The sequence below is a fragment of the Argopecten irradians genome, chromosome 5, assembly GCF_041381155.1.
Source record: "Argopecten irradians isolate NY chromosome 5, Ai_NY, whole genome shotgun sequence".
NCBI lineage: Eukaryota > Metazoa > Mollusca > Bivalvia > Pectinida > Pectinidae > Argopecten > Argopecten irradians.
The window spans coordinates 35,406,684-35,550,862 of record NC_091138.1 but is presented as its reverse complement, the minus strand read 5'-3'; the positions used below and the strand labels follow the sequence as shown (position 1 = coordinate 35,550,862).

General features: G+C 34.6%; 5 protein-coding genes across 9 annotated transcripts; 2 read left to right on the top strand and 3 right to left on the bottom strand.

Annotated features, from left to right (window-relative positions):
- Nucleotides 1–5,227: 5,227 nt before the first annotated feature.
- On the top strand, nucleotides 5,228–7,858 carry LOC138324392 (uncharacterized). Its single transcript, XM_069269460.1, has 4 exons — nucleotides 5,228–5,273; nucleotides 5,763–5,999; nucleotides 6,271–6,522; nucleotides 7,607–7,858. The coding sequence occupies exons 1-4, from the start codon at nucleotides 5,228–5,230 to the stop codon at nucleotides 7,816–7,818; spliced, it is 747 nt and encodes a 248-aa protein (XP_069125561.1). The 3' UTR covers nucleotides 7,819–7,858.
- A 1,454-nt stretch (nucleotides 7,859–9,312) lies between these two features.
- LOC138324555 (FAD-dependent oxidoreductase domain-containing protein 2-like) lies at nucleotides 9,313–20,493 on the bottom strand. Its single transcript, XM_069269606.1, has 10 exons — nucleotides 19,503–20,493; nucleotides 18,157–18,340; nucleotides 15,997–16,143; nucleotides 15,222–15,352; nucleotides 14,019–14,139; nucleotides 12,729–12,959; nucleotides 11,540–11,706; nucleotides 11,150–11,315; nucleotides 10,565–10,809; nucleotides 9,313–9,728 (listed from the first exon to the last, which is right to left on the bottom strand). Exons 1-10 carry the CDS (start codon nucleotides 19,687–19,689, stop codon nucleotides 9,472–9,474), a joined length of 1,836 nt encoding a protein of 611 aa, XP_069125707.1. The 5' UTR covers nucleotides 19,690–20,493; the 3' UTR covers nucleotides 9,313–9,471.
- A 19,192-nt stretch (nucleotides 20,494–39,685) lies between these two features.
- Nucleotides 39,686–47,154, bottom strand: LOC138323661 (bifunctional methylenetetrahydrofolate dehydrogenase/cyclohydrolase, mitochondrial-like). The gene is made up of 7 exons (XM_069268430.1): nucleotides 46,994–47,154; nucleotides 45,071–45,258; nucleotides 43,863–44,138; nucleotides 43,560–43,667; nucleotides 42,878–43,096; nucleotides 42,218–42,370; nucleotides 39,686–41,648 (listed from the first exon to the last, which is right to left on the bottom strand). Exons 1-6 carry the CDS (start codon nucleotides 47,080–47,082, stop codon nucleotides 42,252–42,254), a joined length of 999 nt encoding a protein of 332 aa, XP_069124531.1. The 5' UTR covers nucleotides 47,083–47,154; the 3' UTR covers nucleotides 39,686–41,648; nucleotides 42,218–42,251.
- Nucleotides 47,155–47,200: 46 nt separating this feature from the next.
- Nucleotides 47,201–99,009, top strand: LOC138323660 (RUN and FYVE domain-containing protein 2-like). Of its 5 annotated transcripts, XM_069268425.1 has the most exons (18): nucleotides 47,201–47,402; nucleotides 58,040–58,210; nucleotides 58,773–58,890; nucleotides 59,300–59,404; nucleotides 59,663–59,786; nucleotides 60,499–60,569; nucleotides 60,844–60,918; nucleotides 62,974–63,145; nucleotides 63,721–63,741; nucleotides 65,536–65,652; nucleotides 66,329–66,496; nucleotides 72,873–72,890; nucleotides 83,700–83,797; nucleotides 85,882–85,968; nucleotides 93,750–93,879; nucleotides 94,468–94,562; nucleotides 95,237–95,363; nucleotides 96,320–99,009. In XM_069268425.1, the coding sequence occupies exons 1-18, from the start codon at nucleotides 47,201–47,203 to the stop codon at nucleotides 96,467–96,469; spliced, it is 2,049 nt and encodes a 682-aa protein (XP_069124526.1). In that variant the 3' UTR covers nucleotides 96,470–99,009. The 5 variants fall into 5 exon arrangements, with proteins under 5 accessions (XP_069124526.1, XP_069124528.1, XP_069124527.1 ...); XM_069268427.1 differs by lacking the exon at nucleotides 63,721–63,741 and having other exon boundaries at nucleotides 47,202–47,402; XM_069268426.1 differs by lacking the exon at nucleotides 72,873–72,890 and having other exon boundaries at nucleotides 47,202–47,402.
- On the bottom strand, nucleotides 70,169–74,629 carry LOC138323662 (prepro-gonadotropin-releasing hormone-like protein). The gene is made up of 4 exons (XM_069268431.1): nucleotides 74,481–74,629; nucleotides 71,680–71,879; nucleotides 71,135–71,200; nucleotides 70,169–70,601 (listed from the first exon to the last, which is right to left on the bottom strand). The coding sequence occupies exons 2-4, from the start codon at nucleotides 71,872–71,874 to the stop codon at nucleotides 70,557–70,559; spliced, it is 306 nt and encodes a 101-aa protein (XP_069124532.1). The 5' UTR covers nucleotides 71,875–71,879; nucleotides 74,481–74,629; the 3' UTR covers nucleotides 70,169–70,556.
- Nucleotides 99,010–144,179: the final 45,170 nt, after the last annotated feature.

Below are 144,179 nucleotides of genomic sequence, written 5' to 3'. Positions count from 1 at the left end.
CAAGGAGAATATTGTATTCCAACAGCATTATTGGAACAGTACATGGTCAGATTCATTTTTTTCTGTTGAGCTTTACTAAAGAGCATAATAGTTATGATAATATGCAATTCATTTTGTATCAATCAATTGTTAATTATATACAGAGAAGGCGGTGAGAACAATACGGTGCTCGGAGTGTGGCCATGGAAACAGGAAATGACTGCATGTTGTATTTGTCTTGTTTTATATATTTTGTATATCAAACGCTGTTTTATGTTGTGTCTATACTCGCTATTTGTTCTCTTAAACAATTACAACGGCATTGATTAGTGTGCTTCTATTTTAAAGTTGTTTTGTGATGTAACGTTTCGCCATAGCTATACTAATGCAAGGACGTGTCAGGTTTTGTAACCAACACAATCATACCGTTTAGAGAAAAACCTCAGCTACCGCCAACCTTTCTTTAGCATGCAATTAAATCTTTCATATTTCGGACTGATTTGGCAACCACAAAAAATGTTTACAGCAACATCAGACTCACACAGCACTAAATTACGACATTATGTCATCATAAAAAGCAGTAAGTTATTGTAAAACGCCACACACCACATACGTGTATCAGTCCTTAAAGATGCTCCACCGCCGACAGAGCATAAATGATATTCATCATTTGAACAATAATTGGTGTTTAATCTTGTGTATATATGTCTAATTAACACAGAAAATAATATAAAATAATTTATTTTGCCTTTGGTGCATGCGCAATCAGTACTTCATTCCATATAGGATATAGTACCACGGATTTTTTCGGGATGCAAATAATTATTTTTCATATGTTTAACTTGAAGTAAAATTAGAAGCTCGACCTTTTCAATGGTGATAATGGTGTAAAGTAAGTATTTTTTGTAACCGAAGAAAATTACTAAATTGTCTGCTCCTGTTTTAGATAGTGAAAAAACACTATTTGTCAGCGGTGGAGCATCTTTAAATACTGATATATACATGTATTCAACGCTAAAGCAAATGTTGTACACGTAGAAGTCGTTCTAAATTAACCTAATAACCCGAAAGGCTGTCAATCAAAAAACAAAAACCAAATGTTTCTTTCATGTTCACACATACATGCAATTCCTTTCTATCTAAATATTGGTTGAATATGTTTAATTCGTTGCCCTCACCAGCTAATGTTAAAGTCTGTTTTAAATCATATGTAACAAAATAGTAAGAATTATTGTAATTCACATGCTGTGGTTAATCTATTGAAATCATATCTGAACTTGTATAACGATTCTTACGGAAAATGACAACATAAGTCTTATATTGGTATGTGTGAATGGTAAGTACGGTTATTAAGGTATAATTTCAGTGATTTTATCAGTATTTATTTGTTTGCTTCTTTGTTTGATTAATTTAACGTCCTATTAACAATGTCATGTAAGGAAGGCCTCCCACGTATGCGGTGTGTAGCGTGTATGCAGTGCGGGTGTGTGTTTTGGGAGACTGCGGTATATTCGTGTTGTGTCTTCTTGTATAGCGGAACTCTTGACCTATTTATAGTGCTATACCACTGAAGCATGCCGCCGAAGACACCAACCAACACACCCCACCCTGTCACATTATACAATGTTTCCCCCACATGTTAGTATTTTGGTCCAGATTTGCACAATAACACAGATGAACTGAGGGTTGTCTGGTATATTTGATCAGTTGACGAATATCTTTGTGACAACTACCCGCGGTATTACAAGGATATCATGTTAGAAGCCTTAAAGGGTCAATTAGCACGATAATTTTCTATCTTAAGATCGTATCAGTAACTTACGCATCAATAGAGAAATGCTTATCGGTATTAGGTGTCATAAAAAATTCATAATGGTAAATGAGGCATTAACCGGAGATACGCTTCCTACGCGAATGTGATAAAGTAACATGGGGACGCACTACATGGCTGAAGTAGTTTATAAGAAAGCACTATTGTCTTACAGAATGTGTAGGGTTTACCTCAAAAGAGCTACGCCTGTCTTTGAAATTTGGATTCTTCTTTGGTGTATGACTTTTGGAACAGGTAAGCTAGGATTGCATTGTTACTTTCCAACCTCCTAGATTAACGCTAGTTTACATATTACAAAACAAGTTATAGAAAGATCAAATGAGAACTAACCGCGAAATAACTGACGACTTTTTTAAAGATGCTCAACCGTTGAAAAATAGTATTTTATCGCAATAAAGAACAAGAGCAGACGAATTAGTATTTTACTTCAGTTACAAAAGTTACTTACTTTACACTATAAACAACATTGAAAATTTTGATATTCTAATTTTACTTCAAGATAGAAATATATTAAAAATAATGCCCTATGTTAAATGAAGTACTGACTGCGCATGCACCAAAGCAAAATAAAAAAATTTTAAGTCATAGGTTTTTTTCGTAGTTTTCGTAGGCATATATATACATGATTTAACACCAATTATTGTTTAAATGATGAGCATCGTTTATGCTCTGTCGGTGGTGGAGAATCTAAGTGTTTCTTTCATGTTTATTCGCAATATTAAGAAAAAGAAATAAACACATGTGAACATGGAAAATGTTGAACCACAACAATAATGATCTAATCAGTTTAGAGTTATATGTGCCGTATTTGTCATAATCACGAATCAAGATTAGCTTTAAATATGTTATTCATCACCAACATTTTTTTTTGATTACAATACTTTCAATGCATGGAATGTATAGATGCAGAACTGCCAAGAATCACTATATTTAAATATATAGTGAAGTGAAATGAGTACATTCGTTTAGACCTTGTAACCAATTTGTGGTCTACAATTTCATTACACATTTTTACAGTGTTATTAGTAATTGGTTAGTGATTTATGCATATGTTTCCATCTTAGCATACATGTACTAAAGGCATGAAAACAACAATTTTACAGTACCTAAAATCTATGTTGTAACTAACGTTTATAAGGCATCTGAAACCATTTGAATAGTTTTCACAGCTTAATTCATCAAACTTTATGGTTTTCAATAAATTAACGAAGATCACATGTCAAAATTTTCGCACAGTTACGGACGGCACTTTTTCATCATCTTGGATATTTAGATATTCAAGTGTTCTCATAATTGAATACAAAACAAAAAAGTGATATTTGTAATTGCTAATGAAACTTTAATATTTTGCTTATCATGCGTACTATTATTCACCCAATTTTAAAGACTCATCGACAGTGTAATTTAGGGCCAAATGTAAAATTAAAAGACAAGGCCCAATAAACGTAACTTTTGATTTTGTTTTGTAATCACAAATATATACAATTATCGAACATTGGAAGACGAACGTGTATCATGACATTATTCCATGCAGGTAAACCTATGATATCGAACGGAAACCGTCTTGCAAACATACCACCAATTCTGAAACAGTCGTCGTTGCAAGACAAGCATAGGTCTACATATTTTCTAAGGCCGATAATATGTTTGTTTCTATTTTTCCTATGCGAAGTCGATCGGGTCACGTGATACTTTCCGGAAATCAACACTTTCCATGAACTTCTTCGTTTCGGTTTATATATATCATGGGCCACATTAATTATTTTTAATACTTTTTATTTTTAATACTTTTTAAAAATTACGTATATTGGGTCTTTAATTTAAAAAGCAGGCAATTGCGTTCTTAAAAAGAGATATCTCCATATGCTTTTATTATTCATCCAAACATTGCAACAAGTCAACCAAATCTTTCAATGCATACCTTACTTAAAGTTATCGTGCCGCTAACTTACGGTAAAAGTTTGGTCAAAATTTCAAGTTAAACGATTAAAATATAAAGATTTAAACATTTGAAATGTGCAAGAAGCAATTAATGACCTGTTAATTTATAGAGGACATGATTTATGCCATCATACAACCTTATATACGTATGCATTTAAAAATTGCGAGATGTCACGAGAGCAGTTTTATCGAATAGGATCTAGGATCAGTCGTCTGTGACTATTCACAATTATAGCCTTTCCAAAGGAATACTGATACCACGCATAATCATTTAGGTGCGTATATGTGTGCATTACATTCATGTTTCTATAACCCGGAATAAAATGTATGTGACGGTGTCATTTAACGTTTATCGAACGAGTAATCATAAGCTTAACGGTTCGACTCTACCAACAAATGTACATAATTATATTAAAGATCAAAGGATCGGTAGGTAATGTTACATTTAGAATGTGAATGTATCTCCAAAACCTCACACCAAAGCACCAAACATAAATGAAACAGTAGTATATTGACTGTATTTCAAATTCAGTTAAATACGATTTTATCCCTAATGCACTGATTAGAAAAAATGATCATTTTCGAAATCATAAGCGACATTTGTAATAAATGTAATGTGTAAGTGTTGCATTAATGATTAGTTAAGCTATCTTCTAAATAGACTCGTGTATACACCATGCGAATCATTTTGATTAGCAACCACACCAGAAACGTTATCAAAAGCCACGAGGTACAAATCGTATGCAGACTGCTTTTCTAGCTTGAAAGTTTGCATGATATATCTACATAGGCAATAAAACAATACGTTTGAGGTAAAAGATGAAATAAAAAACTACAGGTATACATATACAATATGCAAAAGCGATGTATTAAAACATGAAAATTAGTTATATTGAAGATTTTTCAATATATTCTGTATATTAGCCGAAGATTCATGTTTGAAAACAACATAATTTATAAATATTGTCTGAGTGAATATTGCTATTTTGATTTTAGCTAAATTGAAAAGTCCCTGAGAACAAATTTCTTGTTTAAATCGATGGCTAGCATATTATCTCTTAAAGGGACAATTCAGTGAGACTAATTATGTTACATAACCATGAGACAAAATATGCCAGTAATATATTGTTCTACATACCTTATGAAACAGATAACAAAACATATTGACATTGTTAAGTATTTTGATTGATACCGTTAAAATTCCAAATCGTATTGCAATACGATTAAAGGGACAATTCATTCAATGAGGCTAATTCTGTTACATAACCACGAAGCAAAATATGACATGAATGTATTGTTCTACATTCAACACAACCATAAGAGCGATTTGAGTAGTTCTAGACAAAAAATTCCTACAACACAGGCAAGGGTCAGGTTTCGGCATACAAGGCTTTGTTTAATGGCGATTGAACATTTCACTTACATTTGACTACAGTGGGCTTTTCTGACATATCACAGTAAAACCAACATAGGCAGATGCAATATGTACGCTGTACCCATACCCGAGACACACTACTTCAAGGTTTAAGACCCTATTTAAATTAGTGTTTTTGTGTGACTATATGTTACTTTTTAGGTGTACTTGAACTTAACTTTGTTGATATAAAATGTCCATGCATCCGTCCTAAACTTAGATATTATTGTTGACTCGTAGATTGGTGTGTTGTTTGTGAAATTTTGCAAAATATGCAAAAATTGTACATTTGTGTTTGTTGCAAGTCCATAGAATTCAGAACATATTTCTGTCGCCAAATAATCATGACATTATGTTTACTAACGTTTATAACATGTAGTAAGAGCGATGGTTTCATCGGATTCGACTCTTCACACATGGGAGGCCATCCTTAAATGACACTAGCTGTAAATAGGACGCTAATTTAATGAACCAAACAATTTGTCGCTATTTTCATTTTTATTGACATATTTTATATGTTATAACGAGCATAATTATTAATTATATAATCAACGAAATAAAAAACTTAAAGAAACTATTTATGACGTATATTCTCAGATATCAGAAACAGGCACTATCGTATCGAGGAGAGGTACTTTGACAAACTGCCTACTAGTAATATCTTATGGCAGAAGACCGATATCGAGAGTAGATGGTGTCTGTATGCCTGTCAGAGAGATGACAACTGCACTAGTATCTTCATTAGGAACGGAAACTGCTATGGTTATCCTACAAAACTGCATGAGTCTATTTACCTACAAACAGAGATTGGAATGAAATACTACGAACTTTCAGGTAAACATATAAATATTACTTATCACGTTTCAAATCCAATAATTACTCCGCTCCAAGACGATCAAGCTATTGCATTTGACTTTGTAAATTAACGAATACAATTTATAAAGTAACTTTGATTACAAAACAAACTTATTCACCCAAAATATCAAAATTAAATTTAAGCATTCATATCATTCACGAATTCCAAACGGACGATGTATCGTTTGATTCAGCATTGTGTGTTAATGTTTTTCATTTGGATAACCCGGAGATTGCTATTTTACTACAGGTCCCATTGGTAATGTTGCTGCAGGAAAACCGGCTAACCAGTCATCATATCTTTTTGGTACCACCGAATTTGGTCCGGGACGTGCCGTGGACTCCCTCCGATATCCCCACCAAGATGACAGAAATCTTATTTCATGTTCACATACCGCTGACGTAGATGATGTCGAGGATTCTAATCCGTTCTGGGAAGTTAACCTTGAATCTCGACATCTGGTTTTCTCCTTGTCCTTCTTAAGTAGGAGTGAATGCTGCGGTAAGTTGGTTGTTTGCTTTGTGTCTTAATGCATTAATCTTTTTGATGTGGAGAGCATGTAACTGTTTCGAATCAACAAATACATCGTACTTCCTTTAAAAATTTAATAACCTATGGTTGCATGATTAATTGGGTTTTTTCTTTATAAAAAATATCTACCTATGAGTCGAGGTCGGTAAAAATGGTGACAATGGTTACCAACGTTGGTTGCTATAAATCATGCTTATCTGTCGATGTGTTATGAATATTTGATATAAGCACGACATATATATTGATTAAGCCTTTGTAAGAGAGATGTGTTACAAAATCGTAAAAACATTTATAAATAATTCCAGTTGAAACTGTTGTGTCTTTACCATGGAAAAGCACGTTCGACTTCCTCTTTTATACATAATATATATATATATATAGCAATTGGATTGAACTTTGCCGTTTTATTAACAACGGATACATGTTTCTATGTATAAAACAATCTGTTACATTTTACGTGTTAAGTTTCGCGATAAAAAAGTAAGTCTACTTGTGTTTGTGTGCAAAACTATTAAACAAAAGAAAGATGGGTGTACAAATACGTAAGTACGTTGAAAGTATTTTGTAAACAAAATCGTACTCCGAAAACCTTTGAAAAATATAAAAAAAAAATTAAAAAAAAAAAAACATAAGGAAACATTAAGAAAACGTGTAAATTTTGCAACAGCAAATTTCCTAAACAGCTATAGTAGGGGAGATGGTGAAAAATAGATATTACACAAAATAGGCAATTCCTGGTACAGCTTACAGAAATAAACATGTCTATTGTAGAAGACTCGATTTTAAAATATTGGATATTACAATAATATTCATATCATATCGTATTTTAAATAAGTCTTTAAATATGGTATTTCTGCAATCCTTGGAGACACATGTACACTATTTCATCTTTACAATTTTTTCTACACCCAAGTCTACTGCAACACATTTCGATACCAAAATGTGAACATAACATAATAAATGCTACAAGAAAATAATAATCTATCTTTTCAACTCAAATTATCATTAACAAATGTTACGTTTCAAACTATATGAAATTTTATATAAATTTCAGGTGAACGGAACCAGCGCCTGAACATCACTGTAGCAGAAACAGCTTCTGGACCCCGAGCTCTGTGTTTGTATTACCCAGGGCCGCCGTTTGTCGAGGAGATGAAAACGTTTTTCTGTGACAAACCAGTAGCTGGTCAGTTCGTCAGGATTTCACGAGATCAACCCATCCTTAATCCATGCGAAATTGAAATTTATGGATACCCACTCAACTAAGCAGTTATTATTTTGTCTTCGTTTTAAGAGGTGTATTTCTACAGTTCACTCAGGCAAATTCTTTTACATAACCAAGAAGCAAAATATAGCATAAATGTATTGTTCTACATTTCTTATGAAACATATAACGTAAAACATTGACAAATTCCACGACATTGTTAAGTATTTTAATTAATATCGTTGAAATATCAAATCGTTGATCAATACGATTAAGCAGGTACAATATTAACTCTGTACCCATACCCGAGCCAAAGTCACGCACGTTAAACAAATGAACTACATAACCACTGAGAAGGTGATAAAATGATTTTTAGGCAAGACAATTCACCTAATAAGGTAAACACACTACTGTCAGAGCGATTTGAGCAGTTCTAGCCAAAAGTTGCATTACTTTACGAGCAAGGGACAGGGTTCGGCATACAAGAAGTTCGACCACAGTGTGTAATGGCGGACAGCGAGCAAGTTTGAATATTTCACACACGTGTCACCACCATAGGCGTTTCAGGTATATCACAGTAAAACTGACTGATCTAATTTCCATTAGAACTTGTTTTATCTGATATATATACAAATTTTAGTGTTATCTTAGACTGAATTGTCCCTTTAAAAGAAGTGTATTTCTACAGTTACACCAGCTGACATTAGTGTAAAAGTGAGAAAACGCACTGTTTTTACTTCCTGTAAAAATTCAGCGTAACGGTTAGTTGTCGGTTTATTTAGCTTGGTGTCCTATTGATAGTTGTCACTTAAGAACGGTCTCCCCGTTGGTATTGTGTTGTGTGTATTAATGTTTATGTTTTGGAAGTCTGTGTTATTCCGTTTTTGTCCCCTTGTAGCAATAGTGAAACTTATGTTACGTATTGAGTGGGCTCAAAAGAGCGATAGTTCTGCATGTTGTCAGCATATTATCATGTTAGCCAGGGCATTAGACAATATGTTCCGGTGAAGCAGCACCATAAAATGGTCACGATGTCCACTATCATAAGGAGACACATAAAGACTATACCACTGTCTACCAAACTACATACGTACTAATCGCACATCGCCTACAGTGAGGATGTCTGCAACCCATTCACCCCTATAGACACATTTAGACTCTCCTTTTTCAGATGGTGGAACAGTTCATCTTGACATTTCAGGGGTGAATGTCTTTACTTGTCAATAGAAAAGCAACAGTTTGCAGGAAGCGCACCCATTGATATTTATTAATTTTCCAGAAATGGAATATATTTTTGAAACATCTACAGAAATGTATCTTATCAAGTCATTTATGTATCATTAGCTTCCAGTTCTTTGTGGAAATTATGACATGGATTTTTATGGTTTTTTTATTTTTTTTTTTTTTAATTAAAAAATTATTTGAAACAACATCAAAAGAAACATATTTTTACGTCATTTGTTGGAATGAAAACATTGCTTCTTTATTCAATTTCCGATATAACAAAACATATTGCATACTAATTAAAAATATTTTCTCTAGTAACGTATCATTTGATGCTTGTTTATCTATTTCCGATGTAACATGATATACATGTAACATATATATTTTCTATAGTAACGTATCATTTGATGGCAGTAATACAACTTCGGCTTCCAGTTCTTTTGACACCATTAAACACATTCAGGTATGTTACCATGTAGTCAGGGAGGTTGTCAGACCACAGAATGACCGTCTAGAAAGGGCTTACATTTGGCTGGAGATCTTAACGTTGTTAAGGATACCAAAATACACTCGTGGAGAGAAGCCTTAGTTTGTAATGGGATTTTAAGGAAATCTTCCAGGAATATGTTTAATGGTTGTACATGAGATTGTTGTCTATTCCACTGTGTTGTAAAATCTTCTAAAACATGATGAATCTCGTTTGGAACTGGCAGGAATTCAGGGTGCCTCACCTTTGCCATATCATCCTCTAAAAATATATCAAACATAGTTTTATTTCCCCTTTACTACATTTGTTGAATATCATATCACATTATATTTGTATGATTACTCATTTAGTATGCAAAAAAAAAACCTTTTCATTCAAGATGTTTAAAATGTATCAAATATATCTATATAATAAAAACAAATGTTGTCATAATATTTGAATATTGAACCTTCCATTTGTAAATGAATATTGGATTTATAGAAAATATTGATCCCGACTGTCGATTTGGAACTTAAATATACACGTGAAAACATCGTTAAAGGGCTTAGTGGTAAAAATCGTGTATAGGACCTAATAAATTGAAAGGATATTTTTTGCAATGTGTCGTCTCTGTCTGATATGCGTGCTGTGACGAAAGATTTCTGTATTAGACTTCATCAATTATATACATATGTATACATTTTTTCTTCAGGGCCTATAGGATGTAGATGCAATAAGAACAACGTGTTTTAGCAGAATATTGTTAGATATTCTATCAAATGAATTACAATAAGATTCTGCATGACCAACAGACTAAAGGACTATAAAACGTGAACAATTATGGGGCATAAAACACCGCATGCATAATATTTGTGGTAGAAAACAATCTGTTAAAAAGAGCAGATTTTGATAGTTTCGTCAATTCGTAATGAGTCGCAGGATTAATTTATTTACCCCTGAAAACACATTTATACTATCCTACATCAAGGACTAGAACAGTCCATTACGAAATTTTAGAGGTGAATGTGTTACTAAAATAACGTAAACAAATGACGTAACAGTCGATACCTGTTTATATGAGCATATAAATCTCCTTACAAAAAGGTAGGAGCTCTTACGTGTTGGAAGTACGTTGTAGTAATACAGGACTGGATGAAGGAAGTTAGACAACTCGGCATATATAGGGTCGGTACTAGCCCTGTCAATTCGGAACACATCTTCCTGTGGTCCATGGTAGGTTGGTCCATACTGTAAAACCACAACCAATATGGACGCCTTCCCAACGCTTATTCCTGTCAGGTAATCCAAATGGTGCAGCATTCTTAGAGGGAACTCCTCTATATACTCAAATTGTTCTTCTTCTCTTGAAAGTAAAGAAAAAGAAAAAAAACATGTTACACAACGGAATAATCAAGGTACAATAAAAATGTAGAACGTTCTATCTGTTTATGAATATGGTAAAGTAAAATTCGTGATTTTGCCACAAATAGTTTCAATTTGTTGTCACAATTTGAGATATGGTATAGTTTTACTACATACAAAAGTTGGTACCCGTAAATTATTCACGAGAATTAAAGCAACCACAAAATATGCATTCTTGAATTTTAATGCTCGAAAGTCTCAATAAGTCAAGCATTATAACTCGATACCACTGTTCAACGGTTTATTAATAGATATTTCATTTTAATGTACAGAATACCTACCGATTGATTAGAATGACATCACCAAGGACACTGTACATCTGATACAATCCTGATGCTTCATTGACACGCTTTATTATTGTTGTAGAGATATCCGTAAGTGGTAAGCGCACGCTAGGCCATGGTTTGTGCTTGTATTTTTGTCTAATAATGTTGAAGAGGGCACGAGCTTATGAAAAAAATATACAATAGAAAACATTAAACAATAGCAACAACTTTTTTTTTTGTTCGTGTAGACAATCAGAGAACGTTTAAGATTGTTGTGTAAATAAAGATTAAATATTCATATTTTTTAAATATTCCTCAAAAGTTCGCTCCCTTTACCAACTATGCAATTTGTTACAAGAATCGATCGAAATGATTGAAATTTCATATGACATCATCGGAACTTACTTGTATATCTAAATCCATGGATAAAACCTCCAGCAGACCTTCTGTAGTCCAGTGAGTGGGTAAGGGTTCCGGCGTAGAACAGTCCAGGACGGACGGAGGACTGGTAATCTGGCCGTATATTGGGATATTTAGCCATACGTCCGCGTGCCGATGGAATCATGGATTCACTTGCAATAACAAACCATAGTACATATGGTATACATGACATATGGAATTTCAATAGGTTGAAAATATACTACTCTACAGGATAAAGTATCTAATGTTAGGAGCTAATGAAATGAAACTAGCGATAGAAAGGATTACCCGTAGAGGTGTCGCTATGTTTTATTAATCAGATCAGAAAAACAGGGGTGGTATTTTTACATATTTTTTTTCAGCATATATAGCATTATTGTCAATACACATAATATATTTTTAATGTTAATTTTAATGTTAGCTGGTTTTCATCCACCATTATAATCTTTCCCTTCATTAAGCTGGTTTATTTAGATTTTAAATCAACATTGTTGTAAATACATAGGTATTAAAGGGACAATTCACTCAGGCTAATTCTTTTACATAACCAAGAAGCAAAATATGGCATAAATGTATTGTTCTACATTTCTTATGAAACATATAACATAAAATATTGACAAATTCCACGTCATTGTTTAGTATTTTAATCAATATCGTTGAAATATCAAATCGTTGATCAACACGATTAACAGGTACAATATGGACGCTGTACCCATATCCGAGCCAAAGTCACGCACGTTAAACAAATAAGCTACTTAATCCCTGAGAAGGTGATAAAATGATTTTTAGGCAAGACAATTCGCCTAATAAGGTAAACTCACTACTGTCAGAGCGATTTTAGCGGTTCTAGACAAAAGTTGCATTACTCTACGAGCAAGGGACAGGGTTCGGCATACAAGAAGTTCGACCACAATGTGTAATGGCGGACAGCGAGCGAGTTTGAACATCTACACACATGTCACAACCCACGGGCTTTCCAGGCAAAATCGAATTTTTGAATGGTTTATACCGTAGTCATTATCATTCCCTTGAATGTTCCCAACATGGTTGTAATGTGTTTATAACTAACTATACGAAGTGATATCTTAATATAAAACCGAAGGAGAAGTAACTCTGACCTTGAAATTAAATCTGTTTCATGTCTTACTCATATCAGTTATACGATGCAACTTACTTATTAAAAATCGATTTGTCAAACATGAAGCCGAGACAGCGGATGATCTTATCGTATGGCGTGTGAAGGGGGTCGTTATCGTAGGGGTGCATCGCAGACGAGTCTTCCCGATCTCTAAGGAACAGCTTGCCTCCCTCCGATACCACCCGAAAATCTGTTATATTATTAAACTCCATCAGACCGTCCAGTGACTTAAGCTGGTAAGTGTCGAGTAATCCGTTATTCACCGCTCTAATTGCCACACAAGAAAATAATATCAGTCATTTTACATGATAAATATCTAAACTAAATAATGTTAAACTACACAATGCATAATATTAACGTGTTGATGCTCAAAAGCTCAGGGAGATAAAAAAAAGACTTAAGTCGTGATCTGAAAATGCTTTTTGAAGAAAACAATTTAGACAAATCAACTTGAACTCTTTGCCAATGGCTGACTAATATCCCCATTCCTCTTATTAGAGGTGTCTGACTTGTTTTTGAAAAAAAATATCATGGTCACAGGAAAATTTAGTTGTCCGGACAAATTTTAATCTGTGTTTATTGACCTGGTTATCATAGCAATTTAAATTTAGACTAACGAAAACCTGCATGCCTATCCTCACATAATCTCAAACAATGCTGTCAAGTTTCATTGAAATTGATCTAGTAGTATAGGTGGAGTGTCCAGACAATTTTTGTAACCTGTGTATTTGTGTGATATCATTGAAATCCTTTCAGTAGTTTAGGAGTTGGTCGGACAATTTTTTTCTACATTAACCTGTGTATAGTGACCTGCTTACCATGGCAACCAAACTTTTGACAAACAAAAGCCTACATGCACATCAATACATGGTCCCCAACAATACTGCCACGTTTCATTGAAATAGGTCAAGTAGTTTAAGACGTGTTATCCGGACATTTTTTCTTTGGACAGACAGACAGAAAAGCTGATTCCAGTATACCCCCTAACTTCATTACGGGGGTATAAATTGTGATCAGCGCAAAAAAATATGTTTAAAGTTTGATATGTGTTACAGTAAGAGAGATAAATACGAAAAATATGTATTTCAAATTTGCATACGAAAAATGTGTTAGAAGTAAGCAATGCTGTTTTAGTAAAATTACTAAATTATCACGTACATGTAAAGCAAACACGAGAATCATTCTGTTTCAAGTAAATAGTTTTTTAAAACAAATTAATTCCATCCGTTTTTCCTACTCGTGAAAATTATAGATATGGTTGTTTTGACTTAATTTAATATTTGAATTATGTAGAAACGAATATGACAAGACAAACCATAGGTTTACCTTATGTCCCCCACATAATGAGTTTCCCAAGCCAGTCGGATCCGACTCCGTCCAACCATATGGATAAAATTTGTGTTGGAATAAATGGCATCCGCTGTCTCAAAAGCAGAGTTTCCTCGTCCTGTGGGAATTTTTTAAAAGCTTAAAAGCATGTCGAGCATTCTTAACTAAAATTTTAACATAAGATGAGGCAAAAGTAAAATACGTTTTTATACTAGGGATAAATAACGAATTGCGAAAACGTGTATTTTTATATTTATTACTCGTACGTATTTCTTGTAATTTAAGGATGTACAGCTTTGAGAAGTCGAAATGGTTTTCTCGTATAGATTTTTGGAAATAGGAGTTTATACCATACCGTTTTGAATATATACACGAGAGATTAAATTTCATAATGAAGTGAGTGATGCATGGATGTTTGCAGAATTAATTTTCCAGTGTTCTTTAAAAATATAATAGTTTTATTAATAAGACTCCTATTTTTTCACAGATTAACAACATATGCTACCCCTATCCCTTAATTTTGAGCTTCAAAATGACCATTTTCAGCCATTTTTGCCGTATTTAACCCTTTATAGAAAAAAAAGTTTTGGTATTAAACTTTTGGAAATATGTTGCCTATCAATAGGGAACAGGTTGCTCTATCTAAATCAGTCAGAAAATTAGGGAGTCCGTGTGCTTACTTTTTTGACCTATTTAAATATCTATTTTTCAATATCTTGGAGTGAAAAATAAAAGTGCTGAAATTGTCACTAAAAGTAAACATAAAGTGACAAAATTATATCATTTCACACATTATTGCTTATTATTTGATTTACCTTAATTACCACGAGTCTCGTCAAGATTTAAAGCAAATATTAGCCCGATGATTCTAAAATTACAGACGCAGTGATGATTTAAGTAAAAGCAATTCAAGCAAAAAATGGTAAAACTTTGGCTCTACGCGAAAAAAAGACATATTTTCAAAATGGTCGCCAAATTGGTCATTTCTTAAAATCCTTGTATAAAAACTAGAATAAAAAAGTCATTTTTGACAAAATTTACGCCAGACAATTTGCTTCAGATATTGATAGATTTGATCTTCTTTGATCTATGTCGATACGAGACTTCAGCGAGACTGAAACCTCAGAAGAATGCATCCGTAAGATACACTAAGTCACAAAAGTATTACATCAACTTAATATACAGTGAAATTAAGTTTACCTAAAATCATAACCGATTTCGCTTCATAGTCCTCTGGATCTATGGACAGATCGTCGTAGCTCTCCGTCAACTCTACTCCGGGTAAATCCGGAACATACGGTTTCCATATCCCTGTAGCTATTATAACCACCCTGTAAAGGAGAAAATCCATAAAAGACAGTATTGTTGAGACTGTTCTATACATAGGGATCTTATAGGAGTGTTCATTTCATAGGAGATTTTATGAAACGAGTTGTACGAAGTTGGTTTTAAGATACTTTTTATCACATAACTACAATAACCTATATAAAAAAAGAATTGCACGTCAAAATGTATTGTATTACATTAATGACATAGGCGAAAATACTACACGGGCGAAATCACTGGATATATGGCGGATTGTGTGATAACTTTTATTAATAGAAATATAAGCAAAACTTAAAATTTCGTCTCTACTGAAACAATCATGCGACATCATACAGATATTATGACGTCAAATTTATATGTGACGTCATAATAGTGTTATTACACGTGTCTTACGATATTTATGACATGGATGGACGGGCCAGTTATGTGATAAAACATGTTATTAAACAAAGGAATCTACATATAGTTTAAAAATTAATAATATAGTTCAGATATAGCACGTATTATTACTAAGTTTATGAAACGGACACCCAGGTATTTCATGTAATGCAACACCACCGTGGGCGGGCTCATAGAGCAATTACAATTGACGTCTAGTTCTCAGTGTGATATAAAGTATTAAAAAAGCTGCACTTTTGTCTGAACATACCTGCATGTTACTGTAGTGTTGTGTTGGTTGTCCATTTGGAACATGTGGTTCTGTCTGTCGTCAACAAAGGGGGACAATCGGATGTTACTGATCTCTGTATTGTACTTAATGTTGAGATGGAAATGTTCCGAAAAGTCGTTAAGGTATCTATAACAGAAATATTATCACAAAAGTTAGGAATATGGATAGTTCAATAAAATGTATACATTAAGAATTGGAAATAAGTAGGATTTAAGACCTGTAATATTTTGTATTTATTTGCAATTTATTTCCCATCTCGGTTTGAGCATCAAGATGTTTTAGTATTTATGTCCCCTCCTTTGCAGGAATTCCTAGTATATTGGTGCATTGAAATATTTCAAGCAATTTCAAAACATGATTGATTTTTGTTTTTTGTTCATAAGGTTTAACGACCTATTTTACAGTCATTCAAGGTCATTTAATTCGGTCTCCCATGTGTACAATGTGTTGCGATGTGCGAATATGTGTATATTTAGAGAGGCTGTGGTATATTCCTGTTGGGCCTCCTTTTAATAGTGGAACTCCTGTCCTTTATAGAATTATCCCACTTAAGCCTACCACCGAAGACACCAAACAAACACACCCCACCCGGTCACATTATACTGACAACGAGAAAATCAGTAGTCCCACTCCCTTTATGCTGAACGTTATGCAGGAGCAAAAACGACCACTTTTGCACACTATGGTATATCTCGGTCAGGGGACAGAACACAGGACCTTCCTTACATAGGCCCCCTTTTGGCAGATAAGTTCGATCTAGGATGGCAACAGTTTTCCCTTTATGATAGTCAGAAAGTGTAGGCATTGTTTACTATTTAACTTCTACATATATGACACTGATTTGATATATTATACAATGGTTTGTTAGCATCGTAACATACACCGTAGTAAAATAAATTATTCCATTACAATAGATAACGATTGAAATATGCTGGATATTTTTTCTTAGGATATTTGTTCGATGACAATGACATTTGCTGTTTCCCATCTGTATGCAAAACGTACAATCAAATAATAGAACAATTTGTCTTCGTTCCATAAACCGATACAGAACAAGGCACGTACCATAATTATCGATATTTCAGTTGGGATTTAATTTCGCGAGTTAGATGTGTAGAGTATAGTAGAGAGAATCTAGGTTAGACGGAATACTCGCGTGTTTGTCTGCCACGAAAACATGACTCACTAAATAGAAGACAATATTATCAATCATAAATGAAACAAAGGATTTTTGAAAATATTCTTTGTAAGCTTGTATAGGTCTTTCACAATTTTAAAGTACTTTTATAACATAATATTTTGCGTCGCAAACATTACACCACGGAAAATGTTACCCTTTGATTTTTTTTTGTGTGATTCCCCTCCTTCTTGGCATCTCTAGCGGTTGGCTATGATGCATTTGAGGAATTTGCGTAATTTCCATGGTAACTCCTACAGCTGTTATGAAAACGAATACGCGGTATGTACTTTTTATTCATGACAGGAGAAAAACACTTAAATCCATGCATTTTCCGAACGTTGCAGACCATATGTATTAGCTATAAAAAAATTAAAATGTTCGCTCCTGTCATTCTGTTTCTTCGTTTCTTTGTATTCTCATTTACCATACTAGTCAATGCAAATGTCAAGACAAAGAAGACAATGTGCTTTGGTCTCTACTATAACCGAAACCATAAATCCACCATAACAATTATTCCAGTTTTCCCAAAAGACATATCCTCGTTAAACAGGTTTAAACTGACATAAAAATGTCTTGCTCTGTTCATCATCCAATTTTGAGACAGTTTTATACCTGACTCTGTTTAGGTGCCTTTAAAACCTTTAATCGTTTGAAGAAGTATCTCCCAGAACAAGATGAATGAAGTGTGTCTAGAAGATAGTGTGTAAATCTGTGCCTTTAAAACTATTTTGCCCTAAAAGAGCCACAAATATCAAATGGTGTAATGGAATGATTTGGTAATTCCATACAGGTCTTTGTGATGATCACATGGTACTCTATAAAGTTGCAAAAATGTTCATGGAAAAAAATTGAAAATGAAATCATAATGGTTATACACAATAATATAGAAGGCATTAATCGACTTAACACTTATAAGTGCTTCAAAACAATGGTGGAGATAATGAATGAAAACAGGTTACTTGATCATGGTATCCTTGTGTGGGAAAAGGTCAGTAGAGTAATGGCGAAATAGCATTCTTTCGTCATCACTCAGTAAAGAGTTCCAATCATGGCGGAGGTTAAACTCTTTATTACTACTTCCGGTGTTGCGCTTATTGATGCTGATAAGTTTGCCATGGCGTGGGTACTTTTCAAAGAAGCTTCCTGAAATAAACAAAAGAAATACTAACAAATACCAACGCATTAAGACACTAGAGAGAAGAAATAATGATTACAAATATCAGAAGAAAAATAGTGTCTCAATTTATGTAAGTGTTATGGAAACTTATTATAATTACGATATGTTAAAATGGACCTCCTTGTACAACATCAGTTTGGATGTGAGTACCTCCACCATTCAATCTGGTGATAATACCATATGCATTAATATTCACAAATATAAATCGCTGTGTGACAAAGTGTTCGGCATTAAAATGCGAAAGCAAGCGTCCCCGACAGAGTGAGTTGGTTTACACTATGATTTATATGAAAGAAAGATAATGATAAACAATAATTGGCCGCTATCGCAGTAATAGTAACATGTTCATGATAAGCTTCAAAGAAAACCTTTACCAAATAACCAAGATTATAAGACTCTTTCATATTTGAATATGAAGGATAGGGATATTCTACCCGAGGCTCACAAAATGTTTTAAACCCGAGGCTTGCCGTGGGTTTTGCAACATTTTGTGATCCGGAGGGTAGAATATCCCTATTCTTCATATCAACTTATGAAAGAGTAGTTTTCTTTCATACCTCGACGTTTTATTGCAATTTTACAACTATAATTTTTAAATAAAATCAAAGAAATCCACGAATCCATGAAAGTCAATTTTTCATTCATGAAAAATTACGTGATACTTTCAACAAAAAATCTGATGTTTGCATCTTTTATAGTAAAACCAGTCAAGTTTGTGAAAAAAATGTTAAAATTTTACAGAGAAAATAGAAATTTTGTTGACGCCGTGACGTCACGAGGCTTTATTGCATGGGTAGCCATGCAATACAGCCTCAGGCGGCATGAGTGTATTGCCCTAGACCAGCCAGTATTACACCCGTAGGTATGAAAGAAAACTACAACCGAATCCTTACAAAAGGTAAACACTTATCAAATGTAATCAATGTACTTCTGTTAAAGCACAGTGAGAGCATCAACGAGGTTGTGACACCTGAACTATAAGCCATAACACGCAGCAAATATAAAACACGACCAGGAAGAAATTGTTTCTATTATAACATCAAAAACATACATTACTGCTAATAGCTTACAAATATAGTATTTGTTATTACTAAAAGATAAAGTAGAAATTTTGATAAACATACCTACCTGATATGTTAGATCGTTCATATACGACATAGTCCATTTTAGATTTCTCGAAAAAATAGGCTAGTTGTAAACCTGCAGGGCCAGCTCCCACGATACAAAATTCTGTATCATAACCATTCGGTTGACGGTCGATAGCTTCCGCTAGGGTTTGAACGAGTACAACCATGGTGATGTATATTAGATTCATGTCGGAAATATTCCTGAAATATAAAGGACGACACGTTCGTAAGGTTATTGAATATGTATCAGCATATTTTTAGACAAATAAGTTAAAACAAGCTTTGGGTGTGTATTTTTAAAACAAATATATAGTTATGTTGGTGATCTTTATCACACAAACAAGTTAAGAATCTGCCGTAGGATATAGAAAAGCTGAATACATAAGTAACAAACAGATCCGATATAAGTACTTGTCCGAGTACACTGTTCACCAGATAACAAAGACACGAAAACACTCATCTGCAGGAAAGGTATTAGAATTGGGCCTGCTATGTTTATTTCGTGATGACGACTAAATTATAATGTTATTTTCTCTTCTTTCTAAAGAACTCTCAATCTCCTTTAACACCGCATCAATCTCCTTTAACACCGCATCCAATTTTTGGCCTTCATTTGAGTGCTCGCTACTGTGAGAAATGCTCAAGTTTGTGCTCCTTTATGTTTTACTGATATATGTAATTGACTGTGTTGTTCTTATCATTTATGCAAATGTTACAGTACTATGTATAGCTTATGCTAATGAGTAGTTTAGGGGTTGCGACTGACCAATCAGGATTATCCCCCAGAAGGGGTCGCCAGTATTGACCATAGCCTGAGGCAGTGTTTGACGTAGGAGGTTGTTGTCATTTTTCTAAGCACTCAACCACCATCCCCTGCGTCACCGTTTTACAACTTTTTGATTACATCTTTCTGTCTTATGTATATTATCATATGCATTACTTTCTGTATTTTCGTATTGTATGGGCTATTCACTCTTGAGGTTTTTTATGGTCTAGTCCCGGCGTCAAATTGGCTTTTAATTCAAAGGGAATTTTATCACCTTTAAATCAGTGACTCATACGACTTTTAATTCCAGTTGAATTTTACTCCCAATAAATCAGTAATTTATAGATTGCATTTCTTCAAGAATATTTTAAGTCAAGAAGTTTCTCTGTCTCCTAGTACAGAGTCAAACTTTTTCTCTTGTCTATTCTCTTTATGCTAACAGCAGAGTCAAGTTGCTTCTCCACTCTTCTGGGGAACCAAGCTTCTCTATGCTTAGCCATCTCTTCAATGCGTATAGTCAAGTTTCTTCTCTGAAGTTTGAGAGGGTCAAGCTTTATGTACTTCTATTCTTAGGGCCAAGTCGCTTTGGTGGAGTTTCGACAGGGTCAAGCCTCTTCTCTGTTTTTACTTTGTTTCGTAATTGTTTACAATTTATGTAACTATGTATTGAGTGAGAAGCCCCTGATTGCCAAATTTTATGATGGCTGTATTAATAAACAGGTAAACTGTCGATTGCGTTTTTGTTGAATATAAATGTTTAGCTTAAAGGGAGATAGACCGGTTTGTCTGTTTGTATAATAGATGAGTTTTGAGGTGTGTTCGGTAATATATGGCTGTATGCTTCAATGAGATAGCTCAATAAATTGGTCATGCAGCAGATTCTATTATAACACAAGCATACCCCAGTCTTCCCAAACACAGAAGCAAGCACACAACACATTACATTCTCAAATGACCCTAGCTCTCCAAGCATAATAAACCAACCAACCAAATATTCCAAAGCAATACATAATTATGTATTTTGAACAGTAACTGTATAAACATAAACACGAAAGAAAACTAAAGACACGGTCAAATAGTTTAACATAAATGTGTAGCATCATATACCGTACATTCTATAGCAGATATATCTTACAAAGATAAGATTTGACTGTACACAGTAATAAGTAACCTCAGGATTTTAGGATAAAACCAGATATCAATATGTCATCATTTAAATTACACAAAAATATAGATATATTAACAAACCCGTAATAAATTCAAAATTGAAATAACCAAACAGCAAAAGGAAATAAGATCAAGGGCCGAAAGTGTCTTGGTTGACGATATTTTTGCCTTATGAAGTCAGTTTAATCATCAACATTTGAGGTCGTTAATGTCCTTCCGTGTCTCATTATCGCCATCAACTGTTCCGGTTACTGTAGTAATGATTTCCTTGTGGTGTGGACTGTACTAAATAATGGACATGGTGTCAGTTAATCTGGGCTTCTGTTCCAAGTTAATGTTATTTAACACCAAAACACATGCGCAATTACCATGATCTTTACTTTCCCTGTTCATCGGTTTTCTAATGAATTACCAATTGGATTACCAATTGGCGTTTTTCGAACAAATAAGTATACACCTTGCATTTTACTACCGTTACATTTGACATCTACGCCATATTATTGTTTCGTTTTGTATGGATAATCTACAATAATATCAGCTACATCAGAATCTATCAATTGTTGCCACTATATAAGAGAGGTGATTAATTGGGAGTTAAATGAGAAAATTTAATGTGCAAGTCTTCATGAAGATCCGTATCTGTTATTCTAGATTAAATTAAGTCAGTTTCATTTTTATTGTGGTTTGTTGATATATATATTCTTCTATTTAAGTGATAATGTCTTATCCTGCTTAGCGCTCAGAATAAAGGAAATGCGACGACTGGTTTCCCGTTGTCAGTATACTATGTTCGGTGGTTTGTTTGGTGTCTTCGGCGGCATGATACTTCATCGATACACTTCAATCAGAATTACTTATTAGATTCTATGTTCAAAATTGTCTTACACTACATGTAATGTGGTATATTTGTAAGTAATAGTACTCAGCATATATATACAATAAATGACAGAAGACCTACCGTGTATTCAGACTTTGTAATAATACTTCATTAATATACCTTTTGATACCACAAATGTTTAAAACTTCCATAGTCACAGCTGTCTTGTCATCGTATCTTTTGTGTGAAGTTGTATTAACTTTGAAAGGGAACATATATTCAACTATGAAATGATTCATTGTGTAGTCTTTCATCCTTATAATGTCATGTTAAAATGAAACCGAGTTCCATTTTTACAAGGATACACAACATGAATATACCGTAGCCTCCCAAAACATACAGATATTCACACACCGCAACACGTTGCACACATATAAGGTCGTCCTTACATGACCCTGGTTGTTAACAAGGCATTACTAAAATAAACCAAACCAATTGTTCTTTAGAATAACTTTAGGCAGGTTTTCGTCCTTCAAGGGCTAATTTCATAGTCTAATTTTTAAAAATTTGTTTCCAGGTTAATACCGCTTGATTTCATATTTATTTTATTCGTTTTTTTTTTAAACAAACTTTTTTATTTGATTTTAAGGTATCATCCAGCAAAATTTAATACTACATTGGTAATAATGAAATAAAGGGAAAAACTATGGCGATGGTTATGAAACACCTTTTCAGTGACAATGATGTTTAAATCTCTGAGCAATAATAAACGGAATTAGAAAAATAGAAAATAAAAATATAAGCAATGTTTTATTTTTTCAGTGAAAGTATTTTGCTTCAACGCTGGCATTCAGTAAACAAGCGGACGTTATTAGACTGGTGGTCACCACAAAAACCTATGGTAAGATATCAATTTCATTGACCATACCCATATCTGTAAGTCCTGGGAAATAAAAGCGATTGGTACAGACGCGGAAATCGAGTTATAGCAGATTATAGGTCTGATAGCCGTAATCATATCGCAATTGTGTATGACATCTTATGCTGCGTGTCTCCAAACGTCATTTTCACATTTATCTTGAGATGTATCTCCATTGCTTAAAACATTTGTGTACGACGGCAATATTGATTTATTAAGATGACCGCTGATTCGAAATGGCATATTCAGTCACTTCTAAGTGTGGCCGTTATTTCGGGTTTCAGATGTAAAACATGCTTAAGTCATTGAATATTTTTATCATATCAAGACGCTCAGTAAACTGATGTCGATTGGTTGTTTGGATTGTTAAAATGAATCTTTTGTATCTAATTTCAAGGTCAAAATCTTAACATAGATTAACATTCGAAACACATTTTTGAAGAGCCAAATCTCGACATGATACCTCAAATGTATTATAATTTCCACTTAAAAAGATCACCACAGTTAAAGAGGGCTATAAAAACATTGCAATACAAAGTTTTGTTATTATTAAACGTGATCTCCAAGATGTTTCGACCTAGTGTACTTGACGTATTACAGAATAAAGTTTTACCTAACCTAGATCAAACAACGTTCGTTAAATGAAAACCAAATTGGAGCAAGGCAACGCCTTAACATTTGATGAAAATATGGTACAAAATACTAATTTGGTGCATATCCTTAATTAAAACAGTAAATTGCAGCATAAATTAACTTAAAAGTTAATACATAAAAAGTTTATCAAGCATTTAGCACAAACACAATTTAGCAGAAAAAATATGAAAAACCGTTTACTCACTCCTATTTAGAGTCGTTTCCACCCTGCCGTCTGTCCTGCGTCTGCTTTTTCTGAAACGCTATATCCTATCGAACACAACTGCTCGAACTCGCCTGTTGTATGCATACATTTGCATGCGTAGCAATTTATCAGTAACTGTCGTGGGAGTTCAGTGATTACGGTTCCATTAACACTTTTGGCAGCCATCAGCGTTTTTTTGGTAAAGTTTGTCAGATAATTATATCAAAAGTCTCTAGATGATGTCCATAACTTAAAAGCCTCTGTCACAAAAAGTGTGAGGCTGTTGGTGGTATCCACTGGGGTACGCTTTGACATGGAGAGAGAGATACTGTTACGGCGTAAAACAAAGCCTCGATGGGGACACAAAGTCATTCAAACACTAAAACGAGCAGTTTAAATAGACAATATTCAAATTATAGAGGACTGTGGTCTAGTCCCGACCTATAACCAGGGTTTCGTTCATGCATTACTTTAAGGTTTATGCTTACTGTAAATCTACTGATGTTTTGCATGATGATACAATGCATAACATTACTCTGGTGCAATTGAACAGAAGTCATTTGACCAATTATCACTACTAATCATAATGGCTAACCAAAGTCTCTATTACCGGAACGATCTGCATGCAAACGTTTGGAAACCTAATCGAGAACATATGATACTGAATAAAAGACCGCTTGAGGGGATCAGAGACAGTGCATCGAATTCTACAGCAGGTAATGCTAACACTTGTTTGCTCGGATTCTGCTTGATAAAGCAAAACATTTATATAATGGTGACTGTAAATTTTGGCATACAGTGAGGAAATGTAAATGATATTTAAACAACCGAACATATCATTTTTTTAAATGCTATATCTGAAACGTCTCCCTTTATGCCAGTAGTGCACTCCATACCTTACAACGTCCCTTTATGTTGGTTTTGCAGCTTTGCTATCTTCTGTATCGGGATGACGAACTGGCTAGGGTTTCTAACACCACAATATCCCCATCTCTATCGCTAGTCCATGTTTTGCAATTCTAACATACAGGGCGTAGGTGGATGGTTTTCTGCATCTTCAGCTTGGTTTTATCGCTTTAAGCTGGTTTGTTTTTAAATGACCATTGTCTGTCGATAAGACTCACAGCCAAACGGGACTGTTTTGATATTCATCCGTAAAACATCTGAGAATGTACCATGCTGGTTGAAAATGTGGGTATTCAAAATAGCATACACGGAAACAGAAGGTATTCCTCGTGTCCCTGTGCGTTGAATAGCGTTGAATAGGTTCGTGACAAGAGTTGGTACATGTAAATCTTGGTCGCAATCTCTACAGATCGCATGTTTGACTAGATTAAACATCAATCTTCCGCTCTCATTTAATTTCAAAAACATCGATTGATGTTTCCCTCTAGGTCTTCATGCTTAAATGGTCTGGTTTGAATTACATTTTATTATCTTTTAAATCTTTGTTGAATAGCTTGTAGTCATGAGAGTCCATTTTGGTTTTGGGAAGGGCATTCTTCGTATCTGCTTGTAACTGACCGAGTATGATAATTGAAAGTTTCATCTTATAATGACTCTTCAGCCATTAATAGAGAAAACATGGTTAGTATCTTATAAAATAAAAGGTTTATTTTGGTGCGAGACTTAGGAAAGCCGAGATGACGATTGACGAGGCTTTGCAGTCATCATGGCTTTCCGTGTCGAGCACCAAATTAAACCTTGTATTGTAAGATACGAACCGTGTATCCTGTTTTTCCTGCAACCATTATGACATTCAAAACGAACGTAAATTGCCAGTTATTTAATTGGTTTCGCTCGAAGCGAGACGCTTTTTTGATGGGGAGGAAAAGATTCATTCACTAAACCGAATGAGAGTGTACTCCTTTTTACTTTCGTGGAAAATATGTAAGCGCATTTGCAAACAGTAGCAGTGATTCTATTCAGTGTGTAATATCACCGAAACAAAATTTAAATACTCAAAAACATCGCAGAATTACTTTAAAATACATACCTTTGCTATGAGCCAAGAAAAAGACGACACCGCCAAAAGAGATTTTCAATATCGTAAATATGACGTCATTCCGATGAATGTGACGTCAAGTTTTAGCGGGATTGAATGAAGGTTAAAGGTCTGGGTCAAGTTAGAAAAAGTTCTGTCAGATATGGAATAAATTCATGTGATCGTATTGACAGATAAACAGATAAAGCATTTTGTATTGATGGATAAAGCAGAAGTTTATCCGGCAGTAGTTATTTGTCAGTATGTGGATCGGTTGCAGGATAAAGTTGTTTATGTTGCTATTGTGTTGTCCACAGACAGGTTATTTGTCGTAACGGTGAGTTGAGCTTTGTGATACAGGCTCTTGGATACCTCCCCTGGTCTATACACCATATAGTGTATAAAAGTGGTATGGGAATAAGATGGATGAATAAAATGGTTTACCCGTGTCAGTATAATGTTACCGGACTGCATGTTCTGTAGTAGCACCTCAGTGATATCACCATTATAAAAAGGGCAATAGTCACATGATATGAACATAATGCTGTCTCTCAAACGACACACCTAACACACACCGCATATGCAGGATGCCTGCCTTAAATAACACTGACTGTTATAGGCCGCTAATTTACCAACCAACCAACCAACAACATGTGATGAGTGTCTGCTGTATAATTTGGGAGATTGCAGTATATTGTATTGTGTCCTCTTGTGATATCAGAACTCTACTTTATAATTACATGCACTTTTATAGTGTTCATTTTACTGGTCAATTTTAAACACGACATTAAAACGTTTACATTACACTGACTATATACGTTCTCTGTATGAATGCTGAGCACTATGCAGGGAGAAGACACAACGGTATTCGCAATAGTGAACAGTCAACTCAAAAAATACTTGATCGATATGATCAATTGAGACACTAAAATTGAGAAAAAATCTTAAAACCAAAAGTAAAATGTAAGGTCACTAATAAAGTCGTCTTTTAAGAATGCACAACGGGTACAGCAACTAAAACACCCTGGAAAATAAAACAAAATTGAACCACTAATCACTGTCTTTAAGATATAACATTTTTTATACAGGGAAACAGTTAAATCAAACAAATGAGTACCAGAAATAATTTTAACATAGACCGAACGCTTAAGGTACAACGCTATATCTGGAGGTTGGTTGGGATTTTATCTCATCTGGATATTTTAATTTTTTTCCTAAAAAAATGGTATGATTTACGTGTGTTTGAATGACGTTCGTGTGTAATTCAGTTACAATTGTTTGGATATTCTGGTCCTAACGTTATTTTCACAGTTTAGAGCTAAAATATCCACAATCGACGTGATCCCCTTTGATATGAATATCAAATGATTGTGATAGCTGAGGAAATAAAATGGGAACAGAGAAAGATAACCTAGCATTTACCTATCCATCGTAACTGTTGACGTATAGCAGCGTCCAATTTAGCGATCCGATTTGGGATGGAAGTTTGTGTTTGAGTCAACCGTTTTTGAGTTTCAGTTACATTTTGTTCACATGTGAGGTGAACGACATAATTGTTTTAATATTTCGTTGTGATACTGCAAGCATACCCACACCTTTGCATTTTTCAATAGCCAGACAATTGAAAACGAGCTAAACCATTTTGTTTAGAAATTAGACAATATGTGCTGGGTGAAACTAGGAAAGTGTTGGTTGTAACGTTGCAGTTAAATTGATGAGATAAAAAAAATACCAAACAATATATCTCGTGTGGCACTAAATGACTTCATTAATATTTTGATAGACAAACAATAAGCAATTATGTGACTTTTATATGATTCATGCAAGTATTCATCAGATACATTATACGAACTCCCTGTTGTATATGCCATGCATATGAACTGTCTGTGTACTCCCGCTTGACATTTTGGAACGCCGTCCATATTTAGTTATGGATACTCCATTCCCCATGTGTCAGCGCTAATAGATATGGTCTACCATTCGGTACCACTGTCACATCAATAATTCACAGTTTTAATGTCTTGGCCCTATTGCCCGGCAGCGTAGGTGTGAGTTTTGGTAATTTGTGTACGAAATAAGTGTTATAAGTAATACATACAAAAGTTGGACTTGCTTAAGTCCCGCATAATGTTGCGTATTTAAAACTGTCAAACTTTATTCTCACTATGCAATATAACGTCATATGGAAGTTCAGCAAGGAAGTTATGCCCGGGTAACTGTCCATTCATTCAAAACAAATGGTGAAAAATTACAAAATGAAGCCAAACTCCTCATTTATATGGGTATTTGACATATTATATACTGTAAAGGTGACGTAAAAGTGGGGTTTTGTTAGTTTCACGTCCTACTAACAGTCAGTGTCATGTAAGGACGTGCCAGAATTGTTGGTGGAGGAAAGTTGAAGTACCCGGAGAAAAAACCATCGATCTGCGGTATGTACCTGGCAACTGCCCCACATGGGACTCGAAATCGCGACCCAGAGGTAGAGGGCTTGTGGTAATACATTTTGTATGTCGAGACATACATATTACTATATAATAGACAATGTGTATGCTGATTCCAAATCGAAAAGAAAATGTAGCATAATGATATCCTACCTATTACCTGTTACATGTCGTCGAGGTCTTTAAATATGCCGTAGGCATCTCTGACCCATTTAATATCAGTATGTAAGTACTTATAATTATATTCACACAAGGGATCTGATCATTTGCTATGGAAAAGATGACTCTGTCTTTTGTCGGGGGATGGAAAAAGACAGCTAACACGCACTTGACTATGACGTCATTGATACACACGGAGATTATTGTCGAGAATGCCATTAATTGTCAACACTATAAAAATAATTCCTGACATGATTTATTTCAAATATGAGAGAAAAATATTCGTGAAAGATTTTGGCCGCACATTCCTTATATTAGTCTCAGTAGCGTCTTGTATAACATACAGAACATATCTTTATCCGTGTACAGGAATGATCTGTTGGATGACCAACACTGTTTGTTATTTATATAAATATAAAGGAGGTCATTTATATAAATAACAAACAGTGTTGGCCCCAGTACACTCCCCTGTGGTACGCCACTCGTTACATTGGTTGAACTCGGCGTTTCCCCACTTTCAAGAAAGCTAAAATCCAGTTCATTACCTTATTTTGTATCCCAATAGCATGTAGTTTGACCAAGAGCCCTTGATGTGGGCCATGTCAAATGGTTTTGAATGTCGAGATAGACTACATCCATGTATTTCACTTGTCGAATTCCTTAGTTACGTCATCCAATACCGGTACTTGTAACAGTTGAAGCGTGGTTCAACTGTTACAAGTGAAAGTGGATATGTAAATACAAATGTATTTAATTATGAAGCCGTATTGACCTTTGAACAGCAGATTATTGCTTTCCAAATAATTGACAATGTCGTTCCTTAACCCCTTAACTCCCAGATACGCCAAACTACGCCAATAACGTGTCGGTGTTGAACAAATCGTCATAACTCCCTTATTTTAGGAGCTATCGAGATACTGATTATATCTGCTAAAACTAGAGATAACATGTAATCATTTTTGTTCTTATAAAATTTTCATTTAACAATGTCTTCATGATGTTTTATTGAGTTTAAAAAAGATGCAGACTGAAAAAACGGAACATTTTAAATTGAAGACGTCGTCTTTCTGTCGCCGTAACATTCAGTGCACGGACCCGATATTGAATCCCTTGCTAATCAAAAAGTACTGAAAAATAATGCTTGAAATTCATACTGTTGATAACTTCGTATCCCAATTTTATATTTATCTTGCAATATCTACAAACATATTTTTCAAAAACAAAGATTTCATCTAAAAAGTACGTGTGATGTGTGGTTTTACGCGATACATAGCAATATGGGGTCAGTTTTAACCATTTTTTCTCACCAATCTGGCATAACTTATAGATACGATGAAGTTCAGGAAAATACTGAACAATATACACAAATTTATCATTCATAACATACCATATTAACAATACAACGACTCCATAAATCAACAGATGCATCCAAGGAAAATTGCTCAGTCCCACGACTTGACGTTGATCGGTTTCACAAGCACCTGTGCGAAACCGATCGACGACTTTACCATGGCCAGAACACACACGGATAATGGTCCTCAATTTTGCAGTTAAAAAACTCTAAACTCTTACGCAAAAATGTCAAGAAACATGTTTACAGTGATTTCTTTGACTGTATTCAAAAAATAAATTAATTCAGCAAATAAATCTTGCCGACGACAGATAAAACTATTTATAGTAACGGGGATTTCCCCGGACTTTCATTTCTAAAAGTTACATGTATTGAAGCACACGTGTGTCCGACGCCGATTATTTTCTATGGTGGCCCGCATGTTTATAGCTAAATTGTTAGTATTGATTGACTAGGACATCATATGAGTGACACTGTCACAATCACTGAGGACCTAATTAACATGGTTGTGTTATCAGCCGATATACATGTTGATCTACTGTACGTACGTGACACATGTACAATGTGCATGCGTGTAAGTATGCCGGACACGATGCGAAGTTTCCTGAACACAAAAATACGAAACATACATTGTACCTAATATGCCGTAACCCCATCGTAAATATTAATTTGTATCAATACCAACAGAACTAAACACATATATACATAAGCTACATGAACATGCCGTGTAAATATAAAAAAAAAAACATTGGTACGATAGATCGATCTATACCCATAAATATTTTTGTGGATTGGAATACTAGATTAACTTCAAATACTGACTATGATATCTTATCTTTATTTTGAATATATACATTTTGTATTTGATATTTAGAAAATTACTGATTACAGTAATGTAAATAAACAATTCAAGTGTCAATGACAAAATATATTAGATAATCTATAATGATATTTAATATCCAGATCATTTTTTTATATTTTTTTTTTTTAATATGATTCTTCAAATTTTACTGAAATGAATTTGTTCTTCAAATACAAACTAGAAATGTCCTCCAGGAGGAGGTCAACTAATTAATCCAGTACAGTTTAGCAAAAATAGTCTTTTGACATGTAAACACAACATATGAAATGAAAACAAAGGAATTCATGTTTTGAAATTTTATAGGGATCCTGACACAAACACAAAGTTCTACATTTTTTTTTACCAATTCTTCAAAAAGTGTTCCAATTTGGATAGATCATGCTAACTTATGTAGTGAAAGTTGCAGAGATACAATCATTTAGAATAATGACACCTTCCATATACATACCTATACATATGCATCATGTATAGTACAGATAGATTCAGTATCAATAAAAATTCTGCTCTTAATCTCAAATCAAAGATTGACACATGCAATGTACTATTTGCACTAAAAACATTAAAAATGCAGGTTGTCTGACTGATCATACAAATAAGTCCACTGAATCTTATACATCATCTTCTTTATACTGCATAAAAATTATGCATTTACATGTAATCCAAATTATGGTTTTCTGATGGGAAGTGACAGGGCAACTTGAGCAGAGATACAAAATGTATAAACATATTTTGCCTGTAAAGTTCTTCATGCTTCAATTGACACAAATATTAAATATTATGCTCTGTGATAGAGATACTATTGATATTTGTCCAGAAAAAGATTAGGCTAAAAATGTGCATGTATGTTACACAAATGTAGGGAAGTTAATTTTAAAATTACAATTTGGAAAGGGGTCAGGTGTATTTAACATAACCCTGTAATGAGATTCAGCATTTTCATCAGGTCTCTCTGCTTTCTTTATTAAAATAATGAATTGTTTCTTGTTGAAATAATACATTTTTTTTATCTTTAGCAAATCATTTGTAAAAAGAGCATATGTCAGAAAACAATGTTCAGATACATGTTTATGGATTTATTCATAGCTATATCAAAATTGCACATGTAGTAAAAGTGAAGTCAATTCTTTGGAATTGTTATCACACAAGTATGACTAAACAAAGACCACATACGTGTATGACAATACATAACATATATACAGGTAGACACTGCAGTGTGTCTACAATCTGAATAAGACATAGTACATGCAATGCACATGCTTATGTAGAAACTGTAATATGGTCAAGACATAACATTTATATATGTCAAAGATATGAATCATATATGTAGACACTGCAGCGTATCATTCATGTGTAGACACAGCAGTTTATCTACAACATGGTCAATGCATAAAACATATACATGTATAGACACACAGTGTATCTACAATATGGTCAGTACATAACACACATATATCTGTTGACACTGCAGTGTATCTAAAATATGGTCAAGACATAACACACATATATCTGTAGACACTGCAGTGTATCTACAATATGGTCAAGACATTAGACATATACATGTGTAGTCATTGCAGTGCATCTACAATAGAATATGGTATATACATAAAACATACACATGTATAGACACACAGTGTATCTACAGTTGGTCAAGACATTAGACAAATACATGTGTAGTCATAGCAGTGTATCTACAATAGAATAGGGTATATACATAAAACATACACATGTATAGACACGGCGGTGCACATGTATCTACAATATGGTCAAGACATATCACATATACATGTATGTACACACTGTATACAGTGTATCTGCAATATGGTCAAGAGTCAATAACACACAAGTATGTGCATTACATGTAGTCCGCTAAACCTGTCTATAGCATTAGGCTTCTTTTTTATTTTGCCAAATATATAGACACAAAAACATTTATTAAAAAAAGCCTAACAATATAGACAGTTTTACAGACTACATTACATGGTATCTACAATATGGACAAGGAATACATCACATATACACATATATGTACGATGCATTTTTTTGCAAATGTATATAGATGTATATCTGGGAAAAAGTGAGGGCTTCTACCATAATATATATATATAAGGTAACCCAGCAATATAGAACTGGACATAGAACACACAGATAATAAATGATTAATAGAGATTGTTTGTATTTCTATCAAATATAGAATATGTATATGCGTTTTTGTCTTTAAAAAAATAACATGCAAATTATTATGAGTACATGTACATGTAGAATACACAAATTTTGTCAAGAAAACACAAAAGCTGTCTGCTAGTCTTTTACTCTGTATTCATTTATTATCTTGATGGATATTGATACTTACATACGTCCTTACATGACCCTGGCTGTTAATAGGACGTAAAAATAAACAAACCAAACCAAAAAGCAGTATACTATGAGAGAGTACCGCATTGCATTTTTTAGGTCATCTGGTCATAGACACATTGACAGTGTGTATTATCATGTTTCGTCCGTCGTCGTGCGCCGTCCGCCGTGCGTTAACTTTTCACATTTTGAACATCTTCTCAAGTTCTACCAGTACGATTTCACTGAAACTTGCATGAAATGATCCTGACATGGTCCCGACAAAGTGTTGTTATTTTTCGGGTCGATCCGAAATCCAAGATGGCCACCAAAGCCCCCATCTTGAAAACACATTTTGAACTTCTTCTCAAGTTCTACCGGTGCGATTTGGCTGAAACTTGCATAAAATGATCCTGACATGGTCCCGACAAAGTGTTGTTATTTTTTGGGTCGATCCGAAATCCAAGATGGCCGCCACAGCCGCCATCTTGAAAACACATTTTGAACTTCTTCTCAAGTTCTACAGGTGCGATTAGGCTGAAACTTGCATGAAATGATCCTGACATGGTCCCGACAAAGTGTTGTTACATCTCTGGTTGATCCCAAATCGAAGATGGCTACCACGACAATATATCTAATTAATTTCCTACCAAGTGGCACCATATAAAATTAATTTTACTATTGCCAAGGTAGTCAGATGACCGTTAAGGCCCTTTGGGCCTCTTGTTATTGTGTACAGATATATATTTAGATACATCATCTAAACATCTTGATAAATATTTGTAAGCCAGCTTGCTACAATGACATACAGGTTATGATGTTGGTTTTTGGCGTTCCAAAAAATTGAAATGATCTGAGTATGAATATAAATATTTAATATTATAAACAGTAACATGTCAAACAAACGATTTTGCAACACATTACATTTTTTTCCGATATTTTAGTCAACTGGAAGCCCGTAAAAATGGTTCTATCAGTGTAAAATCGCATTTTTCCGTAGTTTATATTTTGGTTGCCATGGTAACATTTTTTACGCAAAAGATTAATGATTTGATACCAATTCTGAACACGTTCTCTTTTGAAATTAATACGAAAAGTAAAAGATCACCAAGCCTGTTAAATATAGAACAAACTTTCTCTAGATGAAGCAAGACAGGTGAAACACTAATTAAGCATTTTCAAAAATCATCGGTTTTTAATTTTGTTGGTAACCATGGTAATATTCAAAATTAAATTGAAATTATGGCATTCGATAAAATTTTTAACCCTTCTGCAATAATATACTTGATTGTTAGGTTGATAAATTGACATCTAAATAACTTTCATTGTCTTAAGAGTTATAAATGTAAGAAACTTTAACTTTTTTGTAAAAGTCCAAAATTTCGGTTGCTATGGTAACGTAATTAATGTGAAAACACCATTTTCCTTACAAAATTTGAAAAGGTTGTGATCTTAAGTTTCTAAATATATATGGGTTGATTACCAAAAATATTGCTGCAAAAGGGTGAAAAATCACTATGAAAGAAAATGTCAGATTTTCGAGAACTCTGCTAAAAATTCTTGGGAGTTAAGGGGTTAAAATAACCTCCATGATTTTGTATACAACACTGGTCAAGCTGACTGGTCTGTAATTAATGGGATCCTTTGGAATCCCCTTTTTTGAAGATAGGTGTAATATTAACCTCCCGCAGGTTGTCAGGTAGATTCACTTCTTCCAGTGATTTGTTGAATTCGAACATTATATTCAAGAGCTTAGATATTTTAGATTCTGTTTTAAATATTGTTCTTGCAATGTTATCATTAAATAACAAATTTCTTCATCCTGCTCATTTGTTTCAAATTTGAATTATCAAATTAAAATAGAAATTACCAATTCTAAACCTCAATGTGATTTAGGAAGACGATGTTTAAATTCCGATTAGCAGTGTGCTTCAATGGGCTTAGTTCTGATTGTCTTTTGCTAACGAAAAAAAAATAAGAGTCATAGGGAACAGCATACATCCAAATATAACCAAAGGTATAATGGCCGTACGTGATTGAAATCTCTCCCTATAGGGAGACCCAGTGACGAGTTTCTAGGATATGTCATATGTAGATTAATTTTGATTAAGACCCCCACCACCCCCCCCCCCAAAAAAAAAGAAACAAAAAAAGAAAATAAAAAAAATCCTGGAAGATAATATATTCGAAGAGTTTGAGAATGGGACTTAACCACATTTAATCTCTAGAGCTCTAAAGCAATAAATTTAATAAATTTGATTCTCGTTTACATTTTTATTTCTTATGAAATTCAATATAAATCTTATTAAATTGGATCAAGTATAGCTGATTTTATTTGGATTCAATAAATACTGTGTAAAGCAAGCTTGTCATAAAACAAATAGAATGCTAATTGTATCATTTAGATAATTTTTATAGACACTTAAGCTATTGTCACTTCTACAATAAAGATTTATATCAAGAAAAAAGAAAATTTACCCTATATTTGAATATAAAAAGAATGCATTTGATATGATAAATGTCGCATATAAAACAAGACCTTTGGTCTTCTGGAACATTGACTCTATCTCACTCTTTTCTTTTTGCCATTGATTTAATTTTCCTTACACAATATGCATTGATATCGTTTACGTTCTTTTCAATCGATATTGAGTTTGGTTATTATTAATTAAGCGGGATAATCTACATGTCGTAAGATATTATGCAACTGATAATGGCAATGTCGAAATAACCTTACCACGCCTGTCTTTGCTGAGCTCGGCACTAATTTTGGAATTTGACAACCTTGGTTATTTCGCCCAACTTACATATAGCGTTTAACAACTTTAAAAACTATTGATTTTTAAACGCGCATATGTAATGGATCATTCACCTAGTTCCTTAACTGACAACGCTTAACATGGGGTGTAAATGTTTGGCTCGGGAAAGAATGACAAAAGTATCTTACCAAATGTTACCGACTTTTGTCGTCTTTAACCATCACCAAAAAGATATTGGCCATGCTTTTTGTATAATTTCCGTCATTCCGGAACACTGCGTATATATGAGAGTTAAAAAGGACTGCCGAATAGGTTTTAAATAGTTGGTTGATTTTAACATTGCCCTACGTCTTATATTGACAGCCATGCTATTCGAGGTTTATTGTTATATTTACTTCCTATTAACAGCCAACGTGTGAAGGAAGACTGCAGTATGCATGTTTTGTGTTGTTTTGGGAGACTTCAGAATTTTTTTGTCGTGTCTCCGTGTAATTTTTAGTAATAGAATGTCTGTCCATTTCCTAGCGCTATCTCAAGGAAGCAAGTTGCAAAATATACAGACCAACACATCCCTCCCGGTCACATTATGATGCATTGGCGATGAACAAGTCAGTCGGTTCAATCCCTTTACAAGTACTACTGTTAATGACAGTATGTCTCGACTAAGCGATCAGTGTTATGGCAAAATTAAAGGTGTTCACTACAGGTATTAAAAGTAGCAGGATTCTTTTTTTTCATCCAAAACGGTATCAAAATAGTATTTAATGTCGCCAAATGATATTATTTTCACAAGAGTATAAATAAACTGCAAACTATCATATGCATGTGTTTGCAATTGTAAAGACATAAAATATCGAAATTCTGAGTGATATTTTAAGCATGTCAGTTATTTACAAGACTAGTGTGATTGACCCACTTTCAGTTTCAGCGCACCAAAAATATTTTATAAAACGTATGTCGCAATTGGCTTGCTCTCTTAACCTCCAAATTGGTGATCACAATATGCAGTTATTTATTGCATCCTTTGACGACATAAAACATTATTTTGATAAATTATGGACGAAAAAGGGAACCTTGCCAAATGCCCTTCAACACCAGATTTAATTTGCTCATTGGTAAGACCCCCGAGGTCTTTTTATTTTTAAAGACATTTTCCTAGAGTTAACTTCATTGTTGCTTCATAGTTTGTATATCATTTTATTTTTGTGAGCAAAGTTCCACTGTTCGTGAAGGGGGTTCCATTAGTCATATTATATGACGCTTGAAGTCCATCCCAACATGATATATGGAGATGAGAGTTTCACCATGAATATGTGACGACATGGAGGTACCTATATACTATTGTCGCACTCATCAAACAGGCATGGTGTTGCTATCATCCTCATAAATGGGATGCTTTTGACTCGAAACTGATTAAAAGGCCCCCATGATGACCAAAAATACAGCATAAAATAACCTGTACCGTATTCGCCGTAATTAGCATCCCTCCCCTTTTCTGGAGAAGAGTTGAAGTTGTATTAACGCCCCAATTTCATGGATTTAACAATGTTTTACAGCAGGTGATGCCTCTAACATCAGCATTGTATCTTTACATGTGAATCACAACATAATAATGAGTCTCGGAGGATAAAAAGCATATGCATGTTTACTGAAACAGATTAATGTACAATGAGTACAGAAAAATCTAAACTGTCCCTTTCTGTCCAAAACTTACATTTCGGTTCATTAATAAGTGCCCCTCCCCGTTACAATTATTTAATCACCTTGGGCGATAATTCCGGCGAATACGATATGTTTTCAGGTAAATAAATATTGTCAAGCATATATTTCACAATGTAATTTTCATATGACGCCCTATATGACAACAAAAATAGTTGTAGTAGTATTATAATTTTATTTCCTTTTTCTCCAGAGTGTGATCATAAAGATGTCTTTTGTCAAGTGAATGAAAGCATTCTCAAAGTGTTCATCAAGCATTTCTTAATTAAAGTGTATATTCTCCAAACCGTTAATATTTTTTTTTAAATAAGAAAAAAACCCACCTATGGGCACATTATTAAGCTGAAGCAAACTTGTTTTCCCTTTCTAATTACATCAGATCAATAAATCTATTGATATCAACACTATCATAATAGATTTGTTAATGACAAATATTACACACACTTAAATACATTTTAAATAATGTTGAAAGAATAATATGAGATTCATATTTCATTCAAACTGCCATCTGCTTGTTCACACACTTTAAGTGCAATTGAGTATTGGTTATTTCCATTGAGAAATGATACATTTATAGAATGTGAAATCTCCTTAATAATGTATATATATAGTTAGTTATCAAACAATTTCACCATCAATATACTTGAAATCAACAATGATTAAAATTTCACGTTTGTGTCAAAAAGCAAAATACTTCCAAGTTAAGTGACGACATAAAGCTCTCCTTATCACTATAATCAAATAAAGGGGGAGAACTATGGTAGATAGAGCAAACATAGTTTACCTTCTACATGTATAGACAATATAGGATTACAACCTAAAATATAGTATATAAAGTCAGTGATTAAAGATAGAGATGTGTTAAGTTCCTTAACATGCATAAAAATGTCATGTATTTCAAACCAATTAAAACTAAGCATATTTACCTCTTTTACGATTACATTTTTTATTCCCTGATTGCAATCAAATTTCAAGACAGCTGCCTACAACTTGTGTATGCAATATTTTTTCAACCTCCATATATATTTATAGTCACATTTATTACCATAATTTAACTACCAGAAAAAACATTTGTAGGATAGTGAGGTTATACAATGTAATGAAATATGGAGATAGGATTAACCCCTTGTAAAATCCTTATAGTGATCCTTATAGTGATACAGTCATTTCTCTCATACCTACACATGTAATACTGGCTGGTCTAAAGCAATACACATGTACCCATGTAATAAAGCCCTGTGATGTCACAGCGTCAACAAAATTACTATTTTCTAGGTAGAATTTTATCATTTTTTTTATCAGGAACAAGACTGGATTTACTTTGAAAAATACCAACAACACCATTTGCGTGGAAAATAATATGTTTTTCATGTATGGAGAATTTACTTTATTCCAAAATGGTGGCAAATCATAGTTGTAAAATTGCAATAAAACGTTGAGGTATGAGAGAAAAATATTCTTTCAAAAGTGGATATGAAGGATAGGGATATTCTACCCTTGGGATCACAAAATGTTGTAAAATGCTGGGCAAGCCTCGGGTGTTACTACATTTTGTGACCCTCGGGTAGAATATCCCTATCCTTCATATCCACATATGAAAGAGTCTTATATTACATTACTGACTAAAGCATAAAGATGAGTTATATAGTATATTGTGGAAACATGGAAAAGCAGACAGAAAAAGCTAAATATGAACTGAATAAAACACGGCAAAATAGAAAGGTGAAGACTAGGAAGATGTGAACTAATACAGGGCTAGGAGCTAGAGGATATAGATTACTACAAGACTAGAAGGATATGAACTAATACAGGGCTAGGAGCTAGAGGATATAGATTACTACAAGACTAGGAAGATATGAACTAATACAGGGCTAGGAGCTAGAGGATATAGATTACTACAAGACTGGGAAGATATGAACTAATACAGTGCTAGGAGCTAGAGGATATAGATTACTACAAGACTAGGAAGATATGAACTAATACAGGGCTAGGAGCTAGAGGATATAGATTACTACAAGACTAGAAGGATATGAACTAATACAGGGCTAGGAGCTAGAGGAAATGCTAGAGGATATAGATTACTACAAGACTAGAAGGATATGAATAAAAACAGACCTGAAATAAATGTAAATACAGTATACTGTATATGGATACACGTAAAGCTACAGTATTTTATGTATATGTGGTACTGGTAAAGTACAATTAACTGGTTCTAGTATAGAACAATGAATTTGAGGATTATACATAAATTGTGTTCAAAACATAATTGTTCAAGTAAAAGATAAGCTTGTTGTTACATATCTATATCAAATTTATGAGTAAACAGGTAAAAAAACAAAAGAACCATACTGTTAGATTGTAGATATATTGAACACAGGTAATTAACTTATATAATCATAATCATAAATTCATCAATTTTAATAAGGTCTAGCTATCAACTAATTAATTTTTAAGATAACTAATTTTGAAATTCTATATTAATTATGAGAAAACCATAATCAGGTTGTATATCTTCTAAATTCTTCACAAAACACAGTTTCTCGAAGTCACATATCTGTGTTGATCAGACATACATAAACTTGGTGTGTAACTCTTTATTTATATTCATATAAAGCAACCCTCTTCTGAACGATTACAGAAGTAAAAATGAGAGGTGAAAATTCATCACTTTCATTGTATCAATTGCTAAAACATTATTGAATGAAAATTCAAAATGTAAGCGAGTTCAAGTACGCTAAAAGCAAGTGTATATCTGATATGTAAAGTAAAACGGTCCCATTTCATTTCATATTCTATATGAAAAGCACACAAATAGAAAAGAGAGATACGGTAATTGCATATAGTATGCCCAAAGTTGTAATTTTTAGAATTGTAAAATATCATGTTAGAATTGTCGCAGCGTGTTTTATGTTATTTATACTACCTCTAAATCCTAAAAAAATGTGGTTTAATAATCTGTTTCATCTATACAAATAAATTTAAATGAAACAGATTTCACAAATTATCGAACAGTTAAGATTTATGATTGGGTATCAAATCGAACAAACATAAAACAAAGGGTAGAGATAACAAACAAATGTTAGCATACACTTTATAGCAAAAAAACATCAACACAAAGTATATGTAAAACTAATTCAAATGAATGTAAAATCATAAATCTTCTCCAGTGTAAAACAAAGTGTGAACTAAGACATAAAACATAGCCAAAGGCACTTGTTCATCATTCAATAAAACAATTTTGTTAAAGTAAATTTTGTTTAAAAAATTTGAAATGATAGAGTAACTATATATTTTGGGAAACGATCAGATAGTTTATATCATATACTAATGATGTAAAAACAAAAGCAATTGATAATATGAAAGTCATTTTGTGATTTCTAATTAGTCACTGCTCATAAGTATTATTTCCATTTGAGGGAAATATATGGTGTATTTGCATATTACAGAGTTATCTGCCCTTGCGGGTAAGTATTGATTATGACGTCATGTATTTGCTAGCATAACATGTCATACTTTTCAGAGAAAACAATGTGAACTGTGCTCACAAAATAATGATGTAACAATCAATACCTACCTGCAAGGGAGCTAACTCTGTAATATGCAAAGACGGAATAGTCAGTTACACGAGCTAAATCATAAATGATGTTAATAAAAATCTTCAAATTTGGATATGTTAAAAAAGGATAAAAGCATTTCAAAACTGGCACTATTTTTGTGAGTAAAAAAACATCAAAATGATTTTGTGAATTTGTTAACATGCTAGACATGAAAACATAAGTCTCTCACCAGTGAGTAAAAAACCATCTTAACATATACAACTTGTATATCCTACACATACTAAAACAGCTACATTAACATGTATCAAACATATCAAAAACAAAACAAATTTCAAAGTGTGTTGATCATGATTTCAAAATATTTCAACTCATCCCAGATAGCCATTTTCTTCTTAATCCAACTTTTTTTTGTAAATTCTGAATGCATTTTGTCTGAATGTCTGTGGTTTCATAAAAATTGTCCTTGAAGTGGTCCTGAAAATATAATAAGCATCCTCCTTAAAGATCATATCAATCAAGTTCAATACAGTTGTTCATGCTTTGTTTCCTAATTAAAAGTATATGGTAATATTTTAAAATGATGAATCATCAATATTAGAGTAAAAGTTTTATAGTATCTTAAATACTTATTTCCAAATTGACTGCAGGCATGCGCAGTATCTAACATATTATATTGTGTGATCTATAATACAAGTAACAATGCATTTATAAAACATATAATTCTGTATTAAATAAACCACTCCTGACAAGGCATTTATTGTAATTCTTCTCAATGTGATATTTTGTAAACATGTAATGGTGTCAAGTTGACATACAAATAAATCAATTAACACTTATAGCACAATTGCCACTACAACAATTACCCGACATTGAATAGGTACATGTGTGTGGAAGTACTATTGTATTAATCATGATGTAGAGCAATAAATGTAACAAAGAGTGAACAAAGTAAGAGTATTGAGAGTAGAAAATATAAGTCAACACCACGACTCATTATACAGCAATATGTTCCGTTATAAAACTTGATGACAAGGCATACTTACCATGGATAATAAAGGCCTAACATATAGTGTGTGGTCAATCAAAAGTGATCTCTTTCTTGTAGGCAGTCAGTGTGTTCTTCATCAACATAGCTACAGTGATGGGCCCCACACCCCCAGGGACTGGGGTGATGTACCCGGCCTTCTGTGACACACCTGTAACAGTAAAATCCTATTATATCACCAAACACACATTCATAGCTACAGTGATGGGCCCCACACCCCCAGGAACTGGGGTGATGTATCTGGCAATCTCTGACATACCTGTAACAGTAATACAGTAAACCCTATATATCATATCGCCACCTGTTATTACAGTTAATGGCCCTCTTGGATTTCTCAGAAAAAATTAAAACCTCCTATTTCACATCTACATACTGTACTATTAGCTATTAACATGTACGTATATAAAAAAAATCGGCATATTGGTTTTCGAAAAAAATCAATTATGGGCAGACAGACAAATAGACATAGTGATTACCATAGGGCTCTAGAACCTCCACAGGGGCTCTATAATAAAAACAAATAGGGTATTTATGTATCGAGATTCACCACACTTTACTCTGACATATGGAGGAAACTTACACTATGAAGTGTGATACAAATTGTCGGAATATGTTTATTTAATCAGTCTCAAAACTATATGAATACAATAAATTTTACCATCGAAGTCGACATCTCCAACCAGTTTCATCTTCCCTGTGGCCTCATCCTTAACCCTGTTGATGCCGATGTCTATTACTGCTACTCCTTCTTTCACCATGTCCGCTGTGATCAATCCGGGGATTCCCACCGCAACCACCAAAATATCGGCTGTCTTTGTGAACACCTGCAGTTGTTCTGGAGGGGTGTATCTATGGCAAATGGTGGTTGTAGCATCACCTTGAATTATTGGGAAAATACATTTAACCATTTATTTCATAGATACATGTATTCTAACAACTGTGGACTAGCTCACATGACTTTTCTGAACACAAAATGATACAAATTGTAGTTTATTACCATAGAAATGCCTAATGCAATGATATCAATTTTAGAATTACAATCGTAATTTATTTTGAAATCACATTAGATTTTCATTGGTATAGAGTAATATGTTATGATCCAATTTTCCAGTGCAAAACCATGCAGGAAAATGTTGACACTAGTACACATACATGCCACTTTCAATTTAATAATATTCATTATAACTATACATTAAGTGTTGTATTGAAATTTGTCAAATATAAAGGGAAACAATGTCAATAATTCATTGAAAGATACAATTGGAATTTCTTTAAAAAGGATTGAAAGATACAATTGGAATTTCTTTAGAAAAAAATATGAAAAATACATAATTTCTCACCTGCTTTTGTTTCATATATACCATCAGCATGCAGTAACATAGCTAGAGGCATTCCTACATTCTTTGATCGTCCACACACAACCGCATTTTTACCAAACGTCTCAATACCTATTACGATATAGACAAAGCTGCACATCAGATAAAGAAGGCTTCTTGATTAAGATAGTAATCTCATCAAAGTCAAAATTATAGATGAGCAAGTATAACTTCAGAAAATTAGCAGAACAATTTTTTTTTTTCCAGAACAAAGAATAATTTGAGGACTTTCGAAGTCTGTACGTTGGGTACACAAGAATTACTGACCTGATCTTCGGAGAATCTCCATCACCCCAGCTGGTGTGGCTGGTATAAATGACTTTTGGTCCGAGCAGAATTTGCCGATGTTAATGACATTGAATCCGTCGACATCTTTACTAGGATGGACAGCATTACAGACCTTCCTCTCCGTGATGTGTTTGGGGACTGGGAGTTGTACCAACAGACCGTCTACCTCATCACTGTCATTCTTCTCCTGAATCAGAGACAGTAGGTGTTCCTCTGACGTCTCGATCGGTAGGTTGATCTTCTCACTTGTAATCCCTATGTTAGAAAAATAGTTCTCAAGTCAAATACTGGTGTATTAAAGCTTTTAATATTAATATATTTTCCATGCCTTTGTATAAAAGGTGGTTACCTTTGTTCTATCTCATCTTACACATATGTTAAAGATGCTCCACCACCGACAGAGCATAAATGATATTCATCATTTGAACAATAATTGGTGTTTAATCGTGTATATATATATGTCTAAGTAACACAAAAAATAAAATAAAAAAGATTATTTTGCCTTTAGTGCAGGCGCAATCAGTACTTCATTCCATATAGGATATAGTGCCATGGAATTTTTTCGGGATGCAATTAATTATTTTTCATATCTTTAACTTGAAGTAAAATTAGAAGCTGAAACTTCTCAATGTTGGTAATGGTGTAAAGTAAGTAACTTTTCTAACAGAAGAAAAATACCAAATCATCTGCTACTGTTTTTGATAGTGAAAAAACACTATTTGTCAGCGGTGGAACATCTTTAAGATATTCCTGATCCTACAGTACGTAGTATAGGAGATACATGTATATACAGACTACATGTACATGTATACACTGTAAATGACTAATCTATACATTAAGAACTAATAGAGTTACTTCCTTTTGTTTCAATCCACAAACATTGACAGAATGAAATCAAGGGGAATAACTCTGATAGATCATAATGATTACTAATATAGCTCATAGTATTTTCTCTAGGTTCTACGATTCCTCAAATGTGAATAATTGAAGAACAAATTGCATTATGATATTTGTGTTTGAAACATAATTAAAACTATCTGGCAATTTATCAGCACTTTCTATGTCACATGCATACCTACATTTGTCAATGAAGACCACTGAATAGTGTATAGACAAAGAAAAATCTTTATAGCTTATTTGTCTTTACACAGAGGTAAAATTATGTTGATATTATGTTGAATAGTTACCTGTGTATTTGCAGGCCTTGATTTTGTTGGCTACATAAGCTTTGCTGGCTGGGTCCTCCCCAACCTGTATCACACACAGGTTTGGTGGGCGACGTCCTTGGGCTACAAAACCTTCTATCTCTGCCTTCACTTCATCTTTCATATCCTTTGCAATAGCAACCCCATCTAAAATCTTAGCTGCACCTAGTCTGGAAAAATAGAAAAAAAAAATGTTTTGTTAAAATGTTTTTGGAAATATCATTTATAATATAAACAAAGGCCTAATGGACTTGATTGTTTACATGCTACCTGTTGATCAATGTAAATACTATTATAGTCGTAGATCGTAATTATAAGATTCTTCCATTTATACCAACTCAAGGCACTTAATATGAAGGTCAAGATAATTCATTTTAACAAATTCAGGGGTCTTTCATCCCAGTATGCAATAGACTCAAAATAAGGTCTCTAGATTCTTTGTTATTGACAAGAAGCCATTCAAAGCTTTAAGCCTATTTTGACCCCTGTGAACTTGAAAGGAGATCAAGGTCATTCCTTTGAACAAACTTAAAAACTTTATATCCCAGCATACCGTAGGCCAAATACCAGGTCTCTAGACCTTTTGGTCATTTACAAAGATTTGATCAAAGATTTAGCCTATATAATATCTGACCCCTGTGACCTTGAAAGACTGAAGGTCATGAACGAATCAAGATCTGCATTCATTTGAACAAAAGGTGAAGCCCTTAAGCCAAACCTGATACCTGTAACCTGTCCTTTTAAAGTCTTATATATTTAAAGTCATATAGATAGACAATGGATGCTGCACCAAAATTACTGACAATCCCTGCCCATCCCCTCACCATATTCACCATTATGAAAGTACCTGAATTCAGTGACCAATTAAAGCTGCATGTTTTTGAAATATAGAACTCTACAATATATTTTTACATTAAGTATAATGCTTAAATAAGAATTTCATGTAGGCCAACTCCTCCAATGATTAGTATGTAAAAGTCCCAATCTAATTAATTATAAAATCATGTAGTTTTTATCACAAAATAAAAATGCTCAACTCTGTACACTTTCATTTAGCAGACATTCATTTAAAGTAGTTTAAAGGAAAAAAAACTTGCATGTAAATGTTGTGTCCAATGGCAAAAAATATAATATAGTATATTTCTAACAGAGACAGAAAACATTGATTTAATCTAGTCATGTATACATGTACACTACATGTATGTATTTGTGTATGAGTTTCCTTAGCCATGCATTCGGCCTAGTGAACATACAAGGCTGGCAACTTTGACTTTGAATGTCATTTCAAGCTAACGACCATTGACCTTTAATAGGTTGCTCTCATTACACATGTAACAGTACATCATAAATTTATGGTATTTTTTTATAAGTCTTGTCAGCTTAATGTCTAAGCTTATAATTAACTAAATATATATTGATATTGATAACGAGCTCAAACCATTTTAATGTATATTTCTATGTATAACAAAATTGGATTGCCATACTTTTACAGGTGCAAGTTTAATACTTTATTCAATCAACATCTAAGAATTTAAATTCGACGTGAATCCATTTCTCCCATTATTCCTGCTTACAGTCTCATTTGAGTAAGGGGGAATAACTCGGATTTATTCCGACAAAATATTCCATTACACCAGTGGAAATTTTTCAAAATGCAACGTATTCATAAAATTAGACCCAACTTACGACAATATCAATATTGAACCTTACTCGTAAAGCAATATATAATAGAAAGAACCATTTGTATACTTTGAGGGGAACCTAAAATAACCGTTGCTAACAGTAGCCAAGACTTTTGACATGTGTCCGACCGTATCGCGGCGTAGGGCCTACCGTATGTGCACATGTGTAATCGGCATTCTTCTTATCTTTGAATCTAAATATTGTTGTTTAAACCAAACATACCTGCTGGTAGTGCCTATTGATCTGTGATTAATGGCATCCACAGATTTGCGGCTAAGTCTGCAAAAGGTCTGTAAAATCTTTCTGGACATCTTGGGGGTTTTCTGCAATGCGATCCTATCCTATTTTTAGATTTGGAAACGTGCTCACAAGAGGCATCAGCTTGACGCTTAAAAATAATGTATACTACCGTTCAAAACAAACGTTTCGATGATCATGGTTTTGACAACTCCTACAAATATGGCGACTTCCGTATCAAAACAAGACGATGCATCTTCCAATGATGCACAAAATGATGCGCATGTATCGACAGCGAGCTCAAACTGGCCAGAGCCTGTCATACCATCCAGCGTTTCAAGCATATTGAGTATACTAACCGAGAAAAACCCAGAAAGGAAGCTGAAGCGACCACGTAAGTGTAACTTATTTGCAACGGCTGGTGAAAGGGTGCAAAAGTTGGAACTATCAACGATCAGCTGATCTCATGATCATGACAGCATGTACTATAGCTTTTGAGCTGGTTATGGGCCTTTAATTTACAGTATATGCCCTAATTAGTGATCATGACAAGTAGTGATATAACAGTAATACGGTTCTTATCGACAATGTCTCTGCATATATTTATTTTATTTACTAATTACAGATATTACCGATGTAAGCTTGATTTCTGTGTAGCCAATAAACATGTGTAGATCTGTTAAAGCTCGCTTAATTAAGCCATTTAAAAATCTGTCTCGCAGTGTGCTATATCAATGATCATTAAACTCGGGTTTGTTTTTTATTCATGCAAAACTACATGAAAATGAAGACTGACAAGAGTAATCAATGAGCATATATCATTTGATGATCTCCACATTTCTTCACACACTTTTAATCATCAATGATGCATGCACAAAGCATTAAGATAACGTTTGAAATGACACATTGTACATGTACATGTAAATAATGTAACTTGATTGTGTAGTTTTTGAACACATCTTGTACATGATAATAATTAAGGCTCTTTAATATTTTTGCATTAGCAGTGTAATATATTGGTTGAGGTGAACTTAAGCATCACAATTTTTATATACATGCACTTAACATTGGACAATGCATATACATAATTTTCTTCAAATTACAATTGTAGTCGATGGGTTAATGATCATTTTGCTTTTATGGAATAATTAAATTCACAATAAATTTTAAGGATATTAATAGCATACCCACATGTGCTCCTTCATTTCTAATTCCTACTTATGTTTTTTTTTTCGTTAATTGTTTCTCCAAGCATTCCTTCTCTAAAAATGTATTATTATCCATGCATTTTCTTTTAGTGAATGCCTAGCTGATTTACATGATATACATTACATTCCAATTAATACCAACCTATGTCAGGGAAAACCCTATATTTATAATGACATACAGTTATACACCCATATGTATAATAGGCAATATGGTGGACATTTATGTGCACCCACAATGTCAGAGATACATTTGTATAATGTGAGAGATATATACACATTCTAAGATGTAACAAAGTCTCAAATATCTTTGGAGTAAAAAGAATATAAGAATATATATAAGGAAATCATCTGAAGGAAAATATAAAGTGCTGAATTAATATTTAACATCAAGTTGTTGCACATGTGACAGATCACCAGATCACACTACTAGTTTAGTTGAAATATTTAGGAATGTTTTGGCTTCATCATTGTTTCAGTGTACTACTGTACTTATAAGGAGGTGCCTTTGTCTCTTGTTTGTGCATGCAAACACTTCATTTTTCACTTCAGAAATACATAGTTAACATTATCTATATATATATTTCACTAAGAATACAATGGCACATTATACATGTATTATACTCTATGGGACAAAGAAGTTATTCCAACCGTGTGGACAAAATAAATGTCAAATTTTCAAGGCAACTTTTTTTTTTGTCCAAACGGTTGGAATTCAATACTTCTTTGTCCCATATATATTTACCATTTGAAGTGATTTGTATCCTACAGACATAAGTTTGATGGGATCCAGTGTCATCTGGAAAATCCTGTTGATATTACTTCTTTGACCCCTATATTATACTCTGTATATATATATATATGTACTCCTAAGTAAAAAAGAACCGTGTCCATGTGATGGTTTCCATATACATAAAAAGAAAACACAACTATAATACAGTTTATTCCTCCCTAGCGCTTTCTCGGCTCATGCCGGTCTTCAGTGGTTTGCATTCTTTTATTTGTAAAGATGACGTCATAGTACAATGACGTCATAGTAAGATTACGTCATGACATGGTACATAATATGTACTCCTAGGCCTGTTTCTATTGTGTTAGGGTGAGGTAAACAATCAGATTCATACACCAAGATACAGTTATACAGTTTGATCCATGTACAATAAAACCTGCCTTCATGACCACCTCTGTATAATGATCACCAGCTGCTTATATATACCTGGTAATAAGACCACTTTAAATTTTCTTTGGTCCCAAATAACCATCCAATTTCGACATACCAGGTAATGCCACCTGTGTATAAACACTATTTCCCTTTGTTACTCGTGTGGTCTTTATAGACCAACTTCATTGCATTTAATTATTGAACTTATAAATGTTCTCTTTTAATTGCATTACATATTGATATTTGAATTATTTTGATGCATAAAGCACTTTACATGCATGTATTGAAAATTAAAAACCTTTGAACCAGTAATTTTGGTCTGCATTCACAATAGGGGAAAGGAATTAATTAAGGCTGAGGAAGTTTATAATGTAAAGGATACAATGCACATGTTGTCAGCTTCATGTTGTAATGCTAGTGATTTACCTTGCTATCTGTCAGTTGGTGTTTTTCTTTCCTTGAAATACATAACTGCTGAATAACATGTTAACAGAATTCAAATGTAAGACTCTTACACCATAACAAAGTTTAGAACTTACTTGAATTTCTCTGAAGGGCATATAATAGTAAAGTTGAAAATTAATTAAAACGTAAGGAGATCAGGTTTTAAGTTATGGTATTTTGATGAAATACAATTGGTCAATTTCAGATACATTACTGTAGATATATTAAAACCTTGGATTCTTAATATTATTTGATATATATATGCTAGTAGACTGAGGAAACAATAATACTGTCGGCTTGGTTTACAGTTAAATTATTTAACTAAAATTGTTACAGGGCATTGAAGGTGTTGATTTTTTAGTATAGTTTTCATACTTTAACATACAAAATCTTAATTTAAGGCCCGCTACCTTTCAGAAACAAAATTTAATAGTAATTCTTAAAAGCAAGGATAACATAAAAAATATGTATCGATGGTCTAAGAGGAGGTTATTACTTAAAACAAATGCAAGATTTTCTGCGTTAGCTATAATATACAGAGGACTCCACGTAATCGAATAACGGTTATTTGAATATTTCGGTTATTTGCATAAAATTCTGCGGTCCCGATTTTTTCCTTCTTTATCTTTGTTTTTCAACTCCGCGTATTTGCATAGACTTTTACATGACCTCTGGTTATATGAATAAAATATTTGGGAAATTCTAAGAATAAAATCGAATATTTTTCAATTTTGCAATATATCTTAAGCGAAATTCGCCGATATATGTTTCAAGATACTTTGCTTTTACTAGAAATCATCATTGTGACAGATTAACGTTATCATATGGCTTGTTATTTTATGCATGAATCTGCAAAGGTATTCGACACTGTTACGATTTAAATTAGCAGTGGTTGATTATAACCTTAGTATAATAACTGACTCAAACATCTAATTAAAGCATTTGCACTTTCAAATATGTTTATTTATTAACGCAACGTACCTTAGTTCGCAATCGGTTGGAGAAACCATGCTTCTTTACAACAATCGCCATTCATGAGTAGCATTTGATATCGATCGTTTAGCTGTTTCTCAAATATCCACGTGTCGATCTAACGTAAACAAGAATCTAATATTGGAATATTTTTTGTTATTAAACAATTATAATAGATTTACAACTTCGAATATAATTACTTGTTGTTCGTTTTAGGTGTAAATAATTTACGTATTTATCAAGTAAACGAAACAATATCTATTTGCCTGTTCACATACATATGTGTGAGGTCAAACGAAGGTGCAAAATGTCATCTCCGCCTATTCGAATACTCCGGTTATTTGCATATTTTCTTCTGGAAAATGACTTATTCAAATAAGCGGAATCCTCTGTAGTTAACAGTGGAGAGTCATTTCGCTGTTTTGCCGTCTGGTGCCGTGGGAATCAACTAACTCTCAAAAATTAGGACGACGGTTGAAAACATAAGAGAACCTGTGTTATAAAAATTAACGATTAATTTAATTTAATTTAATTGTTCAGAGGATGATAATGACTAGTATGTGTATGACTAGTGGTAAGCCACTCACTTTTGCGACTCTACAAAATTATCAACCTAGTTTTACATTTGCATTTTCAAAATTGAAAGCTGTATCCGAAAATCTATCGAATAACACATAATTGGCACTATTGAATCAATATTTTCACTTTCTACCAATAAATAATCAAATGATTATTGGAAAGCAATGCATGTAATACCAAAAGTTAGTCAAATTCCATCGTTGAAATATTATATCAAATACACATTATGGTACTTGCTGAAGCCCTGGCCCATTGAGTATCAGACATATTCAGTCATTCTTGGGCATGACTTTGAGGCTAGTAATAACATTAAGCATTTTATATCAGCTATGTAGATTATTATGATATATAGTCAGTGGTTTTTCTATGGCTTTCCTCTAATCCCAAGATCTTGACACATCATTAAATGATCATATCTGTTAAACAGAAAACACAATGTAAATCAATAGATTTCATCAGCTATTGCCATGCATATATAAAAGGAGCGGGTTGGTTTGGTTCGTACATAGTGTTAAATACGGTCTCTGGCTCAGCTGACGGAGCATGCCTCTTTGGCTCAGTCGGTAGAGTCGTAGATTTCCATGCCGGAGACCCGGGTTTGATTCCTGGTCGGGGCATTCGACAGGAATGTGTATTTTCTCTGTTCTTCTACTTTGGCGCCCAGCGTGGGGCCCATGAAATGTGTTACTTAAAGGGCCACTACCTTTCCGAAACGGCTTTTAATTTTTAAAATAGGAATGTAAAACGAGGTTAATAATTTTGTATAGTCGCAGAAGTTATTAACTATACGTTTACTAGCACACTTATCATCACTTCAGAACTGTTTAATTAGAATAAATAAAATGTTAATTTTCATAACGCGGGTCGTTTTATGTTTCCCGCTGTCGTCCTAAATGCCGCGCCGTAGTTGACTATCACTGCGCCAGACGGCAAAACAGCGAAATGATTCTCCAGTGTTATTGTATATTAGACAGGAAATCTTGCATATGTTTGGTGTTGTAACCTCATCTTAAGACATTGATATATATTTTCTTTTGTTATTAACGTTTTTAAGAAACCTTTAAAATTAGCTCCGGAAAGGTAGTGGGCCTTTAACCAAAATTTATCAAACTGTTTTTTAGGAAAAGTCTCAAGAAAAACAGGGGGAGTAGTGTAAAAGCAGAGGGTTGGTGTGGTTTGTACATAGTGTTAAATACGGTCTCTTTGGATGCATATATAAAAGCAGAGGGTTGGTGTGGTTTGTACATAGTGTTAAATATGGTCTCTTTGGATGCATATATAAAAGCAGAGGGTTGGTGTGGTTTGTACATAGTGTTAAATATGGTCTCTTTGGATGCATATATAAAAGCAGAGGGTTGGTGTGGTTTGTACATAGTGTTAAATATGGTCTCTGTCTCTCAGCTGATGGAGCATGCTTCTTTGGCTCAGTCGGTAGAGCAGTATAGATTTCCACGCCGGAGACCCGGGTTTGATTCCTAGTCAGGGCACTCAACAGGAATGTGTATTTTCTCTGTTCTTCTACACATACAATGTTACACAATGGATCCACATTCTTAGAGAAAACAACAGCCTATACTGAAAATTCTAGGCCATGTATTATCACCAGCCTATATTGGAAATTCTAGGCTGAGTGAGATCATCAGCCTATATTGGAAATTCTACAATGTGTGAGGTCACCAGCTAGCAGATAATTATAGAAAATTTTCGGATGATTGTGCGAAAACATGCACCTGTGTACATTACTGTATATGTTAGAAATAGAACCAGGTATATATGAGGAAAGTGAAAAAAACATGAACCAGATTATTTCAAAGTTGCCTAGAATTCTTTGTGAGAACCCTGCTGCCAATTAAGAAAACTAAAGAAAGAAGATCTCTAGATCTCTAGGCACAGGACATTCTTGACTGCATAAAAAAACCCTTATTTTTTAATCCTAGGTCATGTTAGAACACCTGACCATGCAGAAAACACTCATTCTCATTTGTAACATTAAGGGTCTGTTGTGACAGAGTAAATAAGATATGTATACTGACAAAAAATATAGTACCTCCACTTCTGGGTTGTTAATTTGCATTTTATGTGCCAGGTACTGACTGCTGGTTGCTGGTGGTTGCTGTTTTTCTCTAGTTACTCCATTTTTAGCTCACCTGGCCAGAAGGGCCGATGAGCTTATGTCATGGCGCAGCAATCTGTCCTCCGTCCATCCGTCATCCTTCAGTCCTTCCGGTCGTCCCTCAACATTTCCTGTAAATTGCTACTTGCCATAGAGTTTTGCATGGATTGTAACCAAATTTGACCAGAAACATCCTCTCGGGAAGGGAAAGGGAGTTTTTAAAAATTTTGACTATGACACCCCGGGGGCTGGAGAGGTGGGGCCCAATAGGGGAAATAGGGGTAAATTCTTTGAATCGCTACTTGTCATAGAGTTCTGCATGGATTGTAACCAAGTTTGGTCAGAGACATCCTTGGGGGAACAGAGTGTTTTTAAATTTTGGCTCTAACCCCCCGGGGGAAGGAGGGGCTGGGCCCAATAGGGGGAATAGGGGTAAATTCTTTAAATCTTCAGAATCGCTACAAAGTCATAGAGTTTTGCATGGATTGTGACTAAATTTAGTCAGGCATCCTCTGGGGAAGGAGAACAGAGTTTGTATAAATTTCAGAACAAATTACTTAGCATTACAAACCAGGTGAGAAGTACAGGCCCTCTGGGCCCCTTGTTTTTTATTTCAAAGATGGTTCATATTCTATATAGCAGTTAAGCTTATAATTGCCAGACTGTGTTGTGCCAAAAAAATACTGTGAACAGTTTATAGATATGGAAAGTAGTGTAAAAATATGTTCATGAATAATATATTTTAGATTAACTGTGAAAATTTGAGGTTTCAAGTATGCTCTTCTTGTTAAGGGTTCAATATAAAATACTTAAACCCTCAAATTCATTCAGAAAACCCACTAAATATTAAAAATAAACTTACCAGTAGATATGACAGGTCAAGAAATCTTAATGAACTCTGTAGTCCAACACTAGCATATGGAAACATGTACACTGTAAGCCTTCAATGAATAGCCATTTTATGTTGTTCATGGTCTCGTGTCTGTCCCTCACGCACTACTGCTGTAAATGCTACAATTGATAATTTAGTCTGTAGCCTATTCCACAGGGACTGGACACGACAGATACAAATACATAATTATTGTATGGACCATTTATGTTATAGGTTTCCTGTCAAGCCCCTGTGACCGCTCTATACTCAAGGGCAGTTTAACCTTTTTTATGGTCAGCAAAGAAAACTAGATACACTTAAATGTATAATGTTGCTTAGATTGTTTTGATAACTATCCAATACAATATGGTTTTACCCCCCGGATCACATTGGCATACACAAAGAATTAATAATGTATGATTGTGATACAGATATGATCAAACACTGGGATTATGCTATTCTCAAATGGTACATTTAGTGATCAATATAAAAATCAATGCCCCCTACTTGTGATGGTCTGTGTTTATGTGCACTAACTGAGAAATGGACCAGTCTGGGCTTAAATAGCCTATAGACGCAGGTCTGTAATGGAGATAGTGGTAAGTGAGATGGTGACTAGTTGCTATGTACAATTTAAGAATGAAATATCTAAAATGTATGAAGATATATTGCTTATAGGATCAATTCATGTTCAATGTCCTTTATATATTTAGAGTATGCTAATTAAACAGACAACATCTCCAATATGGTGTTTTATAGTGTATTAAGGTCTATAAGTTTCATCTCATATACGCCTTACACACCATTAAGGCTTCCAAAGCTGCAGCACAAGACATTTATCTTCATATGAATTTTGGTTTTTACACCCTAGATATATATTATAGTGGGTATCAGGTTTATAAAGTGAAAAAAATGCCAGTTAGAGTTAATCCAAGGTGGTATCTCTGGCCTAAATGGTCATTGGTGACATCTATTTTTTGCACTTCACAGTGTTTAAAGATTTTTTTAAAATTTGTGTTTTGATATTATTTCTTCTGGTCAAATTATTGGTTTTAGAACTTGAATTATACACCAGAAATGCCATATAATTATATGGTATTTATAATTCAACATAATTACTAGGAATCACAAATGCTCCAACTTTAAGTTGCAAGTTCCTTTAAGGTGGAACTGGTCGTTACAGATAAGCAGTTTTCTGTGGTTTCCATACCACCTAAATCTGAAACTATATTATATCTTTTAATATGATAATAGATTGTAAAAAAAAGATGAACAAGACAAATTAACACAAAATAAAAGATGTTTGTGGCAATCCTGGAAATGGGTACTATAATGTTTTATGTAGAAGGATATATGTTACATACATATGTGATATTACTTCATGTGCTTCAAATGTTATGTTAATGCTTTGGGCTTGTTCACATACATTTACATGTGATTCCTATATGTTTTGTATTGCCATCCAGTGTATGCCAAAATTCTATAACCATGCTTTTAGAAACCAAAAACATAATTATGATATAGATAATGGTGATTTAAACAATTCTATATTTACAAATATGGTATGTCTGGGTTAGGGATATTCCTGGCTGACAAACAGCCCCAGATCAGGCTCGCTGGAACTCTCCAGTTCAATATGTACAGACAAACTCTAGCACTGCAGCTTTGAGCTGATGTATTGATTTTTTTGCTTCTGGTAATATCCATCCAAGATGGCTGAAGAGACAATATATCTGTGTAATTTCCGAGTTTCTGTTGATGGAGACTGGCTTTGTTTACGGGAATTATCTGATGTACAATTAGAAGTTGACGATGATGATATGGTGTCACCGGTCCTAACCCCGGTGTCGCCCGACGACGGTGAGAATTCCTTTACTGACAACATGTGGTTTTTCAGGAATTGCACAAGCATCTAGTCATGTTCTATTAAATATTATCATAATGCTACAAATATTTCTGCCTAATTCATAACAATGTGGTGAATGGCTTTCTAGCCTTGATAATTTTTCATTTGAATTAATGCATAGGTCTAAAGACAGTATAACTGTCTGTTTGTAATGCATGCTGATTAAGTATACAACACATAATGATTACTATTTATTGAATTAAAAAGGTCAACCAGATGACGATTCCGAGAGAGTTTGTAATTTGAACCGAGTCACATGAACAATATGCTATTTTATGCTTCACATCATAAAGTTCTTGACCTTTTGTTAATGCTTGATTGATTTTGATATCACGGTTGGGTGGAAATGACTAACAGCTATACAGTTGTTGGACCGAATGTAAACAAGCTGATTTAGCAGTGATAAATTTTCTGTTAGATAAGAAAATCAATTGCATGGCTGCAGCTAATGTTGCTTAAGATAGATGTCTTTTGCTGCAGCTTTGGAAGCCTTAATGGTGTGTAAGGCGTATGTAACATGTAAATGTGTTATAGATGGAAGATATAGACCCTTAAACATACACTATAAAACACCATATGGGAGATGTTGTCTGTCTAAGTAAAAGTGAAACGCTTTAAGTGTGATTATCTGTCTAGGTTACAGGTTAAAACTCAATTTATTGGTGTTTTTTTTAGCAAATGTGATATATCGTTGTCGGTTGTTTTTTTTGGTAGATTTATAATATGAAATTTTATCTTCATCTGTAAAAGTGTACATATGTATACTAATTATGTATTTTAAATTTTGTAAAGGAAATGTTCAGTCTTTTTCATCGTTGAAATCTATATATACTGTGGGTACTGATTAAGCTTATATATAAGTTCAGGTCGATGTAGACTTTATCTAAAAAGTTTAAGCTTTTTTGTATTTGCACACTCTTATATGGATATAACCAAAGTGATGTATGATATATGATTTTCCAATCTGTCCAGATATGTCATTCTGAAAGTCAAGTAGACAAAACACAATGCCAGAAAATATGTAGGAAGTGGACTGCTGAATTAATACTGATCACCTGCAAATTAGCATTTATAGATCAATAGATCTCACCATCCCCCTATTTGTTTTAAATACCAGTGTTTTGGTTGTGTTCTTTATTTTTGGCATTTGGTTTTCGCTTCTGGGACATTTGGTGTCCATCTTAGTACCCTAAACTTTGGTTTAAGATTTGTGTGTTGGAGGAATTTATATTGCACTGAAATGGAACTGGACTGATCATTTCTGATAGTATAGCAATGATCAGCCAACATGGTATTTACCAAGTGTTGCTTATTTAGATTCATTCCTTGACATCCAACATTACTACTGCTGTATATAGCCGGTAATTTTTGGGGTCAAAATTTTTGTGATTTGGACTTGAAACTTATATTTAACATATGATTCCATCTCAAGTTTATCAAGGAGAGTTTTAAGCTCAACCTATAGCTAAAATGATAACGCCCATGAATATTGTATCTATTTCTGTGGATTTACAGGGTCCTCATTGGTTTTATTGGAGCACCTATTAGTTCTAATTGATGTATGCTTTTCTGTATATTTCACAAGTCAATATTACCGATAAGTAATTAGCTAACACTAGGAAATTATGTATTTATTAGCTAGGTTTATCAGATGACATTTAGGTCGGTGAGTCTCTTGTAGTTCATATTTTTAATTCAACCTCTCCATGAAGCATTGCATGGTTGAGTAATATTCTGGTTGATTAATGATAAATTATGATTCTATTCCTTTTTTCTCAGGTCGTGACCCCAAGACCATAGAGAGAGCTAACCTGCTGAACATATGTAAACTCGTCATTAAAGAACTACTAGACTCGTCTCTGTCACACGGTCGTATGCTGGACGATGAACATGTCCCACTCCAACAGTTCTTTGTTGTCCTGGAGCATGTACTTCGACACGGAATCAAACGTAAGTTCTTACTCATAGTCCACACTAGGTTCTCGGGGAGAATGCAGATTTTTTTCTTCCATTTGTTCATCTGTCTTCTCTATCTCCTTATAAAAAAATTGCCTCTATTATTACACCAAATTGAGTTAACTCAAAATCACATGTACAGTTTGAACTTTGACCTACAATCAGTATTAATCAATTGTTACAGTTGATTTTTGTGTCTTTGTCTTATTGTGCGTGTGTATAAAACATCATTGGTAAATTCATCGGTACAAAATTAATAGTGAACTGTTATTCACTTAAGTTATCTCAATTATTTGTTAATTTCCAGAGCTTGATTTATTAGGTTTTTAATTGAATGTATAAGTTGGCCTCTAAGTACTGGTGAATACAATTTAATTTCAATTCAGTTGTTCATTATAAAAAGCATTACCTATTGAGATTTGTCTATCTATGATATAATGAATTATTATGCAAAATTGTGTCTGATCTAATTCCAATATATAACATTCTTCTGTCGTGTTTGCTTCAGTGACTCTTGCCGATATCTAATAAATATTTTTGACAAATATTTCAACAGCTAGAAAGGGGTTACTGCGAGACAAGAAGGATTTCTGGTGTGTGTTGGAGATGGTGGAGAAGCTGGTACCAGAAGCTTCAGAGATCAGCACCAGTGTCAGGGACATGCCTCATATAAAGTAAAATACCCATATGTTATCAAGGAAACGTTTGGATAAACACTATTGTTTTTTATGATGATTGGTACTAAAATACATTACTCCTGAACTATTTCTCTTTGTGTAATCATAATTCACTTCTGTTATTACCTATCATTCTCCTTATATCTGTATAGCCAATAATAGGATAAAATTTCCTTTCTCAACACCATTTTCTCTTGTTTATATGAGATAAAAAGTTACCACTTCTAAATTATTTATATAAAAATTTTTAATGATAAAAAAACTGGGTTTTGACTTTTCCACACAAAAATAAGTCTGAAATGAAAATTTCAATTCATTTGACATTTTAGCTCAAAAAGTTGTATTTGAAATCAAGAGAAGAGGTATTTACCTGCAGATTAAAATCCTATATGATTGTATTTCACAGAACTCCTCTAGGACGGGCGAGGGCCTGGCTAAGACTAGCCACCATGCAGAAGACATTAGCTGACTACTTTAAAGTGTTGATGGAGAAGAAGGATGTTGTACTGAGGTAAGGGAAAAGTATTCTGGGATGTATGGGAGCATTCATCAGGATATGTACATACTCCATAGCTTAATAGGGTATAGGGAGGGAGTTAATGAACATCGGACACTTAAATCAATAGAGAGTAACGCTCCAGAGTAGGTGAAACAGAAATATATATGCGATATATATGCGCTATATATATATATAAGATATTTAAAGATTTTGATTCGAAATATATGTATGAGAGTATAAATAAATGCTATTTGTGTTTTCTGTTGTCAGTGAGTTTTATGACCCTGGAGCGATGATGGTGGAGGATGAGGGTATGGTGATAGCTGGACTCCTCGTGGGACTAAATGTGATTGACTGTAACATATGTGTGAAGGAAGAAGACTTGGACCAACCAGTAAGTTAGAAAGTCAAAATGGACTTCCTCCTATAGATTCAAAGCCATTTATGTAGGTATTCACTGAGTTGACTCTATTGTTTTGGCCATATTGATCTGGTTAATTGTTTGTCCTGGCAAAGTTGCTATGGTTACTAATTTTGTTTTGGCCATGATTCGATTGATTACCAAAAATTGAGTTGGCCATGATTCGATTGATTACCAAAAATTGAGTTGCCTAATTGTACGTCTCCACCATTTTGCCACAGTTACCATATGCTACTACTATTTTGGCCATGCTGCAATGGTTTTCATTTTTATCTGCCATCATTGTCTAGACCTTGTTTTAATGATACCATTTCCCCTCTTTGTCATGTTGCTATATGGTTATACCATTATTTACATTGGCCTTGTTTCTATGGTGACATCTTATTTCTCAGTCATGTTCCTACCAGTATTGTCCGATATTCTATTCATATTTCAGTCATGTTCCTACCAGTATTGTCAGAAATTCTAACCATGTTTGTTTGGAGAAAATTTTTCTTTTAGGCTAGATTGTCTTGATTAAAGGCTAGATTGTCTTTCAGATATTTTGTCTGCAAACCTGAAAATTATAGAAAGATATTTTGCTTTCATTCTTGGAAATTATAACTTGCTGAATACATGGATGTTTTTTTTGTACACCAATTACACTTTTATATGAAGAGTAAAACTATGGCAGTTCTGTTTGTAGATGGGTGTGATAGACTTTAGCTTGTATCTAAAAGACACACGGTTACATGACCAGTCACCTGATGAGGAAAGGTAAGAATATTATATCTGTTTGAATTATCAATAACACCTCATTTGAGAGTTAATATTTAACATTGCACTTTTCCGTTGTATCTAAGTAATATTATTCATTTCAAAGTTAATACCTGGTAACCTCCCTTTAACATGATACAAACTACAAACTGTTTCAAAATAATAAGCTATTAGAAGAAATGAGAAAAAAATGTTAATCCAATGTATAATTCTTAACTAAATATCATTCAATATCAATCATGATGAAGATGTTTTATTTAAAATTTCTTTGCAGTGCTGAAGGAAAATCCAAAATGGCAACAATTTTAGATCAGAAAAATTACCTTGAAGAATTAAATCGACATCTGAAGTAAGTCAAAAAAAGAGTAACTTGGTAACAATTTTATTGAGTGCTGTTTAACACTGATATGTGTCTGACTTATGGTAATCAAGTGTTACATCGTAGAGAGTCAATTGGTCCCAATTTCTCTAAACAAACTCAAATGAAAAAATGGACTAAATTAAGTAAAACTTTATTTAATGAGAAAACTTAGTTTGGCTGAAGTATGCATTTTTTGTTTTGAGAAATCCGGCCAGGTCAAGTACTGATAATTACATGTTTTTGGTTTTGTGTGTAACATCAATTTGTAAAAAAAAATGGTTGCAAACAAAAGTTAAAATGGTCAATACTTACACAAGTAATTAAGTTTAATTAAGTAATTTGTTTATAATGTAGATCACATTAATTCTGTACACATACAGTGTACATGTACATGAGCCATATAATTTTAAAGTTAGGTAAAACAAAAAAAAATGTTTGTTTAGGGTTACATTGGCAAAAAAAAGTGTGGGTAGGATGGTGATTTTTTTTTAAAGTAATGGGCAGAACCAGAGTCTGAGATCAAAATCCTGACTTTTGGTTTTTTTTAGCCCACCATCATCAGATGGTGGGCTATTCAAATCGCCTTTCGTCCGTGGTCCGTCGTCCGTCCGTCCGTCCTTCCGTCCGTCCGTCCGTCCGTTTAACAATTCTTGTTACTGCTATTTCTCAGAAAGTACTGAAGGGATCTTTCTCAAATTTCATATGTAGGTTCCCCTAGGACCTTAGTTGTGCATATTGCATTTTGGGACCGATCGGTCAACAAGATGGCCGACAGGCAGCCATCTTGGATTTTGATAGTTAAAGTTTGTTACCGCTATTTCTCAAAAAGTGCTGAAGGGATCTTTCTCAAATTTCATATGTAGGTTCCCCTAGGACCCTAGTTGTGCATATTGCATTTCGGGACCAACCGGTCAACAAGATGGCCGACAGGCGGCCATCTTGGATTTTGATAGTTAAAGGTTGTTACCGCTATTTCTCAAAAAGTGCTGAAGGGACCTTTCTCAAATTTCATATACAGGTTCCCCCAGGAACCTAGTTGTGCATATTGCATTTTGGGACCGATCAGTCAACAAGATGGCCGACAGGCGGCCATCTTGGATTTTGATAGTTAAAAGTTTGTTACCGCTATTTCTCAAAAAGAACTGAAGGGATCTTTCTCAAATTTCATATGTAGGTTCACCTAGGACCCTAGTTGTGCATATTGCATTTTGGGACCGATCAGTCAACAAGATGGCCGACAGGCGGCCATCTTGGATTTTGATAGTTTAAGTTTGTTACCGCTATTTCTCAAAAAGTACTGAAGAGATCTTTCTCAAATTTCATATATAGGTTCCCTAGGGCCCTAGTTGTGTATGTTGCATTTTGGGACCGATCGGTGAACAAAATGGCCGACAGGCGGCCATCTTGGATTTTGATAGTTTAAGTTTGTTACCGCTATTTCTCAAAAAGTACTGAAGGGATCTTTCTCAAATTTCATATGTAGGTTCCCCTAGAACCCTAGTTGTGCATATTGCATTTTGGGACCGATCGGTGAACAAGATGACCGACCGACGGCCATCTTGGATTTTGATAGTTAAAGTTTGTTATCGCTATTTCTCAGAAAGTACTGAAGGGATCTTTCTCAAATTCCAAGCATAGTTTCCCCTTGTACCCTAGTTGTGCATAGTACCTTTAAGGACTGCTCCATAATGCTTTTTGGGACTGATCGGTAAAAAAGATGGCCAACCGGCCGCCATCTTAGATTTCATTGTTGAAGTTTGTTACCACTTTTTCTTAGAAAGTACTATAGCGATCTGTCTCAAATTTTATATGTAGTGTGTTTGAAAAAGTTTGAAAAGCAGGGAAAAGATCCTCTTTCCATTGTCAGACATAAATCATTCTTTGGTGGGTGCCAAGATCCCTCTGGGATCTCTTGTTTTCGTAGATAAGTGTGAAAAAAAAAAATTAGGGTTGGTCGAGTAACCCTAAACAGATATATTTTTTTTGGCCATATTAATACATCAGGATAACTTTAATTATAAAGCTATGTTTTAATTGACTCAGTGCTACAGTAACAAACCTGCAACAGAAGATGGAAACGTCACAGACAACTAACGCATTAATGAAAGAGGATCTGGCCATATCTAAAAATACCATCCTCACCCTCCAGGAGGAGAATGCTGCTCTTGAGGCAGAAAAAAATGCTCTCCTTCAGGGAGCACAGAAACAGATGGAGGTAAAGAATCTCTCTATGTGTGTATCTATAAGTGTTTTTTAGCACTGTCAAAACTTTGTGTATTCTTATAAATGGGGTAGTGATTAATTGTCACATTCACATAACTTGTAGCTAGGAAGTGTGTTAGCTTAATGCTATTCTTTTGATAAAATAAATTCCTCTTTTATAATAGTGTAATATGTTTAGTGTTTGAGGTGTTGGCACTGAAATTGGCTTCATAAATATGATTTTGTTTGTTGGAAGTTGTTATTTATATTATTATTGTTGCTAGACTAGATATAATTATGAAAGATCATGTATAAGTGAAACACATTGACATATACATCACTAACACTTGATACATAGAATGCTATTATGTGTTCTGACTGAGTTATCTGCCTTTAGCTAGAACATAAAACAGATCCAAGCAATGTTAGTCTCTAAAAGTAACATTGTAAATTTGCCATGCACTTGCACACCAGCGTAAATTTGCCATATTTGCCATGCACTTGCACACCAGCGTAAAAAAACTCTTAAAAATAAACAGACATGATTACAATATACACATTACAACCTACTTTCAATTGGTCTTCCAGTCAGAAAAGACATTACAATTGGTAAGTCATATCTATCTATTGTTAGCAGGCAAAAAAATAACTGCTATTGTCACATTGTCATCCCAACAATGAACTGTCACCAGTATGCAAACATTATGAATACAATTTTGATGATAAGATAGAGAAACGTCATAATATCAAAATGAACATTCATTTGTCACCTTAATTGTATTCATTTAAATGTAAACTACCATTTGGTTACAGTTAAATGTGTATGTTTACATTTTGTCTGATAATATTAAACACAAAAGAAAATGGACATTTTATTGATGATTTCCAAAACACTGATGTCAGCATGTCAAATATTTTTGTGTTAACATCAATATAAATGTAGCTTCTTGTGTAAACTGTCATAAGCTTTTGTAGTTTAATAATTACATAGACAAATGCCAAACAGAATGTTTAAGATACTTTTATATATAAACTGCTTTTTATTCTATGATTTGCACTTGTCAGATATAAGATGGTTAATTTTATCTGCTTATTTCAGCAAAATGATTTAAAATTTTATTTTTGTGAGAAAAAGAATAGATAACAAATGTTTAATTCTTTTGTTTTAAAATGATTATTTTATCAATATACTAATGATATGTGTTAATGAGTAATAAATTTGGTTATTGAATTGAAAATGGTGCTAATTGGCATACAGTGATCTATCTCATAATAGCTAAATGTTCACAAGAAAATTTGAATCTAATTTCTCTTCTATAATAAGTTAATTGGTATTTAATTTGTCTATCAATTCTCTTGTGAAATGTTTTATAATTGAAGTAAATGAATTAACAAATTCAAATACATGTATTTCAATACAATGTTATTGAATATTATTTTGCACAGTATATCAATTCAAGCACAGCCATCCTGAATATAAAGTGTACTATTTTCATACATTTCTTATAATTTAGCTTTGATGTAGTTTCAGTTTCAAAAGCAGTTAACATGATATTGTCAACGCTGTTTTGTTATTTTGAGTTTAATACCATATTTTATTCCCTTTACCATTTATGTATTTCATGTATTCAATTGCTTAATGAAGAAAGCAAACTCATGAAAGTATTGAGGATTTTTATCAATACCTATTTCAAGAGTGGAGAGTAAACTTATTGTATAAAGTAAATTTAGTAGTGGATGTTAAAAGATCTTCCATTGGAGTTAGAAAAAGTATTATGCAAAAACAAGAATTTTTCTCCTGAATTTAAATGAAGACTTTTTAGTCTTTGAAAGGGATATTTTCACCTGTTTAAATTGCTACAGTACTATCTTAAAATCGTTTTTTTATCATGTACATTATTCTTAATGAAAGATATATTAGCAATATTGTTGGCAAACTAGTGGTATGGGAGGTTACTCTGAAGACCATGTTATGTTGTTGGTTAAATGTACAATATTTAGGCTATGAAAGACAAGGTTATAATATGATATTTATAAAATTCAGTATTTTTTTTTCTATCCTTAATACCTACCCAAAATAAATGTTAATAAATATTTAAATAAAAAGAAAAAATAAACATTTAAATCTAGAAAAAAAGTTGCATGATATTGTAAGATATGGTAGATGTGTAAAGTACTGTATGCATAATCTATAGCTATTAGTGCTGTATAAGATAACTTGTATTGAAGAAAGATATTAACTTCTGTAAAATGATTGATTAATATGTAAAGATAACAATTCTTTGGCTTAACATTTTGATTTAAAAATACAATAATCCTTGATTTAAAAATACAATAATCCTTGATTGAAAACTACAATAATCCTTGATTGAAAGATACAATAATCCCTAATTTGCTCAACAGGCTAATAAACAAGACATAGAGATAGAGAGAGAAACATACCAGACATCTAGAGCAGGGCTGGATGAGATGTACGGGGATATGAAGAAAAGATTGGATGAGGAAACACAAACTAGATTAGTAAGTAATCACACAACGTTATTAATCTTCCTGTTGATTTTGTCTTAATGTTTCCCTTACAATACTGTATAATTGCTTTTATTGGTGGGAGAATACAATTTGATATATGATATCCGCGAAGAAAATGAAATGAATGACAAATAAGACAAACTGTATAGCTTATAACTTTTACAAGATCAAATGTGCAAACATTTCTATGCCCCGAGTAACCATCCATTTGAATGGGGAAATCCTTAAATTATCTCCTGGCAAAATTTAACAACTAATCAAAAGATGTTTTTTGTTTGATTTTATTAATTTAATTAGTTTAATTGGCTGACTCTATCTGACAATGGATACTATGGAACTGTAGAAAAACACAATTGTTAAATACTGATGATGGATAAAATTAAGGCAAAAGTGATGTGGAATATTATCTACAACCTGTAGTTGATTTAAAGAACTTTACTTTGATAAATGTATGACTGATGTTACAGTATTTATATATAGGTTTTTATATATGTTATAAAAAAAGGAAATAGCAGGTGAATATTTTTGCTTTGACTTCCAAATTGAGTCAAAAATTATGTCAGTCTGCTACCACCTAACTATGATTACATATTTCAATATCGTATATTTTTATATTTTCCATCAAAACCTATCATTAAAACAAATGATCTCTTTATTAATTCTTTAGGATGTGGAAAAAGAATTAGAACTTCAGATTGGTATGAAGCAAGAAATGGAGATGGCTTTGAGGATTTTAGAAAAAGACATTCACGAAAAACAAGATACCATGATTTCATTGAGAAAACAGCTTGAGGAGATTAAAACAATTAACTTAGAGCTTTATCAAAAATTACAGGTAAGTCAAAGCCAAGCTTCTCAACGTTTTTCATCAAAGTTATTGCATTTTGAATAAAGGATGATAATCTACATCTTGTCTGTCACCTATAAGGCTCACAAAGTGATCGAATGTGCTATTTTTTTACCACTAGCCAACCTTCGCTTGGTCGCCCAAACATATAAATATTCATTCTACTATATTACTAGCGCACTACCTCTAGGTAATGCATATTAAGTGATCGAGCAATACAATATCTCATATTCTACAACTAGTTCACCACATATGATCACGAAGTCAGTGATTAAGATATCTAGCATTCTACTTTTAGCAACACACCCCACTCCATAGCTAGGTTGTGTAGTCTAGAAGAGTAATGACATTCTGTTTGATTTTTTTATTCTCAGCCTCACAAATTTGTAAAAATGTGATGAAAAGGTTTGATATTCTACTATGAGCTCTTTTTACTTCTGTGTAGTTGCTATCATATACACGTATTATACCTGCAAAGTTAGCAGATATACGGGTATCCACGCATTCCTTTCTAATTATCTGTTGAGAGATATTAACAAAAACAGGTGCCTAAGATTCTCATTTTTGATGATGATTTAAAATTGGTAATAACTACTAAAACCTTAATATGTTTTGGCATTTGGATGATTTCAGTTTTTAATTTCTCAAGAACTTTAATGGCCAGTGCGTTTGCTATCAATTATACCACAATTGACAAGTTCACTCTGGCTATCTTAATTACTGAAGGATGAAATATTAATAGTAGAGCACACCCCACACGCCTAGACTATCGTATAATAATGAATTAGGAAATAAGTTGAGATTTGCATTCAACATTTGGAAGTCATGATAGAAAAGTGGCATATTCTTCTAGCCAAAGTCATAAGATATTAAAGGGACAATTCAGTCTAAGAGAACATTAGAATTTGTACATATATCGGAAAAAACCTATTTCTAATGGAAATTAGATCAGTCGTTTTACTGTGATATGCCAGAAAAGTCCATGGTGGTGAAATGCGTGTGAGATGTTCAAACTCGCTCGCTGTCCGCCATTACACATTGTGGTCGAACATCTTGTATGCCGAACCCTGTCCCTTGTTCGTAGAGTAATGCTACTTTTGTCTAGAACTGCTCCAATTGCTCTGACAGTAGTGTGTTTACCTTATTATGTGATTTGTCTTACCTAAAAAACCGTTTCATCACATCCTCAAGTGGTATGTAGTTCATTTGTTTAACGTGCATGACTTTGGCTCAGGTATGGGTACAGCGTACATATTGTATCTGCTTAATCGTATTGATCAACGATTTGTAATTACAACGGCATCAATTAAAATACTAAACAATGACTTGGAATTTGTCAATATGTTATGCTAAATGTTTCATAAGAAATGTAGAACAACACATTTATGCCACATTTTGCTTCTTGGTTATGTAAAAGAATTAGCCTGAGTGAATTGTCCCTTTAAAGTACATATGATATAATTCTTTAAAAGTTCACACAGTCCATCTACAGGTTTAGTTACCACGTATATTACCATTACCGTCCTTTATTATGATTAGTTTACTCAATCAAGATCCCATTTGTCTTTTGATTTTCGAGAAATTGGATTAAATGCTTCAGCTCATCACGACAATGCCAATCATTTCTCTTCATTTTTCCAGACGAATACGCATCACTATTATTTAATTGCACTTATTGGTAAACATTTATGATCAGACAAACGAGATATGACATAATCTCCAATGCTCTGTCTGAGCAGAAGCTATCATAAATTAATAATTGTTATGGATCTTGGTATAAGGATAAATTGGCATCATGCATCTTGTGTTTCCTCTTTTAATGGGTCCTTTCGCCTATGGATTATATACTGTTCTGATAAAAAAATCTTTATTATTCTTTGACCATTGATCACATGGCTGTTTGGTTTTCGATTATCTTTTTCATAATACTTGAATTGATCAATAATTAAATGATCAACATAAGTATGGGAGAGACACCTGTTGATCAAGGTGATTAGCATAATTATTGGAGACACCTGTTGATCAAGATGATAAGCATAATTTTGGGAGAAAGCATAATTATGGTAGACACTTGTTGATCGAGGTGATCAGCATAATTAAGGGAGAGACACCTGTTAATCAGCAAATCCACCACTCATACAATGTATTGTATCACAAGGCATGATAAAGTCAAAACTGTTTGTACGGATGAATTTTCATCACAAATATGATGTTATTAGTTCTTTCTCAAAGTTGGATGAAAGTAATGGAGTTATCATTCGAATATTACATAGACTTTCTTTTTTATTTGCCTTGCATCTCAGCACATTTCTTAATCACTCCTTACTTTGAAATATAGAATTGATTGCGCTGATCTGAAATAGATGTAAAAGCCGGCACAATGTTTTAAAGTCTACAAGCTGTAGCGTAATTAAATTTCAGGAAGAGTCCTTACTGTAATGGTAACGCAGCGTCTGAAGAATATTACGTCTAAAGGATTATTGTTGTTAAGGAGTGAAACACAGACTGAAACTCTGATTATACCTATACGGTTACTATGGTTTTATGGATATATTTTACATTTTGTTCAATGACTGTTTAAAATACCTCAAAATATTTACAAAATATTTCTTTACTTGCTGTAACACATATGCCGCACTGAATTGATCCATGATAATGATTGTATCGTTGTCGTCAGTAGAGCAATTTTTTGTATACGATTTATCGCGTTATATAATATCTAAAATAAATTGAAAGTAGACGATTCACGTATGGAATTCCCAAAGCCCATTCAGTAATTTGTTGCCTGCCGAGAATTATTTGAGAATGATAGTACTTGAAAAAAGCTTGATAGTTCATTAGTGTTACTTTTGTCTTATCTATTACCTGTGATTCGTGTATATACGCACGTGGAACTCTCTAGGTGATCTCGTGCGGGAATTGTTAGAAAATATACGTCATCTGTTATCCTCCATTAGCTCATCTTTTCACTAACCGAGTAGGTAGTGGATTCGAGTTTCAAATTTGATTATGACACTCAAGGTGAAAACCCCAAAATAGAATCGCACATGATGTAGATCGGGTTCAAGAAGTGTGAAAACATTAAACAAGGATTGTTTTTAGACTTGATTTCAAAATAACGATTCAGTACTTACTAGTTTGAGTATTTGGTAAAGTTGCCATTCTCAATTAATTGAGGCTTGCGTACGAAGTCACACTTCAAATACAGCGTCGTATTGGCAACTAGTGAATATATGAGAATTAGAATGCTACGAAGAGGTTAGAAGGAGAAAGGAAATGACGAAATAAATATAAGATTTCACTAGGACCTGTTTAACATACTCCTAATTCGTGGTTTATTTTGCTGAATACTTTGTTTTCTTGTAAAAAGCAGACACGAAACATCAAATCAATGTCCATTTAGAATTTGATCCAAAGTTCTCTACCATCATAGTGATGGGATATATACTCTCACTAAAATGTAACCCAATGAAGTGTATATATAGGGGTTGTTGTAATTACTATCTATGGGATAATACCATAGCAATGACAGGTATTCAGCAATTTCTTACGAGGCAAGAAGGGTCTCCTGTAAAAATGGATACCGTGGGGATAACCTGACTGAGTACAGACATATAAAAACGTTCAGATAGTAAAGATAAAAAACGACACTGACAAAAATCAATTTTAAGACCCCGTTTTTATTAGCATGAATGGAAACCGATATGTACAAAACGCACTGACTTATGTTAAACTTTTAAAGTAATAGAACTCATCTCAATGATGCCAGCACAATCTTCGATGTAATTTCCCCGGCCTCTGAAGACAGTTCTTTTGTCTTTAGTTTGTGCGTATTGCCCCAAAGAACTGCTGTTTGAATGTCGTCATTTGATGTTGCGCAGGTATTTTTAATCCAGGAATTTGGACTACCGAAGCATTGACAGTGATCGGTCGCCCATAATCGAACTAATTTATCCACATTGTAATTTGTCCCCTTTAAAGCGTATATCTGTTATATGTCTACTTTATTAATTTGCGTTGATGTTTAGATATTTTATTAAGTCTTGTATTACTGTTGGTCACTTGGCATCACTGGAAGTCCGTTTTGTTTTGCCTGGAAAATAAAAATATAATCGTGAGTAATACAATGCATATCTACTCATCTCATACATCACACCGCATCTTAAATGACCACATAGCTATTTATAAGCGTTATAAAATGAAACACACTCGAACCAACTTAGTGCTTCCCGTGTCTGAAAAGTTATACTAAATAAATTATTACTGTATAACTGGTTATTTTCGCGATTTCGCGGTCTATCACCTTGGTTGCAAAAGTTTTATCCTTGATATATTAAGAATCGTGTGAGTTTTATATACACTTCAAACTCAATCGCGTAAGGGTGATTTTCTATTTTAAAAATTGTAAAAAAAATAAAAAAAATTGGTCTAATCGCGTAAACATAATCGGAAATACAGTATTTCTATTTCACGGATTATTTCAACCTTTTCATTTAAATATTATTTAAACTTGTTCATTGAAATGTATTCTTTCTAAAATGTATGAATAGACTATAAGGTAAAAAATATTTTAAGACAGCAGAGGATGTTGATAGTAATGTGGGAAAAAAGAGTTACGTATATTACCTGTAAAAGGTTGATGATGTCATCATATCCGGAACTACCACAAGACTTTATTCTTTTCACTTCGTCCTTTTTAAAAGAAAAAGTATACTCAATTTCTGTTTACAATAAAGAAATATGCGAACTGTGACTGTGATAGTTTTGTTTTTGTTTATGAATGCACCTATGAAAAATAAAATAATATTTGTATATGTTCAATTTTGTTATCGAAGTGATATTTCGGCTGTCATATCTATTTATATATGTCAGATTCATTCCACATTTTTCATGCAATACGACATTTATTAAACAGTTAAATAATTCAATTATCAAACTATTGGTTTGAATGACTTATCGCATTTGGTCTTGTGACCAAACGGGTTTTAGCAAATGATAGAGAAATTGATTTTTGTACTGTAAAAAACCATTTATGTAATCAGTATTACAAGCGTTATTATTTTGTTCTCTATAGTTTGTGCAGCCGTGATTCTAACTTGTTGTGCTTTTTCCAGTCACAGTCAGATGTTATAACAACAGATAGTGTGACACCATACAAAAAAGTAACTTACTTCAATAATCCAAAGGAGTAAGGCTTTTATATGAGGTCTGAAGCTGCACATTTGTGAACCAGATGAAGCCATTGCTGCGCCTCTTTTACCTGGTTGCCATCCATTGCTATAATGGAAGTTTTGTCCCGTCACCACAGCTACTAGTAAACCGACCAGCAGTATTTGTGCTACTAGGATCTTTGTGTAGGATGCCATTCTTTCTACAAAATAAAAAACAATTTAAACATATATTAGACGATATGAGTTCTATTGAGATGATGGTCTTAGTAACAACTAAGAATATTCAACGCTTAAGAAGTCAAATCATTAAGCGCTAACATTTAAATTTGATTATCATGTTTTTGGAAACATACATTATGTATAATATGTTTGATAATATCATTAAATATAAGAAGAAGACGCGTCGTAGTGTTTGAAATAGTAATTAAATAGTTTAAAATCATATTGCTTTACTTTTTTTGAAGGTAAAATTTAAAAATGATATTTTAGTTTTCGCGATTTCTTCTAACTTTACTGCATTTGCTATGGAAATTCCTTTAACATATTTGTTTTTAAACCGATCAAGTGGTGCGACTGTGTGTGTTTGTGTGGATTTTAATTCATTATGTTATTTTTAATTTCTGGTGCGTAAAACAGTCCAACTCACGGACGTAGGCCTTATACCCTGTAAATTAACTACGATGTATGTAACATACTTATGTGCAGCTGTGCTTAGGGTTTCTGACCCTCATCATCAAATTAGTACTAATGGTTACCAGCCTCTTTTATGGGGTTACAGTAATTGTTCGACTCCACTAAACAAAGACAGTCACTAATAGGCTATAGGAAAAGTGATTACCACACACTGGCCAATCAAATATACCACCAAAGTACGGACAAAGAGTCATTCCTACTAACTGCTACGCGATTGTGCCTAAAGGCACTTGCAGCGTTTGATCTTTATCGATAATGCCTAGTTTCAATATTTACATTTCGATTTTATGTTTGCCAATTAACTTACTATATCCTGTATTGTTTTTCTTAATATTGAGAGAAATACAACGTACATTCGTAATGTTTCTATATTTTTATAACTATTGATGCACAATAATTGAACGAAATACATTTTGTTACATGATATTAAAGTATTTTATTACTGTGAAATCATTTTACAAATTGACTTACCGTTTTCTATATATTCTACATTTTTACAGGTCTCAAATAATCACAAGGTAAACACGATATTACGATTCCTATACACAGATTGCACAATGGCAGAAAAAGTTTTCAAGTTCAATAAATTCGCATTATTGAGCAACATCTGTTAACTGCACAACCTTTCATACAATCCCTAGCAATATACGTGAACACATGTCAGAAAGTACAAACAACGCCTGAAATAATTTTTTTTTTATAATTACTCTCTGATGCGATGATTAATGCGCTGATGCAATCGTTGAAATATCTATGAATTTCATTCTGAATAGCAAGAATGTAACTGTAATATCAGATAAAGATATTTAAATCAAATATGATAACATTGCACACGATTTGCACAATCCTTTTGCAATAGGATAAACGTCGATTTCCCACTTTTTATCAGCATGTATGATAGGAACGTTTAGATTTTAAGTCTAAAATGTCCTGTCATGAATGATGCGAAAAATTAATCCTGCTTTCTTTCGGAATTGAAAATGTCACTTTTAAAAACTAGCTGTCATTCAGTTAGACGTTTGTTCACATCTCATGAAAATGTTTTTGCTCTTTTATGCATCATTGTGATATTTCGTTGTTTCTTCGAATACAACTGTAGCTCATTCGTTATATTGACATCGTGCAACGTTAGAGTAGCGAAATCTCAATACAATGTTATAGCATGTGATTATTCACATTTCATAATTAAAAAGGTGGGGGGGGGGAGGGGCATACTTCAGGATGAACAATTTGAAATATCTTAGTTACTTATCAATTAGACGTAAAACGGAAATTTAAGGCTAAAATTAGCGGAAAAGAAAAAAAATACAATTAATAGTAATTAAAAGATTACAATGAAGAGTTTTGTGTATAGTATTAATTATATTAAATTAAATATTTTCTTTTTCTTTGGAGCAAAAATAGTATCACATAATTACAATAATATCAGAGGGTTTGGATTACGATATTTAGCTCTACGTTATTATTTTTCATGCTTAACTCAATAAAGTAACTGTTAATATATTTTAAATACAAACTTAACATTATTGATTACACCTGGTCGGGACACAGTTCCCTAAACTTTTCTTAACGTATGGTTCTCCATTGAAAATATTACGGACTTCAAGGTTATTAATAACTTAACTTAATTAATTAAATTATGCAATGCTTTCATATGGACAATTTGAAGTAAAGGGGTTTCTATAAGTTAAGGAATGTTTATGATATTGGGCCCAAGTTGGTCCTATTTCCAATAATTCAATTCAACCTGCAGTAACTATAATTCCGATCACAACATAAATTATGATATTGTCATAGATTAAGTGCACTTGTATTATCAATTGTATGAGCGAATAAAGAAATCGTTATACAATGTATTTCTCTCTCTCTCTCTCTCTCTCTCTTTTCCAGTACGTAGAAGCTATGAAATGTGAGGTTTTGTTCAAACGATTAACAAAGTTATATTTTGTATTTCATAGTTTTATTTTTCAATGAAATAACTAGGATATGTTTGGAAGCACTAAAATATGAATATGAAAATACTTTTAAGACAAAAAGGTTTGGACAAACATTCGTCCTTTCAATTAGTAGTAGTCGCCAATATTAAAATTTCAAACACGCTGTCTTACCTTGTGTTGTGGCCGGTGTAGATGCTACTTGTTGCTGAAACACTTCTCACGTTCCCTCTCCTACTCGTGACAGTGGTAGAGTAGCGGAACCCTGAACATTTTATAGTCCTGTCACAACACTGGGAGATAGGGAAGAGCACCTGCTCGGAACGATGATGTATAGTTATGGGAAATGAACGTGCCAACTAGTGAAGCTTTTGGCTAGATTAATCCGGGAGTGATTTTGGAGCTTAATACACAAAGGTATAGTTATAACCTATACAATTTAACTCCCCCGTAGATGGTTCGCCTAAAAGGTAATTACATATTGCATTTTTATATATTTGTTATTTTTCCCCTACTTCAAGCGTAACTTGTTCAATTTGTTCCTTTTCAATTATTTTGATTAGACTGATATTTATAACTTAAAAAAAGTGATAACATTCTGAATCATTAATTATTATGAACAGACATCTCGTCAAAACAGCCTATTAAATAATAATTAAATCCTGCAGGTAATGCTTGATTGATTCAGCTGAAATTAAGACGCCCTTTACAGATGATTTAATGCCGTTGAAGGTGACGCCATTTTAATTGGCCGACATTACATACGGCGTTATCACTACTAGGGAAAGAGGAATTGTTACAACGAGGGAAAAGGCGGTGTAGATTATCATGAATTTCATATTATTTTTGATATTAAGATGCAACTCCAAAACATTTGTCAAAATATAATGACTCTGGTGTTGGGCAGGTCGTGTTACAAATTGTTCAAACTGCATTTATTGCTATTTCAAAAGTATATGATTTTTTTTTCTGGCACGGAGATCTAAGTCGAAGATCATTTTCATTTAACATGGAATTTGATTTTGTGTTCCGTTGTGGTAATTCCAGGTTCATTCATTTGTATTTCTTTTACACAAATGATGCATAGATAATATATATGGTATTACTGGTGGAAAGGTGAAAATCATTGTAACTCTTCTTTTCCTATTGGGGTAATAGGACTGAATTTTTATGTGGCGTTTAATAACAGAAAATACCTATTCTTTTGTTGCTTACTTCTGTGAATACTGGGATGACAACGCTTTATGTATCATACTCTTTGGCCCTGCAGGTAGGACATACCTGCTGCCCTTATTGCATGATCGTAAAAGGCGACTAAATTAAGGATAATATATTTTTCTTTCTGCCTTACAATTTTCTTCCTGACGTCTCCCTTGACACCGCCTCTCTTTTGACCTTTGTTCGAGCTCTCGCCCATGTTAGGTAGGCTCTGGGTTCTGTTCCCTAGCCGAGACAAACCATAATCTTTAAAAGTGGTAGTTTCTACTCCTGCCTAACACTCAGCATACCGGGAGTATGACGAGTTGTTCACCCGTTGTCAGTATAATGTGACCGAGTGGGATGTGTTGCTTGGTGTCTTCAGCGGCATGCTTCAGTGATATTGCACTATAAAAAGGGCAAGAGTTACACTATACAAGAAGACATAACACGAATATACCGCAGGATTCCAAAACACACACCCGCACTTAATACACGCAACACATCGCATACATGTGAGGCCTTCCTTCCATGACCCTGACTGTTAATAGGACGTAAATTTAATCAAACAAACAAGTATCATACTCTCGGTTGGTTGGTTGATTAGAAAATTAATGAAGAAATCTCGCGTATGCAGCGTGTAGCGTATGTGAAATGTGTGCGTCCTTTTGGAGACTGCTGTATGTTTGCGTTGTGAATCTTTGTAATAATAGAACTCATGCCCTTTTACAGTACTATCTCGTAATAATTAGGCTTAGTGTGATGTCTCTCTCCGAATTATATCTGTGATGTAAAATTCCATTTTCTTTTGCGAAGTATGTGTTGGAATGTAAAATGAAAACAAGTCTATCTTGTGTATTGTTATCCCCCGCCCAACGAAGTTGGCAGGGGATATACAAATGGGTTCCGTCCGTCCGTCCGTACGAATGGTTTCCGGAGCATAACTCTAAAACCAGTAGAGATATTTCCACGAAACTTCATACACACATTGGTCTTATGGTCTAGTAGTGCCTTTTGCTATTTTTAGGTTTTCATTTTTTTGCATTTTTTTCCGTAACCATGGAAACATTGCTGAAAATGGCAGATTTTTGTGTAAGAATCGTTTCCGGAGCACAACTCTAAAACCAGCAGAGATATTTCATGAAACTTCATAGACACATTGTTCTTATGGTCTAGTAGTGCCTTTTGCTATTTTTAGGTTTTCTTTTTTTGCACTTTTTCCGTAACCATGGAAACATTGCTGAAAATATCATATTTTTGTACCAGGTTCGTTTCCGCAGCATAACTAGAAAACCGGTTGAGATATATGCACGGAACTCCATAGGCACATTAGTCTTATGGTCTAGTAGTGCCTTTTGCTATTTTAAGGTTTTCACTTTTTGTACTTTTTTCTGTAACCATGGAAACATTGCTGAAAATATCATATTTTTGTAGCAGGTTCATTTCTGGAGCATAACTCTAAAAGCAGCAGTGATACTTCCACGAAACTTCATAGACACATTCTTTTTTATGATCTAGTAGTACCTTTTGCTATTTTTAGGTTTTCATTTTTTGCACTTTTTCCGTAACCATGGAAACATTGCTGAAAATATCATGGTAAATGGTAAATGTTACTTTGCAAAACTCCACCCATCTTTGTGTATGTAGTCTAATATAAATATCAAGGCTGTATACCTGATTCAACAATTGCAGCCCCGTTCTTCTTGAATTATACTCCATCTTTCTTTAGCTCAACTTCCTTTTTCCTGTTTTTTTTCCATACACATAGGTCTCCACAATCAAACTTACTTCAGCTTTGATATCTCCATTGGCGGGGGATCTGAATGACTATGTCCTTGTTTTATTTTGTCGTTGTTTTATATTTGGCTGATTAAAAGTTAGCGAAACGTTTGAACAAACAAACAAACAAGGCTATAAAAACAAGATTCTAACAGCAGTTTTGATTTCCTAACAAAGATAGGTTTAATTGATGAATTCGTTATTGTCGCAATCTTTTTTTTTATAAAGTATAACATCTGCAGAGAATAAGATATATTCCTGATGTTAAGATATATACCTGGTGTCGCAAATACATGCGAGTTGCTATGGCAAGGAAAGTTTTGCCCGAAGTTAGATTACGGTACAGTTGTGCTATCGCGGAGGTATAACTTTCGCTATATTTACAGTCAAATTATCTACGAATTTGAATGCCGCGAATACAATTGAAGATGAAAGGTAAGATAAATTATATAGCTTATCACTGTTTTAAATGACATGTGCGTAAACATTTCGTCCTGCGAAAAAGTATTAAAGCGTATTCCTGCGAAATACATAACTGTGACTAAGTGACGTGTCCTGCTCAGTATCGTCGGTAATCTGCATCGTTCAGTATCACTTTAAGAGATAATAGCTGACCGCCATCACACCTATAGATGAGACATAATCTTAAAAAATGCACAAGCATTCTCCATATATGTCAGTGTCCGATCGCGAAACGTTGTTACATGGAAAATCTGTCTTAATTAATTGACCGTAGTCCTTGTATAGGGCAAATTTGGTTTGAGGTTAGTTACTGTTTTACCGCCTACATGACTCCGCCTACTAAAAACAGTGTTCCGTCGGCATATCATGCTTGAAAATTGATTCAACCGAAAATCATGTTTAGGATATATTGAGAAATCGTAAAACAAATGATTTTCAAATGAAAAATGACATACCTCCTCGTCGTCATATTACTTGAGACAAATTAGAAGCACAATATTGTTAAAAATAAATCAAACAAAGAGAAATCTATGTTACTTTTATCAAGAATAAATTGCCCCCTTTTGCGACACCCCATTTTGCAAGCATGGGGTACAAAACCCATTAAAAAGTGACGGGAACACTGTATGTAATGGTTGCTACAGGAAAACGTTCGAGGCAAATTGGTTTGAGATTACAATTATTACCGCCTACATGACTCCGCCGACTACTTTCCGTCAGATGCGATTCAACCGAAAGTTTATATTAAGTCGTCGCAACAAAGGAGAAATTAAATTGCCCTTTTCGACTATGCAGTGAGTTCGTTTTATTATGCTCTACAGAGCGGTGTGGCGTTCAAAGTGTTCAAAAACAACACAACAACACAACCTTAGCCCCATTGCTTTTAAGGAAAAACATACAGTGTATATTAGCTGCTGATTCATGTTGAGGTATATACAAAAGTTTCTAAGACAGTAACGTGCCAAAAGTCTTCGTAATTTTTATTTCCCTACTATGTATTCTATGTATTTTTACATTTTCTCTTTGAATATTCATGATCTCGTCTATTGGCGGATTTTAATCAATTTTGGCATACTTGTAGAGAATTGTCTACACTTTCAGCTCATAATATATTAATAATTTTCCGATATTTTGTTTTCAATATATTGTATATTTTTTGTGCACCACTTAAACTTATGACGTCATTTCCTTCTTTGTTTTTACCAAAATGGCAACGAAAAAGTTTTGCGTGGTAATGAAATACGGGTTTCTCAAAAAGTGCATTAAGGAAAATTATATAAATATTATTATTAGCTGAAAGTGTAGATACTTTTCTACAAGTATGCCAAATTTGATTAAAATCCGCGCCTAGATGAGATCAGGAAAAAATTAATGTTAAAAAATGCATAGAATATATAGGGAAAAATAAAAATAAACTTTTGGCACATGACTGTACAACGGAAAACGTAGCCTTCTTTATTACATAAACGACACAGGACATGTAATTCTAGTAAAAATGGGGATCTATCCCAGATTTTAAGGAACACGTTCTTCTGTCTGTCCGTTCTTCATACTAGAGGCAGCGGTGGCTGAGTGGTTTAGATGTCCTGCCATATTACCACAGACCCGCCACCTCTAGGTTATGAGTTCGAAATCCACATGGGGCAATTTCAAGGTACGAACCGAAAGTCGGTAGTTTTTTCTCCAGGAAAACTCAAGGTTTTCTCTACCAATAAACCTAGCAAGTCGTTAAATGACCATGACTATTAATAGATGGTTACTCTGATAAGACCAAAGGAATCTTCAGACTATATCCAGGTATCAGTTATTCGTTTTATGAGATTGCGGAGGGTAATTATTGAAAATGAATTTCCAGAATTATCTACATGTAATTGGTTTATATGCTTCGTCGCCATTGGGTAATACTATTTTCTTCGTTATTTGTTACATTTAAAAAAATAATGGTAGCACCGGTTAATGAGGTAATCGTGACACAGGGGTATTTGAAATCCGTCAGGTGGAAACATATTGATACGGTGATATTTTAATCCGTCATTACATTATTACATTCTCTAACATTTTTTGTCATTTAGCTTTGATGGATAAGGAGTATTGACCTCCCTGACGGAGTAGAAATATTAAAGTACCAGTCTATACAAATGGCAGATATGAAGATCTTAGTCACCACAATTACCCCTTCCTGCGTCGCACAAAAGTCATCGTACGTATTATTAAGAACGAATATAAACATTTCAGAAAGTGAAGTTCAAGTGTATTTTTATTATTCCTCCTTTATCTGTATAGCCGATGCTGATCTTTCGAGAGGGTCGCAGATGATGCATCGCGGCGGCCTATGTAAACAGATTGGGACACCTTTATGTACATCTCCGACAATTATCTTGTTATATCTTACATAGCCTGTGGTCATTGGTTTTCCAGCTGCTGTGTGCCAATCACCACTTCCTCGGCCATAACCGCATGTCCACGAAACCTTCAATCACTAGTCTTATTGACGTAGTGATGAACTGGTCAAATAGACTGGCCACTCATTATTTATTCATCAACTGATAACACTAAAACTGATTATGTTCTGAAATAGCATTGACTTTTCAGTAGAATTGGAAAATATAATTGGCTTAATATCTCTTTCTTTGGCTTTCAAATTATTCTATATCTATAAATTCTGTTAATTAGGAATTGGAGAGGAAGAGGAAGCCAATGTAATGGAAATGATTACTAATAAAATGTATAAATACCATGGGTCATCATCAGTTTCTATTGTCTCATATCAACAGAGGTTTGAACGCATTACCCAGGAGAGAATGACCTTTCAAAACAGTGATGATGATGAGGATGATGATGTTGATGATGCGATCTAAAGATAATGAGAATCAGAGGCTAAAGCCATAACCCGAAAGAGACCGTAACATGCCATGCACTATAAAAGCAAAACAAGTATAGACAATTGAAATATTAATTTAAAATTTGAAGTCTTAACTATGTATAATTTTGACTATTGGTAAATCAATAATTGTTCATCTGAAATTATCTACATTAAATCACCTACAATGGAAGACTCTATCCTTTAACCTTATTTTCAAAATATAGTCAACTGAATCATACCTAGATTTGCACTCGACACAAATAAAAAAAATTGATCGCACGCCTATGTATATCAATCAAAGATTATTCTTCTTTTCTCAATAATTATTGCAGCTCAAACTAGATCAATGCTTGACACTGAAGTACCAGAAAGGTACCGAAATATTTAATGGCCATCACCTCAGGAAATTCCAGGCCATTACATTTCATAATAAAAGAAACTCGGTAAGATGTTTTAGGAGTGTGGATATTTATGGATTGTGTGGTCCATACCATGACTTATATAATACGTAATTGATTTATAGCATGTATTTTCAAACATAACCAATAGACAACACATTTGACCATAGGCTTAAATGATTGGTTGTCGACAGACCGTAAGTTTAATATATTTGTTCATACGCCATTTTTTACTATCAAGTCATTTGGTTTTGTATTGCACATGATATTAATGAAGAAAATTGAGTTGAAAAGTGGCAAATTGTTTTCAAAACCTGTTTACACGTAAATCGGAATTTCCAGTTGCATTTTCATGTGGTTTTGTATTTAATAGATTCAGAATGAAACGAACAATGCCTTTTAGCATTATCGATATCGAACACTGTTACATGGTTTGTTGGTTTAGATGTTTAAAGTCAATATAAGGTAGCTCTCCCTTGTCGAGACTTACTGCCTCCGACCTTCCATTCTCGCCACGGGATGGGGTACAGCGGAATAAGTGATTATCACTCGTTTGCCCTACCTCAGTTACAAGTCGGGAAAAGTTATATTAAACCTGTGGTCATTTGGCCATCTATCCTAAAGATTAAGATTTTAATTTTCTCCTTTCTTTTAGGATGGATGTTTACCGATACTTGTGTAAACATACATAAATGTTGTTTGCTATTAAAGTGATGAAGGGGATGAGAGAGGGTGATGCTGATGAATCGAAAGTTTCGAACGGATAAGGGAATCCTTATTCAGTTTAATACTGACGAGTCAAATCGATCATACAGATTCGTTGACAGTCGTCGGAATCTGCCTCTTCATGATGGTATAAGTGCGAGAGGTCATGTGGTTCAGCTGTTCTTAGCTAATACCTGTAGTATTGTCACCGTGTCAAGATAGTTTCAGTCTTGATTTGCTATACTAGGACATTACGTGATCCAATTTTTATTAATAAATATGCACGTTGAGTTTAAAGGGACAATTCAGTCTAAGAGAACATTAAAATTTGTACATATATCGGAAAAAAACCCAGTTCTAATGGAAATTAGATCAGTCGGTTTTACTGTGATATGCCAGAAATGCCCATGGTTGTGAAATGTGTGTGAAATGTTCAAACTCGCTCGCTGTCCGCCATTACACATTGTTGTCAAACATCTTGTATGCTGAACCCTGTCCCTTGCTCGTAGAGTAATGCTACTTTTGTCTAGAACTACTCAAATCGCTCTGACAGTAGTGTGTTTACCGTATTAGGTGAATTGTCTTGCCTAAAAATAATTTTATTACCTTCACAATGGTTATGTAGTTCATTCGTTTAACGTGCGTGACTTTGGCTCGGATATGGGTACAGCGTACATATTGTACCTGCTTAATCGTATTGATCAACGATTTGTATTTACAACGGTATCAAATAAAATACTAAACAATGACGTGGAATTTGTCAATATTTTATGTTATATGTTTCATAAGAAATGTAGAACAATACATTTATGCCATATTTTGCTTCTTTGCTATGTAAAAATATTAGCCTGAGTGAATTGTCCCTTTAATGGTGTTCTATGTCCATGGCATTGTTAGAGGTTACGTGTGAATGTACTCAATAAAGTATGTGTCGGATATTAAAACAACTCCCTAGTCATTCCCTACTAGATCGCCATTTCGAAACTCACTTCGAAGTTCGGACACTTGATATGTATATTTAATATACATGGATGATTGTTGTCTTGGCTTTGTTTTGTCTGAAATATGTGTTACATTAATAAATTACCAAATATGGAACCTGGTTTGTCATGTATGTACGATGAAAAAGTAGGAGGATTTCTTCGATATGGATTGAGCGCTATAGCTGACTTTTGCTAACGAAGTAAGAGCTGAGAAAGGTTCTAATTAAGACCTTTGTTTTATCTACAAAATTAACGGCTGCCTTGGGACCTTGGTGTCCTCGTTCCCAAACGGAGTGTCGTAGAATCTGAAATTTAAAATCGAAAACAAAATTACAATTATAGCAATGCCGATCCCTGTTCAAGCGTCCCAGAGAGAAACGACTTACGTTCATTAATTCAAAAATCTAATTAAAATCTTACTTGAAAAAGTAATTGTTCCCTTGCGGTAATTGTAATGCAAATGAAACAGTTTGAACCTGTTTCATCATCATTAGTCTGTTTTGCAAGGAATACTTTCTATACTAAACCTAAACACAATATCCCCTATGAATAACTTTTGTGATTGCTATTTGTCTTTTCTTGTTTTTTAAAGAAATGGTTTTAGTTTTAAGACAATATATAAAGAAGGTAACTCAAGAGTGTGGATAACGCATAAATATAATGTTTATAATTTCATGTATTTGTGAAGTAGTGAAGCATAGTTTTTAGGGGAAATTTTAATAAATAATTGTCAGAAATATGTGCCATAAGAAAACATCACATTCCATCAGAATTGTATGGCATGAAAAATGATTTATCATAACGTCATACGTCGATTGCATGTTTTTGATTTTGGTAAAAAATCCCCCCAACATCAAATCCAATAATCGTAATCCTTCATTTGATGAAAGTGACATTAACACCTTGGGGATAGAGGATGCGATGAGATCTAAATTAATGATGTGGTATCTTGACACTATGTCGGATAATTAGTTGCCAGGTGCCTTTCCTCTTTTGTTCTTTTCAGAGCTGCGACCAAAGTCTAAAGCACAAAACAGAACTGGTGACGAAGTTAGAAGACAAAACCTCACAGCTTGTCACAACACTTAAGGACATGGAGAGGAGGTGGGTGGATATTAAAAAAGTTATGGTATTCAGTTGAAATGTTCTTGCAAATTAGCATTTTCCCAAAAGAAAAAAATACACATCGCGCCATAATTCACTGTAACACTTTTCGTAAAAAACAAACCTAACACGTGTGAAGGCTTGAACTCTTGTTATGACGGGGCAGTCCTGACACGATGTCGTTTTGACAGTCTTCATTGCATGTTAAACTATATGCATTGCTATAGTGACTTGAAATACACCGGTTTTAGGAGTAATGCTATCAACATCAAGAATGATTTGAATTACATTTTGAGTTAAGTCTAAATGATTATACATGTAACTGTGTATCTCTCTAATTAATATGAACAAAAGGTTTAGATAGATACAAAGTCACGCTCGTGTAAGTTGTATGTAGCTTCTCTTGAAAATTATACTTCATGATGTTTATTTCTACTATTTTCATCTAAAGATTTTATTGCCCGTTGGATAGATTTTTGACCACCAAAACATGTTGAGTGCATGCAAAAGTTATTAAACACGCTAGCAACGTACAATTAAGTTTTATTCTAGTAAACGTTAGACGTTTGATCGTTTCGTCAGTAATCAGGTGTTTATAATCCACTCTTTATAGTATAGCAGATGTTTCGGAGAATGTAGTAAGCACCATTGGTATTGTCATTATGTTTGATAAGAAAGCGTGTAAGTGCGAGTCATCAACCATCGCCAACTTAGCTTTTGTCATTGACGCTTCCCGCGCAGAGTACGTAATACATTATACTGTATTTATACGTAACGTAGGCGTTACGGGATACACATTAACAAAATCAAATACCGGTTATGGAGTTTTGTGGAAGATAGTATATGTATTGCCTATGGGAATACATATAACACGATCTTCGTCTGAAACAGATGGCAGACATTTTTTCACTTGTTAGAGTAAATTAACATAGTTATTTACCTACAATAATCGGTTTTATTTCATGATTAAAGTCAGTAAATGTACATGTTAATGGTTCAGACACACACTTTCTGCGTATTGCAAGACATCATCAAGTCGACTTGTGTTCAGTATTGTCTGCACTCTCTTTGATGGAATCTCAACGACAAATGCTGTCCGGTATCCTTGGAGATATGATTCAGCAAGAATGGGCAAGAGTGTCCACTAAGGAGACACAGCACGAACATACCGCAGCCTCCCAAATTATACAGACATACACATCGCATACAGGAGAGGCTGTCCTTATAAGACACATGCTGTTAATTGAACGTAAATACAACAATAAACCAATTAAGCGATATTAAGTAGTCTTCTCAAAACGCGAAACGCTATGGTCAACATATACATATACCATACATGTACACACCAGCTCTCCTCTGTGAAGATAAATGATACATTAGTATCACTATCCGAAATTTAATGGAAATTGAATTCAAAGTATATAGTTTAGAATACTTTGTGATATAGATACATCTGTCATCCTAGCTGGATATTAGGTGGTGAATTGTTTTTAATTTTGATTTGTCCTTCTTTTTTTACTGTACCACTTCATGTTGTATTTGAAAACCATATTGATGTACCTATGATACATATATATATATTTGTGTACATCCTGTAGTTACCAAGTAGTTTTCATGACTCGCTAATGCTATCAGCTTTCAGTTTCCTATACGCTTCAATTGCACATGTTCTATCAACAATATCAACAATACCTTTATTCTAATTTCTTTTTGAGTTGATAAACATATAACATTATCAAACATATTTTCTCGATAATAGATTTATAAAAAAAAAAATTCAAATATGAATTTCACATGTTTCGTTTACGACTAGTATAAGGGTATGAGATTTGAAAAAAAAACCCTTCTCATGCATTCTTTCCTTTACGTAACCAAAAGATGACTTCGTGAGACATTTACAAAACAAGATATGAATAGGATAATATATATATGTTGTTCAATTGAAAATATGTACTGCGCTTAAGTTGAAGTATTTATACCAGAAACCTATATACGATCGCTTTTAGTTTCTCCTCCTCATTTTGTATTTTTCTTTCTTTTGCATGTTTTATGTGTTGCGGCTTCTGTTGTCATGGTAACCACAGACTTAAACAGGCAGATTCTGACAAAATAGCTGCAGAGGAAACAGCCCGAAAACTTGGTCAGGTTATAGCTGATAAAGATTGTAAACGGTAAGATAGGTGATTTCACAACATTGCATGGATTTTTGAAAGAGTTATTTAATTATTACTATAACATTCAACTGAAAGTTTATTAATACGTCTGTAATATAAATTAGTTATTCCCTATTTATTGTTATCGAAATGTATTCGATTTTAGATATGTTTATCATCACTTTGTTATCTAATGGAATTTAGCACTACGAAAGTTCAATAAGATGTTTTACACATTATTGGAGTTTTTACTGAAAAAATGATAACTTATTAATAATTATTTTATGCCATAGCGCGACGTCTATCATCCCTCCGTTCGTTCCTCAACATTTCCCTCAATCGCTACTTATCATAAAGTTCTTTATGGATTGTAACCAAATTTGATCAGAGACATTCTTGGTGAAAAGTGAACAAAGTGTGAATACATCTTGTCTCTGACCCGCCTGATGCAAGAGGAAATAAACACTACACCTGTATTCAGAACATTGCTTCGCATATCAAACCAGGTGCGTGATACAGTTCATCTGGGCCTCTTGTTTCTAAATAAGGCAGTTGTAGGTGAAACGTCCACCACTGGTTTTATTACAGAATTTAGTTTTGTTCTTTTGGATGCATTTACATTTATCTCATTAATTGTTCAATATTGTGGCATGGCATAACAAAAGTAGTCATGAGTGTAGTTGACCCAATAACATTTGAATGATGATTGGGTGACTGGTCGTAGATGACATTTCTCTTCATTCGATGTCTTTAGATAAACGAACAGGGATTTTAATTCTGAACCAAACATAAACACAAAAATATACACTCTCGCATCGAATATATCGTTTGCACGATTAGATAATACTTATAAACGGAATTTTAATAAACCATGTATGTTTTCATACCAAATTTGAAAAAGGGTCAAAGGAATCGTTGTATGCATCTGATCAAACAATATTTTTTTTGTTTTTTTTTCAATAAGCTTTTGCAGAGTTTATAATTTTAGTGCGGGAAAGAGTGCTATTACTTCTTCGCAGCTGCCGGGATTGTTTACCTTTCTTGCTGTTTTGCAGATCATGTTTTAAAATTGTCCATGACAGCTATATTGTGTTAGTAGGTCGGTATTCATTTAGACAAGAACCAAATAAAATGTTCTTTATTTCAAGTAATAGGTTTAAATTTGTCGTGTTGATTATAAATTTGCATGAAGATTTATTGCTTTAATCAGAAGATACTTTTGAAGTAGGCATTTAAAAAGCAATGCAAATATGTCCACATGGGGGAAAAGAAGAAATGTTTACGATTCTTATAACTCGATAAGTGAAAATACTAATTCGTCTTTGCACAGAAAACTATTCCATACATCATGGCTGATGATTGTATTCAATATTACGTACGGCATAGGGGTGTGTCTTGAAAAAAACATTAATGGGAGATGTGTTTGAGAAACCCAAGAGTGAGACATAGAATATACTTCCCCATTTGATCTACAGATGTAAATGTGAAGATAAAGTTTCGTGGGTTGTTTCATGTGAATGATATTTGTTTTGACGTAAGCAGATTAGCAGTGTCTGTAATTGACAAATTTAGTGGAAACCCCAGCACCCAATTTTCATGTTTTAGATTAACATTGCCATAATAATGTTAAGGAAACAAAATTTCGATTTCGAAACGTTTAAATGGATTTTTTTTTTGTATAATTTATTCCCAGAACAATATGCATGAGATCAGTAATTTTCTCCGATACAAATTAGAACACACCTTCGTTTAGTTATACCCCCGCAACGAAGTTAAGGGTGGGGTTATACTGGAATCGGGTTGTCCGTCTCTCTGTAGACACAACTTTGTCCGGCGAACTCGTCCTAAACTAGCGGGAGTATTTATCGTCCACTCTGACGACAGCTCTCGTTAAACATTGTTTTAGTAGTATCACTTACAAAACTAATAAAGGCATACGATTCTTTGTCTATTTTAGTTATTTTGTGTCAATAGAATCATAAACTACGTAAAGGATAATGAACGAGATTTTTAGTTTTTATCTCTGAACGATCCAAATGCATTCCGAAATACTATCGTTAATTCCACAAGACGTATTTTGTTTATTAAAAACATTTCGTTGTTAAAAAGTAATTTGGTTAAAGTAACTAAAAAACGTTTCAGTTTCCGTGATAGTATACCAGCGTTATCTATGTACACGTGTATGTGCTACGTACAGTCCAATTTATCGATATGTGTGTTAATTAAAGAAAATGTTCTGCAGAATTAGGTAGAATTGTGAAAATATAGCAAGTGACTCATTCATAGATACACGGCAAATGAGGCGAAAACATAAACAATTACCAATTAATTATTCATTGATTAATTGATAAATTTTATGAACAGTGGACTAACATATAAAATAGCGAATCGTATTGTGTTTACACGTTCTGTTCTTATTAGCAATAGATATGAGGAAGACATCTTCATAACAGCTTCACAATGCCGCCCTGCGGTACTTTTGTAAACGGAAGATAATCGTTCATCAGTAAAATGACAAGTTAACGGAAGGACAAATGAGAACGGTGTTTTTGAATAGCTATAGCTTGTGGTGTCATTTTTAACAAAAATATTTTTCCAAGGATGAAATGTCAAACTGGTGATTGATCTAAACTCATTTTATTCACCTTTTAGCAAGAGTAGGGGAACATGGAGTTTAAAATATTATCGAAAGGAAATAATTTCAATTATTTAGACTCTGCGAATGTAAGCGTAACTTAGATAATATTGGTATAAAATCAATATGAAAAAATGAGGAAAACGTTTAAGAGATATAGTAATATAGGTTCTCGCGGGCGTGCACAATGTGTATGTACCTTCGCACGTAGGTATGAACACCTCGTCGCTCTAGCGGGTTCATTTCTCACCCAATAGAGACCCTTCTTAAGTGTAAAGTATAAGTATTTACCTACCCGTAACTATGAACAGAAGAACATAACGGTCAAGTGTTTATACCAATCATCATATTTTTGTGATCTTTGTAAATATAATTGTTTAAATGGTTAGGCTAACCCTCTGGAGGCTTGAGGGCGGGATCCGAAGGGGTAAATTTAGGTATTCAATAAACGAAGACAACGAATAAGCGCACCCAACCCTACCCGTTATATTATATGTTTAATGCATATATAATACATTGCAAGATAATTAAACAAGAGGCCCATGGGCCTTAACGGTCACCTGATTTCAGATACAGAATGAAACAAAGACATGCATATAAACACTATATATTGGCCCATCAGGCCCTTGAAGTCAGTCAGTGATTTTATAAATTTGACTTTTTAATCTATGAAGATTATGTGAATTCAGAAGAAAGATTTTTGAAATGTTATCCATTTTGACCCCTTTTGGCCCCGCCCCTCTGGTCCCTGGGGGTCGGCCAAGACCAATATGGATATGATGTTAAAATGCTATCTCAGGCTAATAATTCTAACCCAGATTGACTAATTTCCTATGAAAAATAGGCAAATAATGTTCATAAATGTGTTTTTCCTTTATAAACTATAGTAAATTTGACCCCCTCCCCAGGGGAAAATCTGAGACCCCAGGGTCATATAATTCACAATTTTTGTAAAGGACTTTAAGACCTTTCCATCTATGCAGAGTATTTGATTCAACCAGTTCCAGTATTTCAGAATTTTTTTTTTTAAAGTTTTAGCCTATTTGACCCGTTTTGGCCCCATCCCTAAGGCCCCTGGGGATCAGTCATGGAAAATTTGTTGATAAGATTCAATGGCCATCACATAGGGATAATTCTGACAACAATTGACTAATTTCCTATTTTAATGACTAAATAATGTTCATAAATGTGTTTTTCCTATATAAACTAAAGTAAACTTAACCCCCTCCCCAGGGGGAAACATGAGACCCAAGGGTCATATAATTCACAATTTTCATAAAACACCTTAAGACCTGTCCATCTATGAAGAGTATTAGATTCTACCATTTCCAGTATTTAAGAAGAAGATTTTTAAAGTTTGAGCCTATTTGCCCCTTTTGGCCCCACCCCTCTGCCCCGAGGGGGTTGACCAGGACCAATATAGATATATGATAATAAAATGTTATCTCAGGCTAATAATTCTAAACAAGTTTCACACATTTTCTATGAAAATTGAGCAAAATATGCTCATAAATGTGTTTTCCCTATATAAACTATAGTAAACTTGACCCCCTCCCCAGGGGGAAACGTGAGACCCCAGGGTCATATAATTCACAATTTTCATAAAACACCTTAAGACCTGTCCATCTATGAAGAGTATGTGATTCTACCATTTCCAGTATTTAAGAAGAAGATTTTTAAAGTTTGAGCCTATTTGACCCCTTTTGACCCCGCCCCTAAGGCCCCTGGGGGTCAGTCATGGAAAACTGGTTAATAGGATTCAATGGCCATCTCATACTGATAATTCTGACAATATTTGACTCATTTCTTATTACAAATGATCAAATAATACTCAAAAATGTGTTTTCCCTATATAAACTATAGTAAACTTAACCCCCTCCCCAGGGGGAAACCTGAGACCCCAGGGTCATATAATTCACAATTTTTGTAAAGGACCTTAGGACCTTTCTATCTATGAAGAGTATTTAATTCCATCACATCTGTGAGTGGAGAAGAAGATTTTTGAAATTTTAGTCAATTTTACCCCTTTTGGCCCCTCCCATAGCTCTCATATAATTCACAATTTTGATTTGCCTTATGCCTTAGAAGGTTTGTGCAAAATTTCATTGAAATTGCTTCAGCAGTTTTGGAGAAGAAGTTGAAAATGTAAATTGTTTACGGACATACGACGGACGACGGACGACGGACGACGCACGACGCACGACGACGGACAAAAGGTGATTAGAATAGGTCACTTGAGACTTCGTCTCAGGTGACATTGCAAGATAATAAAATGTATATGTTGTTGGTACTTACCCGAAATATGAGGTTTCATTATATTTACCCAACTAACCAGACAAGCTACACAGGTTCTATCTGCCTTTTGTTTTCTGTTGTTATTCTGATGACCTTAACTTATCAAATTAGTTAGAGTACATAGCGGTGTTCTCTTAGTATATTATCAGCATCCTCTTTGTATCAATAATTTGTTTATAATTCTTAATGCCTAATTATTACCTTCATTTCACTACTTTGAAGGGGATGTAGACAATAATATCAATATTACCCTTCATTTCAATCAGTCCGTCATATGCTTTGAAAAAGTCGTTCATAAGAGGTCATGGCAACGAAATTGTTTTTTGATCATGTTAGAGTACCAACGAATATAAAACCTGAAACCTTATCATTATTGACGTGTTTTATTATCTGGATTCGTGATGGAAGCGTTCGAATAACATCTACATAAAACAAAGAGGAAGTTATTTTTATCATAGACTTTAATTTTGTAAGGTAGAAATTATGGCAGATGGATAATTAAACGCTTCGCTTCTAACATACCTAAACGATCTCCTTTTTAGTTACAATTTCGCGATCTCCTCTTTAATGTTAATTCACGGGGAGAAATATTCCCTATTTGTGAATTTACGGCAGTAATGAACTTCACAGGTTATCTAACTTCAACTTGTTTTTTTTTATTATATTCGCGGGTATCTTACCGCGGAAATTAACAAACGCGAATATAGCCAAACTTAATCACTGGAAATTAATGCAAATATGCAATATGCAAACCATATAAATTCCGAGTTTATTATTATTCAATTCATCATGTGTTGTAAAATTTTGTCGGTGAGTATGATAACATGTATTCTCCCTAACGGTTAGAAGTGACGAAATGTATATATTATTTTATATAAACTACCTCTGCAGTCGAAGAACATGCTGTTATTATAAAACTAGGATCCTAACTCAAAATCAACTACACATACTATGTACCTAATATAGAATCAGTGGTCAGGGTGACTCTGTTAATAACGAGATAGAAATATTTTCCATTTTTATTTGCTGCAAAATCGGTATTTTTCGTAAAATAAACTGGTATAGCGAGAATGTCAATGAAGTACTTGTAGAAAAAATTTAAATAGCCATTTAAACGAAAAAATATCAATAGTTGAAAAGTGGCATTTCTCAAAGTGCGTCACGAAGATAGCCACCATACATGGGCATTGTATTGGTTAAGTCATTGCATACGTAGCAAAAGAGGCGAAAACATAACCAATTAACAAGTAATCCATTTATAAACTTAATCAACAGTGGGACAACATAAAATAAGCGAATCATATTGTCTTTGTTCTTATTAGCAACATATATGAGGAAGACATCAAAGTGTCACATGTTACGTGTTCATCCTCATTCATATATTGAAAATAATATTCATTCTCCAAGCAATCGACTTCGTAATTCCTTTAATGCATTCATTTCTCATTGATCTTCATTAAATTAAACTGTTACAGTGAGAATGCCATTGAAGTTCTTTTAGAAAATTTATTGTTTTAACAAGTCATTTTAACGAGAAAATATTAATGGTTGAAAATTGGTGTTTTCATTTAAGTATACGTTATATCAAAGTGCCTATCGAAGATAGCCACCATGCATGTATTGGTTAAGTAAATGCGAAATGGGTTGGACAAAACATTAACATGAATACAGTTATGATTCATATATCAACCATTTGAGAACAAGAAGTGACGGAAGGTGGTTTTGGGGTTGGTTAAGGGACATAAGCTTATATGTTAGTATCCTACAATACAAGGTGGATTTTGATGAGGTTTGGCCGAACGAAATATCTATGCAAACATGCTCCAAATAAATTTTAAAAAATTACGTTGAATTAGAAATGGTAAAATAATCTCGTTCTGGTAAACGTATCGTCATGTTTTGGCGGTACTAAATGACATTACAGTTACCGTAGGAGTCATATTTATCATACAAACGATGTCATTTCACAATCGCGATACCGCCTGATTGATCTGTGTACCAATTATTTTTCGTTGTGTTTTTGCAATATTTCACTAATAACATGGTAAACACAATACACCAAATTCACCTATGGATGAAATAATAATGAATTTACAAGTAAAAGTTCGGCGCAAAGGTAGACCATTTAACAACACCTTCTTCCTTATTTTTTTTTAGTGTGGCAAGCTTTACGATAGATTACGTATGTACCAGTAGAGCGTAGACTGTTACTGACCGACGCATCTTAGAAAAATAATTTTATTTCTTGAATAATTTGGTATTATTGTTTACATAGTATACACGTCAGAGGTTTGAATACTTTACGGAGGAAGTTTTTAGAATGTGACAATTCTTTCAAAAATCTGCTGATGTAGTTATCATCTACGTGCCGATGTTTGCGAAAGACTGAATCATCGCATATCAACATTTATATTTTACCCTGAACGCAGATGAACTCTCGAATAATGCATATATTGTACATGTAACTTATTTTTCAAATTTCAGATGGTCTTTTTACGAAATCTCATGAAGTTGATGCAACATCAGCACAGATAATGGTCACTTTTTTAGCTTTACTTTGGTCATCTTCGAGTAAATAGACTGTGATAAGGATTACAAAGTGTCACGTCTTCATCCTCATTCATAATATTGAAACGAATATTCATTCCCCCCGCAATCGACATCGTAATTTCATTAATGTGTATCGTCGAAAGTTTAAAAAAAATTAAATCATCAAAACAAATAATTACATGTGTGAACGTGCCGCGGAGGAAGTAGCGGGGTTGTATATTACAAAATAATTTCATTGCGACAGCATTTATTCGATGAGACTATTATAATTAAGTAATAATTTGGGTTAATTGTTATGATACACATGCATTGTTAACAGAACAGCATTAGAAACGGATCTGAGGATAGAACGGGAATGGCGTGGTACGCTACAGAAAACATTGGAACAAGAAAAAGAGGCTACAGCTCAACTACAGGCAGAATATACACAGGTCAAGGAAGTTGAAAAGGTATCAATAATGATATACAATAATTCTTTACTTTGCTTACCACGAAAGTGATAAGCCTTCATTACTCCGCATTTCATATCGCATAAATACTGGCAATAACGTTGAAGGAGTTAACCTAGGAAATCTGAGACATAGTATAACCTATTATTACATAGTGTATTTGATATTGACTACAAATTATCGTGTAATACATGAAGTATTTGTTGCCTATTAACATTTAGTATGACTCAGTATCTGTACATATAGTCGTTTTATACCGATGTAAGCCTTAGCATTATTTGTCGCAGTTAAAAGTGGTTTTTAACAATGCCATAGACTGCAATGCTTTTTTAATGCATGACGTAAGAAAATGAATAATGATACTTGAAAATTCAAACATTCAGTAAATCCCCGTTATATCGCCACCCGTTTTACCACCAAACCCGCTTATCGCCATGAATGTATTCACTATTTACCTATTTTCGAAAACAATGCTCCTTGACTTGTCCATTTCAAGTGAAAACATCCACCATTAATCAGTTACATGAACTCTTCCACTACAATGACAAACCTGTTTATCAGTGTATATTTCAATTTGTTTAATTCTAGGAGTATAAATCTTTACAAAAGATGCACGAAAACCTGCAACAAACGTGTGAGGAACAGGAGCGAACTCTGGCTGAACTCGGCTCCCATCTTAGCGAGTAAGCATACATATATATATGTAACGAAACAAGTGTAAATAACTCTGAATCAAAACCATTTTCTTTCGTGGTTACTATTTCAAACCATTTTTGCGAATATTAACATTTTCAGATTAATTTATGAATGGAAAGAACTACCGATAAAAATAAGATTGATAATAATTCAATAAGATTATTGAACGTAAATATACTTTGATCGCAAGTTAATTGCACATGAAAGAATGTTGTATTGATTGCTTACTTTGAACTACATTGCCTGAAAAATGTTTTCTTAAGAAATGTTTAGTCTGTGTAAATGACATTCGGTTGTTCTTGTCCTCCCAATAGGAATTGTAAGTCAAAATTATTTAATTATGTATAATACCGTAAAGCCGATTATTTTCGCGAGTCAATTTTTCAAAACGAGAAAAGGTCAATTTTAGCGAATATAAAAAGAGATAATTCTTCCATTTCTCAATAACCGGCTTTACGGTGTATTATTCAACTGTGTTGATGTACTGTTAGACATTGAAAATAGTTTATAATACTTGCGGAGATCATTTACAAACAGATATCTTTCTCTAGATTTGTTATCCATGATTTGCAAATACACAGAAGTTGTACTTTACTTACATTGTAATACATCTTCACGTCTTACCAAATGTTCCTGTGACAAACTGTATATGTCATTTCAGATCAAAGCTTAAGGTTGAGGACATGCGAGAGGCCAGTCAAGCAACAAAGGAAGCTGCCTGGATGAGTGATAAGGATGCTTCACAGTGTAGTAGCTGTAATAAAGAGTTCTCCATAGCTAGACGAAAGGTTGGTAACTTTACAGGTGTTTAAGGGCAGTTTAACTCTCCATAGCAAGACGAAAGGTTTGCTAATTTACAGGTGTTTTAGGGAAGTTTGACTCTCCACAGCTAGACTAGAGGTGAATAAACTTACAGGTGTTTTAGGGAAATTTGACTCTCCATAGCTAGACGAAAGGTGGATAAACTTACAGGTGTTTTAGGAAAATTTGACTCTCCATACCTAGACAAATGGCGGGTAAATTTACAGGTGTTTTAGGGAAGTTTGACTCTCCAAAGCTAGACGTAAGGTTGGTAACTTTACAGGTGTTTTAGGGAAGTTTGACTCTTTCACAGCTAGACGAAAGGTGAGTAGATTTACAGGTGTTTTAGTGAAGTTTGACCTTCCATAGCTAGAGGAAAGGTTGGTAAATTCACAGGTGTTTTGGTGCAGTTGGATTTTCTAGATCTTTAGCCGGATGAGAGATCGCAATTATGCGCTTGCATTTTTTTTTGGATAACATCAGTATGCTCATTGGGTAATCCTACTACCATACTAAAGGAGAAGGTTTTAAAAGTGTTGCACATGTGAATTTACTTACGAGTGTTTGATATCAACCTTGTTTTTCCAAAACTACGAAGGCATGGCTATAGTTAAGTTAGAGAACGTTTATCATTGTTTGAATTGCAGTCAATTTTTACAGGAGTTTGGACTTATAGATATTGAGCGTTTGATGTTAGATCCACTCCACCCACGTACTATGTTAATAGTGTCCGAATGAGATTAGCTGAAAAACACAACTAAAATATTCAAATTTATTTCATAGAATTTATATGATGAATATTTATATACGCGTTTTGTTTTGATTTATTTTTGAAAGTTCGCATTACAGCAAAATGTTTATAACATAGTAAGTTGAAGCAAAATTTTCAATAAGGATACACTTTCTTATTAATGATGTTTTTCTATCTTCTCTATTTTTACAGCATCATTGTCGGAATTGTGGTGAGATTTTCTGTAATGAGTGTTCGGACAATAAGATGCCGTTACCGTCGTCAGCTAAACCTGTGCGTGTCTGTGATACTTGTCAAACTGTTCTACTCCAGCGCTACTCATCGGCTGGAAGCAAAGCCTAGGGGAGACTACTCTACCACACAATGTTGTCAAATAGACTAAAGGGAGATAATTCCTCACTCCGCTGACCAAATTAAGATTCATATTTAATGACGGATCATATGAACTCAATACAATAAGTCTCTTGAAGTTCTGCTTTTGTCGTCAACATTATCACATCAAATTACTGATTCAGTTACGAAAACTGACTTGTTATTTGCATGCGTTTGCATGGTAAGATGTGATGTATAAAGACAGATTCTCCAAATCAAACTTTTAGCGGTATCACATCACAAACCTCAAAACCGTGAACGTTGAATTGGTAAAATTAATCGACTTATTTAATTTCTGCTGATTGGTTTATCATGATTGCTTACGCAAGCTATGTTTAATCAGTTGTTCGTTAAAAGTCATAAAGTGTCAATTTGGTTCACCTGTCTTATCATATTATTTCAATCTAACGCACAATTGGAAGTCATAAGAAATAATGTGTTATGGAAAATACTCAAATGCTTATGAAAAATATTGTTGTTCCTGTTAAAATGTTATTTCGTAGTGATTCTGAAGGCCTGAAGTAAGACAATATTACTGTACACATATTTGATGTCTGAAAATAATAACAATTGAAGGAAAGCCCTTGATGAGCACACTATTACATTCCGATGGAAAGTTCTTTTTTTAAAGGGGATATTCTCCAGAATTCAATGTACCGGTATGTATAATTATTGACAATGTGTTCAGTTCGCACTTGTCTTTCTGATATGATTTTTATACTCATATTATAATTACTTGCCAGTTTATTTTGTGGAAGTTTCGCCATTTTACTCATTATAATTATAAAATCCATAACTGCTGGATGATGCATCTAGCCATAATCCTGCCACGGATTACATATGCATATATAAATAAGGTCGGAACATATTTTCACGATATTATCTAATTATGTTATTTTTCACACTCAAAACATGCTTCCATAGAAAATAAAATTAGGCTACAATGTTGTTAGGCCTAATAACTCGCATTGGACATATATGATTATAGCTATCATCTGCAATATACATTTTTTATTGCGAGGGTACTCGTAAGTGCGGGGATACTCGCACTATTATTTTCCTTGTCGGGTGTAGATTCTGTACATCCGCTATGCGCAGATTCAAACTGCGAACGCGATACAGGAAGTCAGTGTCTTATACCGTTTGATAAATTTCATCGTGATTTAGTGACACCAACCTTTCAAAACATAAACAAAGATATACGTATCAGCGATAATCTGCTATAAATTACGAACAGTGAAAGTGCAGTGCTAAACGCGTTTGTTTTGTGTAAACTACAAGCGGCATATTATACAAACTCTTGCATCGGTCACGATACTCTAAGCATCTGATCGACTTCGGAAACATTCGGAACTATACAATGCAAATCAGGTTTATATAGTCAATAAAAGAAAGTGACGAAAACGATAACTGTTGGTACCGGCCACACATTTAATTTATTTCACATCATCCTAGGTCCTACGTGTATATGTACGTTGCACTATCGGTTACTAAATCATGTGACCACAGTCCGCGTTTGCTGCAGTTCTAATAAATATTTCCAAAATTACACAGCCAGACGTATGACAAACAGGATAAAAATCATTATAAAATATTATCTGAGGTCTATATCTAATGCACTCAAGAAAGGTGTTCAAGCATGCTACAGGTAAGTCACCACGTGCAAAGAGACTTGACAGTGTTCTAGCGGACGACTGTTTTTAACAGCGAAACATGTCTATCGTATTAATATCAATATGATAATAAATACACTTCTATGTATGAAAGAACACACTTAACAAAGCTAAAAGTATTTTTTTTCTTTTAATTTCTTACATACACCAAGGGCGTAAACCATCTCCTTGCAATAGTCCCAAGGATAATGAGCGAAAGTGCTACGTACACCTGTTGTCGTGGATGATTTCATACTGGAAATTAAGGATAGGAAGTAGTAAGCGATCACTTAATGTCTAAAAGACAAATTTCTAGTTTTTAATTTCAACAATTTATCCTTAGATTATCCATAATTCGGATACTGACGCAGGTACAAACACATGGATTTTTCGATCATTTTTCGATTGACTTGGGATATCAAAATATTTCATGAAGATGTTCTCACAATAAAAAATGCGTTGTGTCCATAGATTAAATGTTGAATGGAGAATTTACGAAATTTTCCTATAAAATTGAAATATAAATACAAAGTATAAATACAAAGTGATGAATGTGTCTGGTGGTAATGAGAATTATTTAGTAGGAATCATTGAGAATGTTCATTAACAATAATGTGATATATATATAAATATGAACGTAACTATTACGTGTATAAGGTTGTTCCTATATGCGTGTTTATGTGTTGATGTATAATGCTTATGAATATAGATGTACTATTTTAACAGGGCAAACATATTTGGTAAATGAACTATATCAAATGTATAATATTCACGTGCTATATTTGAAAGTCATTGTTACGGGGTCATCGAAGTCATTGAAAGTGCTTCTATGAATAAAGCATACATTAATTGCTAGTCTTTACCTTTTGCTTTTATAATTAAAAAATGCATCGAGTTGGAACAGTAATTTATACATTAGCATCGGAATATCATAAAAGACCATAATAGCAAAGATCCACCTGTCATGAGACGCATGTATGTCATACATAAAATGACTGTAGTGTTTAAATAAATAAAATTATAAACATGTCTTTTTAGTTTTCAACACAAATATAATAATAATGACTGTAGTGTTTAAATAAATAAAATTATAAACATGTCTTTTTAGTTTTCAACACAAATATAATATATATATAAGTGCTGCTACATTTGAAAAAGTGAACTGAAAAATGGATTGTTAATAGTGATACATTCTAAATTCTGAATAACAAATACTAGCCAATCTAATGTTGAACAGGTGTACTGAAAATGGTGTAAGAAGTGATGGTATACAACTTCTGGCCTTATTCATATTTATCTTTTTTCTCCGTTTCGAAAGCCAGCTGATTATTCACAACATTTGTATAATATGTTAATTTCGACAAATTTTATTGCAAAAAGCGAAAGGATTTGGCATGAGGCAAATTCTATTTGAGCCATTTACAAACAAATCCGGTATCTTTAACAAACGTATACCATGCAAGTTCTTTATAAAATTGTATTAAGTGAGGTGTCTCAGTGCAATCCCGTTATAACCATGGCGGCTTCTAACTTAACAGACTCTAGCAGATTTTTAGATGGCACAGAGCAGTTATCCCATAAAACAACTGCATATTCTTAAATTGGGAAATTTATATATTTCATATATCTAAAAGAGTTTTAATATACTCAAAAAGGGACATGAACCTTAAATAATTTATTCTGTATGCTTAGATATGGTTTTCAGATGTTTATTCAATATTTTATTACAATGATTGATCTTAAATGACAGGAAAACGTGGGGAATACCTACCCCAAAATGATAACAATAGACCGTCATATTCTATTTTTGGAACACAAAACGAAAGCTGGCCGAAAGCGAGGTTATAATGAACAACAAACTTGCTGACATAGCAAGGAATATTAGTTTTCCACATTTTAAGATTATTTTCCAATTTACGATGGTTGACAAATGAAATTTAAGCCATATCTGTTATTATTTGATATAAAACAATTTGTATTTAGCGTAAGAATGATAAGTCAAAAGTCAAACGAGACTTTTCATTCGACGGGGAACCGCGGAGGGAGGTTCTTCACTTATAGCACATATGTACATCACGCAAGTATAAAGTGAGGAGACGCTCCGTTTCTTGCATTTTACATTTACCTCTTACTTTCCAACCATTTTGTTTACGTTCATTCGATTTGTGCAGTGCAGTGGGAGTTCACTAAAGTTCAACACTATTATTTTTATCACACTCCGTCTACAAAACTGACCGGACCGGTTCAAAATAGAGAAAGATGGAATTTCGGATACATGCGTGACCAATGTGATCACTCCGCTAAAGTCTATAATGGAGGAGCAAGTTGTAAGATTGAACTCGCTAGGTTTTAAGGCCATACGTTTGACAGAAGTACAGATCGGGACAGTATTCAAAATGGATATTATCAGTTCATATTCACAAGCCCAGAGGTGTTGCTTGATCCCCAATGGCGAGGTGTTCTGAAAAGTAAAGATTTTACATCTCGACATGTGTTGTTATTCAGTGGTAAGTGAGCTTGCTTCAGTATGACCACCAACTCATAAAATATAAAAAGGTCAGAGAATCATGAAAATATCTTTAGTTTATCAGTTCAACATTGTTTGAGACAAAAATATGCATATGTATCACTGTATCATTGTATGTATCTCTTTATCATTGTATGTATAAACGTATCATTTTCCGTATAAACGTATCATTTTCCGTATCCCCGTATCATTTTCTGTATCTCTGTATCATTGTCTGCATCCCCGTATCATTTTCTGTATCTCTGTATCATTGTCTGTATCTCTATATCATTGTATCGGTATCTGCTTCGTTAAGTCTTCATAATGTTTCTTGTCTCAGAAACTCTGTCTTCCAGTGTTGCCTCTCTGTATCACTGTTTCTCTATGCTTCTCTCTCTGTTTCTTTCGCTCATTCACTTACTACACTTATATTTGTTAGATAAAGGGCAAGTTTAAGATGTTTCCTTAAATACATTTTGAGTATTGTTTTGTATGTCTTAGGTGAAGCGAACCCTTACCATCGAAAATCATGAGGATGTTGTTGATCCAAAACAACAGAGACTCTATTCACCATCCCATTCTGATATGGACTCTGAAATTCTGATTCACCTACAGCAGCTGAATTTGATTCCTCCATATATGGCTACCTAATGAAGATGAAGGGCGCTATAGCAACTCGTCTACAGGGATATGTTAACAGCCTCCACTACATGATATATTCTTTGTGTGATTATGTCACGTTAAAAACAAGCAGAAATTCTGGAGGAATCGAACACATCTCTGCAACAACAGGTCCAACAGCTCCAGATTGAAAATGCAAGATTACAAAGTGAACGAAAGGTGATGATACAGATAAAGATAGTTAGAGATGTCATAAATCAAGAAAGAGACTATCTGTTAGATGTTATTGTTAGAAATAAAACTTGTTAAGACAGATTATCTCTAGAAAATCTTGTAGCGCTTGATCCGAATGACATTATCAACCGTCACAGCCCTGTGCTTTCTGCTGCTATCGACGATTTTACAAAATCCACAACGGAACAAGGAAATGGTATATACAACTCGAATGACAATATTTCTAGGAAAAACAACTTTAAGCCAGCTCTAATAGGTGAATGCATTTTAGGTACTGCTGATTTAATTATGCCTCTCCCATAGCATTTTCACCAATACTTTTGGCTCACGAAAATACAGGTAGCAGGGCGAACTGTGAAATACTCTCGCAACTTATACCGTGCGGTAATCATACTAATTTACACTAAATATTGTCTGAAGGGTTAGAACCACCAGATCCAGCACCGGTGCATTCTGGTGAAGCATATGCATTTGAAAATAATCAGAGAATTCTACGTACATGATTTTCCAGGAATAATAACAAACATGTTATAGAAATAATGACTAACACTTAAGATTTTCTTTAGATACATGTAAAACTTGTATCCAATTTGATATGAAAATCACACTAATTCGTGGCTATAGTTGCAATCATTGACAAACAGTGATTTTCATTTAAATTTTGTTTGTGTGATTAATTAACGTCCTATTAACAGCTTTGGTCATGTAAGGACGGCCTCCCATGTATGCGGTGTGTTGCGTGTATGTTGTGCGAGGTGCGTGTTTTGGGAGACTGTGGTATATTCATGTTGCGTCTTCTTGTATAGTGGAACTGTTGTCGTTTTTAAAGTGCTATAACACTGAAGCATGCCGCCGAAGACACCAAGCAACACAACCCACCCGGTCACATTATACTGACAACGGGCGAACCAGTCGTCCCACTCCCTGTATGCCGAGCGCTAAGCAGAAGCAGAAACTACAACTTTTATAGACTTTGGTGTGTCTCAATTTTTGTAAGGTATTGGATCCTACAATTACTGATCAACTTATATAGTTAATGTAACACTTGTCCCCTCTTTTTGAAAAGAATGACGCAAGTCACGGATAATGTTTTCAAAGCTTTGGAAAAAGATGCTGTTTCAGCAAACAACATTGTATGTTCAAAATGTAACACATCCTATATAAAGTCTAAACATAAATGTAACAGATGTCAAGTATTTATTCGCCAAGAAATAACTTCTGCAAACAAAATAGATTTCTTATCAACATAAAATCACTCCTCAGCAACGAGAAAAAACTGTGACAATCTAAACTTCCACAACTACTTGCCAAATGAAAACGGTTTCTTAAGCGAAACAAAAATCTTTTGAAGACATTTCTAATTCTGTTGATTCTTCATTAACATTGACTGACCCTTTATTTGTTAATCCAGCATCACATCTGGCTGTTGAAAAAGTTTTGGAACATATAGGGAAAGATGCAGGTATAAAAGCTTTAGGATATGGAAATAGAGAGTGGACATTGGTCGCTTGTGACGGAAGCCCCATGAATTTGGTTTTGAGATTAATAAAGAATTATTAAACGAAAAACATGATTTTTTTTGGGTGGTTCCAATAGTAGGTCTTGGTCACGAGGAGATGACTATGGTACGGAGTTTGGTAGAAATGTCTTGGGATTTCATTTATAAAGATTTCGCTGAAATCCTTGGATTTTGCTAAAAGATGTAGTGACCATCATATTGCTTTCGATAATTTAAGAAAATTGCGTGAAGCTACTAGGACTGAACTTTTTCTTCTGTTTTTGAAATCCCAAACATACATTACTGAAATCAATTTGATAACATTTTTTTCGTGGATAGCATCATCTAAAGATGGTACTTTAAACTTTCTTGTAAACTTTGTCTGGAGATATATGGAAGAAATATTTATTTTCAAGGAAGGAGTTAGAACAGATAACGATCATTTAATTGAACAAGTCAGTCTTTTGTTTGAGAGTTATGGTATGGTTGAAATCACTCCAAATTTCAATTGATCAACCTTTATAATCAAATATACTGTTATTTTTCTTGCCCCCTGATGTTTACGCTTCATTTAAGAAATGCAGATTTATCAGTAGAAGTGGACGATCCGATTCTTACCAGGGCATTAATTTTATACTTGAAGAATTCAATAGAGATATCAAAAAGTGGGTACGTGGAGATTCTAATAGTGACAGTCAGTTATTAGAAACCAGTTATCTTTCTGCAAATTACGTAAAACAATTCATGCTCTGTTGTCTATTCCATTTCTGAAATTCTACCTAGACCCGTTCCATCTTATAGAAAAGAACTAGACGAATTCAGACAAACATTATGAAAATCGCTGTTATTAGAACCAATTTAACAGGACAATTGATTCACTAGAATCAAAATTAGAAATGTGCCAACATAATAACAACTTTCGACGGGACAGCATTGACAGAGCAACAAATTTACTAGATATATTTATACAGAGTAACTGTAAATATCCTCTAAAAGAACTATTTAACGCAAAATCCCTTTATCACAGAACAAAAAATACATTTGAAAAAGACAGCAACAGCACCAAAATAGAATTACTTGCAATGATAGAGGAGAATGTAAGATTACTGGGCGAGTGTGAGAAAAACGAGTGGATGAACAGAATGAAAAGAGAAAATGTAAGGAAGGCAATGATACCACTACCCTTGGACTTCCTTGCCGAAGTACGCGAGCTTGAAAATGTATAGAACTTAGAAGAATATGATTAAAATGAAAATAATTGAAGAGTAGACTAACATGTGTTGATTATTTTATCCCTTGGCACCGCCTCACCTTTGGCCTTTAGTTGAGCGTTCGCCCCTGTGAGGTAGGCTCTGGGTTCTGTCCCCTGGCCGAGACACACCAAAGTCTATAAAAGTGGTAGTTTCTGCTCCTGCTTAGCGCTCAGCAAAAAGGGAGTGGGACGACTGGTTCGCCCGTTGTCAGTATAATGTGACCGGGTGGGGTGTGTTTCTTGGTGTCTTCGGCGGCATGCTCCAGTGATATAGCACTATAAAAAGGGCAAAAGTTCCACTATACAAGAAGACACTACACGAATATATCGCAGTCTCCCGAAACACGCACCTCGCACAACATACACGCAACACACCGCATACATGGGAGGCCGTCCTTACATGACCATAGCTGTTAATAGGACGTTAATTAATCAAACAAACATGTGTTGATTATTTTATTAATTTCAAATGAAAAAACCCTGATATCCTTAGGAGAAATAATTAACTATATTTTTGCTATTAATACAAATGTATGTGCATGCAGTTCCTGTTTACACACGGAAACAACCACGCACACTTACATTAAGGTTGTACAAACACGGATGTGTACCAACAGAAATTTAAATCTGGTTCTTGAATTCGGAGGTATAATAAACGTCACGGGAGGATTTTAACTCCAAAGGTTGAACTATCAAACTTATTTATATTATTCATATACATATACTCGTAGACATGAAAACCGTACTTACAAATTCGTTTTGCCTTTATATAACAAACTCTTCGGTGAAAAGATAGATGCAAATACATATTTATGAAATTCAATATGAATCCCGACATTGGACGTATAATCATGTTCCGGGAGTATTTTGTTGTACGTGACCATTAATACCGTAACAAAAAATCGTTATGTCTTTTTGTAACATACGCTTCGGTGAAAAGATAGATAGAAATATATATTAATGAAATTCAATCTATTTCCTAACTTTGGAAATGAAACCGTGATTCGCGGCGGATATTCCCTCAAATGGTAAGAAACACGTGGTTTTTTTTATGTAAAAAAGCTTAGTAAAACAAGTCACGTGCTTATACCTCATTCATGCCATTGGCCGAAATACGGAATTGTGGGTAACTAGTGAACATGTGATTGTGTGTTTACTTCCAAATATAGTGATTTCCATGATCTGGTAAAAGACGTTGCTTTATATCCGGTAGATAATTTTTCAACAACCTTATAAATTCACATTCAAAACCACAAGAATCTAGTTTATATATTCATCCTTTATCAAAAATGCGACACTATCGACAGCTTTGCTTATGTCATAGAAAACTGACCGTTTGTTTGTTTGAATTATTAACGTCCTATTAACAGCTATGGTCATGTAAGGACGGCCTCCCATGTATGCGGTGTGTTGCATGTATGTTGTGCGAGGTGTGTGTTTTGGGAGACTGCGGTATATTCATGTTGTGTCTTCTTGTATACTAGAACTGTTGCCCTTATTATAGTGCTATAACACTGAAGCATGCCGCCGAAGACACCAAGCAGCACACCCCATCCGGTCACATTATACTGACAATGTGCGAACCAGTCGTCCCACTCCCTATATGATTGCTGAACGCTAAGCAGGAGCAGAAACTACCACTTTTATATACTTTTAAACAGCTATGGTCATATAAGGACAGCCTCCCATGTATGTAGTGCTTGCGTGTATATCGTGCGAGGTGCCTTTTTTGTAAGATGACCGTTAAGGCCCATGACCGTTTGTTTGTTTGAATTATTAACGTCCTATTAACAGCTATGGTCATGTAAGGACGGCCTCCCATGTATGCGGTGTGTTGCATGTATGTTGTGCGAGGTGTGTGTTTTGGGAGACTGAGAATAAATCTAATCGTATTAGAAAATATCGCTTTTCAATTGGCCTCTCTGTTACTGTTTTCTGAGGTGCATAATTATGTATTGATATATTAATAGTTTCGACCAAAATATTTCTTAATAAATTCAGTTAAATCGTTATTTTGTGAAATAGAAATCGAACAAATACTAAAAGAGTACCCAGAAAATATCACAAAAAACGCTAAATGTTATCATGACGTAGTTAATGCAATAACGCATACACTATCAATTTATAATTTCAATTTACCTGAACAATCTAATTAAGAGCTGTCACAGTGTTGAACAATTCAAGTCACGGATAAAGAATAGAGTGGTAAATTCTCAGGTATCTTCATATTAAGTACCAAAAACATTTGACTTCATCAACCATAATAAAAACATTTTTAGGGTTACTTACTTTGATCTTGGAGGTGACCTTACAATTCTTAATTTCTTTATACCGCTGAGGAGCTATGTATAAAGAGTATGTAATAAATAATACTGGCAGAATATGGTCGATTATATTTAGGACCACTTTACAAACAAGTTGTGTAGTGAAAATAATAACTCATTTCCCAACTCGTCGGCGTTCGAGAAACGGTTTCCGCTCGATAACTTAAGTATGTATTGTCCGATTTCAACCAAATTTTATATACTGCTTTATATGATTGGATCTCAAATCCGTCAATATTTGAAAAGTAACGGGACATTGAAATCGTCAACACAGATTAATCCATTGTTTCCGCTCGATAACTTTAGATATTTATTGTCCGATTTCAAACAAATTTGGTATATTTTTTATAATGAGATCTTGGACGAATACGATAAAAAAAAAAACTGTCAATGTTTGCAAGATTTACGGGACTTTAAAATTGTCACAACTAATAAACCTATGGTTCCCGAATGATAACTTAAGTATTTATTGTCCATTTACTATACTGGTCATAATCCATCAATATTTGGAAAAGTTATAGGACTTGATAACTTTACAATGTATTTAACTGTAATTAATTTTAGTGATGCTGTGCAGTATGGCGTGCCGAACGTTGCAAAATTCAATAAGTAAAAAAAATTGTGCAAAAAAATTGTGTTTGTAATATATCGTTATATGTGTTCATTCTTTTTAATTTGTGTGTGTGAAAAATTTTTTTTATGTGTATCTTTTTTTATATTTGTGTGTGAAAAAAATGGTTTGTGTGTAAAAATATATATTTGTGTGTGATTTTGTTTTATATTTGTGTGAACAAAATTTCTTTGTGTGTGTGAAAAATATATTTGTGTGTATTTTTTTTATATTTGTGTGTGAAAAAATGGTTTGTGTGTAAAAAATATATTTGTGTGTGATGTTGTTTTATGTTTGTGTGTGAAAATCACACATAAATATATATTTTTACACACAAATATATTTTTCACACACACAAAGAAATTATTGAACAAAAATTTTATTTTTACATATAAATATTAAAAAATTACACAAACATTCATTGTTTTTACACACAAATTAAACATATTGAACACATATAACGATATATTACAAAACATTTTTTTTCTTTACACATTTTATTTTACTTATTGAATTTTGCAACGTTCGGCATGCTGTGCAGGCGATACATCCACTTCCATGGATTTTTTGTTTCATTTTCTGTCTAAAACATAGCGGGAATTGTATTTCTTTTATTTAACAGATCTACATTTGCGATCATTATATGCAGTTTATTACACTTTGGAGAAAATAATTTGTTTGATGACATGAAACATTATTTTAATACAGTTTTGGATAAAAAGGAACCCTGTCGTACACCTCTATTGGACAACTCTAATTGGCCATAGCACAGAGCCCTGGGGACATTTTGATTTATTAAAATCGTATTTAAAGGGCCGACATCGGTGTTGCTACATATAATATTTAGTTTAAGTGTAAACGGTTCGTGGGTAAACTTCCATTGTTCGTGAAAGAGGTCCTTTTTGTTCATTTCATATGCGTTTGTTTATGATTTGTTTGTTTGTTTGATTTATTAACGTCCTATTAACAGCTAGGGCCATGTAAGGACGGCCTCCCGTGTATGTGGTGTGTTGCGTGTATGGTGTGCAAGGTGCGTGTTTTGGGAGACTGCGGTATATTCATGTTGTGTCTTCTTGTATAGTGGAACTAACCTTTGCTCGCCATGGCTCGTTTCATTAATTTGATTGATTAAGTAACGTCCAATTCTTATGTGTTGTTTGGTGTCTTCGGCAGCATTTTTCAGTGATATATATGTCTCTAAACAAGAAGACACAACACGAACATACCGCAGTCTCCCCCCCCCCAAAAAAAAACACGCTCCTCGCACTTTACACATGCTACACACTTCATACGTGGCAGGCCATTCTTACATGACCCTCTTATGACAATCTTATTAGTGCGAGTGTAGTCGCTCTATTATTTTCCTTGTCAGGTGTAGAGTTTGTTCCCTGCTGGTATGCTGTTAGAATTGTACCTGCTGCCCCTATTGCATGATCGTAAAAGGCGACTAAATTTTGGATCTTGTCTTTTCTCTTCTTTCTAACTACTTTATATTTCCTAATTCCTTCCTTGGCCTCACATTTGGCATCGAGTTGAGCGATCGCCCCTGTGAGGAAGGCTCTGGGTTCTGTCCCCTGGCCGAGACACACCAAAGTCTATAAAAGTGGTAGTTTCTGCTCCTGCTTGGCGCTCAGCATACAGGGAACGGGATGACTGGTTCGCCCGTTGTCAGTATAATGTGACCGGGTGGGGTGCGTTGCTTGGTGTCTTCGGCGGCATGCTTCAGTGATATAGCACTATCAAAAGGGCAACAGTTCCACTATACAAGAAGCCACAACACGAACATACCACAGTCTCCCAAAACACGCACCTCGCAATTTACACACCTGCGCACTGCATACATGGGAGGCCGTCCTTACATGACCATAGCTGTATAGAACGTTGAAATAATTAAACAAACAAACATCCGCTATATGCGCAGATTCCAACTGCGCACGCGAAGTCCGTGTCTCGTACCGTTTAATAGATTTCGCCGTGATTTTAGTGACACCAACCTTTCAAAAGCATATACTAAGACATTCTTGTCAGCGATAATCCACTATAAGTTAAGAACAGTGACATTATTTTTAGGACAGGCCACATATTTCATTTATTTCATATCATCCTAGGTCCTAGGTGTACGTTCCACTATCGCTTACTAAATCCTGTGACCACAATCCGCATTTGCTGCAGTTCTAAGAAATATTTCTAAAATCACCTATCCTTGCGTAGGAGAAATAAAAAAGACTATGAAATATCAGTCTGGGTGTCTGAGCTCTAGATCTAATGTACCACAGAAAGGCGTTCAAGCGTGGCACAGGTTAGTCACCACGTGCACAGAGACAGGACAGTGTTCTAGCGGACGACTATTTTGAACAGCGAAACAAGTCTATCGTATCAATATCTATGTGGCGCAGTGGTAGAAGGCGCAGGTATGTTTGCCTAGGCGATTGGGTGCCGTAGATCGTGAGTTCAAGGCCCGGATAGGGCACGAGTCAATAAATTGTCATGCTTTGTTAAATTGTGTTTCTTTGATATTGGTATCAATATCTATATAATAATAAACACACTTCTATGTCACAAAGAACACACTTAACAAAGTTCAAAGGTATTTCACATTAAAGTTCTGATAAAGTAAAGGAAAGTATTTATTACAATACACCAAGTACGTAAGCTATCTTCTTGCAATAGTTCCAAGGAGCGAAGGTGCTACGTACACGGGGACATCTTTTACCGAAGATAATTTCATACTGGAAATTAAGGTTAGGAAGTAGTTAGCGAGCACTTAATGTCTAATATATTTCTAGTTTTCTCTTATCAACATTTTACTTCAAATTCAAAACATTAAAAATAATTCATTGCGTCCTGAAACAAGAGGCCCAGAGGGCCTGTATCGCTCACCTGGTTTGTTATGCCAAGTAATGATCTCAATACAGGTTCATTGTTTCTTTTCTGAAGGAATTTTAATATTAACCTCTAAATCCCCTATTGGGCCCCAACCCTCCTGCTCCCAGGGGTCAGAGTCAAAAGTTATACAAGTTCTGTTCCCCTTCCCCCAAAGGATGTTTATGGCCAAATTTGGTCACAATCCAAGCAAAACTCTAGGACAAGTAGCGATTTATAGGATTTACCTCTATTTCCCCTATTGGGCCCCACCCATCCTGCCCCCGGGGGGTCAGAGCCAAAATTTATACAAGTTCTGTTCCCCTTCCCCAAAGGATGTTTGTGGCCAAATTTGGTTAGAATTCATGTAGAACTCTATGACAAGTAGCGATTTAAAGGTTTTACCTCTATTTCCCCTATTGGGCCAAGCCCCTCCTGCCCCCGGGGGACCAGAGCCAAAATTTATACAAGTTCTGTTCCCCTTCCCCCAAGTATGTTTGTGGCCAAATTTGGTTACATTCCATTCAGAACTCTATGACTAGTAGCGATTTGAAGAATTTACCTCTATTTCCCCCATTGGGCCCCGCCCCTCCTACCCCTGGGGGATCAGAGCCAAAATTGATACAAGTTTTGTTCCCCTTCTTCCAAGGATGTTTGCGGCTAAATTTGGTTACAATCCATGCAGAACTCTAGGACAAGTAGCGATTTATAGGATTTACCTCTATTTCCCCTATTGGGCCCCGCCCCTCCTGCCCCCCCGGGGGTCAGAGCCAAAATTTATACAAGTTCTGTTCCCCTTCCCCCAAGGATGTTTGTGGCTAAATTTAGTTACAATCCATGCAGAACTCTATGACTAGTAGCGATTTAAAGGAAATGTTGATGGACAGACGGACGACGGGCCAGGTGAGCTAAAAATCTGTCTGCAATGGAACATCTTTAAAGAAACATAATTGAAAATTTTCGTATCTTTTTAACTCTTTCAGTATCGTATTCCGTCACTAAAACATTTTCATGTACTGTATCTTTCATGACGCATTATAAGATCATGATTGACATGTGAAAATCTAAAGTTTTAACGCACATCAATACATTGGTATTATCTTTGGAAAAGTGTTTAAAATGCAAGATAATGTAGATGATAACGAAATAATATATTAAGGAGACGTTACCAATTTAAAGATGACCATATTAAGATAATGTTAATAAATTGTGTTCTTTCTTTCAGGTACTGGTCACTATGAGGAACATTGCCAAGGGAGGTTTCTTCTCTGAACATGGATCCAAGGCGTCCGAGGGCAGAGTAGTGCATAAAGTTTGCGGAGCACTGTGTGTGCAATTAGATAACATAAAGTATCCAGTGTCTGTGCAGGAAACATGAGTCATAAAGCACAAATTCCACCAAATAGCAAATTTCCCAAATGTTGTTGAGGCGATCGATGGGTCTCAGATTGCAATACAAGGAATGAAGACAGAAGATGAGCCTACATAAGTATGTCACAAAGGTTTCATGCTATAAATATGCAGGGTGTTGTGGATGCAGACATGTTGTAAGAAAACATAATAATGAGCATATACATGGAATACTGTGTGTTGATTGCGAAATCAGCTATAACAAATATGGTTTACTGACCAACCATGAATTACTTGAGTAGCTGATAATGGTGATTTATAATCTCATTATAATTGAAAATCATGAGAACATTATATTAGACCTTACGATCAATTTAGTTTTTTCATAAATATACAAATGTACATTTTCTGTTTTAAAATTTGTGAGTTTAACTTAAAAATGAACTTGTACATTCCGTTAGTAAAACTGAAGCTAAGATTTCTGTTCAAGCTTTCTCATCGTGAACTGCCAATACCTAGGCAGTACCCGCATACATATATCAGAATTCCAGCATCCAAGGAACAATCGACAGTATGCCAGAGAAAGGACACTTATTGGGAGATTCCGGATATCCCCTTCGTATAGGTCTGTCAACCCCATTCAACAACTCTTCAACTCCCGGTGAGATTAATCATAAAAAATTAACTGTAAATCAATTCACATAGTGGAGAGGCCATTTAAAAAAATCAACAGCCAGAGACATGTAAGAACGGCCTCCCATGTATGCCGTTTGTTTGTTTGTTTGTTTGATTAATTAACGTCCTATTAACAGCTATGGTCATGTAAGAACGGCCTCCCATGTATGCCGTGTGTAGCGCGTGTGAAGTGCGAGGTGCGTGTTTTGGGAGACAGCGGTATATTCATGTTGTGTCTTCTTGTATAGTGGATCTGTTGCCCTATTTATACTGCTGCATTATGTATATCACTGAAGCATGTCGCATGACACCAAGCAACACTTTTGTTTGTTTGTTTAACGTCCTATTAACAGCTATGGTCATATAAGGACGACCTCCCATGTATGCAGTGCTTGCGTGTATATCGTGCAAGGTGCGTGTTTTGGGAGACTGCGGTATATTCATGTTATGTCTCCTTGTATAGTGGAACTGTTGCCCTTTTTATAGTGCTATATCACTGAAGCATGCCGCCGAAGACACCAAGCAACACACCCCACCCGGTCACATACTGACAACCAAGCAACACACCCAACCCGGTCACATACTGACACCATGGGCTAACCAGTCATCCCAGTCCATATTAATCCTGTAATTTCATGAAATCATCGTTTATTTTGTTCGCAATCGTTTTCAAAAATCGTCTCCATCAAAGTAGGTGAAAAGTATGTAAAATTGCAGGTAGGGCGTTAGAATTGTACCTGCTGCCCCTATTGCATGATCGTAAAAGGCGACTAAATTTAGGATCTTATCTTTTACATTCTTCCTAACTGACTTTATCCTTCCTAGTGCCTCCCTTGGCACCGCCTCACTTTTGGCCTTGAGTTGAGCGTTCGCCCCTGTGAGGAAGGCTCTGGGTTCTGTCCCCTGGCCGAGACGCACCGAAGTCTATAAAAGGGGTAGTTTCTACTCTTCCTTGGCGCTCAGCATACAGGGAGTGGGACGACTGGTTCGCCCGTTGTCAGTATAATGTGACCGGGTGGGGCGTGTTGCTTGGTGTCTTCGGCGGCATGCTTCAGTGATATAGCACTATAAAAAGGGCAACAGTTCCACTATACAAGAAGACACAACATGAATATACCGCAGTCTCCCAAAACACGCACCTCGCACAACATACACGCAACACACCGCATACATGGGAGGCCGTCCTTACATGACCATAGCTGTTAATAGGACGTTAACTAAAATCGTCTCCATCAAAGTAGGTAAAAGTATGTAAAATTATTTATAAAAGGTAAGTTATCAATCGGGCATAGATGGACAGGATCGTAAAACAGATTGTAGTTTTTACCTGGTGCATACGTCTTGTGTTTACTGTTTTCAAACAAAATAAGTTTATTATGTATTTATTAAATTTCAGCAAGTTTCAGGTCGTCTACACATTTGTTTGTGTATTTTACTCCTGACCAGAGCTGAATCCCACTGGAAAGCGCACCTCGCACTTCACACACACTGCATACATGATAGGCCATCCTTACATGACCCTGGCTGTTAATAGGACGTTAAAATAATCAAACAAGCAAACAAACAAACTTATGGGACAGTCCTTTTTCGTGAGGCTTTAGATCCGTCACTGGATCCCAAAATAACCATGCAATACGATTATATTATTCCATTAAAGGATATTATTTCATATTAGTCACTTTATTGAAACACATGCTAAGTTTTGGTGCAATGCGCATGTTTTTTTAAAGCGTATTTCCTTTATAGTTTGAAATCACCGCAACTGGTCCTGTAAGTAACGTCAACTGTACCAGTCAGCGATGAAAATAAATGGCGCCTGGTCAAGAACATATTATCAAAATTAAACAATGACTATTGTTACTAAAGTATCTTGGACTGAATATTTTTATTCATGTCGATTTTCAACGCCTTCTGTGCATTAGTTTCGAGAATAGAAATAATTATTTAAAATATTATAATTCTGTAAACTGCACCATCACTGAAAATGGTCAATACATGAATCTTACATTCATGGAGTTATCTCTCTTTCTATTGTTTCTCGCAAGTGGTGTCTATACAACATACATTTTGCATGTTTCTTCACCATCAATCTCCTCGTCAGCATCTGTCTCCAAAACTTCAATGAAAATTATAACAATCAGACATATTAACATCTGGCCCCTTTAACAAATTTTCAATGAATGACCCCCAGGAGCCTTAGGGGCGGGGCCAAAATGGCTAAATTTTCAGAAATCTTCTGAAATACTGGTAGAATCAAATACTCTTCATAGATGGAAAGGTCTTAAGGTTCTTTACAAAGATTGTGAATTATATGACCTGGGGTCTCGTGTTTCCCTCTGGGGATTGGGTCAAATTTACTACTATAGTTTATATAGGAAAAACACATTTATGAACATTATTTGCTTAGTTTCCATAGGAATTTAGTCAAACTGGGATAGAATTATTAGTCTGAGATAGCATTTTAACGTCATATTGGTCCTGGCCGACCCCGAGGGGCCAGAGGGGTGGGGCCAAAAGGAATAACATTTCAAAAATCTTTCTTCTGAATTCACAGATTCGATGGAACCAAATACTCTTCACAGATTAAAAAGTCAAATATATAAAATCACTGACTGACTTCAAGGGCCTGATGCGCCAATATATAGTGTTTATATGTCTTTGTTTCATTCTGTTTCTGAACTCAGGTGACCGTCAAGACCCATGGGCCTCTTGTTTTTTTGGATAATTATTTCCAAGATTTCGTGTTTATTCATAAAACATAAAAAAGAAATTTCTGGGATAAAATGCACTTGCAGAGACAATTATGAGTAAAAATGTCATGAAATTGTAACTTTCTGCCTTTATATAGTTATGGATATTATTTACAAACTTTTTCATTTAATATCAGAACGGATATATTCTCATGACAGTTTTATGATATCTAACGACTTAAACAATATCGATGCAAAGATTTAAACTGACGACACCCTGATGCAAGAGTACTGTTCTATCAAAAATCATTGAATGGACGCTAGTTATTCTTGTCTCACTTTTATTGTTTAATTGTCCTATTCCCGAAACGTCGCGGCTTTCTCAGGGTTCGGACCTTGTTTTGTCTCACTTTCCTTGTGCCTATTGACCACGTCACATCGAATAGATTATCCATATGAAATACTTTACTTTGTTCTAAGTAATCAATCAATTCTTTGAGGTATTGAATGTGATTTATTATATTGTCTTCTTATTTTGTGCAATAAGTTGTTATTTATTTATCACACTTAATTGTACCAAACTACTAAGTACTAACGTTAGCTGTTTACAGCAATCATCGGTGGCTTGCTATTTTATTATCCCCCGCCCAACGATTTGTTTGTTTGATATACAAATGGGTTCCGTCCGTCTGTCCGTACGAATGGTTTCCGGAGCACAACTCTAAAACCAGTAGAGATATTTCCACGAAACTTCATACACACGTTGGTCTTATGATCAAGTAGTGCCTTTTGCTATTTTAAGGTTTTCACTTTATGTACTTTTTTCTGTAACCATGGAAACATTGCTAAAAATGGCAGATTTTGTGTAAGAATCGTTTCCGGAGCACAACTCTAAAACCATGATATTTCCATGAAACTTCATAGTTTTCATTTTTGCCATTTTTGCCATTGAAACATTGCTGAAAATATCATGGTAAATGGTAAATGCAAAACTCCATCCACTCCACTTTGTGTATATAGTCTAATATAAATGTCAAGTCTGTATACCTGATTCAATTAACAATTGCAGCCCCGCTCTACTTGAATTACACTCCATCTTTCTTTAGCTCAACTTCCTATTTCCTGTTTTTTTTTTCCATACACATAACTCTCCACAATCAAACTTACTTCAGCTTTGATATCTCCATTGGCGGGGGATCTGAATGACTATGTCCTTGTTACTTTATTTTTAGCAACCGATCGTTATTTTTTCAAGATGGAGGGGAAAAGTGTTTGAGAATGTTGTCAACTATACGTCAAGAAACGTAGTTACAATAAGAACAAAACTTAGCGCAATAGAAATGGATCCTAGATACGCTGGTGCATCAAGGATTGATGCCAGCAAGGAACAAGCATTATTTGTCAGAAGTGCTACATGAAGTATCTTAGGAACGAAAATCTGCCTGAACTTCAACCCGCTCAGAACCACTGAAGCACGCCGCAGAAGACCCTAAGCAACACACTCCACTCGGTCACATTATACTATCAACGGACGAACCAGTCGTCCGACTTTCTGTATGCTGAGCGGTAACAGGAACAGAAACTACCACTTTTATTGACTATGGTGTGTCTTGGCCAGGGGACAAAACCCAGAGCCTACCTTACAAGGGGCGAGCGTTCAACAGAAGTCCAAAAGTGAGGCGGTGTCAAGAGATAAGTTAGGGAGGAGAAATGATAAAATCCCAAATTTAGTCGCCTTTTACGATCATGCCCTAACTGCATGGCCGAAATCTCGTATGAAATGAACATTCACATAAGGTCCTATAAAATATTAATGGACTCCGCCGAGATCATTCAGGAACGATAACTATGTGGTGGCGCTAGTGTACTATTGTCCATAATGATTATAAACAATAAGCCTTGTCGAAACAAGGCAGTTCCCAAATTGAAAGCGAGAGGAGCAGTGGTAACTGGTCGGAAGATCGATTTGATAGAAAGGTAAGGGTATTGGGTTTTTTTTTAACGCTGCACACGAAAACCGGCTCGGATTGCAGTTTCCTTACTTCAGACGTACGATGTATGCACGGTATGATTCGGATGGTCGTTGATTTAAAAAAAATGTATACATGCTGTTAAAGGACAAATAAGAAATATTTAATACCTGTACGTCACTATGTTTTCCTTTTATTAGATTCTGTACAGGTGTAGAGCACCGCTGCAGTACCAAGTAATTTATACCTTCGCAAGGAACCATTGGGTTTTTATTATAAAAAATATGTGATATAGTCGATGTGGCTTGTATATTTTGTTGAATACTGTCTCTGTCACTCAGCTAACGGAGCATGTTTCTTTGGTTCAGTCAGTAGAGCAGTAATAATTCACACCAAAGCTCCACCAGAGCTCAACCTCTGGCTTGATTCCTGGCCGGAGCACTTGACAGGAATCATGTATATTTTACCTTGTACAAGTAGTTTGTCATATGGCATTACATTCATATGCATGTACAAGTAATAATTGAATCAGTATAAATTAATAATATCCAGACGTATACGTGTATATCGTCATGATTCAATTCTCAATCCCTTGATTGCATACTAATATGTATTTTTTTTTTAAATATTTTATTTACAATTTATCTCAAAACTTGTTCATTTGCAGATTGGAAGCATATGGTAAGGAACCATGATTTCAAAGCTCCAGCCATACATGTTCCAAAATATGTTTCTGTTTCTTGGCCAAATCATGGATATCAACAGTTAATAGCTGATCACAAAGTTGTATTGCCAAAAATTACATCTGAGCAAATTGAAACCTAATTTTTTATATAGAATTGCAGGTATTAAACATGATTTGTTAATTTTAAAGTCATAAGGATAGTAAAACATAAAAAATGTATGTTTTCCTGCTTTATTACATGTAGGATGCTTGATAATATCTCTGGCACATTAAATTTTAAAGAAAATTACATATATAAGTCATTTTTGGAAATTACAATATGCATATACCATACCTGTATGTCTCTTTAAAATGATTTTCGTAAGAGCCTTCATTTTTTTTCCATTAAACTTGTATTATATGAAAACCTGGGTATACAAATGAACTATCCAAATATGCTAGACCCAATGACATCCGGTTTAGACAATGTTTAAAGTTACACTACATTTATAAATATGATTTTAGCTGATAATCGGACATCTACAGACACACAGGCAAAGGAGAAAGGGAGGGATCTGATGGCAGCTCAACGTGTCCTAGCTTGTTCACTCCTCTGTGACAAGGACCACATTTCTTAAGTGAAAGCTGCGATGAAATCCAAGGTATATCACGTGTTAGTTTCTGCTTCTGTTTAGCGCTCAGCATACAGGGAGTGGGACGACTGGTTCGCCCGTTGTCAGTATAATGTGACTGGGTGGGGTGTGTTGCTTTGTGTCCGGCATGTCAATCAAATTGATAAAACTGTGGTAAATTTAAGACAATCTTTGGATTTACTAAGCCGCATCCGTGTCTTCCAATACAATGAAAATATTAAATATCATGTGTTTCACTATTTCATCTATTGTTTCATTGTATGGTCTGGTTGTAGTGCAACTCATATGGTTTATACAAAGCCCACAAACATACAGCCAGTCATTTTTGATGTCCCCTACGATACTTTGTCGGCAGAACTGTTTACGCTACTCAAATGGTTACCAATTGAGTTTGATCTATGAGATCTATGTCCTAATAACAGTCATGGCCGTGCATGTAAGGACGGGCTCCCATGTATGTGGTGTCTTGGATGTATAAGTGTATGGTGAGTGTCTTTGGAAACTGCGGTATTGTTGGTGTTGTGTTTTGTCCTATCGCCGAAGACACAAATCAACACACATCAACCAGATCACATTATACTGGCAATGGGCGATCCAGCTGTCCAACTCCCTTAATGCTGAGCGTTAAGCCTTTTAAGAACATGCAAACTCCCTTAATGCTGGCGTTAAGCCTTTTAAGAACATGCAATAGGGCCAGCAGGTACAATTTTAATGTCCTACCTGCAGTGCCGTTTATTGGAACTACGATCTACTACATGCTTTGAAATTAATCCAAATCTTAATCATTCGTATAAACGGAGGACGTCCTTACATGACCTTGGCTGTTAATAGGACGCTGGTCTAATCAAACAAACAAACACATGTATATATGTTAGTAATGCCATTTAAGTGACAAAAATAAGTTTGTGCAGCTATTATTTGTGCATTTTGTGTTACATACATGTAGTTAAAAAATTGTTTCGTGTTTTTCATATTTTCTAATTATGTGTCATTGTTTTATGTAAAATGGTCTTAAAGGTAGGTTTCGCCCTATGAAATATAAAGACTTCGAAATTGAAATTTATCTTGTACATAGTTGTAATCTTCAGATCATTTTCAATGCATATTGTTCGATACAGCGAACAATATGGGTGGTCAGATGCCTAGCTTGACCAGGAAAAGACTCCTCTAAAAATAGAGCGAAGACAATATTTACTTAGAACATGACGTATATTTTCCAGAACGAGGCCGCAAAAACAAACGGAAGCGTGCAACAGAAAGTCAGATTGCAGTGACAGTTTGCCAAGGCATGTTTAGTTAAAAATAAAACGACAAAAAACAAATCGAAGTGCGATGGACTATTTATACATATCATATAATATAAAATACTTTGTTACTTACATACGCTCGCAAGCTTCGTACATCAAATATATATGTAGTTAGTCTGCGGCTGTATGTGCGCTGGCATATGTGTTGAAGTTTAACTCACTACGTGCAACACGAGTCCCAACTGATCCGGGCAGGTTCCGCTTGAGATGTTGCTTCTGTGTCTTCTATTGCTACATGTCATCTCTGAATTTCACTCCCTAGATGTATCTTAGGGTACTACCGATTCCATTTTAAGTTCTTCCTCTTTGTTGCCGATTCATATATATATATAAATCCCAAACGTTTTTGTTCAGCCATTTTGTTTACTTTTAGTGCGTAACAATGCGCATGCGCGAAACATCGACAGCACAATCCATCGCAGCTTCATTTGCTTACTATTCTGTCTGGGTGACATCGTAATAAATCAAGGATTTCCTTCAATTTTGTATTCAAGACACATTTGTTCAATCTCATACACATAAAGAAATTAAATTGAGGTATTTTTAACATGTTTCCATCTTTTCTTCCGTTTAGCAGATTTTACAAAAAAAAAAAAAAAAAAAAAAAAAAAATGGTTGGGCGGAACCTACCTTTAATAATAATATCTTGATAACTGTAGAGGCAGATTAGAAATACTGGTACTGGTATTATTATTACTGTCTGCGATAAAAGGTGTTTATGTAACAAGTATTTTACTAACTATAAAATATTTTATTTGTTTGATTGATGAAATTAATGTCCTATTAACAGCCAGGGTCATGTAAACACGACTTCCGATGTGTAGTGTGTATGATGTTTTACTAACCTTTGATGGCCTTGCAGTAGATGGAGGATCTTGGTATTTTACCATGAAAAATGTCGCCAAAAATCACATGTTCGGAAAGTCGTTTTTTGAACACCCGAAAAATAAGAAAATATAAAGAAATCACACTTTTGACCACTTTTAAAGTACAATATCTGCTATTTTTGCAATACTTGAAATATGAAATCGGGTATATAGTAAGACAAATTTTAGGTAAGTACAAATAAGTTGAAATGATACTATAATTTCAGCCAATCCAAGTAAAAAAGAAGGATGAAAACGGCTCAAAACCTTTGAATTTAGCTAGCAATACCGTTTTTGTTCTTTTTAGATGCAAGCATTTATAAAATCTTACCCTGAACAATATCAGTTAATGTTTTATGTCTTAAAGGATTACCTTTTCTTTGATATTAAAGCATAATCGATAATATATTAGCAAGAAAAAAAAAAGTAAATATTAACTCGTCAAGTTGACTGATCGTGCCAATTTGAAGTGTTTTTATACGTAGATTTTTGGCAAAACTCCCATTTTGGTAGTTAATATTACGGAAAATAAAAAAAGCAAAAGCTTCCAAATATGTTTTATCCTTTTTTATATTTTGTACTTGTTATTTTGATCATTTATTGTAAAAACGGTATAAATATGCACATCTTATTTAGTAGTAAAAACTTCCTCACACGTTAATTTGGCTGAATACCAAAATATGTCGAAGTCCATAGATTTGCAATACAGAAATCTAATTTTTTCGAATATGCTTTATTCGTTTATCTTAAAATTTTGCCAGTAAATGAATCAGAACAGTGATGATTTTCAGCTATAAAATTGAAATTAAACTAATATTCTATCCTTGTATCTCATTGAAATTTATGTAACACCCATCTGGTTCCATTATGGAAAAATGAAAAACTGACCTATTCAAATATTTGACCAAAAAGAAACTTCAATTTCACTTTATAAAGAACGTTCCATTATGGTGCTAATATCTGCCAAAGGATTTTGCAATCTGACACAGTCACAAAATAGATATTCACATTTGTGATATTTCAACTTAAGGACTTAGCCAATTAGAGAAGTTTAGTCAAATTGGCACTAAATGAGGATTTGATCAACCTCACGTCTTTTATTTTTGGGAATATCTTGATACAGTTGTCTCTTTTAGGTGAGTATAGCCTACATAGAATCTGAATTAATAACTATCTAAACACTTGAGACGGTACTTACTGAATAATTCTTGAATAAAAAAGACATATTATTCAATTTGGACTTGAACATATCCTTGGAAAAGGCCAAAAGACCAACTTTGAGCAACCATGTTATCTCAGGTAGTGAAAGTAAAATATTTTACTTTTAAAGCCTTTAATCAACAAGTTTTATTTAAAAAGATTCCACCAAAATGAGTATCAATGGTATTGTTGATAATAACAATTTTTTATCCTAACAATCCAACAAAAGCATATTTGGCTGTTACAAGGACATAATTATGCAATTTTCATGGTGTCATACTTTTTCCCTGTGTTGATTTCAACTTAGGTTTATGGCAATCTGTGCTGTCCTTATAACGTTCTTGCCATACAGTAATTTTCTAGTATCTCATGATAACCATGTTAGTTGATATTTGGCTACAAAGTTGGCAAATTATGCAAATATCCCTATTTTTCTGATTTTTTGGGGATCAAGAAAAACAATTTCCCACATTTTTACTTGTGGCGACTTTTTTACTTGTATAAAACAAAATCAGATCTGTATGAAAAACAAAGAAACAATTATGTTGCAATTATTTTGGGGTAACACCCCATCTTTATTGGACTATAATGCCAAATGCAAAAGAGGATCTACATGCAATTACTTTATCTTAAATTCAAAACGTTACCGACACAGATACTACGCAACATCGGTGGGTAAAAATATCGTGTAATGCTTAAACCTATTTACAAGATCAATGGTATATATATCGCTAAGATAATAAGTAATGCAAGTATTAAGTATTACCATAACCTAACTCATTGATTTATATAAAAACAATTATATTGACTAGTCTCGTAATGGGAAAATGGATAAAAAACTTCAGAGAATGGTGGAAATATACTGATATAGGCGAAGAGGGACATTCCTGAATTACTTTGAAGGATGGCATCAGACAACAAAAATTATTGTATAGTTTAATTGATTTTCATGTGTTGTTAGTTCAGAAAATAAATGCTTGTGATATGTATGCTGTTATGTAGGAAACTGTTAATAAACTTGATTTTCATGTAAAATGGCGAGGTTACAGATAGTAATGGATACGTTCTCAATATGCATTTTCCAGGTAATGAAACACTGGATTTTTTGTGTGTTTTATACCATGTTGGGATTTTAAAATGAGAAAAAATATATATTAGCGCTCAGAATTACGGGAGAGGACGACTAGTTCGCTTGTTGGCAGTATGTGACCGGATGGGATGTTGCTTGGTGTCTTCGGCGGCATGCTTCAGTGATATAACACTGTAAAAAAGGGCAACTGTTCAACTATATATGAAGGCTAAACACGACCATACCGCAGTCTCCCAAAACATACACGCTACATTCTGCATACATGGGAGGCCGTCCATAAAATGGCTGTTTGTTGATAGGATGTTGATTAATCACACAAACAAATAAACAGGTATTACAGCAAGTATAGCAATCACATGCGTCAATTGTGTCATTATTAAATCGCGCTCGATAGATGTTGGCAAGGTGGAGTCTTTCTCTTTCATTGTGATGCCTTCGTTGAGTGTGACATTTCACCAGACAACATTCAACTCAAAGAAATGGGGGGAAAACTACAAAAAGGCATATTGTTAACAAATATCTATCCTCCACGGTGTTACAGGAGTGTGCAATAAAAATGTCTATTTTTACACCTAATACAACTATTTCTCCTTTCACGTATTGATTTCGCTTGCCGTGTGACATTGGTAGACTAGTTAGAGTAAAAGTGACTGGTAGAATAAAGAGTAAAAAAGCACGTACATAACTTGAAATTACGTAACTACATCGTCACACTGCTGTTGACAATGATTGGATGAATGGGGGACCGCAGTACATTCGTCTCCTAGTAACAGTTTAATTCTTGATTTACAGTTTCTATCAGCAAAGGTCATTGAAGGACGGACATCCATATATGTGAAGTTTATCGCGTGTGAAATGTTTTAGGAGATAATTTTTTTCTTATGTAATCTTGTAATAGAGAAAATGTTGCCCTTTTTATAGTGTTCCAATGAAAGATGTCGCTGATGCATACCACTTTATTCTGACAATTAGAAAACCATGGCAGTCGCCCCACTTTGTTCATGCTGAACGTTAAACAGGAGCAGACACTATCACTTTACAAAAAAGACCAAGGACCCAAAGCGTTCATCACAGGGCGAGCGAAACGTTATCAAGCAAGATGTTTGGACGATGCAAGACGCATAAATATGTATAAATACGTTACGGGTGTCCGAAGGATATGGAAGAAAGTTTCACCAACAAATCATGCAACTATGACTTTGGTGCAATGTAACAATGGGCCTTTTGGTTCTTGAGAAGAAGTCGTTTGCAGATTTTGGCCTTTTTGACCTTAATGAAGGTCAATGTCATTCATTTGAACAAACTTGGTAGCCCTTCATCCCGGCATGCTACAGGCCAAATATCAGTACCCTCGGCCTTTCGATTATTGAGAATTTTTTTTTATCGGAACATTAAATTAAAAGAAGTAGTTGGCTAAAATGTAAATAAAAGGAATGCTATTTTTTTGTTGTTTACTGTTGTGTAAACTGCATTTGTTGGACAGATATCTCAACGTTACGCGCGTCATTGAATTATCTGTCCAACAAATGCAGTTTACATAACAGTAAACAACAAAAATAAAAATATTCCTTAAATATACTTAGGACCGTCGATTGTTATTTGTTTTGATATAGATGACAATACTGCATTACTACATTACACCCGAATAGATATATTTTGACCGAGTATTGAATGGCTTGTTTTTTCCAATAATTTTGGGTCAGCTTATAGATAAATGGAAACTACCATTTATCCACAACCCCCATTACGAAACCAATCAGAAATAATTTCCGTCATGATAGTTCTCATTCCAATGCGACAAAGGATATTTCCATAGGCACTAGACGCACTTTTCCGCTTCCTAATGAGCATCATCTGTCTAAAGCTAACCTCCTGTTGATCACAAATGCCGTTATAACTAGGACTCGCAGCATCACAATTGACAAGGTCACGAGTAACAATCAGTCTTTGTTTACGGTACAAACTGTCATCTATCCTGATCCAGAAGATGAATGGAAATGCATCGGTGGTGTTCATTTCTCGCTCGGGTTCAATCACTGGTCAGTAACACTAAATATTTACATTCAAGGTCACGTCTAGCATGTCAAGTAACAAGGAAATACAATTTGGTTTGACCCTTCATTACATATCAAAACATCAAATTTGGCCGGCAAGTGAAAATTAGTGAAAAAAACCCTTTTGGAATAAACAGACTACGATATTAACCATACCAATTCCCTAATTAACCAAACTTACTCCTTGTTAAAACTAATCTTATAGATTATTAAATATGTTCAGATCGTTCACGCTCTTGCAGCTTCAGTATGAATTTCCATTTATTATATGCATTTAAAATTACTTGCTATATCTGGTGACAAATTTATAAGCGATGTCCGTCCGTCTGTCTGTCTGTCTATAACACTTCGTTTCCGTGCAATAACTGCTACAAATTTTAAAAGATATTTTGTAACTTGTAACTTAGTTGAATGTGGCAAGGGTTCGAATGAGTTCGCTCGACACTTTCATTCGACCCTATTGGCAGAATTGTGGCCCTTTGCTTAATGAAAAACGACATTTTCGATTGTGTCTGTTCAAAAAGCATGCAAATAATACTGGATTTTCTCGAAACTTGGTAACATGATTAAATGTATCGGGACATTAGCCAATTTCCATCGGCACATTCATAGGACCTTATTTTGCTGAGTTATGGCCCTACCTGCTGCTCCTATTGCATGATCGTAAAAGGCGACTAAATTAAGGATCTTATATTTTCTCTTCTTCCTAACTGACTTTATCTTTCCTAAGGGCTCACTTAGCAGCGCCTCGCTTTTGGCCTTCAGTTCGCCCCTGTGAGGAAGGCTCTTTTGTCTCCTGGCCAAAGTCTATAAAAAGTGGTAGTTTCTGCTCCTGCTTAGCGCTCAGCATACAGGGAGTTGTACGACACCTCCAGTGACACTTTCACACCTAAGGACGAATTCAGCAGTTTTGTTAGTGTTGGTGTTTTTGCACTCAGAAATGTGTCGTTTGGCAACAGTACCACGGAAGGATTTATGATAAAATGCAATAAAGTGCTTGTTTTTTATTAGTTAAGAACTAGTCATTCTGATCTCTCAAGAGCTACGTCCCTTCGTTTCACTCCGTCAATATTGCAAGAGTGAAAACGATGATTGTTTGATTAAATTAACGTTCTATTAACAGCCAGTGGCATGTAAGGACGGTATCCCATGTATGTGGTTTGTAGTGTGTGATAAGTGCAAGGTGCGTGTTTTGGGAGACTGGTATATTTGTGTTATTTCATCTTTTATAGTGAAACTATTGCTCTTTTTATAGTGTTAAATTACTGGAGCATACTGCCGAAGACACCAAGGAAACAGAACTAGGTATACAATACAAGCAACACACTCTCTATCCGTTGACATTCAGCCATGCAGGTAGGGCGTTATAATCGTAAAAGGCAACTAAATTTAGGATCTTATCTTTTCACTTCTTCCTTACTGACTTTTATCTTTCTAATGCCTCCCTTGGCACTGCCTCTTCTTTGGCTTCACCCCTGTGAGGAAGGCTCTAGATTCTGTCCCCTGGCCGAGGCACACCAAAGTCTATAAAAGTGGTATTCTCTATTCCTGCTTAGCGCTCAGCATACAGGACTGGTTCGCCCGTTGTCAGTTAAATTAATCAAACAAACAAATAAACACACAGTATACTGATAGCGGGTGAACCAGTCGCCATTCTCCCTGTATGCTGAGCGTTAAATAGGAGCAGAAACTACCACCGCCATGGACTTTGGTGTGTCGACCAAGGGACAGAGCCTAACCCACAGTCGTGAGCGATAAACAGAAGGCCAAAAGAGAGGTGGGGGTGTAAAAAAGAGAGGTGGGGTGTCAACGGAGACGTTGTGAAGAAGAAAGTTAGTTAGGAAGAAGTGCAATAAATCTGATAAATACAAGTTTGGTTATCCAAGAACGTGTATGATTATATTAATTGATCATATGATTGCAGTTGTTAATAAAAAATCTAATTTTCTCCTGATACCTATAATTTATGCAGATTAATATCGTATGATGATACCCTATCTCTGAACATTACTTCAGTTTAGTTTAAATTCGTAACAGAAATAGTTGTACGATACCTTTATTCCATTTATTGTATTCTTTGGCTCTACTACATCTCCTGATCAGAAATACAAAGTAAAACTTTCTCATTCCCCGCAGTCTTGTTCCAGGAAATGATAAACGATGTGCTTTGTATCATTACCGCCAAAGCTACGATTTCCTACACGTTATATTGTACATTAAAAGACATTTATATGGACACTTCCATCAATTAACCACCGTAATAAATGGATATGTATATACATATATTAAATAGCTTAGCGCATTGGGGATTTTAACAAAACCTCAAATGATGTATCGATCATTGTGTGTAGCTTTCGGAAATATGTTTACTTGGATGGGAGTCCTTACGACATATCAATAGTTTATGCGTCTGCAAATAAGAGAGCGGTGGGTATTTTGACTTTGTTATGTTAAACCTGATATGATTATCAACACCAAAGGTCGATGACATATTCTCCTCTAGGGAACATGCATATACGCAAAGAACATTTGACCGGGTCATTTTACATCGCCACTCGCTTAGAACTTATGCCACGACCAGGTGATAGACTGGTTGGTTGAATGGGTTTACGTCCTTTTAATTACTTAGTTGTTTTATAGACGACCTTCCCTGACTGCAACATCTTGTATGTGTATATGTGTGTACTTTAGGAAGCTTCGGGATACAATGTATTCGTGGTGTGGCTCAAGTAGTGCAACCGCCTAGTAGACATCAAGGAAGACATCAGCTGATAGATATTTATGAATTTGTTTCACGTCCAAAGCACATTGTTATTGTTTTTACATTTTTTGTTAATTTTTAAAATATATATTGATATTCTCACAATATCAGTCTAGTTCAATCTGATAAAAATACACATCCTAATTGTCAGTACGTTTGATAAGACGATCTGACAACATCCCGTTAGGGGTCACGTCTAGGTGACCTTTGGAAATGGCTTATCAAATTGCTGATGCAGAGTTTTGTCAGAGGACGAATCAGTTTTAAAAAACCCTGTCCGAATTATTTTCATGTATTTAGTCATCTCACCGAAAGAGCACACCAAAGGTAATTATATATGTATACCGGGACGAACTGGCGCTTTTAATCGATGTAGTAAGGTGTAGAAAATGCATTTGATCTAATGTACATGTGGCATAAAGGATTGTTTGATAAATTAACGCCCTATTTATAGTCAAGGTCATGACAGGGTCACACCGCATACATGGGAGGCTGTCCTTACATCACCCTGACTATTAATTAATCAAACAAATATTCAAATATCTGAGCACCTGGGACATACATGTACCTTCGATAAATATTGTTTGTTTAATTAACGTCCTATTAACAGCTATGGTCATGTAAGGACGGCCTCCAATGTATGCTGCATGTTGCGTGTATGTTATGCGAGGATCTTATATTTTCTCTTCTTCATAACTAACTTTCTTTGCGGTGTGATGCATGTATGTTGTGCGAGGTGCGTGTTTTGGGGAGACTGCGGTATATTCATGGTGTGTCTTCTTGTATTTTGGAACTGTTGCCCTTTTTGTAGTGCTATATCACTGGAGCATGCCGCCGAAGACACCAAGCAACACACCCCACCCGGTCGCATTATACAGACAACGGGCGAACCAGTCGTCCCACTCCCTGTTTGCTGAGCGCTACGCAGGAACAGAAACTACCATTTTTATAGACTTTGGTGTGTCTCGGCCAGGGGACAGAACCCAGAGCCTTCCTCAAAGGGGCGAACGCTCAACTCAGGGCCAAAAGTGAGGCGGTGCCAAGGGAGGCATTAGGAAAGATAAAGTCAGTTGGGAAGAAGTATAATGTGACCGGGTGGGGTGTGTTGCTTGGTGTCTTCGGCGGCATGCTTCAGATATAGTACTATAAAAAGGGCAACAGTTCCACTATACAAGAAGACACAACACGAACATACCGCAGTCTCCCAGTACACTCACCTCGCACGGCATACACGCAACACACCGCATACATGGGAGGCCGTCCTTACATGACCATAGCTGTTAATGGGACGTTAATAAATCAAACAAACAAACAAGGAAGAAGAGAAAAGATAAGATCCTAAATTTAGTTGCCTTTTACGATCATGCAATAGGAGCAGCAAGTACAATTTTAATGCCCTACCTGCAGGACCATTCGATTAATAGAGAGTAATGATCTAAAATTCCTCTTTCAAACTAAAGAGAAAACAAATATCAACCTAACAGTTTTCTGGTTTTAGGAGGAAGCAGCAAAGCCAAAAAGAAGTTCCTTCATCTCGTATTCTTTACGATATAGATGACTGAGTCTGTATATCAAAGTTGTTGACAGGACAGGGTTTTTGAGCTCTTGCTGAGTAAGCAGGGATATCATATTTTTTATCCTCATGCATCATTTCTGACACCTCTAAAAGCAGATCAATGACACTTTTTAATACTTCGATATTGAGCATTCAAAATCATGCATATTTCTTAATAATCCTTGGTACATCCGATATCACCGTATATTGATTTTGTGCTATGGTCTGCAGTCAGCACCTTGATATCTTCTAAGAACACTGCTGCAAGGATTTGAAACATGTAATGGATTTCTGTCTTGATAGATATAAAGTGTCATAACCGTATTTTGCATTGCATGTCTTTCATTTAGGGTATTTGAAACAAAACCCAGCTATCAATGCAAACGCATTGACGATTTAAATGGCAAATGTTCGGTCCAATAAGGTTCAAAATAATAAACCACACAAAAAAACCGCAAATCTGACCCATTTTGCGAATACAAGCTATCGTTTCTTTAAAAGATGTCATAAAAACTATTAAAAATTAAGACAATGCATAATCAAAACCAAAATATCAGACAAGTACATTGTTAAACGATCTTCTGTCCACGTTTACGTCAAACCATAAATGTAACATACTAATGAGATCGTTGCAGTAGCAATGGAGACTTTAATAGACTTTCTCACCGAAAACGTCTCACAATAATGATGATGTGGTTTCATTTATGCGTTAATAATTAACTCGTTTATATAATGTCCCTGTGCTGAAATAAAAAATCATTATTCATCCAATCCAATTATAATTAATGATTTAACAATGTAATAATACAAGGCAATGTAAAGCGATAACCTGAATGCACTGCCAACATTGATCGTGTAACTCAAATATCGAATACGTAAACAGAGCATTTGGTACAAACAAATTATCAATATCTAAGGTATAACCAACGTTTCACCCGTTGGTTAATACAAAAACAATTATTTCAGACGATATTCCGATATTGTTCAACCTGCAATGTTCAATACAGAGGTTCACCTATATAAGTAGACACACAAGACGGATATACCACAGCCTACCAAAACATACAGCCATTCGCACAACGCGCACATGAGTTTGATAAAAGTTGTATTTCATGCGAATTTCACAGTGATAATTTGTGGCTTAAACATTTGATATCTAAACACGGACACCGCCATGTTCAGTACCTTCGGGTTTTGTCAGAATTACGAATCGTATCACGTGCACATGTGTTTGTTTACGTTTTCTTTCTGGCTAATATGTGCAAATCGTGCTGGTATATGTTCACAGAGCGAGTATTTGGAACATCTAATTCACACATTGCCGTAATTCTATATTGTGTGTATCAAATTTTGTAATATGCGAGCATTATTTAAGTTTTTAGATCCAGTCTGCAGAGGTCGACCAAATGTTTTGTTTACGAAAAATTGTTGACATTTGCTCTTGGTTTCACAACTCCTCTGTTACTTCGAGATTGTTGTGACAATGTTAGGAAGAGTTCGGAATGATTCGGCATCTTTCGAGCGTATTTTTCTTCTAGTGCTGCATCTTTATAAAAAGTGGTAAAATTAGAAAGTTTGAACCTCGGACAGACAGAGAAAAAAGTGTATAACACATAAACAGTTTCCACTATGACAAAAAGAGCGAAAGTGATAGACCATACAACTTTAAATTGACATACACATGTAGAGAAGTCGATTCCCAAGAACTTCATTCATTTTTACCCCATCAAAGACTGTGTTCTGTATTTCTTGCTTATTTAACCCTATTTAACCCCATCAAGTACCAAGCCAATGTCACCAGCATATATTGTAATTTTACAATTTTGATACCTCTAATTAATTTCATTTGTTTGTTTGTTTGTTTGTTTGTTTGATTAATTAACGTCCTATTAACAGCTATGGTCATGTAAGGACGGCCTCCCATGTATGCGATGTGTTGCGTGTATGTTGTGCGAGGTGCGTGTTTCAGGAGACTGCGGTATATTCATGTTGTGTCTTCTTGTATAGTGGAACTTTTGCCCTTTTTATAGTGCTATATCACCATTAAACCTTATTCTGCAAAGGATGAAGATATATGGGGCGACCGGGTTGCATGACATGGAACCGCGTTTGATAGAAACAGACAATGATATATTTCCGCATTGACTACTAAATTATACATTAGTGTGTAAAGGTTTGTTCCATTTTTCTAACACAACCTTAAAATTGAAATAATTTTACACATGATCAACATTTCAACGAATCAACGAAAAATGAATTCTATGAGAAATAATACCAGAGGGAATTTCATATACATTTTTAAAAGAGTGATTGGTTTCCATTTTTTCAATACATGACGCGGTTTCTCCCTTTGGTAAACAAGTGAAAATAGACCAATTGAGAAGTTATAGGTAATAAAACACACAAGAAAGGGGCTCATATAGTTAAAAAATGTTTTAGGAGCTCACAGCTATGGAGATAAGGATCAAGATTAATATAGCCAAACTCTCCAAAACTAAAAAGATCTTTGTAACATATGTGTACTAAAAAATGTTGAAAAAATTGCGTCATCCTCTTGATTTTAATAATACATTGCGTCATCATTTTTGATATTTCATTGGATGTAAATTTCACATACCGCAGTCTCCCAGTACACTCACCTCGCACAACATACACGCAACACACCGCATACATGGGAGGCCGTCCTTAATGATCATAGCTGTTAATAGGACGTTAATTAATCAAACAAACAAACAAGTCCTACTCCCAAAGTCAAGAAAATATGACGTAGGTTTCTCCCACCTCCTCGACCCATTTTGCCCTTGACCTTATCATACTGCCCTTTATATTCCCCACACGTAATGACTTTGGTTCTTAAATGCTATTTTTAGGCTCAACCAAATCTGAGTTATCATCGTCTGCCATGACATCTATAGTGTCATTAAGGTTTCCTTTATGAGGTCATTCTGCCTTAAGATGCCACATAATATTGGTTCACCACATATTTCTATAAGCAGGATTTCTATTCTGATGGTCATCAATACAAAACTGAAAAACACTATGAGTGATATCAAAGGGAGAATCTGGATTGTCGACCATCACAATCATGTAGAGCTGTGGTGTTGGAATGTCAAATAAATTCTAAATACCGCAAGAATACCACAGTGAAGTCTTTTGATGGAAAGAAATGATTTTTTTATATAATGGCCAATAATAAAATTGACAACATCATACCCAAGACTTGTAGGTCATCTGACCGAAGGTCAAGATGACCTATTGTCATCGTGTTTCGTCCGTCGCCGTCCGCCGTGCATAAGACTATTAATACAAACAAAAGCCTACTCCTCCTTCACCCTTGAGTGGATTATATCCATATTTGGTGTGAAACATCATTGGGAAAGGACAATCATATTTTATATAAATGAGATAGGTCCGACCCCTAGGGGCAGAGGGGCGGGCCCTAAAATGGGAAATTTTCCTAATTTAAGCTTTTAAATCGTACTCCTCCTTCATCCTTGGATGAATTTCATCCATATTTGGAGTGAAACATCATTGGAGAAGGACACTCATTTTTATATAAATAAGCCTGGTTCGAATCCTAGGGGGTGATGTGGCCTCAAAACGGGAAATTTTCTTAATTAATAAGGCCAATCATTTTATATAAATGAGTCTGCTCCGACCCCTAGGGGCTGAGGGGTATTAAACGTCCTATTAACAGCTATGGTCATGTAAGGACGGCTTCCCATGTATGCGGTGTGTTGCGTGTATGTTGTAGGAGGTGCGTGTTTTGGGAGACTGCGGTATGCTAGTGTTGTGTCTTCTTGTATAGTGGAACTGTTGCCCTTTTTATAGTGCTATATCACTAAAGCATGCCGCCGAAGACACCAAGCAACACACCCCACCCGGTCACATTATACTGACAACGGGCAAACCAGTAGTCCCACTCCCTGTATGCTGAACGCTAAGCAGGAGCAGAAACTACCACTTTTACAGACTTTGGTGTGTCTCGGCCAGGGACAGAACCCAGAGCCTTCCTCACAGGGGCGAACGCTCAACTTAAGGCCAAAAGTGAGGCGGTGCCAAGGGAGGCATTAGGAAAGATAAAGTCAGTTAGGAAGAGAGAAAAGATAAGATCCTAAATTTAGTCGCCTTTTACGATCATGCAATAGGGCAGCAGGTACAATTCTAACGCCCTACCTGCAGGGCCCCATTTTATATAAATGAGCCTGCTCCGACCCCTAGGGGCTGAGGGGTGGGGCCCCAAAAGGGGATTTTTTTTAAATTTAAGCTTTAAAATCCTACTCCTCCATCCTTGGATGATTGAAAACCAAATTTATTTCAAACATTGTTTGGAAAGGCCGATCATATTTTACATAATGAGCCTGCTCCGACCCCTTAATATACATGCATTGAAGGTGCGTTGTTCGTCTGCAGGTGAGAGAGAGTTGTCTATATGTATATATATATTGTCTCATTTATCGTGTGACGGTCCTAATAAAGACTATTGTCAATATGTGTCGTTATCTAATATGCAAATACAGAGAGGTGGAACTCAAGGGAGAGAACCTGTGTCATACGCACATATCGACGATATCATTCCTACTACAATGTAGCCAGTATCATTCTTTAAAATATAAGTAAATCTTGTGCTTTTTGTTTGATTGTTTGATTGATTAATTGACGTCCTATAAACAGCCAGGGTCAGCGAGGACGGTCTCGCATGTATGAAGTTTGTAGCGTGTGTGACGTGCGAGGTGTGTGTTTTGGGAGGCTGTGGTATGTTCGTGTTGTTTCTTGTATAGTGGAGCTCTTGCCTTTTTTATTGTGTTATATCACTGAAGATTGTCACCAAAGAAACCAAACAACATACCCTATCCGATCACATTATACTGGCGCAGACAAACCTGACATGGTTCCGACATAGTGTTGCTGTTTTTTGGGTCGAACCGAAATCCAAGATGGCCACTACATCCACCATCTTGCAAATACGTTTTGAACTTCGTCTCAAGTTCAACTGATGCGATTTAGCTGAAGCTTGAATGAAATAATCCTGACATTGTCCCGACCAAGTGTTGCTATTTTTAGGCCAGAGCTGCTATCTTGAAAACACATTTTGGACTTCTTCTCAAGTTCCGGTGCGATTTAGTTGAAACTTGCATGAAACGAATTTTATTTCAAGTTTCGATATGAAATAAAATTCGTCCATAATCGCATCATATCATATACCATAGTGACAAGTAAGGAATTGTCTGTCTCCAATATAAACTCATAGATTATCCAGATCGGATGTTTTTTGTGATGTTCAGAGCATAATAAAGAGACTTACCCCATTTTCTAAATAAAATAACCTTTCCGCATTTTAGTACGTTTTTTTTCGCGTCGTAATCCTGTGGAAGAAGGAAGTTAGGAAGAAGAGACAAAAATAATTTCCTAAATTTAGTTGCCTTTTACGATCATGCAATATGGGCAGCAGTAACAATTCTAACGCCTTGCATAGAGCTAAAATGACAATATAGCATTTACTCTAATAGTGTTTTATTTTGATTCAACACTTCAGTGCCAACTTGAATGAGCATCAAGTTTACTGATTCAAATGCCGCCAATCTGCCTAATGATCCAAACCTGGTATTTCATTTACTCTTTATTGCATTAATTGCATCTTACGAAAATATTTTTATTTTTAATGTTGCAAATTTATAAAATATTCATGATAAACTATCATTAAAACAAAACAACAGCAACGTTGTCAGTGACAATTATTTCAAAAACTTAAAACGAATATTCTTTGTTTTAGCTCACTTGATTGGAATCATCCTTGAGTTGAAGTGAAAATGTCCAGCAATAAGTTTAGTACGGCCATATTCCATTATTATCACCAAAATATGTACCTTTTAAAATGTCTATTATACACAACACTTTGTTATAAATAGTTTAAAACCAGTCGGATAAACACTTAAAGAGTTCTGACGTAAATCAGATTTAAAGAGAGGGTGCACGTGGCTTCTATACGTTACATGCCCTTTAACTATTGTGGGGTATTGATTTTGATTCCCTCCATTGAGTAGATCTATTAGCGTAATAATCTAATTCACTAACTCATTATGTATAACCTTGATAATAATTACCGCGGAAATATTGATGCGGTAATTTATAAGGAGAGTGACTTATTTGCACGAAGACAATATGAAGGGACAGCCTTGTAGCATGGTTGATGGAATATACACAAATTTTTTTAATGCTGGTTTTTATATTGACATGCGCCATAACATTTAAACATCAATGTAATTAAAAATGTTAAGATAATGATATTTTACACATATGCCTTTTCAATAATTGAATCATGGACAGATCGCATCAACCAAAAGTGAAAACTTTAGATCGCTGACAAAAAAATTTAGGCAAACAAAAGCAATTTAATTTTATTTATATGTTTTTTATGCTACAGAGCACAAACTGCTGTGCAGCAATGGCATTATTTCAGCTGCATCCCCAAGATTAAAGGTAGGTTTCGCCCAACCTAATAATTTTTTTTGTAAAAACCCAAAAATTGAGAGAAAACATTAAAAATACCTCAATTTTATTTCTTTTAATGTGATTGAACAAATATTTCTTGGACATAAAAATGAAGGCAATCGTTTATTTATTACGATGTCAGACTGACTGGATAGTATGCAAATGAAGCTGCGATGGATTGGGTTGCCGAGTTTCGCACATGCGCATTGTTGCGTAATAAAAGTAAACAAAATTGCTTAACGAAAGCGAGTGAGAAAAAATGAATCGGCAACAAAAAGGAGAAAATTCTAATGGAATCGGCAACACGCTAGGTTATCTCTAGGAAATGAAAGTCAGAGATCGTAAGAAGCAAAATAACAAACAGAAGCCAAATCTGATGCGGCGGACATGCAGTGGCTGACTAACTGCAAATAGAACAATTTGATATTCAATGCTAGCAAGCCTATGTCAGTAACATCAAGTACTGTAGATTATATGATATGTATAAACAATCCATCGCACTTCAATTTGTTTTTTAACTAAAACTTTCGTGCCAGGACTGTCACAGCTAACTGATATTTTGTTGCACGTTTCCGTTTGATGATGCGGCCTGGTTTTTGGAAAAATCGCTCTATTTTCCTGGTCAAGCAAGACAACTGACTACCTATATTGTTCACCGTATGCATTTGAAATGGCATGAAAATTATACTGATGTACAAGATAAATTTTAATTTCGTAGTCTTTATATTTCACTGGGCGAAACCTACCTTTAAGTCGAGTCTTGACAAGGATGCAATTATGTATTTTCAATTATTTGTATCTTCTTTTGTAATGTTTTTTTTTGCCAATCGAATCTTTGAAATTTTCCTTCATTTAAAGTTATATGTGACGTATTTTTCATTCTCACGAATCAAGCACAGCTTTTAATATGTCATTCGTCACGAAAATTTACCAACATTTTAATAATCATAGAACTTTCAATGGATATAACTTAATTTTACAAGTACAAATAAGAGCTGAAAATGATTTTTGGCAGTACTGCCAAAATCATCATATTTACACCTATAGTGAAGTGAAATGGGTACATACTGTCAGACCATGAAGCCGCATTGAGGTCTACAATTCTATTTCACATATTATGTGTTTTTAGTAATTTCAAAGTGCTTCCTGCAGGTATGTTTTCATCTAAACATAAATAAGGCATATAAAGCAACAATTTTACAATACATAATTTCTGTGTTTTCAATAACGTTAACAAGGCATTTGAAGACATTTGAATGATTTTCACAGCTTAATTCATCAAACCTTATTGTTTTCAATAGATTGCTGAAAAAAATTGCCAAGTCAAAATTTTCGCAGTTACGGCACATATAACTTTAAAATGCGTTACTGCTATCGCTATAGACATTTGCGCTTTTATAGAAAGATCTCTTCCCTCTTCCCAAATGGATTCATATTGAAGATTGTGTTGATAGGGTATAAAATGTGTGCTGTGTAGAAAGCGAAAGACATTATTTTAAAAATTAGTGTTTCAATTTAACATTCTTATCTTGTAAGGAATACTGCAGCCTTTTAAAACACAAACTTACCTCAGACACGAAACACGCCGTATACACAGGAAACAATTATTAAATGAAATAACCAACAAAACGTATACAGGAATAAACGTTGTCTGAGGACCGACCCCTGGAAAATCCCTGACGACTCAAGGGTTCACCGCCCAGATTGCGTTCAAAGTGGAAAAAAGGTATGAGAATAGTCTTTGTAGATGTGCTGTATACATACAAAATATATTTGAGAATATACTTAGCCATTTTCGTTTATTTGGAACAACTGTTCGACCGTTTGTTAAAGTCATTATATAAAGTATAAATCCTGACAGACCTGCAGTTTTTGATATATGCCTTTGAGGATTTTGTCAAGTCGCGTCTGAAAATAATACAAAATCACCAGATCCGTCTTTAATTAATAAACTAAACTAACAAGTAGGTCTAACCAGTCAAAATGTATAATTGGAAAACGGCCCTAGTAATAAAATATATACATATTCTACATATTTGACGGAATACGAGTGACTGTTTTAAAGGCAGATCAGCTTCGTTTAGTCTTGCCGTTGGTTCCCTTGTCTTTTCATATAGTATTTATACATTTAAATCACAGACCCCATCCCTTCTGCATCACAATACCCAGTGGGAACGACTGTCATTTTGTAAAACAAATTCCAATTTAAAATATTTCTTTCAAATACCATGGTAACGCCATTATGTAACATTGACTACTGAAATGAAATATTCAATCCTCTTGACTAAACACTTTGTCAAAATATTTGTTGAAATGACATTTTTAGCTGCGACTGGGAGACCGTGTCTGCAGGTCACCAACAAGTTCTACGAAAAGGGATTTGATAAATCATTCTCTTTGCTTGAATATAAAAAAATCAAAAGTACAAACGTTTGATGGCTTTATAATTTTTTTTTGACTTTGTTGCGAGTTTGCAAAATTATATAAATCATTTGTTAAGCTGTTTTAATTTCTCGTATAAATGATATTTCTATCCAGCGGCAGCATTTGCATGTAAAGTGCAGGTGCAAAAGAGAAAAATGACACGTAAAACACCCGACAAGAGATGAAAATGATCCCACCTCATGAAAACAAGGGTTTTGTCTTGTCTTTTCTCGTTCTCGCTAACAGAGCACAAAAGCCATCATTTTATGACTTGGTCAAAAACCTTTTGCCTCAAAATACATACAATCCAGTTAAAAGATAATGCAAATGAATAGGAATTTCGGCTTGGTCAACTGCAATCGCTGCGTGATACGAGGGTTTCCACGTGTGTAATGTACGAGTTACCGGCCATTAGCCCTACCTTCCAGTAATAGTGACGTCACAAAAATAACATCAAATGTAATTTGATAATCACCAAAAGATGATGCTTATCGACGCCTTTTTGGTACATCGAAACCGACGTTTTATGAATTCAGCATTCAAATGGCACTGTTGCGACGTTGGGCCTGTGGTAAAAAGTGTCTGACAACTTGTTATGTTTAGGAGTTGATATCAGCATCTTATGTTTATATTTTCACAGAGCTGAGCCCAGTTGGCTTATCACAGTTTAACGACAATATTGAAATAAAGAAAAAATAAGTAACTTCACATATTCTTTAATGTCAAAAAATGAAAACACAATCTTCACTAATCATATAATTAGCTAATTATCACCTTTAGAATAACTGGATTAAAAACAGATATTATAAAATACCAACGTGTAGGTGTGAATTATTTAATAAATTTTAACCATTTATGACTTACCTTGCTTCACTATACAAGAAAACACTATAAAACAAAAATTCTCCCAGTACACGACCTCGTACTTCACACAGGAAATACACTATGTACAATGTATATGATGATGTCGTCCTTAAATTGCCCTGTTTGTTAATAGGACATTTGTTAATCAAATAAGTTTACTAAACTTTTCATAGCTGTAGCAAGGTAGCCAGATTCGACAATACGTTTCCCTCATATATGGTAGTTTTACAAGTCGGGTTTCACCTGCAATGAATGCCTTTCATGTTATGTGAAGTAAGGTTCACCGATTCCATTTAAAGGAATAAAATCGAACGGAAGAGTTCAATCATTAAATATCATTAAATATATATAAATATAAATATCATTAGTTATATTCAGAAAATCATTGTTAAACTATCAAGCGTATTTTGTCAATGGCTTGACATTAAGGTTAACCCAGATCACGATTTATACATAACAAACAATGTATCGGTTCCATATCCGATACATTTCTCATCTGTGACCGAAGAAGAAATTCAATTAGACCGTAATATAACTACCAAATTAGATGCCAAGGACGTAAAAGATGAAATAACAAGTGCTGTTAAGATGATATAAGTAAAAGATATTGATTTCCCTCACTCATGGCCGTATGACCGAAATCTTGTTATCACTCAGAATTATTGAATAGAAGGTTTAACACTCGTTGGGCATGTGTATAATCAATAAAACATATATTTTTCCCGGCTACTGACACAGATTTTATGCAAATTTTGGTTGTGAAGCCTTTGTGTCATAATGTAATTGAAATCATATATATTATGATTACAATTTCTGAAAGACAGTGCAATATTAGGAATGATATGAAAATTTTCGCTCAAATAACGAATAAAGAATATAGAATAAAGAATTCATAGGAAGTAATGAGTCTGCAGCAGAAAACGTCAGTTTGCGCAAGAAATATATCCTTGAGAGTGATTTGTGTCTTTGACATTGCACAATAAACTAATCTTTATTACAAAACCTTACAAACATATTTTAATGCAGGAGCTGCAACCACCTTGTATTATGTAATTTTATAACATATACCTCGTACCATTACGTATGAAACACATTCCAATTTAATGCTTTTGTTTGTTTGTTTGATTAATTAACGTCCTATTAACAGCTATAGTCATATAAGGACGGCCTCCCAGGTATGTGGTGTGCTGCGTGTATGTTGTGCGAGGTGAGTGTTTTGGGAGACTGCGGTATATTCATGTTTTTGTCTTCTTGTATAGTGGAACTGTTGCCCTTTTATAGTGCTATATCACTGAAGCATGCGGCCGAAGACACCAAGCAACACACCCCACCCGGTCACATTATACTGACAACTGGTGAACCAGTCGTCCCACTCCCTGTATACTGAGCGCTAAGCAGGAGCAGATACTACCAATTTTATAGACTTTGTGGTGTGTCTCAGCCAGGGGACAGAACCCAGAGCCTTCCTTACAATGGCGAACGCTCAACTCGAGGCCAAAAGTGAGGCGGTGCCAAGGGAGGCATTAGGAAAGATAAGGTCCTAAATTGAGTCGCCTTTTACGATCATGCAATAGGGGCAGCAGGTACAATTCTAACGCTCTACATGCAGGGCCATTCCAATTTAATGCCAATTTATGACCCTGGCTGTTAATGAATATGACGTTAATCTAGGCAAACACACAAACAAATGTCTAGTGTTATTTCAAGCGTCTTACTAAAACAACGTTGGACGTGGTTTTCCAATTAATTCAGTTTAAATTAGTTTTGATATTAAATTATCATTTCAATAAATTAGATCAGTTTTTCAATAAATTGCATTAATTTAAAAAATGATGGCCGGTATTGAATTTTTATATAGAAATAAAATTCCATAAATAATATAAAGAAGTAAAAATGATTAAAATGATGCTAAAATAATATTAAATGATAATAATTCAATAAATTACATTAATTTAAAAAAATTAAATAGAGATACAATTTCATAAAGAAGTTAAGGAAGTGAAAATTACTAAAATGAAGTTAAAATAATATTAAATGATAATAATTATAGAATATCCTGCTAAAATTGGACTTAAATATGTGTTAATGCTTCTGCAAAAGCGACTATCGGTAAATTGATAAAACGGCAGAATTTCCCGTGTTCAAGTCGTCCTTAAATGTCGGCCTCAATTCAATCCGGTTGTATAGTTGTTCTAATCTAATGTATTTTCTTTAGTTCTCTTTTTTACCCATGGAATATCTCTGAGCTTAACATTGCTTTTTCTGGTGATACCAAAAACCAAATTATGAAATAAATAATGCCAATTATAGTATGGTTTGACATTTCCGTTTTGTCTTTTCAATAATATTTACAATTACATTATGTCTACTATTAACTGGGGTTTTCACTTGGATATCTTCACAAATATCCTGTCATCACTGAATCTATCAAAAAGGTTAGATCCCCAAGGCCATTTACAACTTAGTTAGCCTATGTTTCAGCGTGAAATCGGTAATCGGATCTGGCAAAGCTGACCTCAACGGGGTAATTTGATAGCATTATGTAGGTTACGAGTAGCTGTTAAATAAGGTTAACTGTCTATAGCCGGCTGTAAGTTGGCACACTCTGTCAATCATCAAAGATGACATCGGGCTTATCTATGTAAACTGGTGCAAAGTCTTTTTCCTGATTAGCCCTGCAGGTAGGGCGTTAGAATTGTACCTGCTTCCCCTATTGCATGATCGTAAAAGGCGACTAAATTTAGTATCTTTTCTTTTCTTCCTAACTGACTTTATCTTTCCTAATGCCTCCCTTGGCACCGCCTCACTTTTGGCCTTGCGTTGAGCGTTCGCCCCTGTGAGGAAGGCTCTGGGTTCTGTCCCCTGGCCGAGACACACCAAAGTCTATAAAAAATTGTAGTTTCTGCTCATGCTTAGCGCTCAGCAAACGGGGAGTGGGACGACTGGTTCGCCCGTTGTCAGTATAATGTGACCGGGTGGGATGTGTTGCTTGGTGTCTTCGGCGGCATGATAAAGTCAGTTAGGAAGAATAGAAAAGATAAGATCCTAAATTTAGTCGCCTTTTACGATCATGCAATAGGGGCAGCAGGTACAATTCTAACGCCTTACCTGCAGGGCCATGCTTCAGTGATATAGCACTATAAAAAGGGCAATAGTTCCACTATACAAGAAGACACAACATGAATATACTGCAGTCTCCCAAAACACACACCTCGCACAACATACACGCAACACACCGCATACATGGGAGGCCGTCCTTACATGACCATAGCTGTTAATAGGATGTTAATTAAGCAACCAAACAAACTTTTTCCTGAATTATCAATATGTCCTACATTTGAAAACCGGATTTTATTTGTTTATTTCTTTCCTTTTTTATTTTGTTGATTGTAGAATATCAATGGTACTGAACAGGATATTTGAAATGTGAAATATTTCAACATAGCATTAGTTGTCGGAAAATAGATAATTCGGATTAAAAAGATATCTTACATGTAATATTATTTGTATCGGCAAGTTCAAGTTGCTACTCGCTAAATCGTCACGTAAAGCAAATGATTATGGCATACTTCATATATACGAATGAAAATCTTACCTTTTGTATATTGAATAGGCCTATCACTGAAGCGTGCCACAAAAGACAGCGAACAGTACAATCCAATGAAAACAATATATAAAGAAAAATACAACCAGTAAGGAAGAAGAGAGCAAATTAAGTCGCCTTTTAGGATCCTAACGCTCTAGCAGCAGGGAAGCATTGTAAAAATCACAAAGATGTTAGGATGCAGATCCCATAACGTTTAATACCCATTTGATGTCATAGAGGAAGTAATCGTAGGATAATGTTGGAAATTATTTCAATGACCATATGTAAATTCGGACTACTAAAATGTTTTGTCGATTTGAAGTACATAGAGTTACGACCGACTTTTATACTGCGTGCCAAAATTCGAGACTTGGACCAGATGATGTGGCAAAATTGTTGAAAGCAAATTTCAATTAATTTATTGTTCGTTTCTTACACAGAAGATGAAAAAATCGTTTTTTAAACCTTTGTCTACTGATCAGTACAAGTATAACGTTATCAACTCATTATAGCATCTGAAAAGAAGCCCTCTCATTTATCATACTTTATTACTTCTCATGACTGAATGATCACGGAAATAATAATTAAATATCTAAACGGATATACTTTGTATTACTTCAACTTTAAGAATGAAATAAGGACAACAACATACTATACTTTATAAAGGTTTAAGTCATAATGATAGTATGAGTACTCAATCTCATAAAATCGAAAACGGTCAACGTCGAAATAACACAGTCAAATATATTAGCCATCACTCTTTACCATTTTCTCTATTTGTTGTATCGATTTTAGTTAATATCTTGTTTATCATAATCTCTAGAGGGTACGGCCGCGTATTATTTTGACAAACTTCAATCAAACGAGTGAGAAATGGCAGATAAATAAAACAAATATGACAGGACAGACACCGTAAATACAAGCATGTATAAGAAAGGTTTCTCCATTCGTTCCCTCAAAAGATACACTGGTCATGTAGATTCGATAACCCAGTTCTGTATGTCAAAACTAAACTACCCAATTCCAAATTGAACTCTACGTATTAAAAACTATTAGTAAACTTTTATATTTAATTTCATATGTATTATGTATATCGGTCGTTGATACAATCCACATTGAAAGACTGTTGTTGTGTTAAAAGTTATTTATTGCATAAAAAGTAATTTGAAATACAAATAAATATCTATGCTTCCTATGCAGTACAATGCCGGTCATAGAATTAATTGGAAATAATAAAGTCGTGATATCAGCAATGATATATCTTAGTATTTATGAAAACGTGATAAAACCATGCGTCAAGGGACTTAATTTACATTATAACTAAAGAAAGTTTACGAAGAAAGTATTCCACTGAGATTAAACTGTCTGATAACCCTACGAGATAGTAATGGGGAGATTCGATAGCAGATAGATAGTAGATTACAACAAAAATGGCCCATCTGATGATTGTGAAATGTACTTAGTCAAACGGATCCAACCTCTCATGTGTCATCATATATAGTATTAGAAGACAGTAGTCAGCTTAACCAAGGTGATTCTAAGCATTCTAACATTATCAAAAGATAGGTTATACACAAATGATCCTTAATATTTGAATTAATCTTGAACCTATCATTTGCATTTGCTTTGTTAAACTCTTCACTTTAGGTTTAACCCAGGGGAGTAAGCTAATCGATAGCTATCGAAACTGACGAGACTTCAAATCATATGGGCGTTTATCAGTACTCTTGATTTTCTATGGACGGAGCGCAAAGCTAATGCCTGAATATCTACCATATCAATAGGTCATGGTTAGTTGCGGAGAATCCTTCACAACTGTGTGTTTGTAAATGAATCCGATAAGTGATAAGGTTGAGAGGAAGAGAGTGCTTACTATGCATATGGTGAATACTTACGTTTGATAGCGATGGGGATTGCATG

Excerpts from the sequence above, each read along its gene's own strand:
- LOC138324392 (XM_069269460.1), top strand. The coding sequence starts at position 5,228 with ATGCAATATGTACGCTGTACCCATACCCGAGACACACTACTTCAAG. Across the intron at positions 5,274-5,762 it reads CCGAGACACACTACTTCAAG|ATATCAGAAACAGGCACTAT; the intron begins GTTTAAGACCCT and ends GTATATTCTCAG. Across the intron at positions 6,000-6,270 it reads GAAATACTACGAACTTTCAG|GTCCCATTGGTAATGTTGCT; the intron begins GTAAACATATAA and ends ATTTTACTACAG.
- LOC138324555 (XM_069269606.1), bottom strand. The coding sequence starts at position 19,689 with ATGAATCTAATATACATCACCATGGTTGTACTCGTTCAAACCCTAGCG. Across the intron at positions 11,707-12,728 it reads GACAAATCGATTTTTAATAA|TGAATCCATGATTCCATCGG; the intron begins GTAAGTTGCATC and ends TGTTATTGCAAG. Across the intron at positions 9,729-10,564 it reads CTACAACGTACTTCCAACAC|AGGATGATATGGCAAAGGTG; the intron begins GTAAGAGCTCCT and ends ATATATTTTTAG.
- LOC138323661 (XM_069268430.1), bottom strand. The coding sequence starts at position 47,082 with ATGTCCAGAAAGATTTTACAGACCTTTTGCAGACTTAGCCGCAAATCT. Across the intron at positions 44,139-45,070 it reads CAAGGCCTGCAAATACACAG|GGATTACAAGTGAGAAGATC; the intron begins GTAACTATTCAA and ends TTTCTAACATAG. Across the intron at positions 43,668-43,862 it reads GGAGATTCTCCGAAGATCAG|GTATTGAGACGTTTGGTAAA; the intron begins GTCAGTAATTCT and ends ATATCGTAATAG.
- LOC138323660 (XM_069268425.1), top strand. The coding sequence starts at position 47,201 with ATGATCATGGTTTTGACAACTCCTACAAATATGGCGACTTCCGTATCA. Across the intron at positions 58,891-59,299 it reads AGGGACATGCCTCATATAAA|AACTCCTCTAGGACGGGCGA; the intron begins GTAAAATACCCA and ends TGTATTTCACAG. Across the intron at positions 63,146-63,720 it reads GAGCACAGAAACAGATGGAG|TCAGAAAAGACATTACAATT; the intron begins GTAAAGAATCTC and ends TTGGTCTTCCAG.
- LOC138323662 (XM_069268431.1), bottom strand. The coding sequence starts at position 71,874 with ATGGCATCCTACACAAAGATCCTAGTAGCACAAATACTGCTGGTCGGT. Across the intron at positions 71,201-71,679 it reads TACTCCTTTGGATTATTGAA|GACGAAGTGAAAAGAATAAA; the intron begins GTAAGTTACTTT and ends TCTTTTAAAAAG. Across the intron at positions 70,602-71,134 it reads ACATCATCAACCTTTTACAG|GCAAAACAAAACGGACTTCC; the intron begins GTAATATACGTA and ends TTTATTTTCCAG.